Below are 133,369 nucleotides of genomic sequence, written 5' to 3' on the forward strand. Positions count from 1 at the left end.
GTTCCACTAGTCTATGTGGCTATCTCACCACCAATATCACTCAGCTATATAGTGTCTTGAAATTGGGTGGACTGATTCCTCTCACTTTCTTCCCCTTTTTCTTCCTCCTCTTCTCCCCCTCCCCCTCCTCCTCCATCTCCCCCTCCTCCTTCTTCTTCTTCTTTTGAATTGTTTTAGCTATTCTAGGTCCTTTGTCTTTCTGTATAAATTTTAGAATGATCTTGTCTCTACTACAAAGAGTCTTGCTGGAGCTTTGAGAGGAATTGTGTTAAACCTGTAGATCAATCTGGGGAGAAATGACATCTTAATAATGCTAAAACTTCCAACCCAGGAATATAGCATGTCTTCATTTATTGATCTTTAGATATTCTTTGATTTCTTTCATCAGCTTCTGCAGTTTGAAGTATATATAAGTCCTGTACATATTTTGTTAGACTTATACCTAAGTGTGGTGTGTCAACTTGACTGGGCTAAGGGATGCCCAGATAGCCAGGGAAACATTGTTTCTGGCTGTGTCTGTGAGAGTGTTTCTGGAAGAGCTTAGCATTTTGAACCGGTAGACTGAGTGAAGAAGATAGACTGCCCTCACCAGTGCTGGCGGGCATCATCTAATCTGTTGAGGGCCTGAATAGAACAAAAAGGTAGAGGAAAGGCAAATTTGATCTCTGCCTGAGCTTGGACATCCGTCTTCTCCTGCCCTTGGACATTGGCTCCCCTGGTTCTCAGGCCTTTGAATTCGGACTGAATTATACCACCAGCTTTCCTGGTTCTCCAGACTAATACACTAAGCATCTCTCTTTTTTTGGAGCAATTGTAAATGACACTGTATTTTTAATTTTGTTTTTCATGTATTTATTGCTATTTTATAGAAATACAGTTGATTTTTTTATGTTGATCTTGTATCCTGTGACCTTGATGTCCTCACTTATTAGTTCTGAGATTTTTTTTCTTTGTAGATTCCTTGGGATAGTCCATGTAGACCATCATGTCATCTGCAAATAGGTATAGTTTTATTTTTTCCTTTCTGATCTGTATGCCTTTTATTTCTTTTTCTTGCCTTTGAGCGATCTAGGACTTCCAGTACTATGTTGAATTGTTCAAATAAGAATTAACACCAGTTCTATACTATCTCTTCTAAAAAACAGAAGATAGAACACTCCCCAATTCATTTTCTAAGGCCAAAATTACCCTTATACCAAAGTCAGACAAATACAATTCAGAGAATGAAAACTACAGATCTCCTTCATGAATAGAGATACAAAAATTCTTAAAATATTAACAATGAAAATTCATCAATATATAAAAATAATTACATGCCAGGACTAAAAAGCATTTCTTCCAGTGATGCAAGGTAGGTTCAATACTTGAAAGTCAATCAACCATATTAATAATCTAGCCTATCAATAATCTATCATATTAACATGCTAAGGAGAAAAATCACATTTTAATATCAACTGATAGCAAAAAAGCACTCATTTGAATGTATATTTGCCTTTATCACTTGCCAACCTATTGTAGAGTGACCAGTAAAGAAACCTAGAGAGCTCGATTTTGAGATGTCAGAATCCTTTGACCCACTTAGGTGACCCTGGGAATGGGTAGACGGAGGGGGGAAGGGTAAATGCTCTGGCCAAAAGCAAGATAGATGGTGGGAAGACCCTTGTGTTCTGGATATCACAAGAACCCAGTGCCATTCTGGACTTGAGTCCTAGGGGTCCATAAAGCTTGGAAGAAAGTGTTGGTTCCTAAAAGGAGCCCAAAGCTCCCCTCTGCCCACTCTTTCCTACCTCAGTGCTCAGAATGGCTGGAATCCAGTCCCCTGCAAGAGAAAGTCCATGCTTTTACTTAAGAGGCCATGCACCAGAATTCATACCAGTCTGAACAGTCTGAAGCAAAAGTCTCTTGTCTCCCACACGGACCTGTGACTGATTCAGTAGCTGCCTAAAGATTGAGAGGTCCCAAGTCTCAGGCAAACATCAACCCACCACAGCTAAGAAAAGTCCCCTCGCAGATTCAACCTTCTTCCCTGACAGATGGCAGATGGCAACCAGTGATCCAGAAAAAAGACAACGGTATCCAAAGCTCAGAGTTTGTTTTGACACAACTCTGGGTTCTGCCATCAGGTTCGGACACAGAATGGCCCTTCGCAGACCTCTGTCCTATCTGTCACCCAGGTCAGACAAAGCATCCCACGGTGAGGCTCTGAAATCCCATCCCAGGGATCAAGCGCATTTTTTCCCACAATATGTCACACCCCCTGGGTGTGGGGGAGGGACACGGCAGGGAAGCCATCAGCACCTGGCACAGAAGCTCTGTGGACACCTTGAAGTTGCTGTGTTTGGACATCACCTGCCACACACTCGCACGTGGGCTGTCCCAAGCAGTCACTTCCCCCTTTCTGAGCCTCCAGTGCATTATCTGTCAAGTGTGGTTGGCTGAAGAGGGATCTCCAAGGGAGCCTGCAGCTTCACCGCTGGATGGCTCCAGTTTGAGCCACACACGGCACATACAGAAGGCAAAGCCATTCCGTTCACTGTATCCCTGGTACTAAGGCGACTCTGGACTATTACAGGAGCAAGAAACAAATGTCTACTGTGTTTGAACCAAAATCTTTCGGATTCACTTGTTACAGAGCTCAGTCTATACCAACGCAGGCTCTGAAGCTGACCTGGGGATTCATTCTCAGTGCCTCTGGGCCGTGAGAAAATGTTCCTCTGATATCGCCCAGGGTTCTTGGCCTTCCCCAAATAATAGCAATTGACTAGAGTCCAGACAAGAAATTCAGGCAAGGCTTTATTGGGGCCCCTGCTGCAGCAGGCGGGGAGCGAGAACAGCAGTTGCCCTTGCTTGCTTGCTCCCTCAGTGGGAGTGGTGAGCTTGCTCCTTATATGGGGTGAGGGTAGGGGTGTGTCCAGGGGTCGGGCCGGAGGGGTGGCTTAGGTGTTTTGCCCACCCCTTGGTGGTGTCGTGTGCAGGGGGCATGCGCAGTACCTTGCTTTTGCTCCCGACACCCTGTTTTTACACCCGGCTCTTTGAAAGTGCCAGTTGGGATTTTTGGCCTCTTTGTATCTTTTGTCCAGAATTTGACCCAACTGCGTATGCATACAGTTATTTTCAGTCCCTTATAGTTTCGTTATATTCTGTTGCTGTAGGAGAGGTGTGTCCAGGTGCAGGCACTGCAGCACATGGTCCCAGGTCCCAGCCGGTCTCACCTCCTCCTTCCCCATGTGCTCCAGGAATTGTACAAAATGTAAGGTTCGAAAGGGTGGGGACATCCTGAAAAGTTATCAAATGATTATCCAATTTGGTCGCCTCAGTTATAACAAGGAATTCCCTCCTTCGTTTTTCTTTCTTTAATTAAAATACTGAAAAAAGCCTAATGACACTAGATTGATTTTTAAACCACTATGAATTCCATTTCTTAAAATCCTCTCCTACTTTGGACTCTGCACAAAGCTACCCCAAAGAATCAATATGGAAGCTTGGAACAATTCCTCATCTAGTAACTCAGTAAAATCTCTCTTCCAGAACAATCTAGAACATTCTAGAACTGTACCACATGGAAAGATACACTCTCTAAATAGCAGAAGATATGCCTACTCTTTTAAGCACCAGAAGTTTTTGACCTAAGTCATTTCTCAAACCTCTTTTCCTGTCTTTTTCTTATTTCTTTACTATAGTAACTTTTTTTATTACAAAAAGTAGAAAATTAAGATTTTAAAAAAAGAATATTGAAAGAAAATTGGATCAAAATGAGAAGCAGAGCACATATGCCTCCTCCCCTCCCACTCCTCTAAAATGATTCAAAAGATCAGATTAGCTGGGCCTGATTCCAATGCAGGGGGTGGTAAATCTTTGACTTATTGTTCATACTCCTCCATGGTTATAAGTCAATCCTAGCCCTCTGTATGTCACAAAATTTGATCCAAAGAAAGAATATTGGAGAGGCGAAAATGGTAAACTAAGATCCCAGGGACCTGGATTCTGGTTCTAGCCAGCCATGGACTATCTGTGTGATCTTGAGCATGTCACTCTCCCAATCAAAAGATGAGGAGTTTGGATTGAATTATCCTTGGGTTTCCTATCAGCTCTGAATCAGTTAGGGTCCAGCAGGAAACAGAGAGAACATTCAAATTGGGTAATTTGAGAGAGGAGTGTAATAAAAGGGACTCTTTCCGAAGGTTTGGGCTGGGAGGAGGGAAACCAGAGAGAAAGCTCCATCCTGGAGTAAGTACCACCCCAGGTCCTGAGGAGCAAGAGGAGGGAGCTGTCACTGGAACCCAGAGGCAGGGCTGAGTGGAGAGCACCACTGACAGCAGGGATGCTACACCAACCTCACTCCCCCCTGCAACCAAACCGGAAGCCCTTGATGGGATTGAGATCAAAGGCTGATGCCAGCCTCCCGGGGCACAGAGCAGGCCGGGGAAGAGTGGAGAGCAGGTGTGAAGTGGCAAACGGGAGATGCCCAGCACGAGCTCCTTACACTGGTGGTCGGACTGCCGCACTGTACTCTGTGCTCGTGGAGGACTGAGATCTGCTTTACTTAATGGATGAGCAACCATATGCTCAGCTCACACATCCGCCAATTTTTTTGCTCCTGATTCTCGATGGGCTAAGAAGCCTAACAGGCCAAGTTCATCAGAAGGCAGTTTACAGCGTATATGCAGAGGTGATGGACGACGGCCCGGGGGGCTTGTCTCTGGTTAAATCAGAGCCTTGGAGCTGTGGTTTTCCCTTTGGCTACTCAGAGGCCCTTTAGGTTTGCTTCCTGGTCTGCTCCTGAGCTCCGGATGTTAGCAAGTCCCTGAGCCACAGGTACACTGGGCTGAGTTAGAAGGGAACATTGGCTTTTTCAACCCTGGTGCTGACAACCATGCAAACAGCTGTAACTTCTATGCACAGCTGCCAGCTGCCCTGAACAGAGACCCGAATTAGAGAGTTGTTCTGAAATATAACTTATTAAATTAAGCTGCTAGATATTTGTCAAACTCCATACCCTGTGAACAGAATATGGATCTTCTTTCTCAGGGGCCATAGAACAATCACTAAATTGACCATATACAGGGCACAACAAAAACAGTGAGAAACTTCAAAACGTAGAAATAATACTGACCACGTTCTCTAAGTACGATATAATAGACCCAGAAATATGCCAAAGCAAGCAAAAAATCTACTTGGAAGTTCAGAGAGTATTCAGTTAAACTTTGAAAACGATCTGCCTAAAACATAAACTAACTTCAGAATATTTTAATGGAGTGATAAGCAGAAATTTCTATAGCAATCCTAGTGGATCCAGAAAAAGTCTGCACTTGAAAGAAAAGGCGTGGGCTTCCCTGGTGGCACAGTGGTTAAGAATCCGCCTGCCAATGCAGGGGACACAGGTTCAAGCCCTGGTCCAGGAAGATCCCACATGCCACAGAGCAACTAAGCCCGTGCGCCACAACTACCGATCCTGTGCTCTAGAGCCCGCAAGCCACAACTATTGAGCTCGCGTGCTGCAACTACTGAAGCCCACGTGCCTAAAGCTTATGGTCCCTAACAAGAGAAGCCACCACCATGACAAGCCCGCGCACCACAATGAAGAGTAGCCCCCACTCGCTGCAACTAGAAAAAGCCCGTACACAGCAACGAAGACCCAACGCAGCCAAAAATAAATAAAATTAAAAAAATAAATTTATATATATATATATATATATATATATAAAGAAAAGGTGTAATCTTAAATTCCTACTAAGCAAGAAATAATAAAAATAAATAAATTAAGCATTCAAGAAGTTAGGAGAAAACAACAAATCTAAAGAAAGTGGGAGGATAAATTTAATAAAGATATAAGTGTATATTAATGAGCCAGAAAAAGGATAGAATTAACAAATAAATTTAAAGTCTTAATAATATAATTAAAACCTTTGCAAGAAAAATCAGATAATATAAAAACACAAAATCAGCACCTATAATAGAGAAGTAACATAGATGGAGAAAATTAGAAAACTTGTAAGAAAATGTTTGGTTCAGATCTATGTAATAAATTGGAAAATATAAATAAATGGTCTTGGAAGCTTAAATTACCAAGATTAACTCAGGAGATATAAACAAGCCAAGTACACCAGTGATCATGTAAAAATCCACCATGGCCAAGTGGGTTTTATCTAAGAAATACAAGAATGCCTAAATATTGGGAAATCTATTTCAATTGTCTAGTTTAAAAATTAAATTTTTAAAAACTAGAAGAATTCAGGATAGCACAGCAGCCTACAAAATAAATAAATAGCAATAGCTTTCTTATATACTAACAATGTCTTTTTTAAAAATAGGGAAAAAGATCATATTTTCATTAGCAACCAAAAAATATAAAATACCCACAAATAAATTAAACAAGAAATGTGCAAGATATATACATAAAAAAGAAACACATAAAATTCTATCCGAAGATTTTGAAGGACAAAGAATTGGAGTGATGTACTTTTTTCTTGAATAAGACAAAACATTGTAAAAGTATTTATTCTTCCTAAATGAATAGATATTTTCAATGTCATTCCAGTCAAAATCTCAAGGAGACTTTTCTGGAACTTGACAAAATGAGTAGTAAATTAATCTTGAAGAATAAATACAAAAGAATATTTAGGAACACCGTAAAAAAGAAAAATGAGGAGGGTGTTTCTCTATGGCCAAATTTCAAAATAGTAGGTAAAGCAGTAAGAAAGAAAAATCACTGGTATTAAGAACAGACAGACAGAACAATGGGACAAAAAGCAGCATCCCGAAATAGTCCCAAGTGTTGACAAGAATTTGGTATATGATAAAGATGCTACTTCCTATCAGTGGTAGAGTTTGGATTATTCAATCTAGGGTATTAGAACAACTTGCCAGATATTTGGGAAAAATTTATAATAAGCCAGATCCCAAGCTCACTCAAACACCAAATGAATTAAAAGTATAAATGGAAAAAATAAAATTATAAAATTGAAGAAGAAAATATGGGCAAATATGTTTCAATCTTGAAGGAACTGACACGAGGGGGCAGGGAATCTAAAATCAGAAACCATAAAGAAAAAGATGTTTACACCCAAGTTTTAAAATTTCTTATAATACATATAAAGACATATACAATATATAGATATAGATATATAGCATTAAAGACAAGCAACAAACTGTGAAAATTATTTGCAACACATATAAAAACTGATGGTTAATATCCCTCATACATAAAGTACTGTGATAAATGTACATGAAAAATATAAACACAACTGAAAAAAATATATATGAACAAGAAATTCCCAAAAGGAATGTAAATAATTATAAACATTAAAAAAGTCTAACCTCACAGCAACTTAAAAAATGAAAATACAAAAAAGGCATATCATTTCTGTTCTTTCAAAACAGGCAAATATTTAGGAGATGGATAATATCAATATCCAAGATTGACAAAGAAATGGAGAAATGGAGAGTCTCATCCCTATGGACAGCCAGGTAAAGAATAAAAGCTCTCTTTGGAAATCTATTAATAGGTACTAATATTTCAAATGTATGTTCTTTTAACCTAGAAATTTCACTTTCAGGAATTACGTGTAAGGGAGGGAAATGTATATACAAAGATATTAATTGCAGCATTATTCCAAAAACTATGACTTGAAAACAACCTAAATGCCCAATCATAAAGAATCTGTTGATTATAATTTGTAGTAATATGAGAAGATGTCCTCACATACTGCTAAGTAAATAGCGACTAAGAGAGAGATTGAGATTATAACACACACCCCAGAGATCCTCTCTTCCCAGGGCCTAAAGGCAGGTCAGACCCACACAACACCCATGTCAACAAATGCCCAAGCTGACCTCTAGTCTGAAGGCTGCCATCTCCCATTTGCCACTTCACACCTGCTCTGAAGGCTTAGTAATTTAAGCTTCCAATCCCCCCATGAAGACTTCTTAGGATTTCCTAACCAATTAGGTCACCACAGAGCACTGAGTAGAGTTCCCTGGGTTATACAGAAGGTTCTCACTAGTTATCATTTTTATACATAGTAGTGTATGTATGTCGATCCCAATCTCCCAATTCATCCATAGCTGATTCAATTTGCAGTACAGCAGAAACTAACACAACACTGTTAAGCAACTATACTCCAATAAAAGTTAAAAAAAGAAAAAAACACTTAATAGGATTTTGGACTAAGTGATGTCCTTGTCATTAGCTGGCCATTTCTAAATGCAGATATCAAACCCACCAAAATACTCCTGAATCCTCCTTCTTGTTTCCTTATCTGCAGAGACCTCAGCCCAGAGAGCTGGAAGCTGGGAGACCCAGAGAGGAAGGTCCTCTGGGATGAGCTCTGGTCGAGCAGTCAGGACACCCCATCACATCTCCTCCCTGTAAGACTCTGCGAACGTTGCTTCCACTCTTTTTTTTAAGCATTTACAAATATTTACTACATCCTGGGCCATAAGACAAGTCTCGATAAATATCCAGGAAATGATATTACATCTACATTTATAGATTTGTACACAGCTATGATTCAGGGGATAAACAAGCTAACCCTATCAGTAACAGGTAGCACTAGGCCTTATGATGATCAGTTTTTTTCATTTTTAAATTAATTTTTATTGGAGTATAGTTCCTTTACAATGTTGTGTTAGTTTCTACTGTACAGCAAAGTGAATCAGCTCTACATATACATATATCCCCTTTTTTAGATTTCCTTCCCATTTAGGTCGCCACAGAGCACTGAGTAGAGTTCGCTGTGCTATACAGCAGGTTCTCATTAGTTATCTATTTTATACATAGTATCAATAGTGTATATAAATCAATCCCAATCTCTCAATTCCTCCCACTCCCCCCTCCCCCCTTGGTAACCATAGGTTTGTTCTCTACATCTGTGTCTCTACAACTGTTTTGCAAATAAGATCATCTGTACTATTTTTCTAGATTCCACATATATGCGTTAATATATGATATTTGTTTTTCTCTTTCTGATTTACTTCACTCTGCATGACACTCTCTAGGTCCATCCATGTCTCTACAAATGACCCAATTTCGTTCCTTTCTACGGCTGAGTAATATTCCATTGTATATAGGTACCACATCTTTATCCATTCCTCTGCTGATGGACATTTAGGCTGCTTCCATGTCCTGGCTGTTGTAAATAGTGCTGCAATGAACATTGGGGTGCACGTGTCTCTTTTTAAATTTTATTTTATTTTATTTATTTTTATTTTTGGTGCATTGGGTCTTCATTGCTGCGTGCGGGCTTTTTTCTAGTTGCAGCGAGCGGGGGCTACTCTTCACTGCTGTACGCAGGCTTCTCATGGTGGTGGCTTCTCTTGTTGCGGAGCACGGGCTCTAGGCACACAGGCTTCAGTAGTTGTGGCTCACTGGCTCAGTATCTGTGGCATATGGGCTTAGTTGCTCCGCAGCATGTGGGATCTTCCCGGACCAGAGCTTAAACCCGTGTCCCCTGCATTGGCAGGCGGATTCTTAACCACTGCGCCACCAGGGAAGCCCCACGTGTCTTTTTGAATTATGGTTTTCTCTGGGTATATGCCCAGCAATGGAATTGCTGGGTCATCTGGTAGTTCTATTTTTAGTTTTCTAAGGAACCTCCATACTATTCTCCATAGTGGCTGTATCAATTTACGCTCCCACCAACAGTGCAGGAGGGTTCCCTTTTCTCCACACCCTCTCCAGCATTTATTGTTTGTAGATTTTTTTGATGATGGCCATTCTGACCGGTATGAGGTGATAACTCATTGTAGTTTTGATTTGCATTTCTTGAATAATTAGTGATGTTGAGCATCTTTTCATGTGTTGTCCAGGACCAGATGGCTTCCACTTTCCAGCCTCAGTTTCTCCAAGGGTTATTAACCCTTGGCCAAAAGCCTTATTGGGAGGATGCAGTGAAACAAGGCAAAGCCCGATGCACTCTGTGATGCTCACATGCACCTCTTCTCCACCTTTGGGGAAGAGCTGATCTCTGGCCTGGGAGACAACACACATGATAGCTAGACGTGCCCACCTCTGCCCGCTATGGCAAGACATGCCTACCTGCTTCCTGGCACCCCCACCCCAACACAAGCTGGAGCCGGCCTGGTAAACGATGTCTCCTTAACCAACTCCCCTGAGTGCCTTCCAAGGGCCCTCTGGCTGGAGACCAGGGGAATGACCAGAGGGCCCATTCACAGGCTCTGCTCAGGTTTCTGCTGACAGAGATTGGACAGAAAGCAATATGAATGCAGCTCGGCTGGACATAATCAAAGTGCCAGGGCTGCTGTTCCCTCCTCTCTCTGACCTGGATACTTTGAGCCAGGCCCAACCACCCCAGTGTGGCCCAAAGCACCAGGAATTCCTGGAATTCCCACCAGGAACTCCAAAACCAGCAAGAGGGGGCCATTCGGCCGCCTCAGTGCCAGCCGTGGGGAGAGAGGAGGTTGAGAGGGGATTTTCTTCATCCAAGCTTCAGAACAGTGGTTCTCAGCCGGGGCTGTGCATTCGAATCACCTGGGGAGCCTTCTGGGTACTGATGCCCATGTCCCACGTTCAGAGGTTCTGACTTAACCATCTGGGGTGCAGTTGAACACATATATTTAACAAATCTTTCCAGGGGCTCTAAGTGTACCAAGGTTGAGGCCCACGAAGGTGCATTCAGTTCTTTTCCTGATTTACACCTCTTCCCCAAACCCAGGGGAAAATGGTTTCCCTCCTGCCAAGGGCCCTATACAGAAGGAACCCTTGGGCTGGTCTAAGCTCCAGGTAGCAGGGACTGTGTTTTGTTTATCATTATGTCCCCAGTTTATCACTAAGCCCTGGCACAGACTAGGGGCTCAGTGAACACTGGTGGAATGAGGTGTATATAACTGAATGAGTGAAGTAATGAATGAATTCCATCCCTTCCCACCTCCTTTTTTTTTTTTTTTTTTTTTTTTTTTGTGGTACGCGGGCCTCTCACTGTTGTGGCCTCTCCCGTTGCGGAGCACAGGCTCCGGACGCGCAGGCTCAGCGGCCATGGCTCACGGGCCCAGCCGCTCCGCAGCATGTGGGATCTTCCCGGACCGGGGCACGAACCCGTGTTCCCTGCATCGGCAGGCGGATTCTCAACCACTGCGCCACCAGGGGAGCCCCCTTCCCGCCTCCTGAGTGCCCGAAATCCTCCAAAGAGTGGTCTTCAGATGAGCAGTGCCACCTCACATGGCAGCTTGTTAAAAATGCAGATTCACAGCCCTAGACCCAGCCCTAGAATGAGAATCTGCATTTGAGCCCGATCCCAAGTGATTCATGGGCAACAACCGTATCACTGGTTCCACCATAGATTAGCGGTTCCCCAACTTTGCGACACATTAAAATCACCCATGGAAGTGTATAACCTGCCTGTGGCCTTTTGGGTCCCCAGGTGATTGTTAACTGTCCTCAAGTGATCCCAATGTGCAGGCCAAGTTCAGAACTCGTGTACCATAGGTCTCTCTGACACAGCAGCCTCCAAGCAGACCCAGTCTTGGCTCTGGCCCACAAGGAGAGGTCCTGCCTGCTTTAAGGATAAAGGCGAGCCCCCTCTGCCACACAGGGACCAGCCACTCAACTCTACAAAGCCAGTGGGGACAGGCTACCAAGTTCAAATCCCGCCCCTGCCACTTTCCAGCTGAGTGACTCTGCACAAGTCACTCAACCCCTCCACGCCTCCGCTTCCCGCTTCTGTACAATGGAGCTGACGGCGGTGGGGGTGGGGGTGGGGGGGGTGGACACTACTCCATAGAGTTGTGTGAGGATTAAACAACTTAACGGATCTGAAGCACTTAGAACAGTGTCCCTTCCCTGACGCTTCCTTGGCCTCTGTCTCAGGCTTCCTAATAGAAGCGTTTACACGAAGAGAACCTGGATTAGGAGCCTCACTTATGGAAACTCTGCTTCCATAACGAGGGCAAAAGAGAAGTAAAGGTGGTCACAGTATAGGGACCTTCTTGGGAAAATCGAGACTAAATAAAGAAGCTTAGCCATCTCCCTTCTTTGCTTTCATTATTCGGGAGGAAAAATCAGCCTCACCGCGTCCTCAGACAGTTTCCCAAGCCCGGAGCGTGGGAAGCGAGAGGGAAGAGTAAGGTTAACACGGCCAATCTTTCCCTCGGAATTGTCCCCACCTAAAAAAGGCAGGCTTGCGCCACTGTGCCCAGGACCGGGGCAGGTCCAATCCAGCCACAGCCGGGTGTCTCTGCGTGGACTTCCCTGGGCCTTCCCAGGGCTACCTGATTCCCAGGCCCTTCCCTCGCTCCAGACCAGGGTATGTGCATGTTGCCCGTGGGGGAGGGGGGGGCCCGCAGGCTCTGAAAAATGGTGTCCTTTCTTCCTTCCTTTTGAGGGCTACGCGGCCGCTTATCCCCGCTGCAAACAGGCCACGCCGGGCTGGGCGCCGCTCCCGGCCCGAGCAAGGCCGCTGCCCTCTGCGGCAGACGGCGGTGCGCGCTCCCCGCTCCAGCGCCCCGGCTGCCCGGCGGCCCGCGCGCCCTCCCGGTGCAGCAGGCGGGCGCTGTGACGTTCTCGGATAAATGCCGTGTAACTGTGTAGGCGAATGGGAGCTAAAAATAAGAACGGAAAATCTATCATTAAGGTATCATTGCGCCAGCGCAGCTATTTGAAGGCTCCCATGGTCCCTGGCGCCTGCGTTTGAAGCCCGCCTTCAGGCTTTGGAGGGTATTTGCAGAAAACTCCCAGCAGCGGCTCACTGGCCAGACCTCAGGGCGCAGGGGGTGGCGCCCGTAATTATGGCAACACTCAAAATAAAATAAAATAAAATAAAAAACGCTCACCTCCCCCTCCACATCTCCGTCTGTATTGTCCTTAGGTCGCTGGGGAAACCACCAGAAGTGGGGCTGGATGCTGAAATGAATACGTGACCTGGCCTATTACGCAAATATTAGAACTGAAAGCTCTTTCAGCTCTGTTTCGCCATCCACCTTCCTCCATCCACCACGGATTAGAAAACTAAAGTACCAGGAGGAAACCTTTGGAGGAGAAAATGACAAATGGGACTTAACCCCAGGTCTACAGTGCGCCGCGGCGGGGCGCAAAGACGCAAACTCCCGGGATGGCGAGCCTCCGGTGTTCCACTGGGTTAAACGAAAATTGATCTGATTTGCTTTTTAACACCCGAAGGGGAGAAGAGATCAGGGGAGGGAGGACAAGATTTGTTTGTGCGTGTGCGTGTGCGTCTGTGTGTCCGGGGAGGGGGAGGAGGCGCCAAGGTGCAGCCTGCGCGCGGCTCTGCGCCTCGGCGGGCTGCGTGCGTGTGTCCCTGTCCGCGCTGCTAAAGCGGGCTCTTCGAGGGATAGGCGTCACATGACTCCGCCTGCCCCTCGCCAGCGCGCAGCTCGCCAGTCCCTCAGTTTGCCCGGCGCCAGGGGAGGGTCGGGAGGCATCTCCAGGGCCCGGGGGCTCTGCGAAGCGGGGAAGAGGTTCTGGAGGGGAATGGTACAACTGGATTCCAGCGGCCGCGGCTCGGCGCCAGATCCCGGACTGTAGAAATTTGGGGGGAGGGGAGAGCGAGAAGGAGCGAGCGAGCGCCTGAGAGAGGCAGCGCGCAGCGCGCACGGACAGGGGCTGCCGGGTGCCGTGCGGAGAAAATGTAAGCGCGTGGAGTCTAGCTGGCCTCCGAGCACCATGCAGAAGGGGATCCGGCTGAACGATGGCCACGTCGCGTCCCTGGGACTGCTGGCGCGCAAGGACGGCACGCGCAAGGGCTACCTGAGCAAGCGGAGTTCGGACAACACAAAATGGCAAACCAAGTGGTTCGCGCTGCTGCAGAACCTGCTCTTCTACTTCGAGAGCGACTCGAGCTCGCGGCCCTCGGGGCTCTACCTGCTGGAGGGCTGCGTCTGCGACCGCGCGCCCTCTCCCAAGCCTACGCTGTCGGCCAAGGAGCCGCTGGAGAAACAGGTAAGGCCAGCGTCGCGTCTGACTTCCCAGCGCCCGGGCCGCGGCCCTAGGGGCGCAGGCCCTTCCGCCGGCCGAAGGCGCCCGAACTTTAGTCCCTCTACTCGGCGCCCTCGCGAGAAGGGAGGGTTGGCCTAAGCGGGCGGTGACCCCGCCTTGGCCAGAGGGGGCAGGGACTGCGGACAGGGAGCGGGTGTGGGCTGCGGCTGTCCTTCACCCGGCGAGCTCGGTGGGAGGCGGGCGCAGAGCGGGCGAGACGCGGAGATGCGGAGGGGGATGAGGCGCGGAGAGAGATGGGCTCCCGCGGAAGACGGAAGCAATGAATGTAGACCCACATCCACTCCCACCCGGGAGAGCCCCGGACTGGGGAGGTGTAACTCCCCGCGCTTAGGCACGGGAAGGGCGAGACGGACGCGTGCGAGCGCCGCGGCCCCTACCTCACCGCGGCTGGGAGCGAAGAGGAGCCTGCGCTCTCTCTGCCAAGTTGGGGGGCTGCGAGGCCGCAGGGGTCGGTTAGGTGCCATCGACCGGTGGCGCACTCCCAGCCGGCCCCAGGCGCAAGCAACAAACCGAAGGGTTCCAGGGACCTTTCTGATGCGCCGGGGCTGGGGCCAGGGCCGCTGCGGAAACCGCGGGACAAGTGGGCGCATCTCTCCTCCTCCGCTCCCTGCGCCTCCGCCACCGCCGCAGTCGCGGCTCTAGCGTTTCCGGAGTTGCGAGGCTAAAAGGCCAGGCCTGGATCTACCGGGGGGCCTGGGCGGGGTGAGGGTGTGCCTTTGGTGTGGAGGGATGGAGTGAGAGCACCATGCGGGCACGGAGTGAGAGCACCAGACAGCGGGAGTGCAATTTTTAAGCTTGATGCACTCTCCAAAGGCATCTAGTCTGTCCGCCTCCTCTGGGAAGGTAAAGTCAAAGATAGTGGATGCTAAAATGTCACCGCTGGGAGGACCTGCGATCCATGGGGACCCAGCCAGCTGGTTATTGCCTAGATGAGGACACTGAGGCCAAAAGAGAAATTTACTTGCCCGGTGTCATGCCAGGAGTTGAGGCCACCTTACGGTTCTGAGACGATAACTGAGGGCTCGAAAGCCATTACTGCAGGCAGACTGGTGGTGATTGAATCGGCTGAAATAAAAGCATCCTTGAAGTCGTCCTCCTAATGGTCGAGACAGATCTGAGTTCAGTCCCCACAGCACATCTCTTCTTTCCCTGCCCTCAGCCCAGAGGTACTGTGAGATGATTTCAAAGGCTGAGAAAGGTGGACAGGAATATTTGAGGGCGGGTCTCTGGGGATGGCAAGCCGTCTGGCAGGTAGGGGCTCCCAGATGGCAAAGCAAAGAGCAGGCAGCTCCTTAAGCTAAAGGCACAAATGGGGCCTAGAAGACTCACCTGGGAGACCCAGGCCCAGGCTAGGCCAGAGATGCTCTCTCAGCCCTTGATAACCTGCCCTTTGCCAGCCTTCCAGAACATTATCAACACTTGTTGGCCAAAGTCCACCTGTACTACCAGTGGCCTATAGCCCCAACTGGCGCCCATCCTTGGCCCCCTACCCCAGAGCACAGAGCTGAGCTCCCGGGCAGGCAGGGAGAGAGGGCTGAAGGAAGCTGAGTTGTTGTTGGGCACACAGTGTGTGCTCTCAGCCCCTTGGACACAAAGCCAGAAGCAGGCCTGAGACTGAATCACAGCTCTGCAACCTCCTGGCTGTGTGGCCTCAGTTAACACACTAAACTTCTCTGAGCTGCTGTTTTGTAAACAAAATGGAGGTAATAACACTTATCTTTCTGGGGTTTTGAGAACACAAATAACGTGTATGGAAGTATGCTCATAATCCATTTTAGTTTGACATGATAAATGTTAATTGAATCTGAATTATACCCACCTGGACAAGGAATAGAGGTCTAACATAAAATGTTGAAGCTGAAAGGAATGTCAGAGAGATTGTACAGACCACTCCTCCCATTTTACAGATAGGGAAACTGAAGAGCAGATTGGAAAGAAATTACCTCCCTGATTCTGATTCAGTGGCAGAATCAGACCTAGAATTCACCCAATGTCTAAGAATTCCTGAAAATGAGATCTTACGTTGATTCCAGATCACTCACCTCTTGGCTCGGGTGTTGAATCGTGCTAGCAGTGGATTATGGGAGGGTCAGGAGTGCAAAACCACTTGACTATGTGCACACGTGGTCTGAGCCGTTTCCCCAGAACACCAAGAGTCAGAGATCCTCAAATGTGGTCACAAGAGTAGCCCTCCTGGCACAAGAGAACAGAAGAGGGTTGGGAATAGTAGGGGATGGTCTGGTGCTGCCCAGCTCAGGTGCAAATTTCTGTTAAAGACGTGTGATGTGTTTCGTACACTTATAGAGATGTTCCATTTGACTCCAGACCGAGAGTTTGGCTCGTATGGAAAAGTAGATCCTGTTCCTTTGGTCTGCACGTGTCTATAAAAATTTATATCTTTTTCTTTTCTAAACCTTTGAGTAAAATTGATGGCCTCCGCAGCTGCTCCATGTTTCTCCTTGAGGGGGAGCCCCCATAGCACCCACAGAGCACCCTCTTGAGAGGCCCAGCTCCAAGCCATTCTGTGACGGGGTTTGCCTTGTAAACCGCAGGAAACCTTGATTCAAAACCTGCTGGGGGGGCTTCCCTGGTGGCGCAGTGGTTGAGAGTCCGCCTGCCGATGCAGGAGACGCGGGTTCGTGCCCTGGTCCGGGAGGATCCCACGTGCCGCGGAGCGGCTGGGCCCGTGAGCCATGGCCGCTGGGCCTGCGCGTCCGGAGCCTGTGCTCCGCGACGGGAGAGGCCACAACAGTGAGAGGCCCGCATACCGCAAAAAAAAAAAAAAAAAAAAAAAAACCCTGCTGGGTATGTGGCAGAGAACCCATGTTAGGAGGCCTCAGAGAGGCTATCAGTTTGGACTGGCCAACATCTAGTGAAGACTTGGTTTTAGCAGGATGTCATTTTTATCCAGGCCTAAGCAGGCAGCTTCCATCTGGAAGGGCCAGAGATGGTTTCTCAAGAAATAGAAACCAAGTCTTGGCTGGGAACCACCCGAATGACAAGGATGAGTCAGGGACGAAGCACATAGTGTGTGCTCAGGAGATACTAATTGAGCTGAACTTACTGGTGTAGCTTGTCCATTCCACATTTCATGTCCCGAGGACTGACTGTGCACCAGTCCAGGCCCGGTGCAGGGTCATAGGCCCAGGAAGCTGGATGTCACAGTCCCCGGCCCCCAGGGAAGATTAACACAGATAAAGATGGCAACTTACACCGTGAAGATGCTCTAATAGGAAGGGCTCCCAGGGTGCTCTGGGAGCCCAGGCCCATCCTAACATGATGTGCTATCCTCTGGCTGCTTCTACGCTGCTCTGACTGCATCTATGGTAGCTCTGGCCTGGAATCCCAAGGCCTCTTGAAATCGGAGGGGCACAGCCGCACTCCTATGCTGACTGGAAGTTGCAAGCACTGCTCCACACGCTGGCCTGAGCCCCACTTGCTCAGCCCTGACCTCCTCACCTCTGACCCTACAGCCCACACACTGAAGGCCCAGAGGCCCTGGCCTTAGAATTTGGGTTCAGAGATTGGCCCTTGGGGTTCTTGCCCTGCTTTGGCATGGAGTCACCCCACACTGGCTTTTCCCACCCTCACTCCAAGCCCCCCGAAATAGAGCTTCCTGCCCCAGCTTCTCAGTGGTGGACTTGACCAAACCAACCCCAGCACTCCCCTTACCACCACCGCCCCACCCACCCCAACCAGAAGGGATCAAAATGTAGACCCCCGACTCTTCCTGATTCCTGTAAAACAGAAGGGACACAGACAGATCCCTTCAGCCGGAACCTCAGCACTGATGTGGGCAGAGGCTCCGGAAGCTGGGGGTGCCCATTAGCACCTTGTTATCCACCCAGTGGGTGCCTTTCCCTGGAGACAAGAGGAAGTCCCTCTCCTGGTCCTCGTTCGCAGGACACATTTCTGGTTGGCCTGGTGGATACCTGTTCACAACAGCCCTAAAGCCATGAGTGTGCCCGGTTTACAGATGAGGAAACAATCTCACCAGCACCACCCAGCAAGGCGGCAGCTGAAAGGCTCTCTGGCTTTCTCTGCAGCTGCGCTGTCTTCACCACAAAGCCTGCCTGCCTGTTGCTGTAGCACATTCAGCCCTCTGGGCCAATCAGAAGAACACAAACCTGAATGTAGGGGAATAAGTGTACTCGAAAAGCAACACCCCTCCGCCCCAGACACAGGGACGCAGGGACGTCATGCACACACGTGGCGCCAGCAACTCAGCCCACAATCCTTGCACCTATGGAAGGGCCAGCAGGGCTGCCCCACGGTTCCAGACCAGGCCCAGCCCGGCAGGTGTGGGACCCCAGGGGTGTGTGGGGTGCCCATCTCCCCACCCCAGCCCCCCAATATTTCTAGAACTGAAATGAGGTTGAAGCAGCTCAGGAATGACACCTTAATTGGGACAGGGAAGTACCAGGTCCCTGCCCCTCTGCTTGGCGACAGTGGGCTGAAGGTCAGAAGCAGACTGTACATACACAAGCCTACACTAAAATCTCACTGCCATTTGTGCGTTCCCTAAACAGTTTGGCTCTCGGTGTGAAGCCCATGCTGGGTCTTGTGGATTCAGAGAAAAATCAGACTTAATCCTTGTCTTCAAAGGGCTCACAGTGGAGTAGGGCGCTCTCCCTAGACTCACTCCCACAGTAAACGCCAAATGCCAGGAATTCTCCGTCCTAAGGAGGCCGGACTCTCTCCCTGCCCCTGCCTTGATTCAGGAGCTCACGGTGTCAGGCTTGATGTGTTGAACTTGCTCACATGGTCCCATCTCACCCCACGCCAGTCCCCTGCCACACAGCAAGCCACCAGAGTGAGCTTCTAAAGGGCACACCTGACCATGTACTGAGCCACTGAAAGTGTCACTGGCTCTCATTGCCTTTAGGAAAAAATGCAGATGCTCCAGCATGACCTGGAGGACCCAATGGGCTCCAGCCTCTGCCTGCCCTGCTAACTCTGCCCCACCCTCCCATCCCCCTCCTGTCCACCCTACACCTGCCTCCTCTTTCCCACCTCAAGGCTTCTGCAGCAGCTGCTCCCTGTGCCTGCAATGATCGCCTACTCCCCCCAACCTTTAGTGACCAGCTTCTCCTCCTCCTAAGACCTCCTTTTAGGTCTTAGCCTAAAAGTCACCTCCTGAGGGCCTCCCCTCACTGCTGGAGCTAGAGGAGCCCCAGGTCCCCCATCACAGGCAGGGACAACCCTCTCTCCTTCCTCCATATCGCTTATCAGGTTGGGATTAATTGATGTATTTGGCTGGTGGTTTGTGAAGGGTCTTCCTTCCCCTTAGAAGGTAAAGGCCAGAGTGCATGTTTTACATACAATACCTCCCCTAATTGTCCTAACAGCCCTGTGAGGTTATACCCGGTAACCCATTTGGGGGATGACCAAACTGAGGCTCAGAGATGGTTAAGTAACTTGTTCAAGGTTACAGAGAGCAAAGGTTACGTGGCAAAGCTGGCATGTGAACCCAGGTCTACCTGACTCTAAAACCTGAGCTCTCCAAGCACCAGCACAGCATAAAGACTCGGGTTGAGGGACTCTGTGAGTTTACCAGCCTCTGCCGAGATAAATGAAAAATGAGAGAGAGAGAGAGAGAATTAACAGCAAGCAAAATGATGCCGCTGCGTCTCTGGTGACATCTGTGAAGCAGCTTTTGTTTCTGCTTGGGTGGGAACCTTGCACCTCGAATCCCAGGAGTCAAGGATAAACACCCCAAGGCAGGCATCCACACCCTGCAGTCCCGTTTCCCTGGAATCCGTGGGAGCCTGGAGCTGGCGCCCATGTGTACAGAGCCAAGAACAGGACTCAGCCCCCGATGTTTATGCAGGAGAGTTGGTGACGCGTGCACTTGAGGGGGGCCCAGAACACTGCCAACGCCCAAACACCTCCGTAAAGGCGACTGTCGTGCAGGGAGCAGCTGGGAGCCTCGGACTCCACCACTGCATAGCATCCGCTGCTCGGAGAGGAGGGCGCAGCCTCGACTCCCAGCTCATTCACTGAGGGGTTTCTCTGTCTCCGGCAATGACGCAGCCTTAGGTAAAAGTTGTGGGTTTCGAGCCGCACAGACTGGCTTTGGATCCTGGCTCTGTCACCTCCTACCTAGGGAAGGTCTTATTGATCTCTGAGCGTCAGTTTCCCCATCTGTGAGATGGAAACTGTAACACAGCCTACCCGGCAGCCCTGTTCTGAGTGTTGTACTTGATGCTATTTGTAAAGCCCTAGCGTAGCACCGTAGGTTCGATCAATTCACGGTAGCTGTTGTGGCTTCAGCTTTCACCTTTAGTACAAGGCTCTTCCTGCATGAAGCAATGACCCAGATCAGCGGGGTCTCTGGCAGGTTTGAAGTGAGTCAACACGGAGCCCTGACCCTGAATATAAAGGTAGGATGGTAAATCTTATCTCAAATAACCTATGGGTTTCTGAGAACGTCTGAGCAAGCATGCCCCTGAAAGGGAAAAAATGGCTGCAGGAGCTTCCCTCATCCCTGGCAGCCATACCTTCACCCCGCCCCATCGATTTCACCTCCTAAATCTCTCTCAGACCATCCACTCTTCTCCCTCTCTTCCTCCAAGTCTCTAGTCCAGACAGCCATCATCTCTTGTCTGGACTTAGGTGGGGGCCTCCTGACAGGTGTACTGGTCAGCATGAGTGGCGTCATGCTGCAGTAACAACCAAGCCCCAGATCTCCATGAACATGACAGAGGTTTATTTCTTGCTCATGCTTTAGGTCCCATGCGGTTGGCAGGAGGGCACTGCTCATTGTGAGCAGCCTGATGGAGATTCATCCTGACACTTGCCTCCACAGCCGCCACAGCCAAGGGCAGAGAATGTGGCAGATCTCTCCCTGGCTCTTAAAGCGCCCCCCGGAAGTGACCCATGCTGACCACATGACCACAAGGCAGGTCCTGTGGCTTCAGTTCAGCGGCGGTGGGGACATGCAGACCCACCACGTGCCTGAAAGCGGGGCTCTAGAGATGCTGGGAGAACCGTCTCCCTACATCCGCTGCGTCCCACCACCCCTGTGCCTCTCCGCAGCCAGACCACTTTCCAAAATGCAGATCTGATCATCACACACACACACACACACACACACACACACACACACACACACACACACACACACGAGTAGCTGAGGAGAAAGGCAAAGGCGCCGTCTTGATGGGTTTAATGACAGAAAGCAGAATCTGTGCTCACACTTACAGGGGCATCTCCTTCCAGCCTGCGGGCATCAGGGAGACTCCAGCAAGAAAGGGACAAGTAGGACAGGAAATGTAGGTTGCAGGGTAGGCAGAGCTGGCCCCTAAAACCTGTGTGCAGCCTACAGAGCGCAGTGGGGAGCCAGCAACAGGTCTCTCCGCTAGAGACGGACTGCTGTGATCTCTGTGCTGGAGAGATCACGGCAGGGTGAGAAGAGACAGAAGCACGACCCATCTGGAGGCAGGAGGTCAGGTCAGAGGAGGCTGTAGAACTCAGCAGTAAAAGAGGCCTGAATGTGGGGAGTGCCGAACGCCGAAGGTCCCCCCTCCACTCCCATCCCAGCCGGGTCACTGCGTCACCATGTCACTGAAACCTGGGCTTGCACTGTGCTACAAAAACCATCCCTAGCTCCTGCATGCCCGGGGTGCACCCCACAGCCTCTGGGGCTTCCCACCTCCTGGGCTCGGTGGGCAACGGCAGGGAGTGTCAAGTTCTCATCCCGTGAAAGCACCAGGTGCTGTCCTACCATACCTTCTCCTCCAGCCACCACTCAGATAGAGCACCTTTGCAGCTTACAGATTACAAAGTCCTTTGCAGGCTTAGCATTTCCGGTAACCAGCAAAGTAACGCTGCTGTTACTGCAGTTCTACACAGGGGAGAGAGAATCCCCATTTGGCAGATAAAGCTCAGATAGAGGGAGCTCATCTCCCAACAAATACCTGAGTGTCTGTGTGGTGCCAGACCCTGAGCTGTCACTGCTAATAAATGTCAGCCCTCCTTGTTCTAGATTGTTCAGGTCAGTGGACATCCAGGCCAACTGTTAAAGTCAGCAATTTATACTTAAAGACCAGATCTTACTAATCCAGCAAGGCTAATGCAACTTCTTTGCCCTGAAAAACAGAGAATTATTTTCAAGAAGATACTTCCTAGTTGAGTTTTGATTTTTTTTTCAACTTGGAAAATCTAACTCAGACCTTAAAATAAAATTCATTTTAGTAGAGTGAATGATTGAATTCTTAGCAACCTTAGCCAGTATGCCAGAAACCCATCTAGAAATTCAGACAAGCTTGATCTCGATTGACTTTTCCTCTGTCAGACTATATGAGTAAAATATAAACAACTTTATTTAATTCTCTTAGACTCTTAGCCACACTCAAGAAATGAGTGAAGGGCTTCCCTGGTGGCGCAGTGGTTGAGAGTCCGCCTGCCGATGCCGGGGACACGGGTTCGTGCCCCGGTCCGGGAAGATCCCACATGCCGTGGAGCGGCTGGGCCCGTGAGCCGTGGCCGCTGAGCCTGCGTGTCCGGAGCCTGTGCTCCGCAACAGAAGAGGCCACAACAGTGAGAGGCCCCCGTAACGCAAAAAAAAAAAAAAAAAAAAAAAAAAGAAATGAGTGAAAGAGTTTGGAAGCACCTAGTCAATCATGCAGCATTTCTCTGCATGTGCACTCACCTTGCCCCGAGCCTGCTGCTGCCCTCCTACCCTGATCTCTGGTCAGATCCACAGGCTTTGGGGACCAGGGGGAAGGGCTGGTGTTCCAAAAGGAGAACCCATATGGTGTGGGCATAGGTGAGGAGAGGCAGGTAAGTAATTACATCTGAGAACTTCCTGGTAGCCCGGACAGAAAAGGGAAACAAGCTGGTTACGGGACACCCATTGCCTCCTGGAAAGACGTGGTGCAGTTCCTCAAGCAAGAGCACTTGTATATCCAGAGGCTTTCATAAGGGGGGACCAGTGGGGAAGTGATGACGATCTCCAGGGCAGAATCACTGCAGAAACAGGGGCCCACCCCATCAGTGGCTCCCGTGGGCTCTCAGGGCAGGCTAAGCATGTTTGGTGGAGATCACTCTCCAGGACGCTGCACCGCTGGGCTCCAAAAGGAGGAGTGTCCTGGTGACCAGGAGTGCAGGGTGCAGGTTGGAGAACCTGGGGAGTGGATGGCCGGCTGGGCCTCTCAAACAGTCAGTGCCTTTTATTTTAAAATTTTGGAATTGGGACTTCCTTGGAGGTCCAGTGTTTAAAACTCCATGCTCTCAATGCCGGGGGCACAGGTCTGATCCCTGGTCAGGGAACTAAGATCCCCACATGCCACATGGCATGGCCAAAAATAAATCAACAAATAAATAGGTAGATACAATTTTAGAATTGGTAATACATTACCATGGTTCGACATTCAGAAGTTACGAAGAAGTGTACACTGACAATGCTCCTTTCTGCTGCTGACCCCAGCAATCCAGTTCTCCTCTCCAAAGGATTTTGATGTTACCAGTTGCTTATGCATTCTTCCAGAGACATTATATATGCAAATTAATGCAAAGATGTATAGATCTATGGCCATATATATGCAATCTGTATAATTATACAAGTGGTAACGTACTACAAACACTATTCTACACCTGTTTTTCTCAATATATTGTGGAGATAGTTCTCTATAAGTATATGGATCGTCCTCATCTTTTTTACAGCTGCATAGTATTCCACTGTGTGGATGTGCTGTAGTTTATTTAGCTAATCTCTCGGGGGACATTTGGGTAATGTATAGTCTTTTTAAAATTACAGCCAGAGCTGCAATTAATAAACACCTTTGTGCATAGGTCATTTCTAACAGAAGGTGAAAGGCAGACATGTCCAGACTGGAGTTCATTCCTTCTTTCAGCAAACGTCTAGAGAGGCTGTTGGTGGGAGGGGGAGGGGCAGGCTTGTTGACTTGTGATGACAGATTGAAAGGTGTTTGTGCAGGACCAGCCAAGCATGACATCTGTGGCTGTGGCTCATGGGGTCTGGAGTAATGGACATGGAAACACAGACCATTCAGCAGCGGAAGCTTGGAGGATGACACAGTCCCCCAGGCACTGCCTAGTTCAAGGCTGACTCTGGGAGGGAGGGACTTTCACTGGGCTCTTCAGCTCTGACATTCCTGTCTCTCCTCCCACCTCTGTTCCTGTCCCCAGGGGGCAGGCAGGGAATAGAAGCAAGCCAGTGATAAGGTGTCCAGGAGGTCAGCCCTGGCAGCAGCTCTCAGCCCTGGGAGTCTTAGGAGCCCATAGGTAGCCGGGCTCTGAGACAGGCGCTCATCCCCGGGTCAGAGCAGAGGTCACGGTGCAGTAAGCAGGCCCTGGGAAGGCCAAGACTTGAGAACCCAGAGGCAGAGGTTGGTGAAGCGAGGCCACTCCGAGCAGGGGGGAAGAATGTCATGAAGTGGGGTGTCCAGACCCTGTGTGCAGCCATACCAGCTGAGCCACAGCCATAGAGCAGGATAGGTAGGTCTTTTCTGGATTGGTGTGGGAGCACCAGTGGGGCTGCTCGAAGCCGATACTTCTGTTGAGCAGGGCCATTTGGGACTTACTGGGCCCAATGAAGCCCCTCTGTGTGGCCAGCATGAGGCTGGTGCAGCCAGGGCGGGGAGGGAGCAGCGCTGAGGACTGTGCGCGGTGCTGCAGAAGCCCTGAGAGAGGGCAGAACACACTCCCAGGGTGGCCTGGCCCAGGTAAGAGTGGGATCTCTCCTGCAAGAGCCAGAGAGCAGACAGGCTTTCCCTGGGATCTCAGCGGTGAGAGGTGGACTAGGACCTCAGGAGACGGGGAGCCTGGATGGATAGCCCCTTATAGAGGGAGAGATGGACTCCAGCCAGAGCATCTACACACACACACACACACACCCTGCTGAGGCCCCTTCAGGTTCCCTCTGGCACTGTCCCCTCTGCACTGGAACTCCGGAAGCATCGGGCAGAGAGGACTGCCAGGCCAGGGCCAGCTGGGACTGTGATCCCAAAGATGGACCAGGAGGAAGGAGCCAGGACCCAGTGGGGGAGAAGCTGACCCTGCCTGACCAGGCCACCAGAGTGGACCTACTAAGTGGAAGGGGTGGGTTTGAGCGAGAGTGATGGCATCCGTCCTGCAGCTGACCCCCAGCCCACCTCCATCTTGGAGGAGACAGCAAGCAGGGGCCCAGACAGGACAGTGGGTCTGGATTCTGGTCAAGCAGGACGAATCAGAGGGGGCAAGACCAGGGGCAGGGAGACCAGAGGGGGCCGTTTAATAGCCCGGGGGGGAGATGAGGAAGCCTGGAAGCAAGCATGGCAGTGAGGACGGCAGAAGGCAGAGTTCCAGAGAGATCCAGAGCAGAGACCCCGGTGACCAATTGAATATCAGAAATGAGAAAGAAATAGGAGCTGAAGGGGATGGAAGGAATGCCCCAAATTGCTGATTCGTAATCATCCTTTGATCTTAGCACAGCTATGACTCCAGTTTCTAAGCCTCTCCCATGCCTCCTGTGTGTGTACATGTGCGTATGGATTGGTTTTGTTTTGTTTTGTTGAGGGAGGTTAGTTTAAAACAACAGAAATTGATTCTCTCACAGCTCCAGAGGCTAGAAGTCCGAAACCAAGATGGCTGCGGGGCCGTGGTCCCTCTGAAGTCTCGAGGGAAGAATCTCTCCTTGCCTCTTCTAGCGCTTGATGGCTGCCAGCAGCCCTTGGTGTTCCTTGCCTTGTAGCTGCATCTCTCCAGTCTCTGCCTCCCTCTTCATATGGCTTTCTCCCCTGTGTGTCTGTGTCCGCATTTCCCTCTTTTTATATATTAAGGCCTCTTCTTATTAATCTGGTATGACTTCATCTCACCTTGATTACATCTGTAAAGAGCCTATTTTCAAAGAAGGTCTTTTTCTTAAATTTGTGTTTGAGTAGAGTTCATTTACAATGTTGTGTTAGTTTCAGGTGTACAGCAAAGTGAGTCAGTTACACATATACACATATCCACTCTCTTTTAGATTCTTTTTCCTTATAGGCCATTGCAGAGTATTGGGTAGAGTTCCCTGTGCTATACAGTAGGTCCTTGTTGGTTATCCATTTGTTTTTGTGGTACGCGGGCCTCTCCGTGTTGTGGCCTCTCCCGTTGCGGAGCACAGGCTCCGGACGCACAGGCTCAGCAGCCACGGCTCACGGGCCCAGCCGCTCCGCGACATGTGGGATCTTCCCGGACCGGGGCGCGAACTCGTGTCCCCTGCATCGGCAGGCGGATTCTCAACCACTGCGCCACCAGGGAAGCCCAGTTATCTATTTTATACATAGTAGTGTGTATATGTCAATCCCAGTCTCCCAATTTATCCCCCCGCAACCTGTCCCCCCTTGTAACCATACGTTTGTTTCCTACATCTGTGACTCTGTTTCTGTTTTGTAAATAGGTTCATTTATACCATTTTTTTTAGATTCCACATATTTTCACATAAGGTCTTCTTGACAGATTCTGACGAACAGGAATGTTAGGGGGACGCTCTTTGTACACACGCATCTGAATGCACATGTATGTGGTTTTCCTAGTAACTGTCCACTGATAGGTTGAGTAGACCCATCTCTTGGACTTTGCAAATGATTCAGTTAGTTTAAAAACCATCATGATGGGCTTCCCTGGTGGCGCAGTGGTTGAGAATCTGCCTGCCAATGCAGGGGACACGGGTTCGAGCCCCGGTCCGGGAGGATCCCACATGCCGCGGAGCAGCTAGGCCCGTGAGCCACAACTACTGAGCCTGCGCACCTGGAGCCTGTGCTCCGCAACGAGAGAGGCCGCGACAGTGAGAGGGCCGCGCACCGCCATGAAGAGTGGCCCCCGCTGGCCACAACTAGAGAAAGCCCCTGCACGGAAACGCAGACCCAACACAGCAAAAATAAATAAATAAATAAAGAACAGCCGGTCAAGGATCTTTAAAAAATAAAAAAACCATCATGAGCCCTTTTACGAACCAGGAGCTTTCACAACATCATCTGTTTTACAGAACCCTGTGAGATGGGTAATAGCCTCCCCTTTCTGTGAAAGAGAAAACAAGTCCACAGAAGTGAAGATACACCGAAGCTAAATAATAAATTTAAGCCCAGGCAACTCCAAAGCCTGGCATGTGCCACAGCTCCAGGGTCCCAAAGTCCCCGGGACACTGGTTTTCTGGAATGTTGGTAGACCTTCCCCAAAATGAAAACAAAAGTGTTCCATGGTGGGATAAGTTCTGGAAGAAGTTCCTACGTTGCAGGACTGTTCAGTGCCTTTATGAGGTGCGTGGGTCTCCTCTCCCTGAAGAGATAGAAGCCTCGTTCTTGAAAAGCCAGTGCCCACAACCCTTCCAGCCAGCTCACCTGCCCAGGCCTGAGAAGCAGATTCAATGCCTCCTGCTTTGTGGCTTTTGCTATTAATCAATTCATGAATAAGCCGGGCTCCCATGCCATGCTGACAAATACATTCAGTCATCCATTCAGCGAATGACGGCTGTTCCATGCCCAGGCCGAGGAAGAGTGCCAGGCTCTGGGGATATTCTTGGTCAGGAATCATTTATTTGAAAGGAACAGGAGCCCATTCAAAGCAGCTTAAGGTTTTTGCTTAAGGAGGACTCTTAGAATAGTTACAGTGATAATTAATGGAACCCAAGGAGAAAACATGTGTCTGGGTCTCCGAGGCCTGGAGCAGGAACCACGTCTCTCCGCCCCACCTTCCCCAACTCCCACTCGACTTACCAGGTCTCCCATCTCCGCTTTTCTCTGAGACACTTCCACTTCCTTCTTTGTCATTTGTACTTAGAGTTCAGCACACGCAGCTCATTCACTTGGCCTGTCCGCGTCACTTCCAAATAACTGGGAACTCCCGGCTGCATGGTATCTATGGCGGCTCCAGGCATCGGCTCCAGGACCGTGCTTCTCTAGGAGAACGTGGGGGGATGCGGGGAGGGGACGAGGTGCTTCTGTCGCAGACATTGCTCCCTCTTAGGGGTTCCCAGCACTGGGTGAACGTTGGAACCAAGTGGGGGGCTTTGAAAAATACCAGCGCCCGAACCGTGTCCTCTCCCTGTTCCCCTTCTCCCACGTTCTGCTTTAATGTGTCCGAGAAGGGGGCCCAAGCATCCGTGTTTTCTTAGATTCCCAGGTATCCCTAATGTCCAGCCCCGATTGAGACTCTCTGCTGTGGTAGGAAAGACAGTAAAAAGTCATTACAGGACTTCCTTGATGGTCCAGTGGTTAAGACTCTGAGCTTCCATTGCAGAGGGCACGGGTTCCATCCCTGGTCGGGGGATGAAGATCCCGCATGCCACGTGGCGTCCCAAAAGCGGGGGGAAGAAATCATTACAAGCTGATAAAGGCTTTAATGGGGAAGGATGGGGGCAGCACATTTGACAGTCTAGAAGGAGCAGGGAAGAGATGCACTAAGATCCGATGATGTGGAGTGCCCGTACCTTGCAGAAAGCATTCAGCATCGTGGGCTTTCGTGTGTGTCATTGGTTACCGTGAGGTGGAGTGTCTGGGTTATAGTGGGGACTGAAAAATATGGCTTGAATTCACGAATGAGATATCATTCAGGTAGAGAGTTAAAGGTGGAGAAGCACTTGATTTGTCATGATTGAGGCCACTTGTGTGCAGCTGACCAAGGCAAGTGTCAGTGTCATGCCCATTGGCCAGAGGGAGATGCACAGGTTGCCCAGAATCCCTGGCTCTGAGCAGCAGAGCCAGACCCAGACCCGGCCCTTGGGACTTCCACCTCCTCCACCTTTTGTAGGGTGACCAAGCATCCTGGTTTGCTCGGGACCGTCTTGGTCTTAGCGCTGAAAGTCCTGTGCCCGCGGAAACACCTCAGTCCCAGGCAAACTGGGATGGTCGGTCACCGTACCTGTCAGTGGTTTCCCAATATTCTCCGTCCTGTGGAGGTGCCGCAGCCCTGCCAGCCGACTGGGACAGGCAGGAGGCAAGGGGAAGGCCAAGAAGGCAGGGTTCCAAGCCTACCTCCCCAGCCCCCAGAGGCTCAGGTCTGCTTTAGCTGTCCTAGACAGAAGTTTATTACCATACAGGCACTTGGGGCTTTGCAAACAAAGGCCCATCCTGAGGCAGGAGGGGATGTAGATCCAGCCGACACAGGCGTGGGGCAGCAGGAGTCAGTTAGTGGTCAGGTGATACAGGGCAGAGAGAGGGCATCCTGGGAACCAGGCATGAGCTGAAGCCCAGGATCTCAGCCTGGTGAGGCCCCAGTTCTAAGTATAAGACCTCAAACCCAGGTGAGGCCACAGGTGTGCTTCTAGAACATTTCCTCCAGCCAAAATAAGGACCCGAACATGACTCTGGTCTCTGCACAACCCCAGGTGTGATTTCTGAGTCCCTTCCTAGGAGTTTGGTAGTCACAGGTGTTGTTTCTGGATCAATCCCTCTGAACCTGCTGAGGCCTCAGGTGCAGGTCTAGACCAGCGAGTGGCTCTCTACCTTGACGACACATTAGGATCACCAAGGGACGCACAGGCCACACCCAGACTAGTGACAGCAGAGCCCAATGTACAGTCAGGGTTGAGACCCGCTGGTGGAGATACTTAGCAGCCCAGGTGAAGCCCCAGGCTCTGCCCTGAACCTGGTACTGCTCCTGGAGTAGTTTGGGATCGTTCTAGGGGTCGGATCTTGATGCTTAGAGGGTTTCGGGATCCATCTTGGGACTCCTGGTGGAGCCCCAAGTCAAGGAATCCGTCTCTCACTTCAGGTCTAGGGAAGCTCTGTGGAGGCCCCAGGTGGAGTTCTGGGCCCATCCCTGCAGCCCTGGTGAGGCTCCAGGAGTAATTTCACCAAGTCTTGCTTCTTTAACGAAGCCAGGGATGGTCCATTGGTGGTTTCTGCTTCTGTTGCATTTCCAGATATGTTCCCGCAACTCTAGCTGGGCCTGTCAGGATTCCACATTTGAAATGTGGGTTCCTGGAGGAGGCCCCTGGGTTTATTTCTGAATTTATCCCACATCCTTGATCACATATAGTGTGCGAATCCTAATCCCATCAGTGTCCCAGGGAGGCCTCAGATGTGGCTCTGTCTTGACTGGGGAGTTCTAGAGTGCCGCAGGGCTGATTCCAGAACAATGCTTCTGTTCTGCAGAGGGGTCCAGCCAGAACCCACATGAACCCATATGGTCACATCGTTTTGGCAAACGTGGCTAAGCTCTTGTCCCATGGTCATGCTGAGGCCCACGTATTGTTCTCAGAGAGTCTGCCAGACTCTGAGAAGCTTTGAGGGAGTCCTGGTTGGGCAGAATGCCCAAGGTGTGGTCCTGGTCTCATCACAGCAGCTCTAGTGGCCCCAGTTTGAGCCCGGTGTCCACTCTCCCACTCTGCAGTGGCCCACCTCTGGTCCGGCACATCCTTGGAACTCTGGGGAAGCCCAGGGGTGGTTCAGCTTTCAAGGGTGACCTGGAGTCTGTCAGAGCTCTGATCCAACACCAGCTGAGGTTATGGGGCTGTCTCAAGGGCTCTGATGGTACCCAGGGTCACTGTTCGTCCCTAGAAATGATGGATATTGATAGCATTTCCCCAGAACCCCCAGAAACACCCCCATTCACCTGCTAGACCACCAGCCTTGTGAGATCCTCAGGCAGTTGCTGGCAGTGGAGCTCCAAGATCTGAGTGGACGATAGGTACCCAGGGAAGGTATGTTATTCTGGCTCCTCTTCTTTCCAGCCATGTGGGCTCAGGCAAGTGGCTTGACTTTTCTGCACCTCAGGTTCCTCTGCAGTAAACAGATAATAATACCTGTTCCACCTGGTGAATATGGGAATAAATGAGATCACGGGAAACAAGCATGTGCGTGTTCACCACCTCTCGAGAGATGGGGAAAGTGCATGGGTGGCCACCCGCAGCTCCGGCTTTCACCTGCTCCCTCACAGGGGGAAGACAGCCAGTTATCTGCTTCCTAGGAAAGAAGTGAGAGACATTGACTCTGCAAAACACACACACACACACGCACACACTCACACACACACAGTCTGGCTGCCACCAAGAACGACAGTTAACAGAAAGGCAGTCATGTCAGCGGAAGCTAAAAACAAGTTTACTCTTCCTGCTGCCTGGGCCCCCGAAGGACGGAGGGACAAGGGACAGCGCCCACTGACACAAGACCGCACTGTGGCCTGCAGTGCATCTTCTGAATGGGCAGGCATACCTCTCTGGGCGGGGGCCCTCTCTGCACCTCACTGCCTGCCTCTCCCCTAGTTTCACCAGGACCAAACCCAGGAGGCCTCCTCAGGTGGGGCCCCCAGCACTTTGCCTGGGCACCCTCTCTCTGGCCGAGTCTGCTTCCAGCTTTCCTCTCTCCGCCCCTAGGCTGACAACCCCCACCCCTGTCTGCAGCCCGCAGAGACGTGGCCTACAGGCACACAGGGTCTGCATGCCCACCCTCCACCCCTGACCCCCTGACACCTGCCCTTTACCCTGCCCATGCCTCCCCCAGTCTATGGCATCCCCACCGGCCTAGTTGCTCCAGCCGGAAACCTGGGCTTTCTGCTCTCCTCCACCCCATCCTCCGCTCAGCTCCACCACCCAGGCCCCGCCCCCTGCCCAGCCTCCTCTCTGGCATCCCTAAGGCCACTGCACGGCCCCTCCTACCCCCAAGCATGCCGTGCGCTCTCATGTCCATTCTCCCCCCACGTTCTTCCATCAACTGAAATAAAACGTGGACCAGCCAACGCCTCATCCTCTGGGAAGGCCTCCTGCTTTCCCTGGGCTGAATCAGTGGCTGGCTTTCTCGGGGCCCTTTTTTCTTACCTCCATGGCAGTAATGATCGTTGCACTGCATTCATTATAGCAAACACTTGTGCTTACTGGATTTCGGGCATTGTTCTAAGAGCTTTACACGTATTCATTCATAGAACGATATTACAGATGTGTGTCTGTCGTTGGCCCCTCTGCTTCCCTGGGAGCTCGGGGAGCAGACCCCGCATTTGACCAGCTCTAAGTCGGTCACGTGCACCCAACACGAGCTGGCTTCCGGTGGGCTCTGCTCGGGTCTATCTGTTCATTGCTCTAACTCCAGGACCTAGAAGAGTGTGTTGAAACGTTTGTGTGGAGTGAATTCAATGCATGCTGCCCTGAATCGATAGCCAGCCCCCAAAGGAGGTGTTCTCTTGGTGTGTTTTCTCTGCCTTTCTCCCAGCATACCTGATGGTTTAAAACTGGCTTTTTTTGCAGTTTGTTGGCAAATAGGACTTTGTGGGGTTTGCTTCCTTCTTACAATAGCCTAAGCATAGGTTCTGTTACATGGTACAAAGCCTGCCTTAATAGAGAGGTTGAAACCGCTAAATAGAAAGGCATTCCGATGATCACGAATAATGAATCCTTGCCTAGCAGATGTGGCAGTGAGTGCTTTGCAAAACAGCCAGATTGTTAACAGGAGACGCTGCCGGTTCCGTGCCGATCGCCCTGGTAATTGGAGCTGTCTTCTTCTTGGTGCAGCATTATTTCACGGTTAACTTCAGCCACGAGAACCAGAAAGCCTTGGAGCTGAGGACAGAGGACGCCAGGGATTGTGATGAGTGGGTGGCAGCCATCGCTCACGCCAGGTATGTGTCGCCCACCCAAAGGCCCCGTCCTGAGCATACTCAAACCCCAGGAGGGGAAGGCATGGAGGAGCAGGAGATGGGGGGAGGACGGAAGCTGTAAGAAGGGCATCTTGACAGGCCCACCCTGAGAGCCCCGGAGCTCTGGGATGTGCCTCCCTGGGGTGCACAGGGAACCAAGGGTCCTGAGGATCAACGTTACAGCCTCCTGCCCCCTTCAACCAGATGAGCTCCTTTTTTCATACTAGGAGAACCGAGTACAATTTGGTTGGATTAAAGGGCTTTATAGCCACCAAAGGCTAAGACCACCAGGGTTCTAACCCGGATGCTGCAGGAATGGACTAGTCCTGTCTTTTCTCTGGGCCTTGGTTTTCTCATCTGTAAACTGAAATTCTGTAAACCTCTCTGAGCTTGGATGTTCAGGGATTCTAGACCTGCTCTTCCCTTCATTCCCAACAATGTGTACCCCTCTCTGGAGGGATTCACTGGGCCAGGTGGGGAGAAAAGCAAAAGGAGAGTGTATGCTGCAGAGAAAATGGGGGCTCCAAGCTGCATCGAGTCTTCCTGGGTCTTGGGGAAATGATGGGCTTGTGGGCTGGGGTGTGGTCCCCAAGCTAACAATCCCCTGGCAGAGCTAAGTCCTGTCAGGGGGGATGGACACCCAGACTCACCCCTTTGAGCAGTATAGATCTTTCTGGCTGAGTGGATAATGGTGTGTTCCTGTGTCTACTTTCTGGTAAAATGTAAGCTCCTCAGGGCAGGGACTAAGTATGATTCTTTGCATCTCCAGGGCCTTATAAAGGTATAGACAAGTGCTCAGCAGTGTAGATGGGAAGAATGCAAGGATGAATGAATGGATAGAGGTTGGATGTTGAGTTTATATGTGGAAGGTGAATGATGGATGAATGGAGGGTAAATGAATGATAAATGGATGAGTGTTGAAAGTATATGTGAAGGATGGATGGGTGGATGGATGATAAATCAATGATGCATTTTGATGGGTAGATGATGGATCCATCAGGTGATGATGGATAGATAGATGGATACCAGAGCCCTTCCTTGAGCCTAGGATCAAGCCAGCTGACCAGAAACCATTTATTACGGCTAGAGCACTGACCTTGACCCTGAGGTCAAGCCACCTCCATCCCTATCCTCAAGGAGTGTCCAGTCTAGCTAATGGAGACCAGGTTCTCACCTATGAATCAACAGAGTCAGGCTCTGAGTGTGGTACTGGGCAGACAGGGATGGATGCAACACAGGTATTCCCCCAGGGCTACCCCAGCCTAGTCAGGAAGACACTAGACAGATGTACAAATAGCTCTGGTACGTGAAGGCGGTGTTAAGTACAAGGCACCATAGGAGACAGACATACTTCCATCTTCAGGGAAATGGGAGAATCCGGGGGGATCTGGAAATAGGGCGACATTTCACTTGAAAAGGGAGATTGGAGCTTCAGATCTAATGAGTTTAGCTATGGGCACTTCAGCCCCTTCTCCAGCCCCCAAAAAGCCTTAAAGAAAGGCAGTGATGTAGGAAAGACAATTCCAAGAAAAATGAAGAGACAAAGTTTGGGTGTCAGAAGGTTGATGGGGTCGGACATTGGACTGGAACCAGATCAGAACAATCTTGAATATCCAGCTGAGATGTTTGAGCTTTCCTCTGTGAACAGTGGGAAGCCATCGAAGATTTTATACGAGGGGAGTAACATGATCAGAGCTATGATTTGGAGTGGAAATTACTGCCATTGTGGAGAATGGAATCAGGCAGGAAGAACCCAGATTCAGGGAAAGCAGTTGGAGCTCAGGCTCCCAGCACTAAACTAGAACCAAGAGCAGAGTTGTTCTGAGAACCAAATGAAATTATTTATGTGACGGGGCTTTGTAAGTGTTGAGAGGTACTATAGAATTCTAATTTGGTGTATATTCTGGATAACCAGGACCACATTGACTTCGAAAACCAATTCATACCAAAATTTTCTAGAGACAGTGAGATACCACTACCTGTAGAATCTACAAGGGCTGAATTGAAAAAGGCTGACAGTAGCAAATATTGGAGAGGGGGTAGAGTTACCATAAATCACATGATGCTAGTGGGAGCAGAAAGTAGTTCAACCACTTTGAAAACCTGTTAGGCATTTCCTTTAAAAGTGAAACATACACCTACTCTGTGACCCAGCAGTTACACTTCTTAGTATTTATCTAAGAGAAATGAACAACATCTACAAAAAAATCGTGTATGCAAATGTCCTTAGCAGCTTTTTGCACAATAGTCCCCAAACTAGAAATAACCAAGAACAGACAGATGTAGAAAGGAACCTTGATACATCCATGTGAAGGAATACCACTCAGTAATAAAAGGGAACCCAATGGGAGGGAGGCGCAAGAGGGAGGGGATATGGGGACATATGTATGCATATGGCTGATTCACTTTGGTGTACAACAGAAACTAACACAGTATTGTGAAGCAATTCTACTCCAATAAAGATCTATTAAAAAAAATATATATATATATATATAAATATGTAACAAAACAGATCAATTTCAAAGTCGATAGGCTGAGTGAAAAGAGCCAGACACAAAATAGTGCATGCTGCCTGATTCCTGTTATACGAAATTCTAAAACAGGCAGAACTCAACTGTGGTGATAGAAATCCAAACGCTAGCTGCTTGTGGGGTGGGAATTGACAGGGGAGGGGCACGAAGGAACTCCCTGGGGTGATGGGAATTTTCTTTATCTAGATTAGGGTGTATGCATTTATCTACCCCAAATCAGACTGTATATTTAAGGTCTGTGCTTTCCATTATATGGGCGTTAATCCTTAAATTTTTAAAATAAATTCTATCTATTAGAGTGGTTTAGTTCTCTACTGCTGCAGAACAAATGATCACAAACTTATCAGCTTAAGGGACTTCCCTGGAGGTCCAGTGGCTAAGACTCCACACTCCCACTGCAGGGCGCGTGGGTTCGGTCCCTGGTCGGGGAACTAAAAATCCCACATGCCATGTGGTGCGGCCGAAAAAACCCCCCACAAACTTAGCAGCTTAGAACCATACCCACTGCTCAGTTTTGTAGGTCGGAAGTCTGGGCTCGGCTGTGGTCTCTGCACAGAAGCCTGTGGGTTGAAATCAAGGAGTCAGTCAAGCTGGGCTCTTACCTCGAGGTTCTGGAGAAGTCTCTGCTTCCAAGCTCACTCCTGTCGTTGGCAAGAGTCAGTTCCTTGTAGGACTGGTGTGCCTGTTTCCCTGCTAGCCGTCAGCTAGGGATGGCTCTCAGCTCCACGAGGTCCTGCCTTCCTTGTCCTGTGGTCCCCGCCATCCTTAAGCCAACAATGGCTCACCAAACCCTTCTCCAGCCCCAAATCTCTGACCTCCCCTTCTGTAACCAGCCAGAGAAAACTTTCCATTTTCAAAGGCTCATGTGATGGGTGGGTCAGGCCCAGCTAGAGAATCTCCCTATGTTAAAGTCAACTATGCCGTATAGTATAGCCTAGTAAGAGGAATAAAACCCATCATCCCAGAGATTATGCAGGGCTTCGAAACCAAGGCAGGAAATCTTGGGGCTATCTTAGAATTCTGTCTGCCACAGAGAGAGGACAATGATTCTTTAAGCAACTCACTAAACTGGAGATTGGTTCCAAGTAGCGCATAAAATCCTAATCATATGTTTGACATAAATGCTGCCAAGCCTGCCTGACAGCGAATGTTCACATCTGAGGGTACCTGTGTCCACTGCACATTCCTCTAGAGTCTGTGAAGCTCTTTCACACAGTGTATTTGCTCCTGATGACCACCCAGTGTGTGGGTCCCTTCAGGCCCGCTTGACAGATGTAGCCAGTGAGACCCAGCGGCACACAGGGGTGCGGGCCTCCCGAGTAGAAGTTGGGGTGCCCCAGATCCCGGCTCCCAGTCTAGGTCTCTGTGACTCCCAAGTAAGGTAGATGCAACTCAAACCAAAAACCTGCTCTTCCCCAAAAGAGGAGCCACTGGGCAAAGTGACACCACCTACCTTTGAACAAAACCCTCTCGGTACTCACCATCCTTTAGGAAGCCAGGGGGACGTGCCAGTTGGACATGGTTTGTCTTCCCTGGTCAATCCCAGGGGTCTGAGTCAACCCACTGGCCTCAGAGGAATGTCCTCCTTTGGGCCTCGGGCTGGGACGGGGGTCACAGTGTTGGTCACCAATAAGGGAAACAGAGCCCCCTCCCCTAGAATCGTTGTCACCAGCCAGTCTGGCTCAGGTTCACCTTGTCAGGCACCTCCTGGGCCAACAGAAGCCACAGGCTCTTCCCTAGGCAGCCGGCTGTGTGACCAAAGGACAGACTACAGGCTCTGAGCGTTATTTAACCTCAGATCGTGTACATCGTGACAGTATGTGCATGTGTGTGTGTCAAGGGAGAGACCGGCTCTCTTCCACAGCAATATTGAGTAGTAGGCATGTTTGCGTGTACCTAATTTAGTTTTTATTTACATATACGTAGTGGATACATGGTATATACAAAAATAAGCACTATAGTGTATGAACAGGTATAGAGACACAATGTACTCTCCCACCGTTATGCACAATAGTCTAGTGTTCTGGGATGCCTCTGTGGTATGTGTATGTGCAGCAATGTATAAAATGTAACACCGAGTGTGGCTTACGGTCTGCATCTCAGTGAGGAGAACTAGATGCGAACCAGACAGCCATGTGGGAGAGCATAGACCTGCCTCTTCAGGGACTGGAGCCTGACTCCGGCTCCAGCTTTGACGCTCCTTGACTGTTATTTGGGGGCAACTCATTTCCCCTCTCTGGGCCTCAGTTTCTTTATTTATAAAATGAGGCAGTTGGCCTTTCGTGATTCCTGAGTATCCTTCCAGCTCTGCGAATCTGTGCATCTATAAAGACAGTGCTGCACAGAGATGTGGAGGCACCTAGAGACTGTCATACAGAGTGAAGTAAGTCAGACAGAGAAAAACACATATCTTGTATGAACGCATATATGTGGAATCTAGAAAAATGGTACAAATGAACCTATTTGCAAGGCAGAAATAGAGACACAGCTGTAGAGAACAAATGTATGGATACCAAGGGGAGAAGGGGGGGTGGGAAGAACTGGGAGATTGGGATTGACACATATACACTATTGATACTACGTGTAAAATAGATAAGTAATGAGGACCTGCTATGTAGCACAGGGAACTCTACTCCATTCTCTATGGTGACCTAAATGGGAAGGAACTCTAAAAAAGTGGGGATATATGTATACGTATAGCTGATTCACTTTGCTGTTTAGCAAGAAACTAACACAACACTGTAAAGCAAGTATACTCAATAAAAAATTTTTAGAAAGACTGCTGCACAAAGAGGTGCTCAATAAATCTGTATTGATGAGAGGGGGGAGGGGAAGGAGAAGAAAGGAGAACAGGGGAAGGCGGAGTGGGGAGGGAGGGAGGCAGGCAGAGAGGGCCGGTGAAGGGAAGAAAGGGAGGTGCAAACAGACCAAATTGTCCTGCAAATGAGACTCTGGCTCCCCGTTTTGAAGCACCAGGGTGAGTGCCATCGCTAAAAACAAGCTACTGAAGGCTCCGAATTTTCACACCCGTGGAGCAAGGAGAGACGAGGTGGTGTGAAAATGGATTCCTTCATGCTCTCAGTTGAAGTTCCTTTGCAAATAAAGACAATTAAGCCTCTCGGGAAGTTGGGAAAACATTAAAACCTGATAATTCTGGTTTAAATTCATTATAATAAGAGATGCACAAAAATCCTCATTTAAACCAAGTAGTATTGCAGACCGAAGAATTCTCTCTTAGAGCTTGTTATATATCTTTAGAAGGGGGTGGGAGAGAAGCCTGGAGCTTTGATTTTTGGATCAGGTTTTTTCTTCAGGCACATGCTCCAGGTCTGCTGCCCGCCCTCTGCTCCTGCCATCCTCCTGCTGGGCTGTCGCCAGCCCTGCCCTGCCGTACCCTCCCACCTTCAGGGCACAGCTGGGCAGCCTCCTTCTCTGATGCCATCAGGGGACCACTGCCTACCACTTTGCTACACAGCCCCTTTCATAGAGCAAAGCTGTTTCCCACCCTCGGTCTCCTGGCCTCCTCACCTCAAACCTGGGGGTTTGTAGGGAAGCTGTCCTTGTCCCATTTTGCCATGAGGGTCACAGGGTCTTAAAGAACTTGTGTAACACAGCTTCTGAGTCTGTGACAAAAGCCAGTGTCCCTAAACTGGCACCCCCCTGACTAGCCACATCCAGGGTACCTGGAAGGTCATGTCAGTAGATTCCAGACTTGAAAAGTGTCCCCTCAATTTAAGTGGGAGACAGTTGGTGACCCCAGAGAGGGACCCAGTTCCTGTGGGTGCTGGGGCCAAACGCCAGCCCGCCGAGGGCTCAGGGGTGAAGGTGAAGAGGGACCATGGGGATGATGAGTGCGGTTGCTCTTCCAACAAACCTCACCTTGAAGGTGGAAAAGAGGGGCAGGGGTTCAGGGGAGGGTGGAGGAGGGCGAGGGCACGTCCTCAACCTAAGTGGGGAGTGACTTGAGGCTTCACATATGCTGAGGAGAAAGAGCCAGTGGAACTGTTAGGCAGAATCTGATGCACAGATATCCTGAGGAGGGGTCGGGGCTACGGACGTGGAGGGAAGGGAGACGGTAGTTACCACAGCACTGGCACACCGCACAAAGCTTCATGTGTGTCCATAGAGCTCATCCTCACGGCAACTCTGCAGGGTATGGACTGTCATCATCCCCATTGTATGGATGAGCAAACTGAGGCACAGAGAGGCTGAGTGACCTATCCAGGGTCCCTCAGCTAGCGGGTGTGGGAGCTGGGGCTGAGCCAGGCAGATTAGGTCCCAGCAGGGATGCTGCACTTGAGACAGGATGAGGGTGGGCGTGCCGTGGGGCTGGCGGGAAGTGCCGGAACAGCATCGCACGTCATGCAGGCTGTGATATCAGAGCAGGACCGCCTGCAGAGGACCGGACGGGGTTGGGGGGGGGGGGTGAGGAATGAGGTTGAAGGGGGCCGAAGCTCTCGGGTGGGTGGGGAGCTGGCAGGGACACCAGAAATGTTTCAAGGCCCCGCTGAGGTTGGAAGGTGGGAAACGGGGGGCTGCCCACTGCTGAGAGGGGGACACAGGAAGGAAGACAAGGGTGAGCTTGAGGAGGAGCCGAGGATGCGGGCAGAGGGGAATCTTATGAGATCCTCTCTGGTGGTCCTGGGCTTAGGAGGTGGTCCTGGGCTGAAGCAAAAAGGGAGAGGAAAGATGGGGGCCAGGGAGAGGGGGGACTGGAGACCTCGGCCCCCAAACTTCATTGCAGACACTCCCAGAGACCAATAAACCTGCCCTGAGAATCTGTGCCTTACAAGTCTCCTGCCCCTGCCCAGGTGGGCACCCCTCCCTGGAATGGTGGGATTCCCTTTCACAGCCTCTCTGCCCTCTGAGACTGGACCCCATTTATAGAATCGGGTTTCTCCCCAGCTCTGACACCTTCAAATGCAGGTGTTGTGGGTATCAGGGAGAAGCCAGGCCTGTGACCCTGGGCAGCCCCCGGCCCAGCTCATCTTCCAAGTCCCACCTTCCTGCCCTCCCCCTCATCGTGATGCTCTGCAAATCTGAGACATGTTCATTTACACAAAGGCTGGAGCCACTTCTTCTACCCTCTGATCCTTTGGGGTAGTCTCTGATCTGGCCCCACCTAACCATCCAGCCCCAGTGCTAATTACCCCCAGCACAGGCCTTCCACCCGCGGCTGCCCTTGGATGGGCACGCGCCCAGAGCACTGGGTTTGGAGTCGGAAGGCCTAGATTCCGATTCTGGTGGGAGAGAGAGCTCCGCCTCCAGGAAGTCTTCCCTGATTACAGGCCCATTTTGCTGGCCTGGCCCCTCTTCTGATTCCTACAGCACTAACAGCCTTTGGTGCATGAGTTGGCACTCAGGTATACTGCGCAGGTTCTTCAGATGTCTCCCAGCCAGTGAAATGTATGTGCCTGACTCACCTCTGTGTGTCATCCATCCACTCAGTTGCATCCATGCAACAAATGTTCACTGGGCTAGGCCCTGGGCAGACAGGAGTAAGCAGCGCAGGCATAGTCCCTGCCATCAGAGAAGGCAGGGTCTCCTGGGGAAACGAAAGTAACTGGACACCCCCAATCAGTCTGGCCAGCGCTATGGTAATAGCAGCCCGGGAGTACTGCAGGAACACCCTACACAGTATGGGGGGATGGGGGAGGGAAGACTTCTTGGAAATGACATTTCAACTAGGACCTACTCTGGGAAAGAGGATGGAGCTAGCCCAGGGAGAGGAGGGAGGAGGCATGTTTCAGACAGAAGATCTATCTGCGCAAAGGCCCAGAGGGTGAGGGCGGTCAGGCAAGGTGAGAACAAGACCAGGTGGAGGAACCAGATGTCAGAGCGTGAGCCGGGAGCTGGGGAAGGGGCCAGAGCGATCCGTAGCAGCACAGCAGCCAGGTTAAGGCCTCGGGCACTGTGTCTGGGAGTCAGGACCTTCTCCTAAGTGTAGTCTGTGGGGAGCCCCACTTCTGGTTGGATCTCCAGGGGAACCAGGGGGCCGTGGCTCACCTGCCGTGTTCCTCTGTCCACAGCTACCGGACCCTGGCCACGGAGCACGAGGCATTGATGCAGAAGTACTTGCACCTGCTGCAGATCGTGGAGACTGAGAAGACAGTGGCCAAGCAGCTGCGGCAGCAGATCGAGGATGGGGAGATTGAGATTGAGCGGCTGAAGGCAGAGGTGACCGACCACCTAGGGAGCGGAGGAGGCTGGCCGGGGGCCCGGGCCTCAGACCTCAAACCCGGGCTCCCGCAGGGTCAGGGAGGCACGTGACGGGCAAGCGGGACCCGCTCCAGCCACGGCTGTGCCAGCCTCCAAACTTAAAATCAGTGATGCTGGCACAGTGGGAAGGTCCTGGGGTCAGATCTGGGTTCGAAGCCCACCTCTGCCACTTCCCAACTGCAACCCGGAGCAAGTCCTCCAGCCTCCCTGCACCTCCATCCTTAAAACAGGCTTTCTCCCTAGCTGACAAGGTGGTGAGGATCAAGTGAGATCATTTATGGGCGAGTTCCTGGTTACTCTGCTGACAGCCACATGGGCGGAGGGGGTGAGGGCAGGGCCAGAGGGTGGCTGGTAGGTCCTTAGACTGTGGCTCAGGCTCGGCTCCAAGGCAGTCCCTTCCCTTCCTGTCACGGCTGTCCGGAGGCTGAGCCGTTGCTAGGTTAAGCCTTCTAGAACTTCACTACTCAAAGTGTGGTCCATGAAACAGCAGCCCATTAGAAATGCAGAACCTAGGGCCCCACCCAGATATCCCAAATCAGAATCTGCACTTTAACCACATCCCAGGAGATTCTCATTTATGGGTTGGCCAAAGAGTTCGTTCAGGTTTTTCCGTAACGTCGGTGGAAAATCCCCGACAAACTCTTCGGCCAACCCAATACATTAAAGCTTGGGAAGCGCTGGCTTTCAGCCCTTAGACACCCCTTACCAGCTGTGCACGCCGCCACACGGTGATCTGATCGCCTCTCACCCCCTCACTTCACCAGCGCGCTGAGAACCATCTGGCTACCTCACACAAGGTCTGTGACTCTGAGCCGAGGAGGGGAATATGAAGACACAGATCCCTGCAATCGGAGTTAGCTGCATAATTTGCAGGGCCCGATGCAAGGTGGAAATGCAAGGCCCCGGCCAGGGTGGGGGAAGTCAGTCTCCCCTTCCCACACGCCACGGCCTCCACCCATCGTGGGCAGGCCATCCACGACTTCATCTGCCAACTCCCCTAACCTCTGTGCCGTGATGCACTCAGTACCTAGATTCAGGTGGGCAAGGGACCCTTGCCAAGTCACCCACCTAATGCACCAGGCACTACCAGCCCAGGCAGGACAGTTGTCTCCTCGCCCTGCCCTGTGACACCACGGGTATGCACAAGACCCACCTTCTCTGTACCTACACCAGGCCCTGCAGAGGGCGAAGGCGGACAGTGAGATGTGTCTGCTGGGCTGACTTGACCCATTGCCACCCAGACAGAGGGTTGCAGAGGTCTGGGTCCCAGGGTGCCAGGGTATAAGGAATAGGCAGGGAGACAGGAACACGCATGAACTGAGGCTGAGGCTGCAAGCCCCTGGGGTGTGCCCCAAGGTCCCATCAGACGTCACTTACAAAACGCAAATGCAAAGAGACGATTCCTTTTTTTTTTTTTTTTTGCGGTACGCGGGCCTCTCACTGTTGTGGCCTCTCCCATTGCGGAGCACAGGCTCCGGACGCACAGGCTCAGTGGCCATGGCTCACGGGCCCAGCCACTCCACAGCACGTGGGATCCTCCCGGACCGAGGCACGAACCCTTGTCCCCTGCATCAGCAGGCGGACTCTCAACCACTGCGCCACCAGGGAAGCCCCCAAGAGACGATTCTTAAGAATTTCAAGACAGCAACTGCTGAGCTTGCAGGCCCAAGCACCTGGCCTTCTGAACACAGGACCCCCGTCAGCCACCCATGAAGCCAGCTCTACCTCGGATGCTCAAAGATCTGAAGTCACCAATTCCACCTTGTCATGCAGCTGTGAAGCTCTGAACTCACAGTAACGTCAACTTGGAACTCCAGATTCAGTAAAAACCTCAGATTCAGCGCCCTTCCCCCCAGCCCCACACTGGGCACCTTCAGATGTGCTTCCTTAGTCCCTACAACCACCCTGATAGGATCGAACGAGGGGCCAGGCTCAGAGAGCTCAAGTCACCTGCCCAAACTCACTCACCTGGGAGGTGTGAGAGCTGGGACTGGAACCCAGGTCTGCCTGTCTGCCTGCCAGGCTCTCCCCTCCACTTGTAGCCTCTTCCCACATGGCTCCCAGGATGGGGGCTGGCCCCATCTCTAAACCACTGGTTCATTCTGGGATCTATCCTAGCCCAACACACATCCCTGAATCCAAGCTGAGCCCCTGTCGGGGAGCAGGGAAGAGGTCTGGTCCCAAGACCAGGTTATTAGCTTTGTGATCAGAGGTGTCCAGGAGTCACTCATTCATTCACTCACTCATGCACTAAATGCCCTGATCACCTAACCACTGCTTCGTCCTCTCCCCCAGGCTCCTCCCCTCCAATCACTCGGGGCTCCAGCTAGTGCTCCGTAGCAGTGAGCTGTGCACCCCTTGGCCTTTGCACATTCTGCTCTCCTGTTTGGAATGCTCTTGTCACCCGCATATTTCCCTGCCTGCTGAAATTCTCCCAAGCTCAAATGCCTCCTCCTGGGGACTCCTGGCCTCGCCAGACGTGTGCTCCCTGCCCCCTGCCCCCACCACTTGCCCGCAGTCAGCATAGAACAGCAGAGCCAGTACCACACGTGTCTGTCCCCCACCGGGCTGGCGGAAACTCCCTGAGGACAGGGTGAGTCCTCTGTCACCCCCTTTGCCTGGCATATAGTAAGTGCTCAGTAATGCCTTGATGAATGAATGGACACTGGCTCTGTGGTAGACATTAATGATATGGAAGCTTCTACCCTTACGGTCTGATTGTGGTAGAGTGTGGTTGGTGCTATAATTAAGGGCTTGCAGTGTGAACCCAAGCAAGAGGTGAGTCATTTTATAGCCACAGGTGTGGGTTCATGTTGCATACAACCTTAAAACCCTTTCAGGGGTCTGTAGGCCAGAGAACGGATGGGTACAAAGGGCAGAACCCCCGTTTGGTGCTGAGGAGCAGAAAGCAAGTCAGTTGTGAGCGATTACGTGTGTGTGTGTGTGTGTGTGTGTGTCAGTGGCAGCAGAGCCCCATTTGGTGGGAATTTGGAGCAATGGTTCCAACTGAGTGCATTACCTTCCAGGGCAAAAGATTTTCTTAAAAAGATTTTGAAAGAAAGGCCAGCTTAGTAAAGCTTTCTGGCTGTACCCCCCCACCAACAAACACACACACACATACACACACACACACACCCTGCAAGGCAGAGGGCACCTGTTTGCTCTGGGTGAGCTCCAGGAAGGTGGAAACAGAGCCCATTTCCCAGGAAGTAGGCTGTCGGGTAGGCAGGAGAAGCCTAGTGAGTGATGAGTGACTGCAGTGACAAAGACAGAAGGTCTTAGAATGTCTGAGCTGGGAGGGGTCTGAAGACGCTGAGGTCCATAGAAGAAGAAGGGGGGACTTCCCCAGTGGTCCATTGGGTAAGACTTTGAGCTCCCAGTGCAGGGGGCCCAAGTTCGATCCCTGGTTGGGGAGCTGGATCCTGCATGCGTGCCACAACTAAGAAGTCCGCATGCCGGGACTAAAAGATCCCGCATGCCACAATTAAGACTCAGCACACAAAATAAATAAATAAATAAATACTTTTTTTAAAAAGAAGAAGAAGGGCTTCTCTGGTGGCACAGTGGTTGAGAGTCTGCCTGCCGATGCAGGGGACACGGGTTCGTGCCCCGGTCTGGGAGGATCTCACATGCCACGGAGCAGCTGGGCCCGTGAGCCATGGCCGCTGAGCCTGTGCGTCCAGAGGCTGTGCGAGAGGCCACAGCCGTGAGAGGCCCGTGTACTGCAAAAAAAAGAAGAAGAAGAAGGGACTTACCCAAGGTCACTCCAAGGTCACTTCAAGCACTGGAGTCCAGACTCAAACTTGGATCTCCAGGCTCCAGATCCTTGGCCTGTGCCTGCCCCACAACTTACTCCTTCCCTGCTGAGGAGACGAGCCTGATAAAAGGTGAATGTTAGGGAATGACTGTCACCTGGATGGCCCCAAGCACTCATGGTCCACCTTTTCCTCTGATAGCCAAATAAAATCCTCAAGCCCACATCCCACTTATTCCTGAGGATTCCCCAGGGGCCTTACCTTTTCCTGCCCACCTCTTGCTTTCAAATTCTACTCTCCTGATGTATTGCCTCACTTCCCAAGGCAGCTATTTTTACTTTACTGCTCTTTGCTCCTTGGGCGGTCACTACATGTATCTGTCAGAATGAGCTAGGCGATGCTGCAGTAACAAACAACCCCAGAGTCTTAGTGGCTGGAAACAACAAAGGTTGCTTTCTCACTCACACTTTGTGTCCATGGTGGGTTCTGCTCCACAACATCCTCACTCAGAGTCAGGGACACAGGCTGACGGGGCTGTCACTGTCAGGAAATTCGCCAGTCACATGGCAGGGGAAAGGAACCAAACAGATGATGTGACACCTCTGCTCACGTTTCATTGGGCAAAGCAAGTCACGTGACCAGGCCCGACTTGAGGGGACTGGGAGATACCAGCCTGCTGTGTCTGAGGAGGAGAAGCAGCATATCCACGAAAGCCCTGGTGACTACCCAACCGTGGCTCCTCCTTCAGTTCCCAAGTCCCTTGACACAGGCTGTTGTGTGTAACAGATTTTCCAAAAGGCTTAGATATAATAGAGAGGGGGTGGTCCATCACTGAAACAGAAAACAGCTTAAAAATGACTAGAAGCCGCCCCTGCCGTCATGTCATCTAGCCTTTTCCTGCTATAAGGATTTCCCACCAACTTCTCCTCTCACTCCCACGTGCCATTTCGTTGGTGGTGGTGTCCTTCATAATCTCTTTATCTACCAAGACCCTCACCTTGCATCCAGTGATGTGTGGAGCAGGCTCCTCTCACCTTTGCAAGAACCAATTGTTACGTTTTCAAGAATTTTGCAAGCTAGTTATTCAACCTTTGGTAGCTTCAAATGGGCTGAGGTAGGAATGCCCACACCATGGAAACTGGCAGGTGCTACCAGTCAGAAGTTTTCTTTCAGAGAGCTGGTCATTAAGCATTTACCGATATACCATTGTCTGCATCTTTTTTCCTAATGTGCAGGACCTGGTGCAAAATGAAAATGCAGAGCCCTTAAAAATCTCAAAGCAACAGCAGCAGAGCCTTAAAGCAAGCGTTGGTCCCTTCTAAGCCTGGAGCTCTGCACGGGTCACACATCCAGGAATCCAGACCTGTTTCTGCTCCCAACCCTGTAGCCCCCACCCCTAACCCTGGAAGTAACAGGAGATGGCATCCAAACAAAAGTCTGCAGAAAGCTTTACCAGGCGTAACTATCCACCTCTGTCTTAGTCTCTTTTCTCCCATCTAAACAACCCTATTATGCTTCATCTTTCATAACCCAAAGGCTCTAAGGACCATCTACAACAAAGGGAATGTCTACCTCTGAGAAGAATCCCCCCCTCACCTCTAGAATGCTCAGTTTGGACCATTTCATTGTGTTGTTTTTTGGTTGGTTGGGGTTTTTTTTGGCCGTTTTGTGCGGCTTACAGGATCTTAGTTCCCCGACCAGGGACGGAACCAGCGACTCCTACAGTGGAAGCATGGAGTCCTAACCACTGGACCGCCAGGGAATTCCCCCATTTCATTGTTTTAATAGCTATTTTCCTACCATTTATGATGGGAGGTAAATTTGGAGAGTGAAGACAGGCCCTAAAGGTCAAAATAGGAGTTTAGAGGTATTTGTAATATTTTATTGGCTTGGAAGCACTCAGGATCCTGGGAGGCTGACACTGGAAGAAACGGAAAAGATCTTTACTTCAGGGTTTAAATAAAAATGTAGGGCTTCCCTGGTGGCGCAGTGGTTAAGAATCCGCCTGCCAATGCAGGGGACACGGGTTCGAGCCCTGGTCTGGGAAGATCCCACATGTCGTGGAGCAGCTAAGCCTGTGTGCCACAACTACTGAGCCTGTGCTCTAGAGCCCGTGCTCTGCAATGAGAGAAGCCACCGCAGTGAGAAGCCCACACACTGCAACAAAGAGTAGCCCCCACTAGCCACAACTAGAGAAAACCCGCGTGCAGCAACAAAGACCCAACAGAGCCCCAAAGAAATTAAATAAATAAATAAATAAAAGAACTAAAAACATTAAAAAAAAAAAAAAATTAGCCACGGGATCGGTTTTGCAAACAAACTTCAACATGGTACCCCACTTTACAAACTAGGTCAATGAGGGGACTCCTCTGGGAGAAGTAAGAGAGGATGGCCGTGACCCCTCCCCAGGCCCCCTCTCCAGGGCCCACTTTGCATGCCTTGAGTCCTGCTTCCCACGTCCCCCTTGCCATCCTGCCCCCGCCACCCTGGCACACAACACCCTGTCATACCTGTGCCTTTGTTCACACAGCCCCTCTCAAACTCCCTCCATCCTGTAGCCCACCTGTTGGGCTCCTCTTTGTCCTTCAAAACTCCTTCCAGGTAGCCCTTGCCTCTTTCATGGTGAGACCTTCCCATTGCAGTAGGTACATACCTCGCTTCTGGCCTCTCCTTGTCGGATTATAAATTGCCTCTCTTGGGGGTCTGATCCCCTTCTCAGGCTGGAAGCTCCTCCCGGAAAGGAATCTGACTCATCCACCTTACCCAGGGGGCGAGCTGTGACTCACCAGTACCCAACCCAAAGACTGCATCAGGATCCGCTGGTGGTGTTGGCACAAAGGCAGACAGAGATGGGCACCCACTGGGCTTGGAGGAGGCCAGAAGAGATCAAGAAGGAGGGAGGGGCTTCCCTGGTGGCGCAGTGGTTGAGAATCCGCCTGCGGATGCGGGGGACACGGGTTCGTGCCCTGGTCCGGGAAGATCCCACGTGCCGCGGAGCAACTAGGCCTGTGAGCCATGGCCGCGGAGCCTGTGCGTCCGGAGCCTGTGCTCCGCAACGGGAGAGGCCACAACAGTGAGAGGCCCGCATACCGCAAAAAAAAAAAAAAAAAAAAAAAAAAAAAAAAAGAAGGAGGGAGAAAGAACTGAGCTGCATGGCAAGAACTACAGAGATCTGCAGGAAAAGCAAGAGCTACGGGGATCTTTAGTAAAACCTTGGAGGCTAACAAAAAGGAAAGAACCTGGATTAATTCCACTATCAATGACCGCACTGACGAAATGCATTCTGGATGAAAGACACTGTCTCCAGAGAGGGGAGTAGGATGGGGCAGAAGCCCATGCGCTGTGCCTCAAAGGGGTGTGGCAAAAGCAGGGTTTTCCTCTGATGGGTCGGTCAAGGAGGCCAGACCATGGGTGGCCAGTGGGCGGGGGCCAGCGGAGACACCAGGCTTTGAGCCAGGTCAGCTGGAGCTGGACTCTAGCTGGCAAGTTGGGTGTGAGCCAAAGTCCCCACTCTGCATGGCCTTCATTGACAAGGGTCAGCTGAGCAGACCCTGAACATCCAGCTAGCAAACCAGGGTCCAAGGCAAATCCACCTCCAGAAGAGACCTGCCAGGGTAAGAGAAAGGCTGCCTCCATGAGCTCTCCTGACACTGGCTCCTGGCAGGGATGGGCTGTAGCCCAAGACTTCTGCAGGGTCCCCAGGCTCACAACCCTCTAGAGCTTTGCCCACCAGGCCTGATCCTTAAACAAAGACTCCAAGGCTGCTGGCACTGCCTGTGCACATAGCATCGTACCTGACCTAATTGCATCTATTTTTTGCCCTGGTCCCTGCTGAGTAGATGTCCTGGAATGCCTCTCTCTGAGACAAGCGCCAGTTTTAAATACAGACCACACACACACACACACACACACACACACACTGCCATCCAAAAGAAAAAAAAGGTTTCCGTGTGCAAATCTCAAAACTGGCAAAGAAAGCAGACTGGCAAGGAGGTGACAACATGAGACCAAAGGTGGACATTGACTGGGCAACCCTGCATCTCTGAGCTCTCCAGTAACCTGCCTCTGTGTGTGTGTGTGTGTTCGTTCCTTAGGCCTTTAGAATACAGATCAAAGAATCGGCCTTTATTTTAATGTGCAGATGTTCCCAGAGAATGGAAAGAAAAGGTGGCGGGGGAGAGAAAAAAAGAAAAGCCCGTGTCGGTGCTGAATATTTCTCAGATATTTTCAGCCGCTCTCCAAGCACAGGCCAGGGTAATTTTAGTAACCCGCAAGTGGAGAGCGGGTAACTGTTCCATTTTGCTTTCAAAGTGCTCAATTCGGTCAGTTGTGAGAGCCCATTCATTCTGCAGTTCAGCAAGTGGCCTTGAGGGGACAAAGCCACATGCTCTGAAGAGGAGGAGGGGCTCTGGCTTTGTGGCAGTGTTTGTGGATTCCCCTGAGCTTGTTATCTTTAGACGCGTGAGGCTTGATGGCTGCAGAGTTTTCCTGTGGTTGAGGTTTTTGTTGCTGCTGTTGCTGTGATCCTTTTGAAATTTTTTTTTTTAATGAAACCTCTTTTTAAATTTTTTATTTATTTATTTATTTTGGCGAGCTATGCGGCACGTGGAATCTTAGTTACCTGACCAGGGATGGAACTCATGCCCCCTGAAGTGGAAGCGTGGAGTCCTAACCACTGGACTGCCAGGGAGGTCCCTGCTCTGATCCTTCTTTAATTTGCTTACTTATGTAGCCAACAAATATATGTTGAGTGCCAGCCGAATGCTAAGCACCAGGAGCCCAGGAATGAATGAAACGGGGTGGTCCTTCGCCCACAGAGCTCACAGCCGCGATGGAATAAATAGGCATTGCCTGCGTTTTCCCGGGAAAGTCCGCAGGCAGTGGGAGCCTTGGTGGAGGACCCCCAGCAGAGACTTGCGGACTCGGGGGTGGCAGGAAGGAACCCACCCAGGGGCTACACCACAGGCCTGTCCACCTGAGCAGTGCCAGATGCTCCGGCCACAGTATGGCTAAAGGCACCCCTTCTCCTGGTCACCACCCCGTTCGTTTTGTTCTTGCAGCTGGGCCGACCTCTCTGATCCCGAAATCTGGCGAATGGAGATTCTTAGATCAGCTCAAACGTTCGTTTCAAGGGCTGTTCCCTTTTTCTAGGCCAGCAGTTTGCAGGTTGTGCTCCAAAGAGGGCTCCAAGTCAGAGAAGCGCTTCAGGGTGGTCCCAGGACAGGACAGCCAAGCCAGCAGTGCTTTCATCTGAAGTCCTGCTGGGCTTCCAGGACGGTTTTGTTTGAAAAGAAAAAAGGGACTACCCAAGTGCCCATAGACAGATGAATGGATGGCAGCATGGGGTCTGTACATACAATGGATATTACTCAGCCTTAAAAAGGAAGGAAAGTCTGACACATGCTGTGACGTGGGTGAACCTTGAGGATGTTATGCTGGTGAAATAAGCCAGCCGCAGAAAGACAAATACTGTCTGGTTCCACTTAGGCGAGGTTCCTAGAGGAGTCAAATTCAGAGACAGAAAGTAGAAGGGTGGGTGCCAGGGGCTAAGGGAGGAGGGATGGGGAGTTAGTGTGTTTTGTTTTGATTTGGCTGCACTGTGTGGCATGCGGGATCTTAGTTCCCTGACCAGGGGTCAAACCCACACCCCCTGCAGTGGAAACGCAGAGCCTTAACCGCTGGACCGCCAGGGAAGTCCTTGAACTCATTACTAAACTCATTAAACTCATTATTGTTTAATGAGTACAGAGCTCGGGAAGTTGAGAAAGTTCCCGAGTTGCGATGGATGCACAAAAATGTGAATGTACTTGACATCACTGAACTGTGCACTTAAAATGGTAAATTTTATGTTCTATGTATTTTCCCACAATAACAGTTCGAAAGTAAAGGGACTGATGGTTTAGGGAACAAGGAAGAGAATCACAGATTTGGACCAAAGCTCCCAGATTACAAATGGGTTGCCTGCAGCCCAGAGAGTGCCTCGCCCAGGGTCACTCGGGGTCAGAGCCCAGCTGCCCTGGACCCCGGTGGACGGGGTCCCGGTCCAGTGCTCACTCACCGACGTCTGGCTCAAAACCTCACACAGAGCAAAGGACACGAGCTGCGGTACCACTGGTCCTTGGGGAGCACGTGGCAAGGCGCTCACTCACCACACCACGCCTGGTGGCAACCGGAGGGGTGGGGTTCCGCCAGCTGGCGCCGCTCACCCCCTGCAGCTGACCTGTGTTTCCGTTGCAGATCGCATCCCTGCTCAAGGACAATGAACGCATCCAGTCCACCCAGACTGTCACCCCCAGCGACGAAGACAGTGACATCAAGAAAATCAAGAAGGTCTGTACCATCTCTCGGGGCTGGCAAAGCTGCCCTGGTCCTCTTTAGAGAGCCCCCTGGCACAGCCCAGGGTCTGCAGCCTCCACCTACTGTCCAAAGGCAGAATCAACAGCCCCTCACCCCTGACCAGCCCCTCGTCGAGCCATGTCTTCTGGTTGTCTCTCTGTGAGGTCGGGTGCTTCAGCCCATTTGATAGATAGGAGAACTGAGGCTCCAAGAGAGGCAAGAGTGGATAGAGCCAGGGCAGGAACCCAGGCTGTGAGACTCACAGCCGAGAGCTTTCCTCGCAAGCCTGGGCAGCCTCGGTGAGACCCCAGGCCACGTGTCCACTGTCACAGCCCGGCATGCCCTCCCTCCCCCCAGCTACTGTCCTGCAAACACCTCCCCCTTTCATCCCCGGCAGAGGTCAGCATGGGAGCCGGCCTCTGGGACACCCCTTAGCTGGCCTCACTGGTTTTACACTATTAGAGGCTAGGAGAGACATCTCAGAATGTATCAGAAAGCTGCCCGGTGGCAGGGATACTGACCGGTACCGTGGGCCACCCCATGGAGGGGGCTGTGAAGGAGAAGAGGATGGTCTGTGCTTGCAGCTTGCCAGACTTGAAGCAGGGGAGCCTGACTCACCGTAAGAAAAACACACGAAACCAAAAAATCCTCCTTGTTGAGAGCGTAAAAGGACACCAGCGCCATCCAGACCAGAAAACTGCAAACTGGCATCCCACAGGCCAAGTTCAGCCTACCAGCATGTTTGGGGTTCTTAGCCCACACGGTGTTTCTTTTTTCCCTTTTTAATTTGTTGCCAGTGCTTTAAAAGCTAAACATTTCACATAAAAATATATATTTCTGGTTTCTCAAAAATAGGAAGAGCTAACATTCATTACGCACTTTCCATGTGCCAGACACTATTCTAGGAGATTTATGCAGATTAATCTGTCCCTGACGAAAAGCCCTCTGAGGTTTTATTATTATCTGCGTTTCACATGTGGGGTTGCTGAGGCACAGAAAGGCAAAGTGACTTCCCCAGGTCACACAGCTAAGTATTTGCAGAGTGACATTTAAACCTTGGCCACCAAGCTCCAGAGCCCACATCCTTGGTCACTGGGACACACGATCTCTTGGAAAAGCAGAAGGTCTCGCAGCTCCGGGCCCACCTCCTGCACACGGTGACTGCTGGCCCCGGGCCAGGTGCTGTCCCATTAGTGTCCACCCAGCCGTCTTCAGGATCTATAGGACCTGCCAGGCACCCATGGACATTGGGGTTTGCCACCAGTGCCACCTGGGGTCTGAACCAAGCCCCGCCCAGGCGGGGATGCACTGGCCTTCCTTCTCTGCCATGGCCCCACTGGGCTTCCCGGCCCATTTTGCAAAGCCATTCTGGTTGGAACATTTTTTTAAGTACCACCTGAAATGCACCTCCCTCCTTTTGTTTTCACCCTCCTGGGGCCTCAGAGCAAGGCCCTCCTTTATCCAGAAAAGCTTCCTCTCTTCAAGGAGATCTGTCGTGCTGAGGCCAGGCCTCTCCTCCCCAGGGCAGACGTCCCTCGCCAAAGGTCTGTACCCGGACAGTTGCACCTGCTGTGCATGACCAGTGCCCTTTGCAGCTGATAATATTTTGATGAGTGCCTTGGCAGGCGGCCCCTGGATCTCCAGGTGCCCCCACCCCAGCACCGCCCAGCACCCTTGCTCCTGGGGCCCTGGGGCCCTCCCTGTGCAGCCCCTGAGCTTGCACACAGCTCAGCAGCAGGAATGGTAAGGAGCTACATGGTGCCTTGATTGGAAGCGTGCATATCTTAAAACAGTTCTCTGTGTCTGTGAATCGAGGCCCTTCCCAAGTTCTTGCCAGAACCAGGCCAGGCCAAGCAGCCCGACTCCAAGTCGGGCAAGTCAGGTGTCGGTGTTCATTTCCCCACGGAGGTAGAGGAGAGGCTCCAGGCGGGCGCTGGTGAGTCCCAAGCATGAGGTTAACTAATTTGCCGCACTGAATTTGATAATCGCCCTCTATCCAGACGAGCTTTCATTGAAACTTCTGGGCTTTCAGGCCAGTCACTAGGCAAGAAGAGGTGTGAGCCATGCCCAGCACAGCCCGGCAACCCTCTATGCTCAAGCCCCCTCCCGTGCTGGGGACTCGGGGCCACGCTTTTCCTCCTTCAGAGGATGCTGCCAGAGCAATCTGGGGGATCTGGTTTAAACGCAGAGGGCCGGGGCAGGGCCTGGGGATTTGCATTTCTAACAAGTTCTCCGAGATGCTAATGCTCCCGTGCAGGGACCTCACTCTGAGTCCAGCCGTCATCTCATTAGCCCCATGGCACAGATGGGAAACGGGCTTAGAGGAACCAAAGGGCTTGCCCGGCACCATGCAGGCAGAAGCACCAGGCCTGATCTTTTGCCTCAGCTCTTTTCCCTGCGTGCCCGGCATGGTGGACAACAGGGCCTTGGCCCCTGCCCTTGGGGCACTCACAGCCTGGAAGGACCAGAGCAGCTGAGGCTAACGGGAGACCCTCCCGCTGGTCTCGGCGCCCAGGTGCAGAGCTTCCTGCGGGGCTGGCTGTGCCGGCGCAAATGGAAGACCATCATCCAGGACTACATCCGGTCGCCGCATGCCGACAGCATGCGGAAGAGGAACCAGGTGGTGTTCAGCATGCTGGAGGCCGAGGCCGAGTACGTGCAGCAGCTGCACATCCTCGTCAACAACTTCCTGCGCCCACTGCGGATGGCCGCCAGCTCCAAGAAGCCTCCCATCACGCACGACGATGTCAGCAGCATCTTCCTGAACAGGTGAGCCCCACCTCCCGGAGCCCTTGGCCGAGGCGGGAAGAGAGAGCCTAGCCGGCACTGAACTTGGACACAAGCCCTTGACTAGTTCCCGCCAAGTGCAGAGGAGGAAGCTGAGGCCCAGAGAGGAAGGAAGCTGCCCGAGGTCCCATGACGAGAAGCCAGTGCCCCAGCTATTACAGGAAGGAATACAAATAGAGGCCCACGTAGTATGTGTCTAAACTAGTGGTTCAACTGGGGCAATGCTGGGAGACATTTTTTCTTTTAATTAATTTTTTGCTTCAGAAGGATCAAGTAGGATCAATGGCTGGCAATCCCTGGGAGGCAATTTTTGTTTTGAATTTTATTTTATTTATTTTTTTATACAGCAGGTTTTTGTTAGTTATCCATTTTATACACATTAGTGTATATATGGGAGACATTTTTTTTTTTTTTTTTTTTGCGGTACGCGGGCCTCTCACTGTTGTGGCCTCTCCCGTTGCGGAGCACAGGCTCCGGACGCGCAGGCTCAGCGGCCATGGCTCACGGGCCCAGCTGCTCCGCGGCACGTGGGATCTTCCCGGACCGGGGCACGAACCCATGTCCCCTGCATCGGCAGGCAGACTCTCAACCACTGCGCCACCAGGGAAGCCCTGAGAGACATTTTTGATTGTCAAAACTTGGCGGGGCTGCAGGGGAGGGTTTGCAACTGGCCTCTGGTGGGTAGAAGTCAGGGATATATGCTGCTGAACATCCTACCATGTACAGAGCAGCCTCCCACAGCAGAGAAATTCTTCCACCAAAAATAATCGTGCCGAGGTTGAGAAACCCTGGTTTAAATGTTTACAAGTTATAAATCAAGCTACAGAAAACCATATGGGTTCCATTCTTCTGCCTTAATATCATCGTCATAACGATCTAGAAGCCAGGTCTAAATTTGTAGAATTCTGAGTCTCCTTAGAGTTGGGCGCTGTATCACACTACCCACATATCTTACGAAAGCAGTTACTTTTCCCAAATGGTGACTCTGGCCATTCGTATGGGGGTTTTTTGGTTGTTTTTGTTTTGTTTTGTTTGTTTGTTTGTTTTAACATCTTTATTGGAGTATAACTCTTTTACAATGGTGTGTTAGTTTCTGCTTTACAACAAAGTGAGTCAGTTATACATATACATATGGGGTTTGTGTTACCTGAGAAGGCTGAGCTGATGGCTGCCCTTCTGCTGTCAACCTCTTTTTAAAAGTCTTAGGAAATGCTTTAGATGAGCTTTTTGGTAGGCATTAAAATTGAGTAAACTAGGTAAAAGCAACAAATATGAAAACATATCAACAGAGTGCTATTTACAAATGATTCTCATCCAGGAATTAAAGTAAATCACTATGTGCTCCAGGTTGTTCACTCAGCTGCATTTCTTTTAAAGCATCCATCATTCAGTCATTTCACTAATTCCAGCTGGCCCTCATCCAAGCCCTCTGCAGAGGTGTTTGGGACCCAGGGTCACCTTCCCTGTGCCCTGCTCTTCCCCTTTACCTGCCAGTGTGCTGTGACGAGTTTAGGGACCTGTGGGACATCCGGAAGGAGATGGGGTAGAGGCAGTGGACGTGGGTCTGATCCTGAGAGGTTGAGCCGGAGATGCTGAAAGTCACTGGGAGAAGGACAAGGACAGGGACTTTGGGATGCTGACACCATGGATGTGGATGAGGTGTCAGAGTATGCGGACATGGTGGGGATGGGGAGCCAGAAGAGGGGAGTGGCTTTTAGCCTCATTAGACCTTCTAGAAACCGAATCACTGGGCCTTACAAGGTTGCATTTTTTTTTTTTTTTTTTTTTTTTTTGCGATACGCGGGCCTCTCACCATTGTGGCCTCTCCCGTTGAGGAGCATAGGCTCCGGACACACAGGCTCAGCGGCCATGGCTCACGGGCCCAGCCGCTCCGCGGCATGTGGGATCCTCCCGGATCGGGGCACGAACCCGTGTCCCCTGCACTGGCAGGCAGACTCTCAGCCACTGCGCTACCAGGGAAGCCCAAGGTTGCTTTTTAATATACATTTCGAACATAGATTTTAGAGAGTAAATAAATGCTTTGATTTCTTTATTAAAACAAAGAAAATAGGAATTATTGTTTTGTGAAATCAGGTAAGATTTTCTCCAGAAACTACAATTGGGTCTTTTAAACTCAGTGACCTGGAATTTGGCTGAAAAGTGTGAAGAACTTGTTTCTTCCTGAATAAACTCCAGACAGCTCAGCTGGAGTCACAGCTTCTCAAACGTGAGCGCTGGGCCTCACCCCGAGCTTCTCAATCTGTAGGTCTGGAGTAGAGCATAGGGATTGCATTTCCAACAAGTTTGTAGGTGCAGCTGCTGCTGCAGGTCCCAGAGCACATCGAAATGAGAGGCTTGAGATAACCGCAGGGGACTGTCTGTACTGGAGGCTCCGCCAAGGCCCTACCTGAGAAATACTTCAGGAAGCATTGTTACAGTTCTAAGTTGTTTGTGCTTTCCTTGCATTTTAGGCCACAGTTGCAAACTTTTGGTGACCGTTTATCATAACCACTAAGAGATAAATGTGTCCTTTTGTATTTATTTAATCTTTGTATAATTTTGTTACACTGCATTCAATGGAATTCTTTTCACCTGTAAACTTTGGTTAAGAGTATTCATACCAACTCACAGAATGTGTTCAAAAGTTGTCTGAAGAAAATCACAACATGGTTTTATATTTTTGTCTGTTAATCACTGCATGGATCAGATCAGATGCCTTTAACTGAGAATAAACAGGAGGGAAGAAAGTCCCTTCTTTTGCTGGTGTCCTTCCAGGCCCCTGCAAGGCCTGTTTCTCCTTTTCCACACTGTGCCCAAGGTTGACTGTTTTCCATCTTAGCAGTCTCATTGATCCTGGTCAAAATAACCCCAGCCTGATCAATCGTTAAGGCCTCCAGAATATGGACTCCAGCGGTCCTTGGAAACACTGACCAGGGAATGGGACCTGCCTCTTGTAGGTGTTGGAGAATCAAATGACAGCTCATGTAAAGCATCTAGTACAGAGCCCAGCATAGCCCAAGTGCTCATAAGAGCTAGACATTATTACAACAAGAAAGCTTCACTATGATGCACCCTGTGAGAAACCGAATTCAAATCTGATGTGGAGGGAACACTTCCCAACTCATTCTGTGAGGCCAGCATTACTCTAATACTGAAATCAGAAAAAGACATTATGAGGAAAGAACACTACAGACCCATATTGCTCATGATCAGAGATGCAAACTATAATAAAATTGAATCCAGAAATATATAAAAAGGATAATACATCAGGACCAAGTGGAATTTATCCTAGGAATGCAAGGTTGGTTCAACATTGGAAATTAATCAAATATGTTTTACTCTATTATCTTACAATATTAAGTAAGAAGAACCAATGATCCTATCAATGGATGCCAATCTGATGTGACTGGCTTCTCTCCACCCCCTGGCCCCTATTCTCAATCGGGAGCAGGCCGGAATTCTTTCCTTCATTCTTTTATTTCCTTCTTTCCTTTATTTTTTCATTAACTGTATAGCAACCCTGCACAGCACTTTGCATGACTGAATGTTTTGGACTACACTCACCACGTTCAGATGGTGTTTTGTGGGACCTGCTTGGTGCCAGGCTCTCTGTAAGCACGTGGCCTACGTAATTTCCAATCCTCAGAGACGCCCCATGAGGCTGGCACCAGAGATCAGAGAGGTGACGGGGTGTGCTCAGGGTTCTGGCGGGCTGTGATTTTAACCCGGTTCTGTTTTATGTGAAGGCCTGTGCTTCCCCCCTGCTGCCCTGTTAAATAATGGGCTGGAACCTTCACCGACCCCCATCCTCCTTACCACCATGCCTGCTCATCACAGTCCAGGTCTCAGCACGTGCTTCTGCCCACGCCTGCACTGTCGAGAACTTTCGATTGTATGTGAGCCCAGCCTTCCCTCTTACTGTGTAGGTGCTGTGGAGGCTGGATCCGGGACATGAACCTTCCAGGTCTCCCTGCCTCGGACCACAGCACAGAGTCTGTATGTGTCACAGGTCAAGGGAGGAGGCTGCCAGCCCACTCGCTAGAAGGCATTTCTGCACATAGCTTTCCCCTGGATTTGCATTTAGGCTGAAATGTACAGCCACGTTAGACACCTGGTGCTAATTTGGTGATTTCATTTGCTGCAACTCTTTAAAAGAAGTCCTTGAGAAGAGAGAGGCCTCTCTCCAGGTTGGCAGATTCACGGAGGATGCTGCAGAGCTGGGGAGGGGGTTAATTGTGTGCTTCTCGAATGCTACAGGGGGAATCTTTGAAGTAAACATGGGTACCAGGTTTTGTTTACCCGAAACAATGAGCATCTACTCTTGGGCTATTTCCCTTTAATAAAAACCATGCCCAGCAACGTGTGCTGGGAACCACAGGCATTGCCCCGTGATGAGAGGCATCCCGCCTGGGGGACAGATGGTTCCTATCTTGATGCCCGCTCTGATTGATTGGCGGTGGTTGCCTGGAGTTCTGGGTCGAGAAGAATGATGAGGCTCAGTGGGGGCGTGTGCTGCCATCAATTCGTCTTGTCTGCATGGGCTGGGGAGTGAGGAGGGACAGGCACAGGGTGAGGCTGGAGTGAAGAGGCCTGGTTCTGCCCTCCACGGCCCAAGCCCTGTGTACCTAGGACCAGCTTCGGGCAAGTCATACTCCTTTCTGGGCTCAAGAAGGGAACCAGGCAAAATGAGCACTTCCCAAAGCAGACAAAGTCACTTCCTCTCCCTAGAATTCTTCCCACCCTATGGTCGTTCCTATTTTCCTTATGACAGCTGTCTCCTACTCTCTTTTCATGTCTTTCCTTGGATGTCCCTGGCCACCCCCATGCCCCTTGTCACCGTTGGCTTATGTTCCCTTGTTGCGTGCTTCCAGGGCCCCCGTGCTGCCCCTTTTGTAGCATTCATTGCACTTAAATAATGATTTCTTCTGTGTATAGATTCCCTGCTGAACTATAAGTGTGCAGGTCCATAGAATATAGTTGCCCTGGCTGTGCACTGCACAATTCAGGGACAACGTTCACATAGACTAGGGATCAACAAACTTCTTCTGTCAAGGGTCAGATAGTAAATATTTTAGGCCTTGTGGGCCAGAGGGTCTCTGCCAAAACTAGGTGGTCTTAGGCAATCCTAATGAATGGGTGTTGCTGTGTTCCAATAAACCTTTACTTATGGGCACTAACGTGAATTTCATCTGATTTTTACTTATCGTAAAATATTCTTTTGGTTTTTTTCAACCGTTTAAAATTATAAAAAAATCCTTCTAAGCTTACAGGCTGTACAAAAACAGAAAGTGGGCCAGCATTCTGGATGGCAAGATTCCATGTCGTAAAGATGTCATTTCACCCAAAACATGCTATAAACTCAATATAATTCCAATCGAAGTGCAGCCTAGCAGAGCGATTTTAATGTTCAACTGAAGGAGTAAAATGCATGTAAATAGTTAATAATGTTCTGAAAAAAACAATGAAAGAAACATTTCCTACATTAATTAAAATGTATCATAGGCTTATAAATATATTAAAAGTAATGAAAACAGCGTGAGACTATTGCCAGAATAGGCCAATAGTCCATCAAAATAAAATACAAAGTCCAGAAACAGACTTAGGCATGTATGAGAATTTAGTAACAAAAAAGGCAGCCTAGCAAAGCAGTGAAAGCAGCTGGAGTATTTGATAAATAAAATGGGGTAATTGGCTAACCAAACTAGGAGAAAGTTTACATTTATATCCTTTACTCACATCCTACACCAAAGTAAACTCTAGTTAAGTATTTATTTGTAAAAATGAAATAGTAAAATAAAATATAGGTGAGTGTGTATGCAGTCTAAGAGTGGGAAAAGACATGATGCCTGAAGCAAAAAAAAAACAGAAAGAAAGTCTCATAGGACAAAATGGAGAAACTTCAAAAAACACCAGACACAAAATCAGTGGGCAAATAGCTGAGCAAAATAATATCTGCAATGTATATGTTAAGATTATATGCTTAATATGGAGAGTTATTTTAAATTAATAAAAGTGAAAATAGTAAACGGACATGACTTGGCAGTTCCCCAAAGAAGAAATTCAAATGGCCAATACAAAGGAAAAATGTTCAACCAACCCACCCACAATGATTTTATAAAGCAAATCGAATCAAAATGAGATCATTTTTTTCTTATCAGTCAGGTAACAATGGTAGTTTCTGAGTAGTAGGATGACAAGTGAAATCCTCACGGTTTATAGTACTTTAAAAACAGAGGCTTCATCAGCTATATTTTTATAGTCCCAGCTTACGATGTTCATCATCAGAGATGATGTTCCTAATGTGCTACTCTACAAGTCCGTGCCGTGAATCCGGCACAGTGCATCCTGCAGCCGTCTGTGGGAGCTGCCCAGGAATGGGGCCCTGAATCTTGCTGTGGCGGTGCTCGGGGTCATCCAGAGCCTCCCAGTTCCCCAGGAACCCCTGAAAGTCCTCCTACCTCCACCCTCCCCCACATCAGGGCCCACGTTCTCCCTTCTGTGCACTTTCACGCACCCCTGGATGGGTCTCTTGAATTTTTCTAACGGTCTTCCCATGTGGACGACTGAAGTTCTTCACATTGGTACAGTACATGTTTATCTATTCAGTAACTAGTTCAGGGGCCACAGACAGGAAGAAACCAGCCCTGTCGAGGGTGAATCTGTCACAGACTTGTTACCTGAAAACTGCAAATGACATCAGCCTTCAGGCGGGGCCCCTAGTCCAGAAATCACAGTGTCACCACACCTGGGGGGGGGGCCTGTTCTTTTGGGACTTTAGGGAGATGACAGTGAATTCACGGTAATGAGAGGACCCACTCTCAGGAACGAGAACTCGGAGTGTTTCTGCTGCTTAGATACTTGTTAAAGGGCCTCCCAGTTCCAGCCCTTCTGCACATCCCGCGGGGGTGACGGAGTTATAGGCTCTGCTCTTCAGCCGTAGGTGCTGTGTTCTGTTCTCTCTCCCCACCACCGCCTCTCACCTCCCTCACCCCTTTCTCTCTTGCAGCCCTCCCTTCTTTTCTTTTTCACACCCTTTTCTCCCCACCCACCCTGCTCTCCCTGCAGAGTGGGGTGCTCAGGGCATTTCAAACTCCTCTGGGGTCCGGGAGCCCCGTGCCTCCCAGGCCCACCATGAACGTGAGGTCCCAGACCCCCATTGGCCTCCTGTGCCTCACAGCTCTGTGCCCACCCCGCGCCTTCCACTCCCTGCCCTTGTCCTGAGAGTGTGAGACCCCAGGATGGGGGTTTGTCTTCAGGACACAAACTCCTGGGAGAGGGGACAGCACCCAGTGACAGAGCCAGCGGGGACTTCAGGGGACCAGGGAAGCCGGCAGCCGGAGTGCCCCCTCCTTGGCCGGCTTCACGGGCATTTGACTGCATGCTTAGAAAAACCGTGCTTAATCTGAGGCTCTGCTGTCACCATCCTGAAATTCTTAATCATTTGTTAACAAGGGGCCGGCACGTTTGTTTTGCGTTAGGCCCCATAGACTGTAGGGTCCATCCCACTGATGGGGTTTCTCGTAAGGTCTCACCTGAGAAGGTGTGCTGCTATAGTCCTGCAGGCAGTGACAGCCCCTGCCCTCTGCCCTGGGGCCCCTCAGCTCTACTGAACTTGCGGGGAGGGGACACCTGGAAGGAGAGGAACTCCTGGCCGGAGCTTACCCTGTGCTTTCTCTTCCAGCGAGACCATCATGTTTTTGCACCAGATCTTTTACCAAGGCCTGAAGGCCCGCATCTCCAGCTGGCCCACTCTGGTCCTTGGTGAGTAGCAGCCTGGCAGAGGTCTCCTGCCCCTCTGCCCCCATCCCCACCTGAGAAGTCCCTGTGCAGGGGCCACACCTCCTGGCTGGTGGCACTTTTGTCCTTCCCGAATGTAACAGAGTGGCCCCTTAAAAACTCACAGAATCCCTCAGAGGGAGCAGAAGAGGAAAGAGAAGTTGGCAAAAGCTACGTTTCTAGGAGGAAGTGATATATTTTTAGTTTCTTATCTGCTTTTCCCTTTTAAAAATAATATATAGGTACCCATTTGAGAAAATCTGAGAATCCAGAAAAGTAGGAAACATTTTAAAATATCAACGTTTCTGCTTCCCAAAGATAACTACTGTAAACACTTCGGTGTGTTTCCTTCCAATTTTTTTTCCTATGCATAGATCTTGGGGTTGTTTTTTTTTCCATTTTACATAATTGCAAACATACTGAATATAGAATTTGAATCTTGCTGTGGGTTTTTCTTTTTTTTTACTTAACATAATTGCATAAGTGTTTTCTCAAGTTGAAAGTATGCTTTTTGATGGCTGTATAATGTTCCAGTACCCCATGAATCTGCCACCATCTATGTAGCCATCTCCCTTTGTCAACTCTTAAAGTTGTTCTACCTTTTTGCTACTAAAAATAATCATCTCTGCATGTGAAGTTGTCTCCATATTAGAGAGCATTCCCCTGAGACAGGTGTCCAGAAGTAGAATGACTGAAACAGTGGGGATGGACTCCCCGCTGTGTACACATCATCACATTGCTCTCCAAGCCCTCACTCCTGTGAGTGATGTACAGGAGTACGTCCCACATCCCGCCCCTCCCACACTGGGTACCATCTTCCTTTCACTTAATTCAATAGGAAAAGGTGAGTGTTGGTGTCACTTCCACTATGGGGTCGAGGGAACAGACTCAGGGAGGTGAAAGGACAGCTGAGGCTGAAAAGGCTCCTCTGCCCACGGGCCAGGAGACTTCCAGGGGGAGAGGCACCATTTTGTTTTTCTCCAAGGTCAAAATAAGAGGCAGCCCTAGAAAGACAAAGGCTGCACTTTCTGTAGTCATACAGCTGAAGAGGTTGTCCACTGGGTAGTTGGATGCCCTACATAAGAGCTCCCACTTAGAGTTTGTTCCAAGGAAAGCTTGTCTTTCTTTGTTTTAAATCTTATTTTATTGAAGTATGGTTGATTTACAATGTTGTGTTAATTTCTGCTGTATAGCAATAGCAAAGTTATTTAGTTATACATATATATATGTATATGTATATACATATATATGTATATATTTTTTAATATTCTTTTCCATTACGGTTTATCATAGGATACTGAATATAGTTCTCTGTGCTATACAGTAGGACCTTGTTGTTTATCTGTTCTATATATAAAAGCTTACATCTGCTGACCCCAACCTCCCCTTCATCCCTCCCCCACCTCACCCCCGCCTTGGCAACCAGAATTCTGTTCTCTATGTCTGTGAGTCTGTTTCTGTTTCGTAGATAAGTTCATTTGTGTTGTGTTTTAGATTCCACATATAAGTGATATCATACGGTATTTGTCTACTCTTTCTGACTTACTTCACTTTGTATGATCATTTCTAGTTACATTGTCTTTCTTTTTAATGGGGTTAGTAAGCAGAGGTTTTAGAGGGTCCATCCCATCCCATCAAGTGTTGAAAGGCAGGTTTGGGCTTCGGGGAGCTAGAAGGACAGGATGTTAGATACTCAGGAGGTTGAGACAGATGGGGGTTGAGCAGGGGGTCCACCTCACTGAGCCAGGGGCTGCAGAGCTGGGGGACAAAGGGGACAACAGGTGAAGGGACAGAGACTCAGGAAAGCATATCATGGGGTGGAAAGCGCTGGAATGGGGGAGTTGGAAAACCTGGTTCCAGGCCAGCTCCTGACTCACCTCGTGAGCTCTGACAGGTCACAGTCACAGGTGGGACACTCTGGGAGGGGGGCCCATGGGGACCCCGCAGCATAAACAGCCTGGCAGAGACAGGGCAATGGGGGGAGTGGACGACAAAGCAGTTACAACAGGGGCCTCAAACAAACCCCAGGGAAGCTCGGGAACTGAGGTGGCCCTTCAGGGACATCCCCCATCGAGGCAGAGGCTGGCCTTCACACCCCGACCTGGACCTGTCACTGGGCTCCAGCTTATGCAAGGCAGCTTCCTTCAGCTGAGGGCAGTTCCCAGCAAGGAAGAACCCAGCTGAGAGCCACCCGCACTGGTGGCAGCTGGGGAACAAGTGCCTGGGTCCAGAAGGGGGTCCGGGTCCGGGGGGCACACCACAGCACCCTCTACACCTCCTTTCTCTGACCTCCGGTACCCAGGTTTCAGAATAGACAGGGCTCTGTCTCAGAAACCTGTGAATCTACTGTGGTCTCAATGCCTGGGGCCACCCCATCTGGCCTAGGAGAGGGCAGTGGTGCCAGACTCACCTCCGAAGGCAGGGGTCTCTCCCGGGACGGGGCTTCGAGCCGCGCCCCGACCGCCCCAGGTGGGGCTGGGGGAGCCGAGGGCGCCCCCGCAGCCCCGCTGAGCCCCGCCTCCTTGCAGCCGACCTGTTCGACATCCTGCTACCAATGCTCAACATCTACCAGGAGTTCGTTCGCAACCACCAGTACAGCCTGCAGATCCTGGCGCACTGCAAGCAGAACCGCGACTTCGACAAGCTGCTGAAGCATTACGAGGCCAAGCCCGACTGCGAGGAGAGGACGCTGGAGACCTTCCTCACCTACCCCATGTTCCAGGTGTGCCCCGCCCCATCTGCCAGGGCGCATGCGCCGGGAGGGCTGCGGCTGACTGGGGGCCGGGGCGCGGGGTGCCGAGGGCTACGGCCCTGCATACCCCCGGTTGCCTGGAGAGCGAACGGGGTTAGGGCCCTCCGCCGACCCTGGCTGGTGGAGGCCATGCAGGAAGTGAGGGGCAGCTCCTGGTCCTGAAGTCCATCTCCAGGTCCTGCCTTCTGCGGGGCAGAGCCTCGAGCTCTGGGCTCTCGTCCCAGACAAGACCCTGGAAGAGCCTCCAAGTTAAGAGAGTCTGGGATCAGAAGTGGAGTGGGTGTCCTTCCTCAGCCGCGCTCATGGGGGTCCTCGGAGCTGAGAGCCCCCTTCTCTGCCCACCCTGCCCCCCCCACCTGTCTACTCTGCTCTGTCTCTCGGTCTCTCTCTTGCTTCATCGCTGTCTCTCTCTCCCTGCCTCTGTCTCTGGCCCTCTGGCCCTGTCGCCGCCTCTCCCCACTGCAGATCCCTAGGTACATCCTGACGCTGCACGAGCTCCTGGCCCACACCCCTCACGAGCACGTGGAACGCAACAGCCTGGACTACGCCAAGTCCAAACTGGAGGAGCTGTCCAGGTGAGCCCCGCTGGGCTCCCACACCGGTGGGCAGGCCCAGGCCGAGGGTTTGCAGAGCCCCAGATGGGAAAAGCTCGTGCTCCGGTTAGGATTCCGAGGTGGGGGCACCCACAGCTTGTCCCACCTGGAAGCCGGGTCCCCAGGAGCAGTCTGAGGGGTTTACAGCTCCAGCCCAGGTGGGCACCCAGTGAGATGGGATGGGGGGGGGGGTATGCTGTCCCTGATCTGAGGAAGGGCCCTGGGCACTTAGTGGGCCCATCTCCCAGGTCAGGGATCTGCCCAGGACTCGCAGGCACTCTCTGCCCATTTCCTCGGTTCTCCGGTGTCCATGTGTCAAAACCGGTGGCTTTAGGAGCCCCAGGGGGTCCTGGGCGTCGGGCTTTCATGTGCCTCAGGCTCCGTTCAGCAGCGGGCAGTGTCCGTGGGTGGACAGGCCATGGTTGGGCCACCATCAGAGGCCGCAGCCCCCCTAGTCAAGGCCCTTCCCTGTCCTCCCTCACTCCCCGAAGCCCAAGGAACTTGATCGCTGCACGAGCAGGGACAGAAGGACTGGGGGGGAGGCACTGCCACAGCCCAGGCAACAGGGGACACGGCCACACCAGGGCGTGGCCGTGGAGGTGAGGACTCTGGAGTTTTCTGAAGGTGGAACCTCCAAGAGTTTCTGATGGATGAGAGGTGAGGAGAGAGAGAGAAAATGAGAGTCGAGGGTGATTCCAGAGTTTTCTGCCGAGCAGCCAGAAGGATGCATTGCCGTTGTGCAAGATGGAGAAGGCGCCAGAGGGGCAGGTTTGGAGGGGGGAGTCCTCCTCGCTGCGTTGGAGTTTTACTTGGGGGTGTGTCGGACGTGAGATGGACAGCAGCGGTGGAAATGACAAAAAGGGAGTCGGTGTTTGAGTCTTGAGTTCAGGGAGCCAAGATATACCAGATCGTCAGCTCGGAGGTGGTATTTAGAGTGACAAGGCTGGTGAGATCACCAAGGGAGTGAGTTTAGGCGGGGGGATGAGGTATGAACCAAGGGCTGAGCCTGGGGCCTCCACCGGTGCAGGCCAAGAGGTGGGGAGGGGCCTTATGGTCAGAGATAGGCGGCCAGGAGCTGCAAAGGAGGATGGGTCTGCAGGGTGTGGGGTTCGGCCCTCAGTCCTGCCCGGGGCCGTGCCTACCACTCAGAGCCCTAAAAGGCTGCCCAAGTCCAGCGGGTAGCAGCCGGTGAGGCTATGGCTCCCGGCTGGACAGAGGACCAGGCTGGACCAAGGCAGGGCACAGGCCTCAGAGCAGAGGATTAGGGAGGAGATGTAATCAGGGTGTGATTGCAGACAAACAAAACCATCATGGGGCGTGGACCCCAGTTCTCTCATGCCCCAGGGAGCCAGATCCTGCGTACTCTTCCCCAAGCAGAAGACTTGGGACCCCCTTGAGGCTGTGAGTTCCTTGACACTGCGGGACGCCCTGTCCCAGTGCAGGCAGATGTGCAGGCAGCACCCCAATCCCCTTCTCCCCCATCCCGGGTCCTGGGTTTGCAGCCTGCTTTTCTTATGTCCCCCTGATCACCTGCACCTGGCCCTGAACCCAGCCCGAGCAGCACAGAAAAGCGTTTTCCCATCACATGACAACAGCCCTATCTTCCTACTGGCGCCCTCCCCTGGGGCCTGAGGAAAGCTCCAGCCCTGACAGGAAGCCAGCAACCCAAGCCTTCCCTGGCAGTGCTCAGAACCCTGCACCCCGCGGGACTGGCTCTCTCCTACCTCTGGCCTTTGTCCCACTTTGTCTCCGGAACCCCTAACTCCTGGGCTCACTGATAACCCAGGTCCTCACTTCCGGTTCCCCCAGGAGCCCCGAGCTGCCTTCCTGGAGCCCCGCCCAGCACCCCCAGCTGCGCATGCAGTGTCGGCCCCCCCAGCACAAATCACAGCCTGGGGCCACTGACCCTGAGCAGCTGAAGTTTATCCATGTCTAACAGCAAAACTAGTTTTGCTACCTTGGAACCACCCCCTTATTTTTTAACAAATCTAGCCTCAGCAAAGTCCTCACCCTCATCAAGAGAGAGGGTCCTGATTGCCTTGGACTGCTTCCAAAAGTGAATCCCTATCCATGGAACTGCAGAGGCCCTGAAAGGTGCCTCCCTGTCCCATGTCTTTTCCAGAAGAAGGCTAAGGCCTGGGCTTCTGAGAAGAGCATCGCTGGGGCCCGGGTGGGAGGAGGGGCATGGGGGTGGAGAACCGAAGCTCCTAAGGCAGGGACCCCATCTCGATGCCCCAGTCTGATACCCGGAAGAAATACTGTAACCCAGAGTTACAGTATACCACCTATTTTTTTTTTTTTTACAATACCATTTTTGCAGCCCTGATAATGGCAATGATCACCACCCTTTATTCCAGCACCTGTCATGTGCCAGGCATGAGGTCAGCCCATGAAATGCATTATTTTCCATCCTCACCCCAGCAGTCTACAGATGGGGAAAGTAAGGATTAGAAGGGTTGAGTAATTTGTTCAACATCGTGTGGATTCCACTAATCACAGCTCCAGCTCCACCAGTGTCATCTCTCATTGTTGGGGGATTTAAACTGGATAACGACTGTGAGAGAACTTTGTAAGCCACACACACATTAATCAGCTCTCTTAGTGGTCTTAGTTGTGGAATTTCATGCATCAGCAGACAAATAGGAGGCTTTGTGCTTTCCTTAGAGGAGGTGGGGTACTTTTTCCAGACCCCCTCCAAAAAAAAAAAAAAAAGATTCACTACTTTCCTAAGACTCCTGGAGACCCATCCAGGGTCTTAGCAAAGTTGGCAGTTCACACCTCCCTTTTCCCACCAACGCTCTTTAAAAAAAAAACAAAAACAGTTAAACAGTGCCACCTCCTGTAGATGGGGGGTGTTGCGGCAGTCAGAACAAGGACAAAAAGTTGTCTGTATTCTCGGATGATGGGGCAAGCCGTGTCCTGCTTACTTCCCGGTCGTGCCAGAGCCTATAGAAGTAAACTGAAGTCAGTCTTCCCCTGAGCCAGCTGGATTGCCAGGTGCTCCAAAAATCGGCCATTCCAGAACCCCAACATTAAGGAAACAACCCTATAAAGAGTGTGCAGGGGGGACAAACAGCAAGTACAAATTGCCCTGAGGCAGGAATGAGCTTGGTTTGCACTCTGGTTGGAAATAAGGCCAATAGTGGGTTAAGGGCTGGGTGATGAACAAAGGGTGTCCCCTCTACTCCCATCTTCCTCCCAGTTTGCTGTCTCTCTTCCATGTGGTTCAGACTATTTTTTTTAAGTTTATTTCAGCTTCACAATCATTATTGGTAATCACGTGCCAATTTTAAAAAGGTTTTATTTAATTTATTTATTTGGTTGGGTCTTAGTTGCGGTACTCATGTGGGATCTAGTTTCCCGACCAGGGGTCGAACCCGGACCCCCTGCATTGGGAGCGTGGAGTCTTAACCACTGAGCCACCAGGGAAGTCCCCAGTTCAGACTTTTAAAAATCAGACAAACCTGCTTCTCAGCCTCCTTGGGCTGTCAGAGGATAAAATGAGATCACGCCTGTAAAGTGCACATACACAGCAGGAACTCAAGAGATGCGCGCTCTCTCCCCTTTCATGACAACAGGTTCCACCTGAGAATCCAGGCTTTCTTCTAAGGTCTAGCCAGAGACCCAGCATTCCCTCCACCCTGGGAGGTGGGGGCTGCCTGTCTCTGACTGTCGTTTCCTGTCCCCACAGGATAATGCACGACGAAGTAAGTGAAACAGAGAACATCCGGAAAAACCTGGCCATTGAGCGCATGATCATTGAAGGCTGTGAAATCCTCCTGGACACCAGCCAGACCTTTGTGAGACAAGGTATGGCCTGTGCGCCCTGCCTCTCCCACCCCCCGCCAGGTTGGCCCCAGCAGCGAGAGTCACGCGGCACTCAGGACACCACCAGTTGGTTGGGCTGCCGTGTGCCAAAACCTGCAAGCGTGATCACAGAGTATTCCGGGCCTGCCGGGGGAATGCGACAGCTACATGTAGATGTCGGTATCTATAGATATCGATGCTGGTATTATTGGTTTTCACAGTTTCCTTCTCTCCAGATGTAAACATAATTCTTCCCAGATGGTCTTGGTTTGTCTATTGTATATCATAGTAAACATTGACATGTCCCTTTGGGGAGAGAGTAGGGGGCGGAGGATGAGGACAGATTCCAATTGGCCCCATGAATCACAAGCATTTTCAGGATCCGAGATGGAGTTGGCGTGGGTCAGTCCCTTTGTCCTTTGCTCAGCATCCTTCGCCTCTTGGGGGAGGCCATGGTCCGAGTGGTCCTGGGTAGGGTTCCCTTCACCCTTGGGCCTCAGCTGACCTTGGGGACAGTTTTGAGGGTCACAGCCCTATTGAGAGGGGCAGGAGAGGCTCTCTGTGGCCCAGGGGACTGACTTCCAACTCGGGGATGTCAGAGCTGCGGTGCCTTTAAGGTTCAGATTCCATGTCCTATGGGAAACTCAGCTTCTGCTCACGTGCCCTCGAGGTGACTCCGCCTCAGGATGGACCGCCCGCCTTCCTTCCATCTAGTTGGGGTTCTCTGACTAGATGAAGAGCTTCCCAGCACCTCCTGCTGGCCTGTGCAGCTGCCTCTGGCCCCTGCTGCCCTTGGCCTGAGTATTCTCAATGTGGAGTTTGTTCTGAGCCCCTGTGTCCTTCCCACAGGCCCACCCTGGGACCTGCTGAGCCCAGAGCCAGCCTAGCCTGACTCCCAGCTCCCCCTGATCTGTGCTGTGCCTAAGCTGGAGGTGGCCGGAAGAATGACCTCTCTTGGGGTCAGCAGTGTCCCCAAAGACCAAGAATCTGCTCCATCATCCTGAGCCAAAGCAGTTCTTCCCCTCCTGAGGGGTGGGGCTGGACCTGGAGATCAGACAGGGGAACCCAGCAAGCCCTTTCTCACTTATTCAGTCATGCTGCCACCACCAAGGACACCTGCCCTCTTCATGCCAGGCCAACTCAGGTCTCCAGGGACGCCCAGAGAATAAACTCTGCCCCGCCCTCCAGAACTGACTGTGCAAAGGAGAGGGAGTCAGGATACAGGAAAGGGTTCCATGCAGTGATGTCCGTGGGCAGGAGGCAGAATGGTGGCCCAGAGCAGGGCTGGGGAGAGTCAGGGAGGGCTTCCCGAAGAGGCGGCACTGGGCTCTGCAGCAGAGCATGCTGTGACCAATCGGTCATGTCTGCAGTGGCTGCATGTGGCAGCAGGTGCCCAGTGGATCTCGTTCATCCCTCTGGGCCAGAGCCAGCTCCCTGCTTGTTCAACCTCCTGCCACCCCCAGACCCCAGCCCAGCCCTGCATTCTCACCTCATGGGCCAAGTCCTTTGGGGTTCCTTTGCTTTCCAAGGCCCTGGCCCTGGCTGGGAGGTCAAAGGTCCTGCATGGAGCTTCTCTCATCATTCTCCACCTCCCCAACCCCACCACCGAGCCCTGAGGAGGGGCCGGAGGGAGGGTCCAAGGTGCGTGTTTGCAACCAAGACCTCGGATTGCCTTGTCCCACTGTCCTGGCTGCTGGCATCATAACCCCACCTGCAGCCTCAAAGCCAGGTCAGAGGCAGAGGGTCATTCCGGTAGATGCACTCAGGCTCTCTCTCCTCCATCCACAGGATCCCTCATCCAGGTGCCCATGTCTGAAAAGGGCAAGATCACCAGGGGGCGCCTGGGGTCTCTGTCCCTAAAGAAAGAGGGCGAGCGACAGTGCTTCCTGTTTTCTAAGCATCTCATCATCTGTACCAGAGGCTCTGGTGGGAAGCTTCACCTGACCAAGGTAGGGACGGCGGGAGCAAAGCTGCTGGGGCTGGAGGTCAGACACCGTCCTGACCCTAGGGGTCCCGACTGACCCTGACCGCGGGGCCCAGGGTAGACCAGGGTGTCAGAGACGCGTGTGCGTGCACGCATGCGCCCCAGTCTGACTGGCAGCTTGGAATGAGAAGGCCACTGACAGATTTTCTACTGGAGAAATCGTGGGAAATGGGAAAGCGAGCACGAAGGCCCCTCAAGGAGCCCCCAGACTTGGGGGCTGGGGCGAAGGAGCCAGGGGGTCCAGACAAGACCTTCAAAGGCCCGTGTACGTGTATCTGAGGGGCCGGGGAGGATGGTGGCACCTGGCTGAGGGCAGAGCAGCAGCCAGAGCCTTCGTCTCATTTCCAACCAAAAAGAGCTCAGACAGCGCCCCCTCTTGACGCCCTCGGGCTCTCACTCTGCCAGCACAAGACTCTGCGCCCCCCCGCAGAATCTCCTGCTCCCCAACACAACACATGGCTTATCCCGCTGCTGTAAGCTCACGATCTGGTCCCACCTCTGTCTCTTACATATGTGTGACCCTGGTAACGTCCCGCACCTGTCCACACCCCACTTCCTCATCTGCAAAACAGGGATGACTGTCCTCAGCAGAGGCGTGCACAGATGCAGGCAGGTGCCCATAAACCTGCTCTGGGAAGTACGAAGCCCCTGCCTCTGTAAGCGATAGTCTCCCTGGCACTGCGTCCATCCCCGTGGAAGCTTGCTTCTGGAGATTTTAAATCTGAATGCGCCGTGGCCTGGAAAGGGCCAGAAGCCCTTAAGGCCCTTAATTAAGCCAGAGCATCAGGGAAACCATTCTTCCAGACCCTGGATGCCTGGCCCGTAACCTCCTGCAGAGCTAATTGATCGAGCAGTGGCTTCAGGGAATATACTGCTTATGTTAACCTGTCAACGCATTAGTTGGTTGGCTGCACAAGGGGAAATTAATTTACAAACACTGAAGACTCCAGTTTCAACCAAATTATGTATCAAGGAAAGCCTTCATTATTTATTAGCTCTGGAGTTTCTCCTGGGAAGATCTCTGTCCAGGCTGGGGGGACGGTTCCCCCAGCAGATGGGGGTCAGTAGGGGCAGGTTGAACTGGAGACTTCAAGACGGCTTTTTAGTCTGAAAGCATGTGATTTTATGTTGGTTAATTTTATCTTATTTTGGTTTGGGGGGTTGTTTATTTTTTTTGTTTAAGTTTTAAAAGTCTCTTAGCGTATTGGTAAAGAACATGGAATCTGAGAGCTACTCAAATTCTAGCCCTGCCACTTACCAGTGGGTGCCCTCACCAAGCCTCAGTTTACTTACCTGCAAAATGGGAGTGAACGGCTTCCCTAGTGGCGCAGTGGTTAAGAATCCGCCTGCCAATGCAGGGGACATGGGTTCGAGCCCTGGTCCGGGAAGATCCCACATGCCACGGAGCAACTAAGCCCGTGAGCCACAACAACTGAGCCTGCGCTCTAGAGCCCATAAGCCGCAAGTCCTGAGCCTGCATGCCACAACTACTGAAGCCCTCGTGTCTAGAGCCCCTGCTGCACAACGCGAGAAGCCGCTGCAATGAGAAGCCCGCGTACCGCAACAGAGTAGCCCCACTCCCCGCAACTAGAGAAAACCCGCACACAGCAACGAAAACCCAACGCAGCCAAGAATAAAATAAATAAGATAAATAAATACATTTATTTTTTTTTTAATGGGAGTGAAAATACCTACTTCATGGGAGTGCTATGAGGCTTAAGTGAGGAAGTGGGTGCAAAACACATGGCCCCATGCCTGGTACATAATAAATACTCAATAGGTAATAGTCATTGTCACTCTTAATTATGTGGTATGAACTTGTAATAATAATAATAATAGCAAGCCTTTGCATGATGATTACTATGAGCCAGGCACTAGCCCAAATACATCATGTATACTTAATTCATAGAATAACCCACTGAGACAGGTAACTGTTACTTTCCCTATTGTATAAATAAGGGAACTGAGGCTTCTAGAAACAGCCAGCAAGTGTCAGAGCAGGGATTTGAACCCAGGCAGTCTGGCTCCAGAGTCTGTGTTCTGAAACCAAAGCTAAAATTCAAACCACTTCTTGTTAAATACTGCCATTGGAAATCGAATGCCTTCAGTCCTCCTAAAAGGGACCTGCTACAACTCCACAAGATCTAAAACTACCGTAAGAATTTTGGGGGACTTGAAGTAAGAGAAGGTTAGAGCTAGATGGGCTTTGGAGATTATCCAGCCCAGTGACATCAGTGGTCAGGTTAAGGCCCAGCAAGGCCTGGGGGGCTCCCCCAGGGCCACCAAAGAGCCAAACAAGAAGCAGAATGCAGGATTTGGGGGCCCACTCCTGATACTTTCTCCAGGTCCCCCTCTGCCTTCCAGGTGGCAGCCTGCCCTGAAGACATTTTCACGTATAGATTAGCCACCTGGCCAGGTTTCTGTTATTATCAGTTATTATGTTATTTACCTGTTGCTGTCCCCCAGATGGAATGCCTTTTTTTTTTTTTTTTTTTTTTTGGCCGCACCACACACAGCATGTGGGATCTTAGTTCCCGGACCAGGGATTGAACCCACGCCCCCTGCAGTGGAAGTATGGAGTCTTAACCACTGGACCACCAGGGAAGTCCCCTGGAGTGGCTTAAAACAAACATTTGTTGTCTCAAACAGTTTCTGCACGTTAGGAAGTCAGGACAACTTAGCTGGGTGGACATACGTGGCTCAGGGTTTCTTATGAGGTTGCAGTCAAGGTGTCAGCTGGGGCTGCACTCATCTGAGGCTCGACTGGGGCCGAGATCCTTTTCCAGCGTGGCTCCCACACATGGCAGGAGGCCCCGTCCCTCATCTATAGCCCTCTCCTCATGACACGGCAGCTGGCTTCCCCCAGAACAAGTGGTCCAAGAAACAACAAGAGAGCAAGCAGGAGGCTGCAGACCCCAGAGCTGAACACCATCACTTCTGCTTTATTCTCTTAATGAGAAGCAAGTCACTAAGTCCAGTGAACACTCAAGAGGAAGGGAAGTAGCCTTCACCTTTTGAAGCACGGGGTATCAAAGAATCTGTGGACGTGCTGTACAACCAGCACAGTGGTGGCTACTTTCATTTCTCACTACAGGATCAAGGGGTCTCACACCTAAAAGATGCTCAGACACCCAAGGATAAGAGGCGTTTTTCCAGATATTCCTAATAATTAAAAGCTAGCCACTGACCTTGAGCTGGGAGCAGGTCCATGAGGCTCTCTCCAGACTCTGCCACTTACCTACCAAATGACCCTGGGCAAGACGCTTAACTCCCTGATTTCATTTCTTCATCTGTAAAATCGGAATAACGATACCTGAGACAGGTCTGTAAAATGGTCCTGTTTCCCTATCGGTAACGTGCAGGGTTTAGCCTAGAATGAGGGAGTTCAAACTTCAGACTTAGGGCTACCAGATGATGCCTCAGAGCCGCTGTAGGGCAAGAAAATGCCGTGCAAGCCAGGTTCTAGCCCCTCCACCCCCAGCCCGACCTTGGCCCTCCTTTGGGGAAGGCGTCTCCGAGCAATCCCGTTTGAGCCACTTCACTGGGCTTCCTATATGGAGATAAAGTTCTTCAACTTGAAAACCAAAATACCCACCTGGCATGTAATGTCCACACACATATGTGCGTCTATGTGGGTACTCGCTTTTAGAGCCACTCCTCACCCTGATATTCTGGAACTCCAAAACAAGCGCATCTCTCACTTTGATTCAAGGTGGCCCCTGCTCTTTTTCAGAATGGAGTCATATCCCTCATTGACTGCACTTTATTGGAGGAGCCAGAAAGCACGGAGGAAGAAGGTAAGTGTGCAAGTCACATGCAAGTGCTCACACAGATGCACACACACTCACCCTGAAAGGTTGGGCCCGGGCATTGTTTTTTTTTCTTGGGAGGAAGGGAGGATGCTGGACCCGGAGAGGCTGGTCCTGGGTCTTTAGAGAAGGAGCTCTCTGGTCCTGCAGGTGACAGCCTCCTCCCCGTTCCTGGTTCCTTCCACGCTCCTTGGGCCCCTGGACTCGGTGCCATTGGGTTTGGGGGTCACACTTCTCAGTGAGCACCCCTCCTTCACGCATCCATGTGCTACATGCACGGTGGCTCACTGGGCCACGAGGAAGAGGCCGGGGAGGCGCCGGGCCTATCTCTGTCCTCCAGTGGAAATGGGTGGGGTGTGCAGGGACACACGTGCCACCACCAGAGGGAGTGCAGGGGAACAGTCCCCCGCAGTGGTGTTGGATTGACCAGGACAGGAGGCAAGACTTGGGGAGAAGGGAGCATGTGAGTGGGGCCCCAGCAAACCAGAAGGGGCTGGGCGGGGAGCTGGGGGAAGGTGGTGCCCAGGTGCTCGGAAAGCCGCCGTGCAGGGGTGTCCATGGGATTTCTCTCCCCGAGGAATCAGAATTGGGGGATGGGCTTATTATTTTAAGTGAAGGGGTGGGGTCACTACTGTCCCTTGATTGGACCAAAGTTGGTCCTCAACTCCCTCCTTCACTGGCCCCGCAGCAAGGCTCTGGAGGCCCTCCCCTGGGGGTGCACCAGCTGGACTCGACCTCTTTGCCCTTCCCCAAGTTGGGGCTCCTCGAAGCAGGGCTGTGTCTGAAGGACCCCAGATCCCAGTCCCGGCATGGCTTGGGCTCGGGCTCAGGGTTTGCTGGGGGCTGGGGGCGTAGTCCACACACACACACACACACACACACACACACACACACACGTGCGCGCGCACGTGCCCTGGTCAGCCGCAGCTGGAGCTGAGCTCTGCACTCTTCGTGACCCTCCGCCAAGGGCGGAGCCAAGCGGCCCCCCACCAAGGCAAAAATACATGTGCAGCAATTTACCCGGAGCTCTTACCAGCATGATCTTCTTCAGTCTTGGCCACAGCTGGTCCCGACTCAAGAGGAATTGTCAGTCCCCAAAGCCCTTTTCCCTCCAGGGCCAGGAGAGGGAGAGGCATGGCCCCATGCATCCCCCACTCAACACAGAGACACCCCACTTATGAGAAGCCAGCGTCATCCCATCCTCGAGTCACCACACGGAGCAGGCTCTCCAGTGCCCTCAAATTCTCGAGTGTCAGTGCTGGAAGGGTCGGGGACCTCAGAGCCATCACGCCCCACTCTGCTTGTACAGGAGGACATCTGAAGCCCAGAGCGGGAAGGGTATCACCCCAAGGTCACATAGCCAGCAAGCAGAGACCAGAGCTGTAGCAGACCTTCCACAACATTCCACCCCATTCAGGGGACCCCTGGTGAATGTGGCCGTGTTGCAAGGGATATCTGAACTGTGATCTTAGCCTTTCCAAATAAAGAGTTCAAGGAACCCTTCGGGTTAAGAGCAGTAATAAAAATACCTAGAATTTACTTTGGCTTTGGGGAGCTCTCAACTGAGCTAAATGTCCGGCTGGGTCCATAAAAGCTCAAGATCTAAAGTTCTCCTCCTGGCCCCTGTATCGCCTTGGCGTAGCTGGAGGGCCCAGCTGTGAGGCCAGTTCTAGACCTTGCTTAGCCGCTGCCCGGCTGGGGGTCTTATGAAAGTCCTCCCCGGAGACCTCAGCTCCCCATTGGGCTAATGAGGGTAGAGCCGACTGGTGATTCCAGAAGGCTCTTCCGACTCGCAATTGGAGCTGTCCCTGTGTGGTTGTGAGCTACTCTGCCCTCTAGGTCTTAGTTTCTCCATCTTTGAAGTGGGGATTCCTCACCTTAAGGAAAAAAAAAAAACATGTTCTGAAACTAGCAAGTGGCCCGGTGCCCTACTGATGCCGTGCCTTCACCAGTGGGGTGAGGCAGGTATCGTGCAGTCGTTTTCCAACTCAGAAAGGCCCACGCTCATTCGGCTAACTCCGTGTTTTGCACTCGGAAGCCAAAGGATCCAGCCAAGACATAGACCACTTGGATTTTAAGATCGGGGTGGAGCCAAAGGATTCCCCATCCTTCACTGTCATCCTTGTGGCCTCATCCAGACAGGAGAAGGCGGCGTGGACCAGTGACATCAGCCAGGTGAGGACCATTACTTGTCCTTGAAAGCAAGTGGTCCCTTCATGCCTAAGCTGGTGGGGGGCGGGAGGCGGCTACAGGGTCCTAATGGAAAAGGCATGAGTATCTCTACCAACCAAGGCTGAGGCCAGCTAGCTGTCCAGCTCGCAGAGTCCCCTGGGCCACCCATAGAGTGTGGTCTGGGAACCCCTTGCATCTGGATCACCCCAGGGCAGTTTTTAAAACTCCAGATTCCTGGGCTCCCCTCTGGTCCCCTGCAGATTTACTACATGCAAGTCTCTGGCACGAGGCCTGGGAACCTACATTTTGGCACACGCCCCAGGCCATCGGTACCACAGAAACGTCTGAGCACCGTGGCCCAAGGGTGCTGGAGGTAGCAGAGCCAGGAGAGAAAGCAAAGGGCCCGCAAAGCCCAGAGTCCGCTCTGCAGGAGGGAAGGTTTGCCTGCACCAGCGTGATAGGGTCGTCACCCCACTGGGAGAGTCATGGGAAGCACAGACCTCCCAGGGACCAGAGAGCAGACCCAGAGGGCTGCGGTCACTTGCAGGACCAGGGCAGAGGTCTGAGTCTGGAAAGAGGCTGTCGGCAGCACCGGGCTGCTGGCCCAGGACAGGCCTCTCCTTGGGCCCAGCAAGGGCCTGCGATGGGTCAACCCAGCCCCATCCCAGCAGCACAGGAACCTCTCCGGACCACCTGCTCTCTGCACAGTGGGGGAGAGTATTAGGAGAGCAGCTGATGTTGAGAGGAAGGGGACGGCAAGGCTGGAGACGTCCCCCTTTCGGGGGAGGGGGCCTGGGAGCTGTGTTTATGGAGAACTGGGGGGCAGAGCCTTTACTGTATTTCAGGACAGTCCCCCCACCTCACTCCCTGCCCCTCATGTTTAGGCCTCACACCTGGGCTGCCCTGCCTGCCCGTCTCGCAGCCCCGCAGTTTGGCAGGGTGAGGATACCAGTAGCAGACGTCTGCCCTTTCTCCGCCTTGCCCTGCCAGCTTCAAACAACCAGCGTGCCCCGGAGAAAAGCGAAAAACTGGAAACCTCGAGCATGGCCTTTTCTAGCCCTCAGGGAGCCATCAAAGGCTCAGGGCTGCTTGCCTGGAGAGTACCCCCCGGGCCGGTGCCCTCTTGAGGGCTGCATTGCTGATACCACCAGGCGTCAGGGGCCCCCCAGGCCCACTGATGCCTCCAGGCAGCTCTGATCTGTGGCCAAGCGCCCTGCATTGCAGGGTTGCCGATAGAACCAGAGCTAAAGAGAGTCTTAGAGTGTGGAGCTGGAGAAAATGGGCTGGGAAGGGCCACTGACACAAGCCTTCCTCTGGGGCCCGCGAGAAACTAGGCGTCCTGGCCCTGACCCACCGTGCCTGCCTCTCTGCTCTCACTTCCCGGTGACTTTGACCCCTCCCCGCACGTACACATCCTCAAAACCAGAAGATACTGTGACGTGACCCCGCAGAGTATCCCCCAGCCCGGGCCAAGGAGAGACCCTCTGTTGGCAGAAATGTGAGAGCTTGGGGCAGGGGGCAACGAGAAGGAAAAAGAGATGTCTCTCTGTGTCTTTTTGTTTGTGTGTGTACTATTTGTTCAAAGAAAAATCTGGATTTTGAATTTTTTTCGGAGGCTGAGTAAAATGTACAGTCTTCTCCCTTAGTGCTGGCAGCCTTGCCTTTCCCAGGCAGGATTTTTACTATGGAAAACCGTCTGTGGCTTCAGGGTGTGGGCACTCTGGTGAGCGGAGGACCGGGGTGGGGGGCAGGACGGCACCCGCTGAGCTGGCCTCCCAGGACAGAGGCCCCAGGTCACTGTGGATCTGATCTAGTCCTTGGTGCTGGACCTCAGAGGTCAGCCACAGAGTGGCCAGGGTTGGACACTCCCATTTTTGCAAACGCCCCGAGGAGGTAGGAATCATTATCCCCATTTTGTAGGTAGGGAAACTAAGGCCCAGGGAAGTCAAGTAAATCCCCCAAAGGTCACCGAGCTGGGGACTTGACTTCCCATCAGAACCCAAGGGATGCTGTACTTTGACCCTGCCCTTGCCTGGATGATGCCCTTTGACCCTGTGTCAGGCCAGGGCCTGCGAAGCCTCACTCGGCAGAACCCCTGCTGGGCCGGGGTCTCGGAACGGGAGACGGAGGCTCTGACCCGGGGGTCCTCTCTCTGATTCCAGTGTGTGGATAACATCCGGTGCAATGGGCTCATGATGAACGCATTTGAGGAAAATTCCAAGGTCACTGTGCCACAGATGATCAAGTAAGTGCCCTGAGCCCCCCTCTTGTCCAGGTTGAGCTCCAGAGACCGAGGGCCACACGGTGACCACGAGGGGCTCCAAAGATGCTGGATTTCATCTTCGGGGTGTGTTAGCTGTTTGATTTCAGTTAACTTCTATTTGGTTGACGGCTTTGGCTTAGTTTTTGTAGTTGTCTGTCTTGAAAATGTGGATTTTCGTATTAGGCCGTTTAAAATAGAACATCAGGAATGACATTTCACGCGCTCTATTATTTTTAATAACTATTTTCCTTTTGTTTGGGCAATGCCAGGGAGGAAGGGCGAGGGGGCTGGCATCCTGCTGAACTCAGCTCTCTGAGCCCCGCCGGGCAGTGCAGCCTCCTGGCCTGCACCAGCCCTGCTTCTCCTCCAGGGTCTGCTCGCCTGACCCCCTCACGGTGCCCCCCAGGTGGCCCGCTGGCTGCCTGGCCTGCATCTGAACTGCTGAACTCCCAGCTGCTCTGCACACCTGGCATACGCCAGGACGCAGCCAACTGACGCCAGGCGTGTTGTCCCACCCGAGGCAAACCTTGGGGACCCACTGCCTCTTTGCTACTTGAAGTGCACACTCGGGGGAGCCGCAGGCCATTACGTAGTGAGGGTGTGAAAGGTCCCACCCACCCCGTTTCGACAGCAGGCCTGATGAAGCGAGCACGCCAGCAGCTGGGAGCGAGCCAAGGCAGTGTCGTGTACTCCCGAGCTTTCAAGTATCCGGCTGAGTTTATGAGGAGTAGCCCCATCCCACCCCATGACTACATTGTTTAACAGCCAAGGGTGCTGGAGCCCAGGAGGAAGGTCTGGACTTGAAGGCACGAGCCCTGGCCCACAGCTTCTGCTCTGTGTATGACTATGGACAAGTCACTTAACATGTCTGAGCTTGGGTCTCTCACCTGTTAGTGGGAGATGATTACACTTACCTGCCTACCTCCTGGATTTGTTTCAACGATGAATTTTAAAAACCACACGTAGAATGATGATTAAATGTATAGTGGGTACCTACTTAGCTTCTGCAAAGAGTGCGTATCGAGGCAGTAAAAGTGAGCAGAGAAACCAAAATAAACTCACCCGTGAAAGAAAAAATAACAGCATTTTAAACTAGGATGGTGATAAAAGGAATGGAATATCCAGATCAAGGTGACAACTCCAAGGACCTGTCGGCTCCCAGACTTAAGCGTGGCCTCCTTGGCAGGAGTAGCCCATGGGCAGCATCCCCCTGCGAGGGCATCAGGGAGCAGAGATGAGCAGACGTGGCCTCCATCCTCAGGGAGTTCACCATTTAGTGAGAGAAAGAGACACATAGAAATCGTAAAACACTAGCGGGTGCTACAAAATAGAATTTGTATGATGCTACGAACGAGGGTTCAGAGAATGAGTGACTCGTTCACCTGGCACAGCTGGGGAAGACTTTCCCAAGAAGAGGACATCAGAACTGACCTCAAAGGATAAGATAGGGTTTGCTAAATGGTGGAGGGGGAAGGGCATCCTGGGAAGATGGAACAGCATGTGCAAAGGTGCAGAGGCAGGGAAGCACATGGTGTGTTTGGGGAATGATAAAACGTCCCATGGGGCTGCAAGGTTGGAAGAGTGGTATGTCCTATGGGAAATAACCTTGATGCAATTGTGGCCTCCAAGTTCACTACCAGATAAACTATCCCAGAGGTCTTGGAACGGAAAGGCTCACAGACCCAATTAAGATGCTTAACCACACAGTCTAGTGAATCAATTTTAAACACTTAGTGAGAAACCAGGGGAAAGAGAAGGGATAGGAGGTTAGTGCCTGTTACACGTAGTTGCATGAGCTAGTTACACCATGGTCATTGTCCAGGCTCTCTCCCTGCCCCATCTACCTTCCTTGCTGATGCAGCAGCTCCAAGGACCAGAGTTGAAGCTTCATCAGTGGATCCAAGGGCACGCGCTTGCTCTGTCTGAGAAGTCGGGGCAAGTATGTCTGGCCACAGTGGCAGCTCGCCAGTTAGACTGAAGAAGAGCTACAGATTTATCTATAGTTCTGAGACAGAGGGTAGAGGGTCAGAATGGATGTCGCCAGTGGGTGGCTGACTTAAGACGTGAATATTGAGTGTACGCTATGCCTCATGAATATTAAGTGTAGCCTGAATATTTGGTGCCTTGTGAATATTTAGTGCATGCTTGGTCCTTCCACCCCTCCTATTTACATTTGGCACATGAATGCTTTACTTAGTGTATATATATGCCTGCCATGGCTCACAAGCTGTTTGCTCCTTCATCTGTCCTCCTTTTCTGTTTCTCTTATTTTTTATAGCACAACTGTATTTTCTTAAACAATACAGCAGGCTGAAGAGGTGGGCAGGAGTCAGATAATAGTAATGTGACAGGTGAGGAGCTGGGTTTTCTTCTGTAGGTGTTAGCGTTGCACTCAAGGCGGTGACGGGTGCCTCCTGGTGGCCAGGGATAGAGTGGCAACAGAGAGCCTGGCTGGGAAAAGACATCAGTGGTATAGCTGGAGGGTTCGTGGCTGGAGAGACATTCCCTAGATGTGTTCCCCGTAAGCCTCTGAGTTTCTGGCATGGTTCCCATTTCAGATACCCCACCCTGTTGTCAGACTGAATTAAGAGCATCCTGATTTTTGGTTTGCAATACAAAGAAACATTTAGTCCCATGCACCCTGAGTATTCCTGCTACCCTCCCAACACACTGCATCCCGGCCCTCTGGTGGGTAGATGCTAGTGGCAGGGTTTGAGAGGAAGGTCCCGGAGAATGAAGATCATCAACAACCAGCAGCCCAAAGATCCAAGAAGTCTCGTCGTATCTGCTGACACTTGCTCATGTAGTTTTTAATTTTGGATTGTGAGCTCATTTTCAGTGGGGAGTTTATCTTTGAATGTCTTGTAGAGCCTGGTTGACAGATGCCCTTCCAGAAAGGTCTTGCATTTGTTTCCACCAGTTGCCCCAGGAGCATTACATCCTGTGACTACACTAATACTCTTTGGACTTCCCAGACCACAAAAAGAGTAGGTATTTGTCTTCCAAAACCACTGGAAGGGCAAATAATACACTCTCAAGGGAGCTTGATACTCTCCCCATGTTCCCTCCTCACAGCCTGGGCTAAAACAGAAAACTTGAAATCTTCCTTTCCTGGTGGGTAGATTTTTCTAGGCTGCCTTTCACTGAGCCTATAAGCCTTCAAAGGTCCCAGCTTTACATGGGGGTCTCACTCCAACTCCCTCAACCCGTAGGCCCAGGCCTGGTTTACTTCTCTATTGAAACCAAGGCACTTGCCTAAAGGCAGCTAATGCATCAACTGGTTTCCAAATTTCTCTTCATTTTTGGCCCCTGGAAATTTCCCATATATTTTTTGCCCCTAGTTTTGTTTTTTTTTTTTTTGAGATATAATTCATACAACATAAAACTCACCATTTGAAAGTGTACAATTCAGTGGATTTTAGTATATTCACTGTGTTGTGTAACCACCACCACTATCTAATTCCAGAATATTTCCATCACCCCAAAAAGAAACCCCATACATATTAGCAGTCACTTCCAATTCCCCCCTATTTCTACCCCCTGGCACCCACCACTCTACTTTCTGTGTCTATAGATTTGGCTCTTCTGGATGTTTCATATAAATGAAATCCTACAATGTGTGGACTTTTGTGACTAGGTTCCTTCACCTAGCATGTTTTCAGGAGTCATCCATGTTGTAGCATATATCAGTATTTCATTCCTTTTTATGGCTGAATAATATTCCATTGTATGGATAGGTCACATTCTATTTATCCTTTCATCAGTTCATAGACATCTGGGTTGTTTCCACTTTGGGGCAATTATGAATAATGCTGCTCTGAATGTGTGTGTCCATGCTTTTGTGTGAACGGATTTTCTTCATAGCTTGTGAACGTGCCAGCACATTATTTTTAAGTTTGTTATATTTCATCCAGCATTTCTTTCTTTTTTCTTTTCTTTTCTTTTTTTTTTTTTTTGCTTCCTCTACCTTTGTACATGCAGTTTATTAAGAATGTCTACCTCATTCATGGGAAGCTTTTTTTTTTTTTTTTCGGTACACGGGCCTCTCACTGTTGTGGCCTCTCCCGTTGCAGAGCACAGGCTCCGGACGCGCAGGCTCAGCGGCCATGGCTCACGGGCCCAGCCGCTCCGCATGTGGGATCTTCCCGGACCGGGGCACGAACCCGTGTCCCCTGCATCGGCAGGTGGACTCTTAACCACTGCGCCACCGGGGAAGCCCTCATCCAGCATTTCTAAGAGTTTTATAATGTCAGGTCTTCAGTTATTACTGGGAAAAAGAAGTTGCAGCCCATTACCCCAACGTCAGTCTTCCAAAGCTTTCCCTGTCCCCATCACAAGGCACCCCGTCCTTCATCAGTCCCTCCATCCTTGGCTGTTGGTGCGCTGGGGAGACAGTGATGGGTGTGCCGTGGTCCAGCCCTCGGGGAGCTCGCAGCCCGGTCGGGGAGACAGCCACGGACTCAGACACCTTCAGACCCAAGTGCCTTCTCAGTCCCTCCTCCCTCCTCAGGTCCGACGCCTCCTTATATTGTGATGACGTGGACATTCGCTTCAGCAAAACCATGAACTCCTGCAAAGTGCTGCAGATCCGGTATGCCAGCGTGGAGCGGCTGTTGGAGAGGCTGACGGACCTGCGCTTCCTGAGCATCGACTTCCTCAACACCTTCCTGCACTCCTATCGCGTCTTCACCACCGCCGTCGTGGTCCTGGACAAGCTCATCACCATCTACAGGAAACCCATCAGCGCCATCCCCGCCAGGTGGGCAGGCCTCTTCCTCCAGGGCCGACCCGCAGAGCTTCTGGGCCCAGGAGGGAGACCGAGCTCGGCAGCGGGCTGGAACCTGAGCTGGGGGGATGAGGGGCACCCCCGCCCCGGGAACCAAGCCCGCCCTTTGCAAAGAGGTGGGGGAGGTCTGCCCTGCTTGATACCCTTCCTCAGCCCCAGCTTTCTCCATCTCCCACCCCGGGCTCCTGGGCTGGGGTAGAGTTTGGGGGGAGGATCGCCTCCTCCACAGGACAGGGTTTCCCCGCCTTCCCCATTGAAGAAAGGGCAAAAAAGAGGAGGGGCGGAGTCAAGGGAAGAAGGGAGGGAGAGAAAGAGACAGAGAGAGAATCTTATCCCCTCTCTGCTTCGACCACGTCTGCTCTGAAGAAGAGAGTCCCTTTTTGCACATTTGGGGTGGTTTTCCACCTATGGAGGGCTGGCCACCTTAGCCTTGGCTTCAAGGCCATCTTTTCCATCTGTGTTGTCACAACTCAGCCCTGTGGGGGGCCAACTGGGACCAGAAAGGTCAAGAGACTTGCCCCAGGGCTCCTGGAAGTCTGTGGCAAAGTGGGGACTTGAACCCAGGGCCCTGGTCTCGTTGAGCCCACGCGGCCACCCCTGTCTGAGTCTGGGTGACAGGCAGGGTGGAGGTGCCCCCCTTACATTCCTTTCCCACCTGTCCTTCTCACGTCCCTGCTTTAACCAGCCTTCAGCTGCCCACCCCCAGCCCGGCCAAGCTTTGAGGGGCCTGGTGGGGTCACTGTGAACCCAGGGTCCCTGCCAGGTTAGAATTCTAAGGGCAGGCGTATCCCACACGGCAGGGTCAGGCGCTAGACTGGCCGAGGCCCGCGGCCAGCCCAAAGAGCCAGTCTCAGAACTTCACGATTTACCAGTCCAACTGCTGGGGACCCAGCTTAGTGAACAAAGAAGACCTTTACCCCCATCTCGCCAAATGATTACCCAGCCAAGGGTGGTACCAACGAGGCACCAGGGAGGCAGGTGAAACCCAGCAAGACCCTACCCGCAGCCCAGTTTGAGATGGGTGAGAAAGGTCGCTATCAACAATCACCCAGCAGAGGGGAAAGTAAGGCACAGACGAATGAAGGGCCTGCCTGAGGCTACCCAGCAGTAGGTCAAGTTCAGGGATCCTGATGAACCTTACTTCTCCAGGAGGGGCCTGCCAGGAAAGGAGGAAGGCCAACTGGTGCTTTCCTTTTCTGCCTGAACCTCCACCGTGGATGCTGCTGAGTCCTCCCCCACCCCCACCCCCACCCCGGGTGAGACTGGGGCTGGGGCCTCTCTCTAGGGCTGCCTGGAGCAGAGCTCCTGAGCCACACCAACTCCCAGGGCCGCCTGGGGGCCGGGCTGGTCCCAAATGGGAGCCCAGGATCCAAGGCGGGGGCAGGGAAGCCTGCAGACTCTAACCATCCCCTTGCCCCGCCCCAAGCCTCTGCTGCCAGAGCAGGCCAGCTGCCCGGAGTACACCTCCGTCCCCTCCCCCAGCCCCTCCCTGTACCCCTCCCCACCCCAGTGCTCACAGTTTACCAGCTAAACCTCAGCAGCCGGCTTCCCAGGGCTCTGAGAAAGCAGGAAAAACTGCCCCATCCAGGATGGAGTCACACCTGAAAAGCCATCGAGGTCATTCCTGAGGGACCCGGCAGGTCACCCCCGGCAGTTCACCACCCCCCACCCGGAACCTGGGAACCCCCTGGGATTCCACCCTATCACCTGTTCCCAACCTGGCCCTGAGCTGTGGGCCCTGCCTGCAGACGGTAAGAGTGTGGCCAGGGCTGCGGGGAGCCTCCCGCCCCCCAAGTTTACACCTGAGGCTGATCAAGCACCCAGGTGGGGAGGAAAGGACACGGGGTTTAGAGTCAGGAGGCATCAAATGAGTCATTTCCCATCTCTGCGTCTCAGCTTCATCCATAAGCTCTCTGGACCTGGGTGAGGAGGACGTCAGAGGTGTTGGTGACACCGAGCCCGTGTGGGGGACAGAGAGAGGTTTCTCAGAAGCCTGCAGGTCAGGAAGACCCACAGCATCACGGGTCACCTGCTGCTGCTGACCAGAGGGATACAAAGAGAGAGCATCAGGCAGACCTACCGCACCACCAAAGTCCCTGTCCCCCTCCCGGATCAGGACCCCTGGGCCTATAGACACCTGGCCACAGACCACTTAACTACCCGGCGCATTTGGCGTGGACTCCTCTCAAACCTGCCCACTCAGAGGACCAGCCCGGCGGTCAGAGAGCATATGAGGATGAGGGAGCCGTTGCTGCCCCACTGAGCCCCCCAGGAGACAGGGACCCCCAGGCCTGGGCCGGCAGCCAGGCCCACACTGACCGTTTGTTTTCATCCCCTCCCTGGCCCTCCCCACAGGTCATTGGAGCTCTTGTTCGCCAGTGGCCAGAACAACAAGCTCCTGTATGGCGACCCCCCCAAGTCGCCACGCGCCACCCGCAAGTTCTCCTCACCCCCACCCCTGTCCATCACCAAGACGTCATCCCCGAGCCGCCGGCGGAAGCTCTCCCTAAACATCCCCATCATCACGGGCGGCAAGGCCCTGGACCTGGCCGCCCTCACCTGCAACTCCAACGGCTACACCAGCATGTACTCGGCCATGTCGCCCTTCAGCAAGGCCACGCTGGACACCAGCAAGCTCTACGTGTCCAGCAGCTTCGCCAGCAAGATTCCAGATGAGGGCGATATGAGCGCTGAGAAGCCCGAAGAATCCTCAGCTCCCAGCAAGCAGAGTGAGTGGATGCGAGGGCCAAGCTGCCCCCTTGCTCACGGGCCCACTGAGGCCGGCCCAGCCCCGCCAGGCTCCCACCGGGAGGCTGGGGGATCCTGGCCAGATGGTGGTGGCAGTGCAGAGCCTGGGCGGGGGAGAGGCAGGCAGAGATGCCCGGGAAGTGGAATGAGTGTCCCTTCCGCTGCCCTGATGACAGCTTCCTCTTGCATCCTTGTATCTGTCCATCTCTGCAGTGGATGTGTCCTGGGCCAGGCCCCAGTCAGGGCCTGGGAGAGAAGAGGGCATCAGATGGGGCTCCTGCAGCCCAGGATTCACAGTGTGGCTGAGGAGAAGGTCCAGACACGGAAACACGGGCGCCTGATGCACGTGGTGTTAGAGGGGCGCTCGAGGGACCCCGAGCATGGAGTGGGGATGCCATCGGGAGAGTCTGAGGAGGCTTCCTGGAGGACCTATTAGATCTAGATTTGTCACCAGGAGGAAGGAAGAACATTCTAGAGAAAGGGAATGGAGTGGGCAAGACTGAGAAGCAAGGAAAAGCATTGTGTGTTCAGGCAACACCATGAAACCCAGCACACCTGGAACACTGGGTGTGGGGCAGTGGCTGGAGGTGATGCCGGACAGGCTGGGCCCTCCCTGCTCTCAGAAGCCCAACCATTCTAGAATGGTATTTGTTGGGAGGATTGTCTGGCTGTGTCTTAGGTTGGGTCAGCCCACATCCTGGGTGACACCAGCCTTGTCTTGGTTAGCACACATGTGCATAAATACATACACACATGCGTGTACACACACGAACACACAAGCCTGGGCTGGATGGAAGCCCCAGCCTTCGAGGAGGGGGCCTTTGAAAAAAATTTTAAGATGGTCGGAAGTTCTGTCCTCTGAGTTGAGAAGAGGGGAGTCAGCGGGACCACCAGCAGAGGGCAAAGCTGGGGAGGGTAAAGCCCTCAGGAGCTTCCGGTACCAAGTGACATTTACCGTGGCGCATACAGTAAATAGGGGACATGCGCAGCCGGAAGTCAGTAACCAATGTAACAGCCAACCAGAGAGCCCCAGATGCCGCCCCGCAGGAGCGAAGGACGGAATCCCTGGCAGGGCAATGTCAAGGGGCACAGAACTCCATCTGCCACAACCTGCAGTGAATCCAGGCCTGACACGTGATAAAATGTGATGCGAGACAGTCCTGAGAAGTCATCTCATACCGGGCTTCTTTTTTCTTTCTTTCTTAATTTTTAAAAACATTTATTTATTTTTTGGCTGCGTTGGGTCTTCGTTGCTGCACTTGGGCTTTCTCCAGTTGCGGCGAGCGGGGGCTACACTTCGTTGCGGTGCACGGGCTTCTCATTGTCATGGCTTCTCTTGTTGTGGAGCACGGGCTCTAGGCGTGGGGGCTTCAGTAGTTGTGGCACGCGGGCTCAGTAGTTGTGGCTCGCGGGCTGTAGGGCACAGGCTCAGTAGTTGTGGTGCACAGGCTTAGTTGCTCTGCGGCATGTAGAATCTTCCTGGACCAGGGATCAAACTCGTGTCCCTTGCATTGGCAGGTGGATTTTTAACCACTGTGCCACCAGGGAAGCCCTTCATACTGGGCTTCTTGACCAGTGATCCAGGCGACCCTGAACCTGTCTAACTGTGCCCCAGAGTTTGTGTGTGTGTGTGTGTGTGTGTGTTTGTGCATGCACCAATATGGACATTCTTTTCTAAAGAGAGGACCTATAGCTTTCTTTGGCTTCTCACAAAGGTCAGGTGTAACTCCACTTACTTTCTAGTTGGGGAAACTGAGGACCAGAGAGGTAAAGAGTTTTCAACCAAGATCTCACCATGCCAGAGCTGGACTTTTGATATAATTCATCCACTTTCCCCGAAGACCATGAATCTTGGGAGACCATGAGTCTCCCAAGATTTAGGGGGACTGCCCAAACCAGGACACTTTTGATAGTGACCGGGTGCATGGGACAAGAGGTATAAATGCAGGGTTTTATATCCTAGACGGTCACCCTAACTAAGGTGCTTCACACACACACCAGAAAAGTGGGGAGTGGGGTAGTACCTTGCTACTCAAAGTGTGGTCCGTGGACCAGCCTCGTGGGCATCACCCCTCTCAGGCCTCACCCCAGACCTCTGAACCAGAATCTGTATTCTAACAAGATCCCCAGGTGTGCCCATTAAGGTTTGAGGAGCCCTGGCGCAGCAAAAGCCACCTTGGAGATTGACAGGCCCATCAGCTAGTAAAAGGCCTAATGGGGCCCCGTGGCAAATGAAGCTGTTAAACTGTCCTCAACAGGTATATCCCAAACCTACTCCGTTTGCTTCATTAAATTCTAGACCCGCATTTAAAAGTCATTGACGATTTGAGAAACATCAAATTGTTTCCTTCTTTTCTCCCAGGCTCTGAAGTCTCCATGAGGGAAGAGTCAGATAACGATCAAAACCAGAGTGACGAAGGTGACACTGAGACATCACCAACCAAATCGCCAACAACACCAAAATCGGTCAAAAGCAAAAATTCCTCAGGTACGATCCACCAGCCCGAAACCACAGGTCACTTCCAGAGGACATGTGCCATCCAGGCGGGGAGAAGATGGCGGGTCAGGCTGAGGAAAGGCCAGTGGGGGTCACGCCTTCTGTTTTATGAGTGACTCCTAAGTGCAGGAGCTCAGCTGCACTTCACAACCCCGGGGGCTGCAACAACGGCTGGTAAATCCTGCTCTTCAACTCAGCAGAATCACTCCCCTGACCTCAGACAACACTACCTAACCCACCCAACGCAGATGGGTAGGAAGGCCCAGCATTTGGCTTCATTCATGGAAAGATCCAGGTTCAGAAGGTGTTTCCTGAGCTGCTGCTACATGTCAGGCTCTGGGCCAGGCTCTTTAATAACATCCAACACCTTGCAGCAGGGCCAGGGCATTCCTGTTTTCTCATCTAAGGGAAAAGTCTCCGAGAGATTGTGGTGATGCCTACCCAAGTCTCAGACTCATGACCCTGGAGGGTTCTTGGGGAGCCACTGGGTCTCTGGTTCCCGTAAAGCACTTGCCCACATACAGCGGGGCTCTGAGGTACCCAAAGGTGAGGCATAAGCTTATGGAAGCCCCGGTCCCACATACAAGGTGCAGCCTGAACCCCAAACTCCCCAACTCCCCAGGCCCTCTGAGGAGACCCAGTAAGTCACAGGGTCACCCACCTGCAGAGAGAAGCTGCCCAGACACACTGCAGGCCTACCACAGCCCCTCAGGTACACGGAAGCAGATCTCACAGACAGCCAAATTCCAGAAATCAGCTTTGAGTTTTGTTTTTTGGTTTTTTTGCGGTATGCGGGCCTCTCACTGTCGTGGCCTCTCCCATTGCAGAGCACATGCTCCAGATGCCTGGCTCAGCGGCCATGGCTCACGGGCCCAGCCGCTCCGCGGCATGTGGGATCCTCCCGGACCGGGGCACGAACCCGTGTCCCCTGCATCAACAGGCGGTTTCTCAACCACTGCGCCACCGGGGAAGCCCAGCTTTGAGTTTTTTTTTGGTTTTTTTTTTCAGCTTTGAGTTTTAAAGTCAGTCATTTGCGCCTCACTGCATAAGTGCTGTTACTTTCACCTAAGGATCGATTGCTCTCCAGAGATTTACAAGCTGAAGCTTAAGGTTTCTGGAGTGAGATTCTGCTACTATTACTGCTAAAAAAATAATTATTATTATTAATTGCATTGATATTCCATGGCATATATATTGGGTCGGCCAAAAAATTCATTTAGGTTTTTCCATAAGATACAGCTTTTCACACAATACTAAGTACTTTCATCTTTACATCCACCTTTTGAAGCAGGTGTTAATATCCTTATTATCCAGAGATTATTTTGACTCAGAGAGGTTTGGTAATTTACCCAAGGCTACACAGCTAGTACAGGGGGTGAGGACTCAGAGTGCAGTGCTCTTTCCACCCCACCGTGTCAGGGAGACTGTCAGTCTGAGTTATCCATGTCAGACACTGGACAGGTTATGTGTTCATTCCAAAGAGACTGAAAGGATAAGAAAACTCATGATGCTGTCCTAGAGCAGGGCTGTGCCCAGCTGGGCCTAAGAGGTAAAGGATTTGGAGCTGCAGAGGGATGGAAGGGGCAGAGGGTTGGTGGGACCTTCTCATCTCAGCAGGAGAAAGCAGAGGGGGGCAGGGACTTTCCCTACTCTGAGGACGCCCTGGGGTGACGTGGCATGGCATAAGCGTGCCCCTTCCCGGGGACCCCAGCAGGGCAACAGACCCCGCTGCTGCCACCTGACAAGCCGTGGGTGCAGTGAGCACAGCCAGCCCGTCTTGGGCCCCTTCTAGCCTCAGGACCCCTGGTTTCCTGAGCCGAGGGCTGGACCAGGAAGAGCTGAGGAATGGTTCCGTGCTCTCCACAGAGTTCCCACTCTTCTCTTATAATAATGGAGTTGTCATGACCTCCTGCCGCGAGCTGGACAGTAACCGCAGCGCCCTGTCAGCAGCCTCCGCCTTTGCCATAGCAACTGCAGGCGCCAACGAGGGTACCCCAAACAAGGAGAAGTACCGGAGGATGTCCTTGGCTAGCGCAGGTACGGGGGATCCCTCACGGCTGGGGATGACAGCCGTGGCCCCAGGGGGTTGTCCCCCTTCGAATGTGGAGCGCCTGCTGCCCCAGGGCTTGTTCTGTGCTGAGCCTCCTGCCTGGAGGCCCCCTCCTCCCCACCCACCCCCTCTGCTACCCCAAAATGATGCTCAGAGTCAAGCCCACTGCCCATGGGAAGCTCGGCCGTCTCCACCACCTCCCACTGCTATGACATTGGTCCTGCAGAGAAGGGGTCCCGGAGGGCTCTGATCCAGTGTGGCCCTGTCTGGAGAGGCTGCCAGACGCCTCCAGCAGCCCCTGAAAGGTGCCGAGGTCCGGGAGAGGCGGGTGTGTACAGACTGTGTCCACAGAGAAGTCGTGACATCCAGTCTCATTGGTCAGAACTTGGGATGGTTGTCACATATTTTCTCATCCCCTGCCCATAGCCCACCTGCCAGCAGCCAGGCGGGGCAGCCCGACCTCCCCAGATCTGGGGTCTGAGTCTGGACTAGAGGCCAGTGCTGTTTCTTATCCTCGCGTCCCCACTCTTGCTTCTGCCACGTGTGCCGCCAGGCTTTCCCCCCGACCAGAGGAACGGAGACAAGGAGTTCGTGATCCGCAGAGCGGCCACCAATCGCGTTCTGAATGTGCTCCGCCACTGGGTCTCCAAGCACTCGCAGGTGGGTGGGACTAACCCCGGGGCGGGCTGCTGGGAACCCGAGGCCACTGACCCCAGGAGCCAGCCACTCTGATATTCTCTGGAGGGCCTGCTCAGATCCCCTACAGGGGGACCTAGGACATTCCAGGGGACAAGGGGCCTCTGCTCTCCACCTGTCTACAGCAGGGATGCCTCCCAGAGCCTGGTCCAGGGGTGTAGCGGTCAAGATCAAGGGATGGTCCTTGATCTTGCCCAGTGCCTTCTACCTCTGGGTCTGGAGGCTCTGCTGATGCCCGGCCAGGCAGCTAGGGAAGAGGGGAATGAGGCGGGCAGCCTGCCACGGGCAGGAGTCAAACCCTCAGCCTCCTCCTCTGGCCGAGCCGGGACCACCCCAGGGCAGCTGGAACAGTGGCCACAGCCACCCTCCCTTCTTCCCCACAGGACTTTGAGACCAACGACGAGCTCAAATGCAAGGTGATCAGCTTCCTGGAGGAGGTCATGCATGACCCGGAGCTCCTGACCCAGGAGCGGAAGGCTGCGGCCAACATCATCAGGTAAGGGCTGAGGTCGGCCTGCTGGGACGGGGCCCTGCCCTCGGCCTCCGGACAGCTGGCTAGAGGCAGGGAGGCGAGGAGGGACAGTCCCAGGCCAAAGGACTGCCTCAGGCGGGTGTGCTGGGAGGATCTCGGGGCAGCCAGGCTTTGGAATGGGCTACCCATGTGTTGTTCTCCCCTCTGCCTGGCCCCGTCAGACCTTGAGCCCCCTGAGGCAAGAAGGGTGTCTGCTTCTCCATCCACACCCACTGCGAACACGTATCTAGCCCATGCTGTCCTGCGTGGTGGCCACTAGCGACATATAGGTGTGAAATCTCAATTAATTAAAATTAAATAAAATTTAAAATTCAGTTCTGGGACTTTCTGGCGGTCCAGTGGTTAGGACTCCGAGCTTTCACTGCAGGGGGCTTGGGTTCCATCCCTTTTCAGGGAAGATCCCACATGCCACCCAGACCAAAAAAAAAAGAAAAGAATATCATTAAAAAAATAAATTAATAAAATTCAGCTCCTTGCTCACACGAGCCACAGGTGGCTGGTGCCTCCATACTGGGCAGCACTGGCAAGCCCCTGTTTCTAGGTGCTCAGAGAACGTCTGTTGAATTGAGTCAAATTGTCCCCAAACTTGTCCTTTTCCCTCCTGCCCCAGACTACCTCTCCTGACAGAGGTCAGAGGTCAGGTGGCCCCACGTCCCAGCCCTGCTGGCTCAGACAGTGACTCACTGTGTGACCTCGGGCAAACCCCTTCTCTGAGCCTCGTTTTTCTCCTCTGTAAAATGGGCGAACAGCACCCACTTCCAGGGCTGTGGTGAGATCATGCTGATGTCTCTGCAGGTCTTTCAGGGGGCAGGCCCCAGTCCACCCACCGCTCCCATCCTGCTGACTCAGGCTGCCCTCCGGCCCTGCCCAGGTGCACGGGCTCGGGGTCCGGCCTCACCTCCTCACCTCTTGCCTGGCTCTGGCTGCCCCTCTCTGTCCCGCGGTCATGGTCTCTGACCCAGACTTGCAGCCACTTTCCTGCCGACAACCCAGTCTGCAGTTTTCCCCCAGCCAGACCATCCACTTTGCTTTCCCAAGGCCCGTGCTACAGGCCCCATCGTTCCTGCAGGCTCAGCATCCTAGAATCTCTTCCACACCTCCCTGCCTTCAGTACCCGCCCTCTAGACACGCACGCACACGTACGCATACGCACACACACACATGCACAGAGTCAGCCACCAGGTCCCCCAGGGTCCTCTTCCTGGTCCCCAGGAGGCTTGCAGGGCCGTGCCGGGACCTTGAGCCTATCGGCCAAAGTCACCCTTGGTCAGGGAGCTTGTTTGGGATGCTGCCGGGGTGCAGGGGAATGAGCCGGCTGTGCTGTTGGGCAGCCCTGGTGTGGACGGTGGACCCACCGAGCCCCAGCTGTGGGTCTGCACGTGAGATTCCTCGGAGCCACTGCTTCCTCGGAGGGAGAGCGCCAATGACTCATCCAGGCCCCGCAGCCTCCTGAGTGTCCCCCCAGCCCCAGCTTGGCTCTCAGGCCCATCCCTGGGATTCACGATCGCTGTCGGAACAAGGGCGCAGTACTTTGGCCTGACTCCGAGGGTCCACCCTCATTCCCCACCACTGCTTGGGACCCACCTGACTGTACTCAGCCGCCCATCAACGGCGTCCCACCTCCGGGCCTTTGGCCCCCACACTGCTGCTTCCCACCATCCTCCGTCTCTCCCGTTTGGACGGCTTCCCAGCCCCTCCCGGCCTCTCTGATCCTCCAGTCCTGAAGCTCCTTCCCCTCCTTCCCCCCATCATCCCACAGGCACGCAGGCGCACGGACCACGTGCCCAGCCCTGTGCTGGGTACCAGAGCTACAGGGACAAATCGGACGTCACTCTGCCCTCAGGGGCTCCCGGCGGGTCTAGCAGGGGGGGACAGGCACATACACAGCCGTTCCAACATGTGGAGCCTGAGGCTGAGACCACAGGAGGCCCGGGGGCTGAGGGAGCCCTAGGTGGGGACCTTGCCCAGCCAGGAGAGTCAGGGAGCTGAATCCTTGAAGAGAGCCCATCAAGAAGTCAGCGACAAGAAAGGGGAAAGGGGGCTCCTGGTGCAAGAAATGGCAGAGCACAGACAGAGGGATGGGGGGTCGCCGAGACCGTGGGGCCTTGCGCGCTGGGGCGGAGAGGGGGCTGCCCCAAAGGCAGGGGGGACCGAATGCATGGAGCTCATTGTGCTTTCTCGTCCCATAGGACTCTGACCCAGGACGACCCGGGGGACAGCCAGATCACGCTGGAGGAGCTCACACAGATGGTGAGCCAGGCCTGCCGTCTTGCTCGCTGGCCAAGTCTGTCCTTCCCTGGCCTCCTGGCTCCCACGATCCCCACCCAACGACCCCTTGATGGAGCTCAGTCACCCCCTGTATTGGTTTCCTAGAGCTGCCCTAACAAAATACCCCAGACTGGTGACTTAAAATAACAGAATTTGATTCTCTCATAGTTCTGGAGGCCAGAAGTCTGAAATTAAGGTGTCGCTGGAGCTGTGCTCCATCCAAAGGTTCTAGGGGAGGATCCTTCTGGGCCTCTTCCGGCGTCTGGTAGCCCTGGGCGTTGCTTGGCTTGTGGCAGTGAATCTCCCATCTGTCTCCATCGTCACATGGCCATCTTCTCCCTGGGTGTCCCTGTGTCCTCTTCCCTCTGTGTATGTCTGTCCCTGTGTCCAAACTTCCCCATCTTATTAAAGAGACCAGTCATACTGGATTAGGCCCACTCTTAATGACCTCATCTTACCTGAGCATATCTATATCTATAAAGACCTTATTTCCAAATAAGGTCACAGTCACAGGTACCAGGGTTTAGGACTTCAGCATATCTTTTTTTGGGTGGTGCGGAATTCAACCCATAACACCACCACTTCCATTTTCTTCATCTTTTGTCTCCCATCCCTCCCCTGACCCCTCAATTCTCTCTGGTCACATTGTCCCTGGAAGGAAGAGGGTAAGAAGTCAGGCCTTCAGTGGATGAGCTGCCCCTATGCGCCGGAGCTGTGCTAGAGTCTTAAAGACTCTTATCAATAGTGCTGCAAGTTTATATCATTATCCCCACCTTCCAGAGGAGGCAGCTGACGCAGGGGTAGGGGGAGCGACCCAGCCTAGGTTATGCTAAGTGGCGGAGCTGGTGTTTGCACTCAGAACTCATTGCACACGCCACACTGTCTCACCTGGAGGGGACAGGATGCAGTTGGCCACCTGCCTAGAAATGAGGGGACCCCGGGCAGAGCTCATGGTAGCGTTCCATGCGGTGGAAGGGGACGATGGTCTGTGTGCTTCCAGGGCCTGGCTGGGCCCACTTTTATTTCCAGGGTGATGACGTGCCACCACGAGCCACCCCAGAGCCCCAGGCCCCTGCCATCCACCACTGCAGCCAAGGAAGCTCAGGCCAACTCTGACCTCCCCGGAGGTGGAGACCATGCGGGCCCCTTGGCCGCTGCTGGCTTGCTTCTCAAACTGGCCGAGTGACGTCCATTCTGTCCCAAGTAGCTAGTGTGAGGACTTAAGCTTCTGAGTTCTGAGCCCGCTGTTCCCCTCTTGTCCCCTCTCCTGACTCCTGGAGCTGGTCTTCCCTACTCGGGGGGTGGGTGAGGCCATCCATGGAACACTGGCACCCTGCCTGCACCTGGACCCTGAGAGCAGCACCGCAGGGCGGGCACCCCAGGAGGCCACATATGCCCCCCGCAGGGAAGCTCAGGGGAGCAGCTACACTCTGCTCTTGTTTCCCGATAGGGGCCTGATTGGAATGTTTACCCCTCAAGAGCCTGAGGGCCTCTTGTTCCTTCATGAAGTGCTGAGGCTCTTCCAGAACAAAGCACTGGCCGCCTAACTGCCCCTGGCCCTGACCTGGTTCCCAGAGGCCAGAGGGCCTGCACGGGGCACGTCCAGTGTGCAGGAGGCCCCATGGCCTCGCCAGAGAGCAGAAGGGCTTCCTGCTGTGACGGCTTTCCAAGCCTCTGCTGCCAGGCTCAGCCCTCACCTGGCCACGCCAGGAGGAAGCAGGGGGAGCCGCCCCTCCTCCTTGCCCAGCACTCCCCCTGCTGTGCCTCTCCGCAGCGCTCAGGGCCCCCGGCCACTGGGCCACCCCACCTGGCTCGCAGGCCACTCCCCAGGCCCAGCCCAGCCCTTGGCCCTGACAGTTCAGCCATCCTGAGCCTTCAGGAGCGGGCTGAGCTCCCCGCCTGCCGGCCCTGCTTCAGAGGCTGGGGGCTCCTCCCCATGAGGGTCCTGACCCTGCAACACGGTGTCCCAGGTGGCCCCTGCTGCTCTCGTCCCCACGTCCCTGCTGCCTTCTTGAGAACTTGTCATCCCCTGTTGGCATCGTGTCCCTCACACCCAGGCTCTTGCATCTGGGCTTCTGCACAGAGCATTCCTGGCCCAGGGCAACTGTGTCAAGGGGGATGCATGGACCCTCACCACACACACACACACACACACACACACCACACACACCACACCACAAACACACAGCACATACCACACACACCACACACACCACACCACAAACACACAGCACACACACCACACACACACACACACACACACACACACACACCACACACACCACACACACCACACACACCACACCACACACACCACACCACAAACACACAGCACACACACCACACACACACAAACACCACACACAACACGCACACACACACAACATGCACACCACACCACACACACACACACACACACACCACACACCACACACACCACACCACAAACACACTGCACACACACACACACACACACACACACCACACACACACACACACACACACCACACACACATACCACACACACCACACACACACACCACACACACATACCACACACACCACACACACCACACCACAAACACACCGCACACACACCACACACACACACACAAACACCACACACAACACGCACACACACACAACACTCACACCACACTGCAAACACACCACACACACAACACACATACATGCACACACACAACATGCACACCACACCACACACACATGCACACACACACCACACCACACACACACATGCACACAAACACCACACACTACACACACCACACACACACCACACAGCACATACACACACACACCACACACACAGCACATACACACACACACCACACACACATGCACACACACCACACACACTACACACACACACACACACACACACACACACACACACACCATACACCACACACCACGCAGAGGCTGGAGAAGGAGCCCTTTCCTCAGCTTTCCCACACTCTGTCCCTGCTCTGGTCCTGTGACTCGAGCTCCTGAAGCCAGGGACGTGTTTTCTGGTCTTTCTGTCTCTGGTGTCTCTTGAGGACCTGGCAGGGAAGTTCTGGATGACTGTTTGCCGAGAAGTGGGAGGGAGAGACTCCGTCCAGGAGGGGGGGCTTGTTCCCTTGATTCGGGGTCACCCCACTTTCCTTGTGATCAGTGCAGCTTCCAGGGGCTCCGCCGGCTGGCAGGGCCCTCTGGGCAGGGTAGCTGGCCCCTCTCCTCCCACGCAGCCCAGTTGGCCCCAAGGGGGAGAACAGGGGCGTCCTTGGTCCTGACTCTCTTCCCAAGACTGCACAGTTGTCTCCTCCCCCTATTTTCTCTAGCTCCCTCCAGCCTCTCCCAGATCCAGCAGACTTTCCAGAGACCTTTGTGCCCTGGGCCTCCTCTTATCTAATCCCTGCCGTGGGGACACTGGCCCCCTCACCAGTGCTTGCTGAGGATTTCCCCTGATCGGGGGGGCTCAGGTAGTGGTCACCTTTAAAGGCGGTGTCCATGGTGGCCCTGGGGGCAGGGGCATGGTACTCAGGACTAAGGCAGACAGTTGTCTTCTGGGCACAGGACGGGGGCACTGTCCCAGGAGGTAATCACACCGGTGAGTTCTTCTCTGCTAATGAATTTTAAAAGGAAATTTTATGGGGAATTCCCTGGAGGTCCAGTGGTTAGGGCTACATACTCTCACTGCCAAGGGCCCGGGTTCAATCCCAGTTGGGGAACTAAGATCCCACAAATCCTACAAGCTGCACACTACGCAGCACAGCCAAAAAAAAAAAAAAAGAAAGAAATTTTATGGAGCCAGTTAGTTGTGGACCCAGACAGGACCTGAAGGGAGAGACAGATCACAGCCTGGAGTCAGATGGCCTGGGTTCCGGTCTCAGTCGGCCTGTTTCTGGCTGATTGCCTTGGACTAGTCATTCATCTCTGGGTGCCTCTGTTGTCTCGTCCATGCTCTGGGGCCAAGTGATGACCAAACGAGTGACTCTGAAGCACATCACAGGCCTGCGCGTGCGCACACACACACACACACACACGGGGCACGACAGACAGTGACTCCCAGCCCCCTCCGTCCCGTCCTCATCTCCCCTCTTCAGGTCTGCCGGCGGGGGGGCTTCCCCAGTCACGCCCCACCCACCCACTCACCAGAATCGAGGTGGAGATGCCCTCCAAGAAGTGGCCAAAAAGCCAGAAGGTGTCCCTCATGGGCCTAACTGGGACCTTGCTCCTCTCAGGCTGAAGGCATGAAGGCCGAGCCCTTTGAAAACCACTCAGCCCTGGAGATCGCGGAGCAGCTGACCCTGTTGGACCACCTGGTCTTCAAGAAGATCCCTTATGAGTGAGTGGGTGCAGGTGCCAGACACCCTGCCCTTCCTCCTCGGGCATCGTCTTTGGCTGAATCCCCATCCCTGACGCATGCGCAGTAGATTTCCAGAGCTGCATGGATTGATTCTCCACAGCTTGAAACAAAAATGCATGTGCTGGCAGGGATGAGAGAGGATCCCTATCCCCTTTCCTGTCCCCAAGTTCCGCCCTTACCTACCAGCTACATGCACATGCCCGCGCGTGCACACACACACACACACACACACACACACACTTTTCCAGAAGCATCTCTAATTCGGCGCTCCTTTCCTGGAGGTCTAGAACAGGAGTATGTGTTCACGTATGTGCACACATGTACATGTGAGCAAACGTGCACACACGCATGAGTGTGTGTCAGTGTGTATGCATGTGCAGGAGCAGACTCTGGGGGGGGGGGCTCTCTGGACTTTGAAGCAGCCCCAAGGCCTGGTTGTTACCTGCTCTGGCCTGTAGTAAATCACCCCCAGCTGTTCGTCGTAACTATACCACCTACATCATTTTGTACCACCTTTTATTCGCCTAACGATACGCCGAAATGGTATCCGTAAAGACACCGTTTTTAATAAGTGCACAGTATTCCCCAGCAGTGCACTAAGCCGTGGGCTTGTTTCCAGTTTTCACTTTTATGTTTAAAGCTGGGGTAAACCTCCTTGTAACTAAATACGTCTCTGAATTTCTGACAATTGTCCTAGAATAGTTTCCTGAAATTGGAATCACTGCTTCTGAGGTTATGAATCATTGTAGGACTTTTGATCTCTGCTTTCCAGAAAGGTAGCCCCACCTGGCACACACAGAGGCCCCCACTGACTAGGGCACTACCTCACCTAGACAGAGAGTGTCGGCATTTTAGAAACCTGCCGCATCTCCTGCACGTAGAGACAGCAGTTATTTCTGACAGTAGTTATTGCTCCCTCCTCCCCATGGAACTCTGTCCAGGTCACTCTCACAGTCACTATCAAATAAGGAGCTTCTCCTGGAGGCCTGGATGGTCTGTGGTCCCATGAGGTCACCATTACCAGAACACGCTGCTGGCTTGGCTTGCAAGCTCCTTTATACTTCCATCTGGCCCTTTTTTGTGGCCTTCTGTCCTCCCTGTTCTACAGACCAGCTTCTGCAAGGTGACTTTAAAACGGGAGCTCTCCCATTCAGAAACAAGATCCAAAACAAGATCTGATGTGCCCATTGCACCATATCTCATTCCAGCCTCATGATAAACCTGTAAGAAAAGTATTGTCACTATGCCCGTTTCACAGATGAGGAAACTGAGGCCCCAAGATATCAAGGGCTTACCCGAAGCCACACAGCTGGTACAAGGCAGAGCTAGACGTGACCCCAGGGTCCCTTCCTCTTGAGGGCTCTGCAGAAAGTTACTCCCCAGAAATGACAACTTCAAAAAGCAGAGAACTCAAAGCAGAGAAATCAGCAAGGCAAACCTAACCTCATCCACTCTGGGTTTCTCCCTTACTTCCTACAGGGAGTTCTTCGGACAAGGATGGATGAAACTGGAAAAGAATGAAAGGACCCCTTATATCATGAAAACCACTAAGCACTTTAATGATGTGAGTATGGGGGTAGGGGAGCGGGCGCAGTGCCTTTCTCTGCAGGTTTCTCTTCGGTGACACCCTCTGAACGGGCTGTACACCTGGCTAGAACCAGACCACCTGGGTTCTCTCCAGCTCTGTGATTCATGGGCATGATAATTTCATTTAAAGCTCACGCCCATCCTAAAAGATGGGGGCTGTTATCACACTTTAGATACAAAGAAACCGAGACTCTGAAGGGGCATATGCCTGAGGTCTCCTGACCAGTGTCTGGTAGCTCGTGCCCTTCCTCTGCTGTACAGTCACAGCCAGAAGGAAGAAATCTCTCCCGGCAACTTCCCCGCATTTGCCCAAGCTCCAACCCCTGCAACCGCAGGGACCCGTCCACCCCCAGCCTTGTGACAGCCTTGAGGGCCTTTGCACTCAGCATCTTCATTCCTCTGTTGATGAATTTAACCATCAACCCAAGAGCTTTTGACGGCAGGAAGTGGAGTCACATGAGTCCACTTGTCCTGACCGCCTGGTCAAGGCTGCATCATGTCAAGCACAGCCGGGGCGGACCCTCATCCTGGGAAGGTTCTCGGCAGCCTGGAGGAAACAAGGAGGACCCAGGTATTGCAGCTCAGCGGGGGAGCCCGACAGGGAACACAGCCACAGAATGGAGAGCAGGATGTAGAGCAGGAGAGAGGAAGCGATGGATGTGGGCGAGGCCCCAGGAAACACACACAAGGCCTGAGTCAGACGACGCCTGACCCAAAAGTCCAACCACAGCACCAGGCAGCAAAAAAGTCCCTCTCTGGGGACTTCCCTGGCGGTCCAGTGATTAGGACTCCACGCTTCCAACGCAAGGGGCGTGGGTTCCATCCCCGGTCGGGGAGCTAAGATCCCACATGCGGCACAGCGCAGCCGGAAAAAAAAAAAGTCCCTCCCTCTCCCCTCCCCGCCCCCGACTCACTTATGTGAGTGCCCAGGACTCACATAAGTAAAAGGTGAGAATATGAAGTGAGCATTTATTGAATGTTGACCATGTGCCAAGCACTACGCCAAGGGTTTCGTAAGCATCATCTCATTTAATCCTGTTATTCTCATTTTTGTCTAATTCTCTGTTATGGATGAAGAAACCGAGGCTCAAGGAAGTTAAATTTCACCCCCAGTCATCAGCAGGAGAGCCTGCTTTGAACCCGCACAATCCACATCCAGAGGGCTACCCTCATCGCTACCTGGCATTTGGCCATCTCTGTTAAAATCTACCTTTCTTTGTTTTCAGGTACACAGCATGTGTACCTCTTTGAAGGTGATATTCATGGCCTGAAACTCTGTTTCTTAATCTCCCCCTGACACAGGGTTTGGTTTGGTTTTGTCTTTGCTGTTTCCCAGTCCTGTTGTCTTTAATTCTTTATCTTATTAATTGGTACTGGCTAGGATCTCCAGTATCAGGGCTAGAACTAGGGCAAGTTGAATGAGGTGTTCTGGGGGCAAAATTTAAGGGACTGTTCACCCTTGGGTGCATGCATTTGCACCCTGGGTGCCTCCAGACCTGGCCCTTTATGACAGTGTTCAACAGAAATGGTGATAGTGAATCTTGTTCTTGGTTTTAAAGAGAATGCTTCTAATATTTCCCTGCTTAGAATAATGTTTGTTTCTTTATCAAGTTAAAGAAATTCTTTTTCTTATTCCTTGTTTGCTAATAATGGTTTTTACTATAAATGAATACTGCATTTTATCAAATTTTTTTCTGCATCTATTGAGATGGTCCTATGGTTTTTCTCCTTTAAATCTGTTGATGTGATGAATGACAGTTACAGAGTTTTCTCTAATATTCAACCATCCTTGTGTTCCACGGACAAATCTAAAATATTCATGTTATATTAAACAAATGGATGTGTAATTTTTCCTTCTTGTATTTGGTTTTGGTATCAAGATTGTACTGGCTTCATAGAATAAATTGGCAGGTATTCCTTTTTTCTCTCTTCTCTGGAAGATTTGACTACTCTATTCCTTTAAAAAAGTTATATAACATATGTAAAACTGTTTTGAATTCAGTGTTTTCTTTATGGAAAAAAATACTACTTCAATTTAATTAAGGCTTATAATATGTGTGCTATTTTGTACTACCATTCTTTCCTGATTCTCTTCATTAGTTTTCCCTTCTTAAATAGTTTTATAATTCATTCTTCTTTATATACATCCTTTAGAAATTTTTCTAAAGAAGAATATTTCTGGGTGGTAAAGCCCTACAATTTATATTTATCGGTAACTGTCCTTTAATCACCTTTATTTTTTTAATAACAAGTCGTGTTTTCTGTACTTTTTATTTTTAAATAATTATTGATTCAGAGGAAATTGCAAAGAAATGTACAGGGAGGTCCAGTATTTCCTGCTGCCCCAGTTCCTTGTGGTTGTAGCTCCCTGATGTTTTGGCCCCAGCTTCCTACCCACTGGCTGCTCCAGGTCCAGTCCACATCTAGTTTGTTTGTGTGTATGTGATTGTTTGCTCTGCAGGAGTAGAGTAGTCCTTGGATATGTGAAACCAGGGATGCCCCAAGTGTGTGTCCTATCCAAGCTTTAGTTGTATGGTGGGAGTTTCTCTCAGAGCCTGGCTCTTCTTAACTCTTTGTTCTTCCGGATAAACTTCAGAATTACTTTGTCAAGTTTTCAAGATAACTCCCATTGCGTGTTTTATCGGATTGCATTAAACTTGTATATTAGTTTTGAAAAAAGACATATTTACATTAGCTGTTTTGGAATCTAATCTTTTTCTTCATTAATCAATTCTTTTATTACCTTTGGTAATAAAAGTTATTTTTATTTATTTTTCATGTAGCATCCTACATAGTTCTCATTACAGGTCCCAGGTAATTTACAGATTCCCACTGGTATATTGAAGATGGTATCTTTTTTCATTGTATTTTCTAATTGGTATTGCTAATATATTTTAAAAAATTATTTTTGTATATTGAGTCTTTAACCAGCTACCCTAAAGAGCTCTGTTGGTTGTTCTGGCAGTTTTCCAATTCATTCTTCCAGGAATTTTCAAACAGACAATCATTTAATCTGCAAATAATGGTGATTTATCATCTTTACAATACTTACTCCTTTTACTTTTTTCTTATCTTGTTGCATGGGCTTAAAGATCAGTAACTTGATTGCTTCAGAAATCATCCACAATGAGGACATCAATGCGAGGGTGAGCGCCATCGAGAAGTGGGTGGCCGTGGCTGACATATGCCGATGCTTACACAACTACAATGCTGTTCTGGAGATCACCTCATCCATGAACCGGAGCGCAATCTTCCGGCTGAAAAAGACATGGCTCAAAGTCTCTAAGCAGGTGCGGGCAGGAAGCCAGCTTGGCCTGATGGTCTGGGCTGGGGCTGGGGTGGAGAGACCAGAGGGCCACCATTCATAGGTGGATGAAGGACAGGGTGAGGACCAGTACTCCCAGGTAAAACAGAGAACCTCTTCTCCTATTTCACCTGGGACCAGATGTCAGGCCAACCCATGTGGCACTAGGACCTTGTGGGACTTTAATTCCCACTTGAATAATCAATATGCCAAAGTGGGATATAGGACAGTGATTATTGGTCCCAACACTCTTTTTCTTGAGTTGGGACAAAAGAGTGGTGACTTCTTGGGGATCTCAGTCCAGATCTGCAGGTTACCGAGATGGTGGCCAGATGATCCTGCAAGTCCTTTCCTCGGATGTTGATTTCACCAGCCCTTCTGGCCCCCAGAGAGTTAACTTGTCCCTGTTACCCATTAGATAGTATGTGATCTTAAATATGGGCTTGATCGTTATTCACTCAGAACCTGATTCTGAAAAACCATAAGGTGGAATCTTCCTCAGGAATAAAGCTCCTTGCCCTGGGGTCCTGAGGAGGCAGCTCTCCTGAAAGGAGAGCACAATGGGATACTTAGGCCGCCTCCCTTCTGGGTGCACTGGGTGTCCCAGCCCCAGCCTGCATGCTGGCAGAAAGCTGGACAGTGACCACCAAGGGACAGGGTAAGCCTCCAAAGGCACCAGTAACTTGGTTATAGTGTCTCTAGTCCTACAGCCAGGTGGGCTCTGTGGGGCCCAGGGTCTCCAAGGGGCCTGTCCCATCTGGACCGCCCTGGACTTACCCCCCTCATAGTTCTGTTTCTCCCCTGCTCCTCACTACTCTCCTCGTGCCAATGGCAGGGCATGATTCTACTCCCCAGGCAGGCAGCAGGTCCATAAATCCCTCCTACTTAGATAAGCAGCCAATCTCAGGACAGCCCTGGGACATCTCTGCTGCCGTTCTGCTGCCAGCCAATCACTGGAGCTTCAGATTACAGCAGGACTGCAAAGTACCCCTTCCATCCAGTGAGGCTGGGCCTCTTGCTTAGCACACAGAGATGCCAGGGTCAAGACGAAAACCAGAAGATGTCTCTCTTGTGAGCGGGCTTCTAGAAAGAACAGAGGCTGGAAGTGCGGGAGCTCAGGTGAGCAGGCACATCTGGCCACACGTGGCACGCAGTGTCATGAACTCCTGAAGTCAGGGGTTGAGCGAGGCTGCCACAGAACCTCTAAGTCATCTAGGCTGATCGGCCTGTCAAGGTTCAGACATGGCTATGCGCAGAGTCTGAGGGACCCATTTCAGGTCAGCATCTTTCTTCTCCTGCCCTATTCCATAGGAATGATGTCATCTTTTCTAGAAGCCCGCAGACCAGGCTCCATTTGCCTACCCCATTTCTGGGGGTGTGGGAATTTCTTGGCTTCATTCCCCAGCATCAGCCTTGTCATAGAGTTGGGAGGGAACTGCCTTGACCATCCTGAAGTCTTCCATTCTCTTAGGAGAGTGCAAATGGAGGGCAGTTAGAGGTCAAGGTGTGTGATCTGGCCTGCCTTCCAGGATGTCATTCAAGACCTAGGGCCAGCCAGCAGCCTGGTCCAAAAATCAAAGATGCCTCTGAAAACACATCTAGGCCTGCACCCTCTATGGCAGACTAGACCACACTGGCTTCTCCCAGCCATTCAGTCTGTGCTATCGTTGTCCGTATGCATAGCGCCCGGCTCCAAGAGCTTCTGGGTAGCCATGGCCGTGGCCTGGTCAACACCAACCAGGAACAGTTCGCTGTCCCTCTGTAGGTATCCCATAGGCCAAGATGGCCACATTTCTTAGACCAACCTGAAATGTAGCCTCAGCAGCTAGTTTTTTTTTTTTTTTATCATTCCCTTACATGTGCCAGCCCAAAGCAGAAAAGCCTGTGTCCAAGTCCAGTCTAGCCTTGGCAAGAGTCAGGGAGTCAGAATTAGTTTGGGATGTCCGGTGCCTCCCCTTTCTTCTTCCAACCTCTCTTCCCATCCTCTTTGAAAATAAAACTTTCCCTCAGGAAAGGATCAGATGATGCATCTCCATAGCGTGATGCAGATGACTAATGCAGTTACATGTGTTTCCTCTCCCTAGAATAGTTGGATTTCAGGAGAGACAGAAGCCTCTCTTTGACTAACTATACTTCTTGGCTTCTTTGGAAGGAGCAGCCTTGGCCATCCAGAAGTCTTGATTGGTGAACAGGAAAGGATGGTATTTAAGAGGCCATATATAATCATCTTTCTTCCTGACACTATTTCCAAGGCAGACTCCTTGCTTGGTCTCTGGTTTCAGAGACATATTCCAAGTGCCCCCATATTTTGGCTCACTGGTGTCCATACTCCAACAGAGATGCCCAAGGCCCCAGGTGGCCTGCTATCCCAGTGAGCCTCAAAGGATGGAAGCTCCTGGCATGGCCAGAAGATGCTTGAGCTGCTTCAAGTCAGAACACACTTTCTAAGCAGCAGCTGGGAAAATCCAGTGGCATCCCAGGATACAAATCTCCTTCCTGAACAGAGAACAACAACCCAAAGAGAAGCAGACACACACCTCAAGTAAGCACACAGGTGCTGAAGAAATAAAAGTGTGCCCACCTCAGAGCCACAAATTGGCCCCAAGTGTATGCAAAAACCCCACCCACCAGAATATCCTTTGTACATTTGCATGGTCTCTAAGCGTGGTGATGCTTCACCTGGAGCTATGTGGCTGTGTAGCTTTTACGTCACCCGTAATTCTGGACTGTCTGAACGAGTATTGCCCTTAAGGAACACCTGGACCTACCCTCCCATTTTCCAGATACGAAAGTCAAAACCTAGCAAAGTGAGTGGAGTGGTAACTCGCCCGAGGGCATGCTGAGGGTGGGTGACAGAGTCCACTGAGGGCTCTGGACACTCAGACCCCACATCTGGCCTCAAGCTGCAGCATCTCATGTCTCTGCAGGTGGAGGGGAAAGAAGAGGATGCAAGAGCACAGCTCTGGAAAGAGATTAAGTGCAGGAGGGCAGCTGAGAGCCTGGGGTGGAGGTTGGCCTGGGCGTCTGAGAAGGGTCATCTCAGGTGAAAGCAGAATCATCTGCCCTTGGCTTGGTGGGGCTTGTTCCACCCTGGCCTGTGGCTCTTTCACCAGATCCAGAATAAATTTTTGCTTTGAGCAGGGTCAGTCTAAACCAGGTGACAAGACTTCGGATTGATAGGAGGGACCGAGCAGATCCGTGTGCTCTGCCATCCTTTCTCCTTGAAGAGTTCACACTGCCCTCTTCTTCCATCAGAAGGAAGATTTAGCTTGTCGTTTTCTGCAGGCAGGTTTCTCAGATAGAAATTAGACCCAGAGATCAGGGGTGTTTTTGGCCTCAGTGGCCAGTGTCCCCTCCAGTCTGACTAGCCCCTCTGGTAATAAGATGCATGGCTGGTCTCCCGCCCGGTTTCTCAACCACATTCTGGATTCTGAGGATTAGAGCTGGAAAGGTGGTCACTAGTCATCTCACCGTTTTATGAATGAGGGCGCTGAGGACCTCAGAGGTGAAGGGGTGTCCCCAGGTCATGCAGGAGAAGAAGCACAAAGCCAGGCTCCACCCAGGACACGCTCTGTGGGACACACCTGGTCCCTTAAGACAAACTCCAGCCACCCAAGTTGCTCCGGCCTGATATGTGGGCAGGGCCTGTCCTGGTCATTTGGCAGATGGGACCCTTTGCTGCAGGGTTTCCTCTTCTCCATCAAAGTCTTTTCTCCTTTGATGATCAGTTCATCTGCCATCTTTTTTTTCTTGACTCTTAAATTTGGGAGGTGCTCCTGATATATCAAAGTGGAGGATGAGAAGATGGTCACATCCTTTGGGTACAGTCATGAGAAAGTTCATGATGATGAAACATCAGCCGTGCCCCGTACTGGGTCCAGCTCCTTGGAATTACCCCCGACAAGTCCTTCCCAACCACCTAGGTCTCAGGACTCTGACACTTGGACCCTCCTGACCCTACTCCCATGTTTCTGAAAGATGTATGAACACGGGCAAGCAAAACAAAGATCCATGTCTGCCTCCTCAGGAGTTCAGGGTCAAGTCCCCAGACCCAGGAAGTCCCCAAATCCCCGTACCGTATCTCGAGGAGGCAAAGCAAAGCCCTGGAGTGTGGGCCAGAGTCGCGGGCCGTGATGTGTGCTATGTGCTAGTAAATACTTCTAATTCCTTCTAGACAAAGGCTTTGATTGATAAGCTCCAAAAGCTTGTGTCGTCAGAGGGCAGATTTAAGAATCTGAGAGAAGCTCTGAAAAAGTAAGTGTGTGTCATTTTGTCACCATTATTTTTTAAATTGTAGAACCGCATTGCAGGGACATTCACGTGCCACCCCTGGCTGGAGCAGGAGGTCTGTCTGTCTGTCCATCTGTCTACCCACAAGATCGACCCCTACACATCCCAGACCCCCAGAGCAGGTCAGCTTTGTCCTCCATCATCTACCAGAGGAATTCCAAGGTGTCAGGGCATTTCCCAGGAGAGGCAAAGGAATAGTCTTGAGACGTGCAGTAGCTGTGATGATGATAATAGTGGTGCTGGATTCCTTGATTCCAAAATGCACATTTTATTTTACATTTTACCATTTCTGACATCAGGATACATCTCACAGTCAGTGTATTTGTTTCGTATGATTATGTTTCCTTTTTGTACTGGATAATTAGTCATCAAGACAAGAGTGCATTTTACACACAATGGCATCTTGGAATCAAAGAAATACGGTTTTACCAGTAATTTACACCTTACAGTTTGCAAAGTTTGTGCCCTGCCTGGCTGTGGTGTGTGCAGCCCTATTAACACTGCCTGTGAGGTGGGCCTTCTCAACCTCGGCCCACTTGTCCTTTAGACCAGGATTTTTTTTTTTTTTTTTTTTTTTTTTTTGCCACACCACGCGGCATGTGGGATCTTAGTTCCCCAACCAGGGCTCAAGCCTGCGCCCCCTGCAGTGGAAGTGCAGAGTCTTAACCACTGGACCGCCAGGGAGATCCCTAGACCAGGACAGTTTTTGTCGTGGGGACTGTCCTGTGCATAGAAGGGTGTTAAGCAGCATCTCTGGCCTCTACCCATGAAATGCCAGTGTCTGCCCCGCCCCCCCAGTTAGGACAACCGAGAAGGTCTCCAGACATGGCCAGATATCCTCAGGGAGGCAAATCGCCGCCGTTGAGAACCACAGTTGTGAGACAGATTCTCCCATGACGTTTCTCCAGACAAGAACACTCAGGAGCTAGTGGCTGGCCCAAGGCTTTGGGGCCGTGGTGACAGAGCTGGGCCTCGGCCCAGGCTGGCCTCCCAGGCCAGTGCTCTACAGTTTGCCCGAGGTTACCTCCCATGAGGGTCCAGGCCAGCTCTCCCAGGGCAGCGGTGACCCGGCCCGTTGGTACATGCTGTGGCCACGTACGCACGTGAAATGTGGGTTTGCTTACTCTGGTTGGGTGCGCACTTGGGGTTTCTCCACTAGTCTCCGCACCGTGTTCCCCTCGAGCACTTGAACGTGTGCCCTGTTGGGCTGGCCCTCACCCTCTCTCTCCCTGCCTGGCGGGCTACTTGCTGGACTTTGGAGAGACCCTGGGAGACCCCTAGGGTCCCGGCTCCTTATAGAGCCCAGGAATGCCTCCCCTCCCTTCCGCGAGGGATCACGTGATCACTGCCAGTACAAGGCCACTGAAGTGCGCGACCACCCAGCACCTCCAGCCTCGCCGGTGGCTCCGACACACCACACACCCGCCCTGCCAGCCTCGTCTGCCTTTCTCGTTTCCTTCCTGCCGTACCTGGTCTGTCCCTTGTGCCGGCTCCGTGTGCCATTGCCTTGACCATCTCCACTTTATTTGTGTCCTCAGACAGATGTTCCACCCATCTGTGCTGTCCGGCCGTCTCTCCTCCGCCTGGGCTCCGCGGAGCCCCCGTGGACTGTGCTTGCGGGGAGCTGCCCCCGCCGTGCATTCACCAACCTGTCCGTCCGCCCGCAGGGTGCGGCTCCATCAGCCTCCTTCACATGGCTTCCTCGCCCGCCGCCGCCGCTGCCTCCACCGCGTCCGTGGTCCCCCATTCTGTCCGAGTCCCCATCCTGACTGTCTTCCCTCTTTCAGGTTACCCGTGGGCCTATGTAAGTGCCTCTCCCAGACGCCTCTGCTCCCTGCCACACGGGGCGGAGGTGGCCTTCGGGCACCTTTATGCAAACCGGGTTCCTGCCTTATGGAGATATAGGCCAAGCCAGGCAGGGGAAGGAGGGATTGGGGCAAACGTTTCTGCACGCTTTCTTCGGAGGCACTAAGGTTTATACTTAGAGCGGTGTTGTGTCAGAGTTTGGGGGTCATCTCACCGGGCAGGGGACAGGCCGGAGGCAGTAGAGTGAGGTGGTGGGCACAGCTGGTGACCCACCCAGACAAGGAGCCCATGACGGACCCCACCGCGTAGGTCCTCAGACCCATTCTGATGTCCTGGGCATCCTTTTGCGCCTGTCATTATATCATTCAGCCTTGTGCCAGCAGCCGGGCTAGCACGTGACCTTTTCCCTTTACCCCCCAATCCTCCCTCCCGTCCCCGGCCACTCTCTTAAATATCCCCTGGCCCACCTACAACGCTTCGGTCCCCTGCCCGGGTGCCCCCAGATGGACGTTATCTCCCCTTCTCATTCCCCAAACCACACCCTGGTCCAACCCATGAGACGGTCCCCTCCTCTCAGCTGCCCAGGGACCAGAAACTTCCCACAGCTCCAGCCAACAACATTTGGCTGAGGGCTAACGACGTTCAACAGTAAAATGTGGTCACCAGCTCTTTGGGGGCCACTTCCGGTTCTGCCCGTCCGTCTACTCTGACGGGCTCATCTGCACCTTCGTCTTTAGCTTGAATAGGATGCCCACGGAAGGAACGCAGGGGCCGAGCTCTCACTGCTAGCTGCTGCCGTGAAAGCGCTTCCCCTCTGCTCCCGTCAGTGGAGGATGGGAACAGCTCTGGAGGGGCGTGTCTGCTGCAAGCGGACCAGCAGGTCACCACGCAGCCACCTCCAAACGGGGGGACATCCATCTATCTACGTGGATATGATGGACCCAGAGTCCTGGAGTTCCAGAGTCTCAGGGGCTCCGACAAGGCCAAATACCCGTTTCCATCTGCCTGTGGCCACAGAGCAAAGCCCAGTCTCTTGCTAATGAGACAACAGAGCAGGGGATATCCAGGAGGCAGAAAGCAAGACTGGACCCCGAGCCCCACCCACACTGCCAACACATGGCCAAAAAAAAAATTTTTCTTTTTTTCCCATAACCTGAGTACCTGATTTCCCTGCACCCCATGCCAGAACTGAGACCTGTAAGAGAGAGCAGCCCATCCCACGGCTGGGACGGGGTGAAGGAGAGGGCTGACCCGTGCCGTCACCGCCCGTTTCCCGGGGTCGGGTGGAGCGCCCCTCGGGCAGCTGCGTCTCGCTTTCAGTCGCCGGTACCAGTTAATTTCTTTCATTCCCCCTTGACATCAGCAGGAATTTCTTGGTAGAAACATCAAGTGCGGGGGCCCCAAACAACCACAGACAAGATCCAGATGCCAGGTATCGCCACGTCTAGGCGCTGCCTGGAACACCAGGAGCAGCTTTTAGGATGGGGGATGGGGCACTTTTCTTTCTGCTCCTTGAAACGTCAGACACAGGCATGGCGGGGCTCTGCCGAAAGAGGAAGCCCCCCCCCCACCGCCAATTTCAGCCTTGTTGGCCCCACCCTGATCCAGGACAGGGCTGGATCCCTCCTGACAGGGGCCAGATGCCCACACGGAAAGTTCAGAGCTAGCCATAGGTTGGGTGTTTTGCCTACACGAAGCCCCTAGTGTGCTCCCCTGCTCGCTCAGATTCTCAGCATGGTCTGTCTCCATGCAGTGGTGCCCTTGGGGGGCCCTCCAACAGCCCCGTGTACCCCACACCTGTCCCCACCACCCGCTACACTGGCCACTCCGACAGCCCCATATATTTACCTACGTGGCTCTGGATTTTGGTTGGTTGGGTGTGCGTGTGTGTGTGTACATGACTGAATTAAGGGTGGTGTTCCCTGGACCCCTCACCGTGAAGGTAGTAAACAGGAACAGAGTTTGGTGCTGGGGCTGGCAGTGCCACTTGCAGTGACTAAATTGCCCGTCCATCACCTTTCCACAACTGGATCAGAAACCCCAGTAAATATCTCAGGGAGACCCACCTCAGTGACCAGAGGACTCCCAGACTTTTTTCACTGGTCTGGGTGGTCAGAGGCCGTGTGAGGTATCCAGAAACACCCTGCGTCCTTCAGTCATTCACAAGCAGCAAGCAGCCCCTGGACTCCCCTTCTGCCTCTATCTGAGATTAGAGGTCCTTCGAGCTCTGCAGGCTACCTGGTTCCCATCAAGGGCAGGGGGAGTGCGGCACCCCCCAGAACCTGCCGGTCAGCACGCCGCCTCAGCCCTCCAGCTCCAGAGCGGCTGCTCAGACCTTTGAACTCTTTCTCCGTCAGATCCACCAGCCTGTGTTCCAGACTTGGAGTTTGACGGAAAGGAAATGAAAAGCCAGGCATGTAGCAATCATGGACTGTAATGCAGAAGGACCCAGAGAGGTCTGCCAGTGACCAGTATGATTCTTGCTCTTTTTTCTTTTTCACAACTCACAGTAAAAAAAGAAAAAAAAAAAAAATTACATTTGACAGTGACCCTATATACAAATGCATATATGCATACCAGGAACAAAAATTTCACAAAGCAATTTTAGTCCATGCAATGAACCCAGATACCCTCTATTCTCTCTTTTTTTAAATTTTTAAAAAAATCTGATCAACACTCACCAAATTGGTTTTAACACCCATGAAAGGTTCAAGACCGACAGTTCCAAAAACATTTCTCCTGCTCACTGTTTCCCAAACTCCAAGCATCCACCTCCTTCAGGACTTTGCCATACCCATGTGTCAGCTATATTTGCATTTACTTAATTAAAGTAACTCACTCTTTCCCAGAAACACGTTTAAATAAGAAGGAAAACTATCTCATGACAGCAAATGGGAAACCAGCGTATTTGCCATAAACACACAAGCTTACCATAAAAAATACAGTGAAATCAAAATAATATTATTAAATTCTGGCCAGATCCTGGTGTTTCCTGAGTGAGACCTGTTACTATTTGTTCAAAAAGAAAAAAAGAGGAAAACAGCACGTGTTAGAAAGTGTCAAAGCTCTGCTGTCACCGAATGAGCTCTCTCCTTGAGCAGTGGGGGGGCGGGGAGAGAAAATCTAATGTTTCTTATCATATGAATCAATTTATTTAAACAGTGTCTGGGCATCACCTAAAATCAACTCTCAAATCACCTAAAATTGTCTTAGCTAACATCAGTTCTCTGGTACGAGGGCAACCTGAGGACCAGAGAGGGAAAGAACTGGCCTATAGGGTCACACAGCAAGCAGGCAAGGGACAGAGGCCAGGTTTCTGTTCTCGCTCTACCATCCTCCCTGCCTCCCCTTCCTCTGGAGTGGCAGGACTGCCACAAGGAGACAAAGGTGAGATGGGCTAGAAAGGAGGGTCCCTGTACCTGAGTGCTGAGCTGAGAGGAGGCTGCGGAGCACTGTGTGAGGAGTCCCCTGGGCGAACTATCTGGAGCTCTGCCGGAGTAGAGTGACCACTGGGCCCATCACAGAATCACCCCCTTAACCTAGCACCCCACCCAGAGGCACCAGAACAAGTTGTGCAGGAACAGTAACAGGAGCCCCTGCTTCAGAGCCACAGATCAGAGAGGTCCGGCCCATACTGCTGAGTGCCATCCCCACGAAAGCCATCCCCCAGGAGCCACCGATCGTGGGAGCCGTCTCACCCAACGCCCCCGCCCAGAAGCCAAATCCAGGATGGTGATCTCAGAGGGCAAGGGTTTCCTGTGCTGGCAGCCCAGTGCTTGGGTGGGCAGAGATCCCAATGGGGAAGAAGTAAAGGCAGAGAAGTCTTGGAGAAAGAAAGAGACAAGGAGCTCGGTGGGGTGGCTGGTGGTGACCGGCAGGAATGGGCATGTGCTGTGAAGCCCACCAGGATGTGATTCTAGGGCGGGATTGGGATTGAGAGTTTCAGTGGAGAGACAGAAAAGAAAGGCGGCCAAGCCCCAGGGCTCCATCTGGGAGGGAGAGCGGAGAGGTAGAGGAGGGCCTTCTGGCTTGGGGTGGGAGGGGTGATTGATTGAGACGCCCCAGGCCCCAGCAGGCACCATGTCACCCCCACCACCCCGGAGGACTGACCCTCACACCCAGCTGGCAATCTGAGCCCCAAGAGCTGCTATTACTCTTGGCGAATAGAAATCCCTTTCCCTCCAGTAAAGCGAGAGATGCATGCGGGGTGTTCTGTTCTTGGTAGAGGCTTGAGTTTTTAAGTGAAAAACTTCTGTTAATGCTATTTGCTTCAAAGTTGTGACCCACCCTGTGTCCCTTACCTGGGGATGTACCTCACTGACCTGGCCTTCATCGAAGAGGGGACGCCCAACTACACGGAGGACGGCCTGGTCAACTTCTCCAAGATGAGAATGGTGCGTTCCCCACAGCAGAGCGGGTCAGGGGTGGAGGGAGCATCAAAACCCAGACCCACGCTCCGGGTTCACCCGAGCTGTGCCCGACAGTCCTGGCCGACTGGACGCGGCACACGCACCGGGGAGCCTGAACCCGGCTTCTCCAGTAAGAACAGTCACTTCCTCAAACGAGCAGCTAGCATCTGGCAGGCCCTGAGCCAGCTCTACCTGCATCTCCTCCTTTAATGCCCGCAGTCTGAGGGGAGGGTGCTCTTATTATTCTCCACCTTACAGGTGAGCAGGCTGAGACTTCGAGTAATCAATGACCAGCCCAAGGTCACCCCTAAGGAAAAGGCAGGGCTGGGTCTGGGGCCCAAGTCTGTCTGACTCCAAAGCCTGCCCCTTTATTCGCACCCCATCCATTATTGTTCAGATAAGCACATGCATTATGTGGCCGCAGCAAAATCATTTCTGCAGCACCTCCTAAGCAAGTAGGTTTCCAATTTCCCCAGAGGAGTCTAGGCCCTGGGAGGGGAGATGAGGATACTTCCAGCAGGGAGCCTGCTTTCCAGCCAAACTTCTCATCTTCTCACTCCAACTAGAGAGCCTCTATTTCTATGGGTTCTGTGTCATGGGGTTCCTCCTGAGATTTTGTTTAATGGGTAAGGTTTCTCTGTCAACGGCAAGTTGGCAGCACTGACCTGGGAACAGGATGCGGGAGCCCCTTTGTGTGGTCTTGCACATGGTGGGCACGTAGAAAGTGGCAGAGGCCTTTAGCTATTGCTGGAATTGAGGCCTTTAGCTGTTGCTGGAATTGAGGGGGGCTGTTTTAGGATGTTGGATAAGCCAGCACCACTGATCAAATGGTATGTTTTTCTCTTAATCACATAGTATAATTAACCTATAGATTCTTTTTTTTTTAAGCAACAAAAATCACTCATTTATTTTCATTACTCAGAGGAAATGGTAATTTTCTTTTACTGTATTATCTCTGAGTCTTTAAAACAATTCTTTCTTCATCATCTATCATGTGATCCTACTAAATATACCTTTTACCTTTCAGAATATGCATTTTTTTATTGAAGTATAGTTCATTTACAATATTGTGATAGTTTCAGGTATATGACATAGTAATTCAGTATTTGTATAGATTATGTGACTGGATAAAGAGTATGTGGTGTCGGGCTTCCCTGGTGGCGCAGTGGTTGAGGGTCCGCCTGCCGATGCAGGGGACACGGGTTCGTGCCCCGGTCCGGGAGGATCCCACGTGCCGCGGAGCGGCTGGGCCCGTGAGCCACAGCCGCTGAGCCTGCGCGTCAGCTCCGCAACGGGAGAGGCCACAACGGTGAGAGGCCCGCATACCGCAAAAAAAAAAAGAATATGTGGTGTATACAAACACACACACATGCACACGGAGAAAGAGGAATGTTATTCAGCCATAAAAAAGAAGGAAATTCCAGGAGGTACAAACTATTGCTTTGGCCAAAAGTCCATTCGGTTACTGAATATGTTACTCAGTAAAGTTCTTGGTAAAAATGAAAAATGTGTCTGTACTTGAAACCGAACGAACTTTTTCGCCAACCCAATATTATGTATAAAAGAAGCTACAAGGTTATGTTGTACAACATGGGGAATATAGCCAATATTTTATAATACCTATAAGTGGAGCATAACCTTCAAAAATTGTGAATCGCTGTATTGTGCACCTGTAACTTATATAATATTGTACATCAACTATAGTTCAATAAATAAATTAATTGCATGAAATTCTGCCATTTGCAACAATGTGGATGGACCTAGAGGGTATTATGCTTAGTGAAATAAGTCAGAGAAGGACAAATACTCTATGTTATAATTTGTAACCTGTAGATTTATAGATTCTTACCAAGTGTCAGCCTTTGAGGCAGGTTGCTGGTTTAAAGGAACTCATGCTGCCTCAGTGGGGTCTCCCAGGGGATGAATTAAGAGACTGACTGCAGATATGGCTGTTTATGCCCCTTCTGTTCTGTGGCATGGGTTGGGGGGGGGGTCGGGGGAGGGGTGCTAAGAGAAAACTGTCTTCCAAACCTCTCCTTTCCCGCAGATATCCCATATCATCCGAGAGATTCGCCAGTTTCAACAAACTGCCTACAAAATAGAGCACCAAGCAAAGGTAAGCTGGCAGCATTTTCAGTCACTTCCGCTTTTTCACAAGTGCTCTGGCTGCACTGCCTTCCTTTCTGCCTTTTCCGCTCCACACCCAACCACTTTCTGCCCCTGAGCCCTCTCTTTTAGGAAACCCTCCTTGTCCCCTGTCCCCTGACCCGCCCTGAGTTCCCCCTCCTCTGGACTGCGCTTGTGCTAATCTTTCAGCTCCTGTCTGATTTTTACCTGCCATGGGATGGTTTGTAATCACGTCTGACCTCCCCTGAGGCAGGAGAGGCAGTGTTTATCACATCTTTTCGAAATGCTCACCAGTTTCAAAATTCACAGCTAGAAAGGGCACACAGCAAAAAGTCCCCAGCCTCCAAGTTCCCCTCCCAAAGCCAACTGTATCACCATTTTTTTTGTGGGTATGCAAACACACCCCAACTTTTTTTTTTTACTATAATGTATACTATAGCATACTATACATTGCTTCAGCATCATTTTTTTTTTCCCTTAATAACATATCTTGGAGGTATTTCCTGTTGAGGCAGAGGCATTCTCCTTCTTCCTTACGGCTGCAGAGAAATTCATGTATTTATTCGATCCTCTGTACTGATGGACATTTAGGTTGTTTCAGTCTTTTGCTGCTATAGGCAAGGTGGGGGAAAAAAGCACCTTGTACATTTGGGAATCAGAGAGTGCTGTGAGGGTGTGAATCCAGGGGCCTGTATCGGGGTTGGGGGACAGGGCCCATCTGAGAAGCACAGAGACCGCAGACGGCTGCTGTGAGTAGCCTCAGACAAGCCTGAGCCAGGTGGGACTGTGGGCTTCTAGAAGGATCTGGAGCCGTGTCCTAAGGAGAGTGGGAAGCCCTGAAAGGAGCTTACAGGACTGGATTAATACACATTTTTTAAAAGATGGTGGGGCTGTATGGAGAGAGGTTGGCATGTTAGTCTCATTTCACTACTCAAAGCCTGTGCCGTTAGCCCCATTTTACAGTTAAACTAACTGGGATTTGCTAATCCAGCCTCTGGCTCCAAATCCTATGACTTTTTTACGCTGCCCAGAAATGTATTTGCTCTCCTTCCAGCTTCTTAACCTCCTAGTTTGAAGCTCACAAAAGATATCCAGCTCCAGACACACTCCTGAGCATACCAGAAAATCAAGCTCTTAGTATTTTTCCCTTCTACTTTCCTTTGTGATAGACTTGCCCTGTTTCCTGCCATGATCTGTGAACTCACTATCTGTCTTATAGCTGATAGCCACAAAGAGAAGAAAAATCAGTGGGTTCACCAATTGTGCCACTTTTTCCTCGTTCATTCATTCGCTCAAGTATTTACTGAGCATGTACTGTGTGCCAGGCACTGTATTAGGCCTTGGCCCCTTCTTAAACCAGCCCTCGAGCTCCATATGCAATACAAATAAATGTTACTGCCCTTCAGACTCTTTTCCTTAACAGCTTTGCAGTGGTGGTATTTGCTGCCGGTCTCCTGCTAAAGCAAAAATTTTAGGGAAACAAATGCTCATGAGGGAGGAAACTAACTAACTAGTCTGCTGATTCCCAGAGTGTTTGGGAGGGTTGAGATTTTGTGCTCTAGAAAGGGCTGTTCACAGGAAGCTACTAGCTATTTATAAAAGTCTGGTCTATTTCACGTGGCTGTAAAATCGCCACGTCTTTATCAGTGGATGTGAGTTCATCTAGACGGTGGTGTCTGAGGTTGTCTTCCTAGAGGTGCTGGGTGAGAGCCATTAACCAGACACGATAATCATTTCATCTGTGACTGGAGATCATCATCCTGGGGGGCCGGTTCTGTCCCTCACAGTAGCAGAGGGTCCATTAGCAAAGACGCTCACAGCAAAGACTTGATTTTTCTCAAGTAGCTATCAGAAGATTCCCAATTACGTGCTAAGAAATATAATGTGTTTTCTTCTTTCCGCTCTCAGTTTCTGTGGAAAAACATGAAGCTTCGGCTCCAAACAACTGACAAGTCAATGAGCCTTGGAAAGATTCTTTTCGAAGGGCGGGTGGGATTTGCCTATGAGATCTGGGCTCTGATCTCTCATCGTACATGTAACACACAGGAATCCAGCAAAACACTTGGGCGCAGTGTGAAGTGGGGAGGGAGGAGGAAGGAGAGTAATTGAGTCCACGTGGTGACTCTTCCTGATTTTCCACTCTGAGATTTTGCCCTGGAGTGAGACTCGTGAGACGAAAAATAAGGGAGGCTCTTTCCTTACACGGCCTCAGTTTCCACTGTCTTCTCTTGGGTGAATCTCTCTCGGTGTTACATAAAACCTGGTGTTTAAGTACGTTTTTCCAACATACAGAAACATTGAAGGAATTGTAAACACCCGTACATCCACTACCTAGATGCTACAGTTGACATTTTAGATATATAGATAGAGATGATTTTTTAATATGAGCCCAAAAGATTTCACCTAATGTTCAACCAAAGAAACGGTGGTCAAGAGTCATTTTGACTATATGTGCTTTTATATTACTATGAAGACAAAAAAGGCAAAAAGTAATACTAAGAAAAATAATACAAAGACACAACACTGCTTAATGTATCTTTGCCTCACGTGCAGGCCTGACGCCCCTCCCTGCCTCCACCCTAGTGCCTGATTCCCGGGAGACACCTGACGTCCACGTAGTATTATGGAGGTCCTGTCGCCCTGCCATTCCGTTTTCTCTTTTCCTTTTCTCAGGTAACCCAATATTTACTGGACCAATCTTTTGTAATGGACGAAGAAAGTCTCTACAAGTGTTCTCTCCGAATAGAACCAAAACTCCCCACCTGAAGCTGTACCCAGCCCGCCGCCATGGACACATGCTATATGATATTGTACATAGTCGTTTGGTTTCTCTGGATTTTCTTCTTTAGTATGTGCTTCTCCAAGAATACAAATCCGTTCTTGTTCTTAGATTCCTGTAGAACCAAAATATGAATCTCTGCACCGGTTAGGACTTGGTCCACATACCGCATCCCTCGTTTCCTGCAGTGCCTGTTTCTTTGAAACAACTGTACTCCTACTCTGTTCTCCCCAGCCCCTCACTCACCCCCAAGGGGAAAACAGAGTCCGTGCATACACAAATCTTTGGCACCAGTTCTGCTTCTGTCCGTCCCCAGCCCAGGCCCGTGGGTTGAGTTGGGCACCCAGCATCCTCCGGCATGTTCCATGTAGCTGTTATAACAGGGTGGGGGGTAGGGGGGGAGGCGGGAGGGGGAACCGTACCCTGAAGTCCAGTCATCGACAAATCTTCCTGCTGACGGTGATGCCAATTTCCAAAGCAGCTTTTTTCAGCCAAAATCGCAGGTCTCAAAACTCCGTGTCTCCCAGTGACCTGGAGGGAAAGGAGTCCTGTCCGCTGAGAACCACGCCCTGCGACACTGAGGCCACCACCTCGTTCAGGCACCACGTCGCTCCTGGCTCTGAGAATAAAACCAGGTAGCATGACTAGCAGTCTCGATAACCCTGGAACTTCCTGAGGAAAACAGAATCACAGCACAACGTCGTGTCGACTTCTGCCGACGGCTGCCCAGCATTCACTGCAAGTCGGGAACACACAGAAATGTCACTTTTCCTCTTTGAGCCGCCTAACGGTCACTACAAGCTTACGTTGAGATGCTCCAAGTCTGTATGCCTTGTGAAAAATAGTACCACACTGTAGAATTAGGAAATCAATAACCAAGTGTTTTTATTGCATATACTGTAGTCCTGTCTAAATGCCTTCTAGCAGGAATATAGTACTGTAGTGCTTATTCTGTGAATATTACCATCTATTTTTTACATTGTACAGTATAGAAAACACAGGTTAACTCTGAAGTGGCAGGCATGCTCCACTCTGACAAACAGACAACTTTTGCTGTAAGCAATACCTAGTGGTATGAGAATTCTATTTCAAGTCCTACAATATTTCAACTTACAGCTTGTTTGGAAAAAAAAAAAGAAATTTCCATTTTTGTAAAAATATATGTTTCCTGATTACCTCTTGCTAATAAATCTATTCTATCTCAGGGTGAACGGTGGAATTTTGATGGGTTTCATTTATTCACGCAAGGGATATTTGATGAGTACTTTATCCTTATCAGGCCCTGGGCTCAGACCAGAGATCTGGAGGGATAAGGGCAGAATCCCTGCTTTTGGGGGGTACTCATAGTTTGATGAGGGAGACTGTTGATGTTCTCTATCGCAGCAGGAACAAAGAGCTCCAGAACTTAATGGGATGGCTGAAAACAATCTTTCACAGTTCTGTGGGTTGACTGGGCCCAGCTGGTGGTCCTTGCTTGGAGTCTCTTGTGAGGTGCCAGTCACAGAACAGCTGAGGCTGGAGTCATCTGAACGCTCGACTGGACGGGGTGTCCAAGATGGTGCCCTCCCATAGCGGGGGGCTGAGCTGGGGCTGTCAACCAGAGCCATCCACACGTGGCCTCTCCACGTGGCTTGGGCTTCTCACAGTATGGCAGCTGGGCCCGAAGAGCAGCCTTCCAAGAGACTCAGGCAGAGCTGCAAGGCTTCTTCTGACCTAAGCTCAGAATTCTCAGAACATCACACCCACAGTGTTCTCTGTTGGTCAAGCACGTCACCAAGGCCAGCCTGGTCACAAGGGGAAGAGAATCAAGCCCCTCCTCTTTTTTTTTTTTTTTTTTTAAATTTATTTATTTATGGCTGTGTTGGGTCTTCATTTCTGTGCGAGGGCTTTCTCTAGTTGTGGCAAGCAGGGGCCAGTCTTCATCGCGATGCGCGGGTCTCTCTTGTTGCAGAGCACAGGCTCCAGGCGCGCAGGCTCAGTAGTTGTGGCTCACGGGCGTAGTTGCTCCGCGGCATGTGGGATCTTCCCAGACCAGGGCTCGAACCCGTGTCCCCTGCATTAGCAGGCAGATTCTCAACCACTGCGCCACCAGGGAAGCCCAAGCCCCTCCTCTTGATGGGAAGAGCCACAAAGGATGTGCAGTCATCTTTAAGCTACTAGAGAGACAGACCGTGTGAGCCGTGCTGTCACAGGATGGTGCAGGAAGTGCCTTGGGGACTCCACGGAGGAAAGGACAGTGTTGGGGGGGGGAAGCTCCAGAGAGGTGTGAGGAGGGTGTGGGATAAGTAGGGATGATTTTCCAGAAGAAGGTGGCGAGGAGGGCATGCCAGGCAGGGGGACCAGCAAAATCCCAGAAGCGTGAAAGAATATACTTGTCTGGCGAAGAGCTAGTATGGGCGTGTCCCCAGGGAAGGCACCCTGGTCCTCACAACCACGCATGAAGGGTGGGCCCAGAACACGACCCTCAGTGACAGGTATGAGGCCCTCTGGGAGGCAAGACCCATTTCCCCGGGACCTGCAGCCAACAGGTTCCATGACGGCTTGTTTTCTTCAGACACAGAAAAGCAGTTAAGGTTGCTGTGAGGATTCAGTGTGCTGCTACAAGCTGCTACCCTGAGGTGATGAGCACGGGACAAGCACTTGCTAACTGTGAACTATCTGTAGAGCCCTGACTGTTTCAGGTCATCTTAGGCACTGCGGACTTAGCCATGAACAATGCAGTCAAGGTCCCTGCCTTGGAACTTCCCTGGTGGTTAACACTCTGTGCGTGCTCCCAATGCAGGGGGCCCGGGTTCGATCCCTGGTCAGGGAACTAGATCCCACATGCCACAACTAAAAGATCCCACATACCAGCATGGACAATTTTTTAAAATACCCAGAGCAGCGTGACAAGTACCACAAGCACAGTCCAGCAGGGCAGTGTCGAGGCTTCCTGAGGCTGGGACAACTGAACTGAAATCTGGATAATGAGAAACCATGATGCTATCGTTAAAGAGGCTGTGAGGTGAACACGGACCTGCATGCAGGTGCTCGTGTTCTGGTTGGTGTGAGGCGCTGGGCGATTCTCTGAGGCTTTCTCAGGGCCAGGATTAGGGTGAGACAAGAGGAATGCCCACCTCGGGTGTGAAATATAAGGGACTGCTAAAAAACGTAGTCATAAAGGTAACAATCTAATGCAATATTTTTTAAAAGTCAAAATCTGGGACTTCCCTGGTGGTCTAGTGGTTAAGACTTCACTTTCCAATGCAGGGGGTGCAGGTTCCATCCCTGGTTGGGGAGCTAAGATCCCACATGCCTCACAGCCAGAAAAGCAAAACGTAAAACAGAAGCAATATTGTAACAAACTCAATAAGGACTTTAAAAATGGTCCACAACAAAAACAATCTTTAAAAAAAAAAGTCAAAATTAATGTAAAAAAATCCGTGAAGAACAAAATATCAATTTTTTTCATAAAGACAGGATAGGTATTACTGATTTTTCCTCTCGCCTCAGGTTCCGTCCAGTGTGGCTTGACAAGGCTACCTGCCCCTTTTACAAGTGAAGTGTAGGATGACTCTAGTTCCAGAAAGGCAATAGCATTGGTCCAGGCCATAAGCCCCATTCGTGGGGAGCAATGGTGAGCTTGTTTACCCTCTCTACTTGTTTGTGTTCAGTCGGTTGGTTTTGGAGGCTGTCTCTTGATCCCACTGCACGAAGGAGCTTTTAAAAAGGTCAGTACACAAGAGAAAGATTGCACCTGGTCCTCTAGCATCCTTTGGGGTAAGTGGGTTTCACGATGGCAGATGTGTTGCCCGTTGGCATCCGGCTGCCCCCTCTCCAGCTTTTTGCTCTCACCCTATGTCTAATGATCATGGTTTCCTTCCCAGCAGTGGCCCTGCCAAGAACTCTCTGGCTGCCGGGGAAGGAGTGTCTGGAGAGGTGGGCGGTGGTTGTCTCGGGTGTATAGCAGTACCCCCCAGACCTACCCTCGCCCTGCCCCCAAGAATGTCCCTAACACCTGGGCGTGCATACCTCGGTAACCAGCATCCCAGCCTGCTCCTGACCTCCTAGAGCTCATGACCCAGCTGAAGAGAAGAAACACGAAGCAAACAACACTCAGGTTTCTAACTCCAGCTCACGCCTCCCTCCAGTCTCCTCAAAAAAAAACCACCTAGAAGGTGCCTCCACCTGGGTGCCCTACTGCCACCTTACTCAACTGGACCAAACTGGCCTCATCAACTTCCCCACCACACCTGGGCCTCTTCAGCACCCCTACCCACCAGTCATGCAAGCTAGAAACCCAGAGGTCACCCCTGACTCCCACTTCAAAGGGTCACCTGATCCAGGCAATGTTAACCTCCTAGTTATCTTTCCAGCCAGGTCACAGCTCTTCACTGCCTTTGCCACTACCTTGGATGAGCAGTTCTCAGCTTTTTGACCTCAGGGACCCCTCTATACTTGTAAAAACTATTGAGGATTCTTCCCCCCGCCCAGAAAAAAAACCATATAACTGGGTTCTATCGGTAGATATAATTGTAGTACTGATTATTTTATTTGAAACTAAAACTTCCGGAAACTATTTAAATAATTATTTATTAATTCATTTAAAAATAACAATAGGGGCATCCCTGGTGGCGCAGTGGTTGAGAATTCGCCTGCCGATGCAGGGGACACGGGTTCGTGCCCCGGTCTGGGAAGATCCCACATGCCGCGGAGCGGCTGGGCCCGTGAGCCACGGCCGCTGAGCCTGTGCGTCCAGAGCCTGTGCTCCGCAACGGGAGAGGCCACAACAGTGAGGCCCGCATACCACAAAAAAAAAAAAAAAAAAAATTAAAAAAATAAATAAATAAATAAATAAATAACAATAACACCAGCAATCCCACTTCTGGGTATTTTCCCAAAAGAATTGAAAGCAGGGTCTCAAAGACATAATCGTACACCCATTTTCATAGTAGCATTATTCGCAATAACCAAAAGGTGCAATCAATCCGTATCCATCAACAGATGGATGGATAAACCACACATGGTAGGGCTTCCCTGGTGGCGCAGTGGTTGGGAGTCCGCCTGCCGATGCAGGAGACGCGGGTTCGTGCCCCGGTCCGGGAAGATCCCGCGTGCCGCGGAGCGGCTGGGCCCGTGAGCCATGGCCGCTGGGCCTGTGCGTCCGGAGCCTGTGCTCCGCAACGGGAGAGGCCACAGCAGTGAGAGGCCCGCATACCGCAAAAAAAAAAAAAAAAAAAAAAAAAAAACCACACATGGTAAACACATACAATGGCATGGTATTCAGCCTTTAAAAGGAAAGAAATTTAAAAAAAAAAAAAAAAAAAAGGAAAGAAATTCTGACACCTACCACAACATGGGTGAAGCTTGAAGACATTATGCTCAGTGAAATAAGCCAGTCACAGAAAGACAAACACCGTGTGATTACACTTATATGAGGTCCCTAGAGGATTCAAATTCATAGAAACAGAAAGTAGAAGGTGGGTGCCAGCATTTTGTTGTTCTTGACATTTTCAATATTAAAAAAAAAAAGACATTCACTGTTGCAGCCCTGATAGCTCTCTTCCAGTATTTTTTAACCATTCTGATGTATCTTGTGGGGATATTTATTCACATAATTTTGCTTATACATTTCCTTCTACACAAGACTGAATTTAAAAGTCTCAGTAACATTTTCAAGTATAGTGATAACACACCAATAAATTATAAATTAACAAAATCTTCATGTTTGCTTTAAAAAAATCATTTATCAAATGCTAAACTCCAGATTACCTGGAAAATTAAAGATGCAAATTGCTATAAATCTGGCATCCCAATTAAATTGGAGGAAGGGTTGTTTGAGGAGTTGTTCTTTAATGGGTACAGTGTTTCAGTTTTACAAAAAGAAAAGTTCTGGAGATAAAGGACAGTGGTGGTTACAAAACAGTGTGAATGTACTTTTACCAGTGCTGAACTGTACACCTTAAAAAGGGGAAGATGGCCAATTTTACGTTGCGGGTACTTTACCACAATTGAAAACAAATGTTAAATAACAATCACACACCTATTATGTATTGACATAAATAACCTCTTTTTAATGAAAAGTTACTGAATTTTCAAAAAAAAATAATTTCATGAGGAAAATGGCATGACTTTACGTTTTCGCCAATCCCTTTAACGTCTGGCTTAATAGAAGGTGGATCCCCATATCATGTACACATCATGTAGTCTTTGGAAAACTCTAGCACACTCATAAGACAGTAAAGAGTGAAAAAAGCAAGTGCTGTCTTAGTATTATTATGAAAGTAGTTTCAACCTTACAAACTCCTTTTGAAAACAACTTTAGACCAAGCCACCAGCATGTCTTGACTGGAGTTCAGTCATCTTTAAAAAAAAAAAAAAAAAAAAAAGTTTATTTATTTATTTTATTTTGGGGGTGTGTTGGGTCTTCGTTGCGGTGTGCGGGCTTCTCATGGCGGTGGCTTCTCTTGTTGCGGAGCACAGGCTCTAGGCGCGTGGGCTTCAGTAGTTGTGGCACGTGGGCTCAGTATTTGTGGCTCTAGAGCGCAGGCTCAGTAGTGGTGGTGCACGGGCTTAGTTGCTCTGTGGCATGTGGGATCTTCCTGGACCAGGGATCGAACCCATGTCCCCTGCATTGGCAGGCAGATTCTTAACCACTGCACCACCAGGGGAGTCCCTAGACTTCAGTCATCTTGCCGTCTCAATCACCCAGGCTTCCTTTTGGGCGTTTATCCTTCCTCTAGTCCATTTTCCAGCTATGACCAAAGTAAGCTTTTGAAACACAGATCCGATCATATCACTCTTCTCCTTACAATTCCCTAAGGGTATCAAAGAATTTGATAAAGTTCAAATTCTTCAATGTGATCTCCAAAGCCCCACACCATCTCTCCCCAGCCTACTTCCTGTCCCCTCGCTTCCTGGGCTCCAGCCACACTGTTTCCAACCAAGTTTCTTTCCATCTTAGGGCCTTTGCACATACTGTTTCCTCTTTTTCTCTGAGGTCATACTTACTCATCTTTCAGACCTCAACTCAGATACTACCTCCCCAGAGAGATATTTGAAGACAACATCCCCGTCATACATTCTCATGTCTTTTCTTCCTTTTCATTGCATAATTTGTTACTTAATTCCTGTCCTCCCCCTGCTAAAGTGTAAACTGCATGAGGGCAAAAACACATCTCATTCAACCATCACTACCTGGCACAGAGCCTGGCATGTAGTGACATTCTACAGTGAATGTTTGTTGAATGAATGAACCACATCTTTGCTGTTCAATTGTGAACCCTGAACCAGCAACACTGGCATTGCCTGGGAATCTGTTAGAAATGCAGGATCTCAGGCCCCACCCGAGACTTCCTGAACCAGAATCCGAACAACCTCCCCAAGTGATAGCACATGACCATTTTAGAAGCACTGGATTTAAAAAAAAAAAATTTTATTGGAGTAGAGTTGATTTACAATGTTGTGTTAGTTTCAGGTGTACAACGAAGTGATTCAGTTATACATATACATGTATCCACTCTTTTTGTTTTATAGATTCTTTTCGTGTATAGGCCATTACAGAGTACTGAGTAGAGTTCCCTGTGCTCTACAGCAGGTTCTAATCAGTTATCTAGTTTATATATAGTAGTGTGTATATGTCAGTCCCAATCTCCCAGTTTATCCCTTCCCCCACCCTTATCCCCTGGTAACCATAAGTTTGTTTTCTACATCCGTAGCAGTGCTGGATTTGAGCAAGCAAACGTCATTCCAGGCCCTGGATATGTCCATATCCTATCCCTGCAACTTCACCATCCTTTATGCCAGTTAGACCACACTCCTGGCTGGTCTCATTATCAATTTTTTATTTTTACCAATATTTTTATTTCAGTCAACACCACTCTTTCTCAAATGTCCTTCTTTCCAGAAGCCTTTACTGATTTTCTCCAGTCAAGGACTTCATCTGTGCCCAACTCAGGTCAATCTCTGCTTCATGTCAAAGACCTGTGTCACTTCCCTCCCATGAGGTTCCACAAGGGTTGGGGTGGTCTGACTCGGCTAGTGTCTCCTGTGGCTCCCAGTACCACGCCTGGCCCATGAGAGATGCTCTTGTCAAGTCTGATTCAGAGTGAGGCTGCCAGAAGAAGGGAGTGAAAGGAAAAATAAAGTAGATTTCATCAAAATTAAAAACTGTTGTGCATCAAAGAACAGTCTCAAGAAAGTTAAAAGACCACCTACAGAATGGAAGAGACTCTTTTTGCAAATGATATATCTGATAAGAGTTGAGTATCCAGAATATATAAAGAACTCTTACAACTCAACAGCAAAAAAGACAACAAATCAATTTTAAAACGGGCAAAGAACTTGAACAGACATTTCTCCAAAGAAGACATTCAAATGGCCAATAAGCACACGAAAAGATGTTAGGGACTTCCCTGGTGGCACAGTGATTAAGAATCCGCCTGCCAATGACAGCCCTGGTCCGGGAAGACCCCACATGCCATGGAGCAACTAAGCCTGTGTGCCACAACTACTGAGCCTGTGCTCTAGAGCCAGCGAGCCACAACTACTGAGCCCATGTGCCACAACTACTGAAGCCCACATGCCTAAAGCCCGTGTTCCGCAACAAGAGAAGCCACAGCAATGAGAAGCCTGTGCACCGCAATGAAGACCCAACACAGCCAAAAATAAATAAATAAACTAATTTTTTTTAAAAGATGGTAAACAACATTGGTCACTAAGGAAATGCAAGTCAAAACCACAATGAGATACTAGTTCACACCCACTAAGATGGTGATGATAAAAAAACAAAACAAAAACAAAACGGAAAATAACAAGTCTCTGCAAGAGAAATCGTAATCTTCATACGTTGCTGGTGGGATTGTAAAAGGTGCAGCCACTGCAGAAAACAGTCTGGCAGTTCCTCAAAAAGTTAAACAAGAATTACTGTATAATTCACTAATTCCACTCCTAGTATATACGCAAGAGAAATAACAACATATGTCCACACAGAAAACTTGTACATGAATGTTTACAGCAGCATTATTCAAAATAGCCAAAAGGCAAAAACAACCCAAATATCCATCAACAGATAAATGGATAAACAAAATGTGCTATACATACAATGGAATATTATTCAGCTTTAAAAAGGAGCAAAATACTGTTACATGCTACAAGTTGGATGAATCTTTAAAACATTATGCTACGTGAAAGAAGCCAGACACAAAAGGTCACAGAGTGAATGGTTCCTTTTATATAAAGTGTTCACAATAGGCAAGTTCATAGAGTCAGAAAGCAGGTTAATGGTTGCCAGGGGATTGGGGATGGAGGGAAGGAGGGGTGGTCATTTAATGGGCGTGGGCTGTTCTTTGGGGGATGATTTTAAAAGTTTTGAAACTAGAGAGAGGTACTGCACAATGTTGCACAGTATTGTGTAGGCATTAAATGCCTCTGAATTCTACACTTTAAAATGGTTAATTCATGGGACTTCCCTGGTGGTCCAGTGGTTAAGACTCCACGCTTCCACTGCAGAGGCCACGGGTTCCATCCCTGGTTGGGGAACTAAGATCCTGCATTCCACGTGGTGTGGCCAAAAATTAAAAAATAAAAATAAATAAAATAGTTAATTCATGTTATGTGAATTTCACCTCAAAAAAAAAAAAAGACAGAGAGAGAAAGAACTGAATGTAACTGTCTGCTCATTAAAAAGTGCTCCAGATGTGATCAGAAATTATATCAGTTAATGGGATAACTCTGAATTATATGTTTTAAGATGGTTAGTTGTATACTCTATTGATTTCACTTCATTTGAAATTTTTTTAAAAAGTAAAAAAAGAAAGCAGGGCAGGGGGTTGTTCAGAGAGAGCTTCTTAGAGGCACTGTCCCAAACTCGGCCTTGAAGGGCTAGAAACCCAAGGTTTCTAGCTGAGCAAAGAGCGGGGGGCCTGGGTGTCTCAGATGAGGGACAGTCTGAACGATGGCTGAGCAAGTCTGGTGAGGCATCCAGGGAGAGAGGGGACCAGGCAGGTGGCAGGTGGGAGGGGCCTGCCGGGATACCTGAGTGGCTGGCCAGGGAGTCACCCAGAGGTGCCACAACAGGGCTTGATGCTGAAATCAGACGGACTCCCTCTGGCCCAACCTGACTCTATTTTCATTCAGACAGCCCCTTATCAGCACTGATCACAGCATACTCCATAATGTATGTTTAGTGTGCAATTACTACCCACACTCAGCTCAAGTGACTCATGGCCCAGAGACAGTCAAGGCCCATTTCTTATTGCCGGCAAGGTATGTCAGGTACGTCCTACTCACACAGGACAGGGTCCTGGCAAACCGGCTGCTCCCCTTCCAGGTCTGGAGCCTCCCCACAGCCCCAACTGCTGTGCTTTCTCCTTTGGTTCCCGCCAAGCCTCGTGTCCACCCACAAACCCGTACACCCATTCTTGCTTCTCTCCAGCCCTCTCGTGGCACCCGGAAGCCTCATCAGGAGGGGAGTACAGCACCTCCAAACCTCTCTCAGCCAGGATCCGAAGCCCCTCACATATCATCTTTAAAGCCACCAGTGTTTTATCGTCTGACTCAATAAATAACAACAGTGACTGCTTCTGCTACCGTTTCTGTCCAGCTTGCAGCGTGTCAGGCTCTGAGTCTGAGCTCGAGCTCCTAGGTGTTTTTACCTCCATTTCACAGAGGAGGGCAAGATACAGGAAACTTGATTTTCAAAATATTTAACCACCAGTGTGGCATGAGTACTGACCACACAGACTAACGGCCAAAAGGGTGCAAACTGGCTGAAAATCAACCAGCTCTGCAGGACACTCTCCAAAATAGTAGAGGATAAAGCATAGCAGTGTGTGATGCAGATGATTAATTCAGGAGTTCAGGAAGAGGAAGTTTCTGTGGAGGCAAGAGGACAAGGCAAGAGGAAAGGGGTGGAGGTAGGGCTGTGCCCAGGACAGGGAGCTCACCTGTGGACTGGTGAGGAGTGCAGTGGCAGTGGACGCTGCAAACAGAGTAGGGATATATCATAGAAGGTCTTAAGTGAAAACAAAGGAGTGTAGACAGGGAGAATGTGTAAACAACAAGTGACTGAAGGAGGCCCTGGAGGCAGACACGCTCTGGGCTCCAGCCCCTGAGTTCCTGCCTCCCCCAGATGCAAGAGTGAAGCCAACCGAACAGGGATAAGTTTCCCCTGCACAGGGGCTTACAGAAAAGTCCAGAAACTGGTGCTCTGTCATAGGGCCAGGACGAGGGTGAAAGAAATGAGACATATCTCCTCAGTTGCAACATTTAAGAGAGGGCCAAAAAACTCAGTCATGATATTTTTATTGCATAATATTTTAATGCAATATTTTAAATTAACAAAAATTAATGCAAAAACCTATGATGAACCAAATATCACACATGAAACAAAACAATGACAGGATCAAACCCTATACTTGCTGAACATAACCTTACTGCATTCACCCCAATCCTGGCCATGATGAAACACAGCTTCTGGACTTTTCTGCAAGCCTTCACACTTTCTTGGATGTGACTACAGCATCTTCAGGGCTTAAAACCAAACCAGTGGTGGGTCCCATGTTCCCTGACTTCTTAGGGGACAAACAATGCCTTCTCATGCAGTTGGAGGACATTGGCAGGTTGACTTCTCTGACTCAAGGCAAGGGAAGTAACCAAGATAGCTAAACAGGATGTCTCCTCATCAACAGTGGAACTAGCAAGAGGTCCAACTTCATATTACAATTCAACCGAAGTTGCTCTTTGATGCAGACTTATACACCTCCTGCATTCATTACCTTTCCCACTCTACAAACTCTGGTCACTCATCTCTATATCCACTGATTCATCCATCCACCCATCCCTATCTACCCACCCATCCATCCACCCACCCACCCATCCATCCATCCATCCATCCATCCATCCATTCACCTACCCACCTATCTAATCCATCCATCCACTCATCCATCCATCCACCCATCCATCCATCCATACATCCACCCATCCATCCATCCATCCACCCATCCATCCATCCATCCACCCATCCATCCATCCATCCACCCATCTACCCATCCACCCATCCATCCACCCATCCACCCACACATCCATCCCATTCATCCATCCATCCTTCCTTCTTTCCAACCAAGCATCCATTTAGTCTTTCAACCATAAAGCCATTTTCCCATATATCCATCCATCCCTACTTCCATCCAGTCATCCACTTATGCATCCTTACAGACCGTCATCCACCCAAACCACGTAACCAAACCTCTGCTTACCTACTATGTAAAATCAGCATGTGGGTGTGAAAAGAGCTCCATCACCTGCCAGCAGACCTACTTAACTTCTCCAAATCTAATTTCTTCGTCAAGAAAGTGGCTGTGTGTATTCTCAAAGAACCTTCACAGGGCTGTTATGAACATTAAAGAACAAAATCCCTGTAAATGGTAGTGATTGTAAATATGACATTATTATGGCAATTATTATTATTATCACAAGATGCTAGAGGTAGAGGGCAGAAATATAATAAATCTGGTGAGGGGCCCAGTTTTCCTGCCAGGATGTTGACTCTGACAAGTGATCTGGGAAAACAGTTAAAGCCGTAGATAATAGCTGGGGAGGGTATAAGGTTCTGAGGCATGACCAGCAGATTTGGCCTAAAGAAAAAGGATCAGTGGAGGTGGGGTGGGCAATAATTCCTAGAACAGTGAGCCGGAGGCGGCGCTGACTGAGGATTCCAGGAGCTGTGGTTGGTTGGTTGGATGCCTGAGCTCTGCTGATGCCTCGGGGAAACTCTAGGCCTGGACAATCAGGAAGGCAGGCAGGCCTCCAGGCTCAGTTTCATTCACCTGCTTCCGTGGAGCAGGTGCCCACTCTTGTGGAGAACTCTGGACTCAGCCAGGGGTTCAAACCCCATCTCTTTTACTTATTAGTTGTGGGACCACAGATGAGTTACTTAAGTGTCTCAGTCACCTCATCTATGTCATGGGGGGAAACATCAGTAGAATTAAGAAAGTTTATTCATGTAAAGCGCTCGGCACTGAGTCTAACACATCCCTAGAGGAGATAATGACTCCCGGGTGTGGAGGGTAAGACCTGCTCTCCCCTCTTGGCCTCCCCAGACCCAGAAGTGCAAAAAATGGGGCACAGGAGCCCGAGACCAGGCCCAGCCCTCTATCACCAGAGACACCAGTCAACCTGAGCCTTTCACCTGATGTACTGGTTTCCTATTGCTGCGGACCAGATTACTACAAACTTAAGAGGCTTAAAACAATGCAAATTTATTACCTCACAGGTAGAGAGGTCAGAAGTCCACGTGGAGGGACTTCCCTGGCAGTCCAGCAGTTAAGACCCCTCTGCTTCCACTGCAGGGGGCAAAGGTTCGTCCCCCGGTCAGGGAGCTAAGATCCTGTTTGCCACGTGGTGTGCCCGGAAAAGAAAAAAAAAGCCCACGTGGATTTGGCTGCTTCCTCGGCTCCAGGTCTCACACAGCTGAAAGCAAGAGGTCAGCAAGGCTGCCTTCCTTTCTGGCGGATGCTGCAGGACAAACCTGCTTCCAAGCTGATTGAGGTCGTCGGCAGAATTCAGCTCCATGTGGCTGTGGGGCTGAGGTCTCCGTTTCCTTACTGGCTGTGGGCTGGGGTCATGCTCAACTTCTAGAGGCCACTCACAGTCCTTGGCTCACGGCCCCCGTCAAAGCCAGCTATGGTGGGTAGAGTCCTTCTCATGGTTCAAAGAGCTCTGACCTCCCCCTGCCTCATCTCTCCGAGCCTCCCGCTTTCCTCTTCTGCTCTGAATGGCCACTGTGATTACATCAGGACCTCTCAGCTAATACAGGATAATCCCCCTAAATCAGCTG

General features: G+C 51.2%; 1 protein-coding gene across 1 annotated transcript; it reads left to right on the forward strand.

Annotated features, from left to right (window-relative positions):
* The first annotated feature begins 12,889 nt into the window (after positions 1 to 12,889).
* Positions 12,890 to 120,764, forward strand: RASGRF1 (Ras protein specific guanine nucleotide releasing factor 1). The gene is made up of 27 exons (XM_059057016.2): positions 12,890 to 13,912; positions 32,394 to 32,500; positions 41,079 to 41,226; positions 51,261 to 51,353; positions 53,875 to 54,128; positions 61,828 to 61,907; positions 64,451 to 64,644; positions 65,140 to 65,249; positions 68,959 to 69,077; positions 70,863 to 71,023; positions 74,792 to 74,855; positions 76,906 to 77,042; positions 79,202 to 79,284; positions 83,813 to 84,061; positions 86,444 to 86,817; positions 89,199 to 89,324; positions 91,200 to 91,370; positions 91,937 to 92,043; positions 92,463 to 92,575; positions 94,801 to 94,861; positions 99,127 to 99,230; positions 100,731 to 100,815; positions 103,931 to 104,128; positions 108,317 to 108,396; positions 114,515 to 114,632; positions 116,695 to 116,763; positions 119,448 to 120,764. The coding sequence occupies exons 1-27, from the start codon at positions 13,637 to 13,639 to the stop codon at positions 119,538 to 119,540; spliced, it is 3,774 nt and encodes a 1,257-aa protein (XP_058912999.1). The 5' UTR covers positions 12,890 to 13,636; the 3' UTR covers positions 119,541 to 120,764.
* The last annotated feature ends 12,605 nt before the right edge of the window (positions 120,765 to 133,369 follow it).

This window comes from Kogia breviceps, chromosome 3 (genome assembly GCF_026419965.1).
Source record: "Kogia breviceps isolate mKogBre1 chromosome 3, mKogBre1 haplotype 1, whole genome shotgun sequence".
Classification (NCBI taxonomy): Eukaryota; Metazoa; Chordata; class Mammalia; order Artiodactyla; family Physeteridae; genus Kogia; species Kogia breviceps.

Coding starts and splice junctions, on each gene's coding strand:
- RASGRF1 (XM_059057016.2), top strand. CDS start 13,637: ATGCAGAAGGGGATCCGGCTGAACGATGGCCACGTCGCGTCCCTGGGA. Junction 77,043..79,201: donor GGACCAGTGACATCAGCCAG/GTGAGGACCATT, acceptor CTCTGATTCCAG/TGTGTGGATAACATCCGGTG. Junction 84,062..86,443: donor ATCAGCGCCATCCCCGCCAG/GTGGGCAGGCCT, acceptor CCCTCCCCACAG/GTCATTGGAGCTCTTGTTCG.